This window comes from Schistocerca gregaria, chromosome 5, assembly GCF_023897955.1.
Source record: "Schistocerca gregaria isolate iqSchGreg1 chromosome 5, iqSchGreg1.2, whole genome shotgun sequence".
In the NCBI taxonomy this organism is placed as follows: Eukaryota; Metazoa; Arthropoda; class Insecta; order Orthoptera; family Acrididae; genus Schistocerca; species Schistocerca gregaria.
In genome coordinates this window covers 166,005,683-166,141,501 of record NC_064924.1, presented here as the reverse complement: position 1 = coordinate 166,141,501, position 135,819 = coordinate 166,005,683, and the positions used below count along the sequence as shown (strand labels likewise).

General features: G+C 42.9%; 1 protein-coding gene across 1 annotated transcript; it reads right to left on the bottom strand.

Moving 5' to 3' along the window:
- Positions 1–16,771: 16,771 nt before the first annotated feature.
- On the bottom strand, positions 16,772–77,683 carry LOC126273117 (probable cytochrome P450 6a13). Its single transcript, XM_049976569.1, has 8 exons — positions 77,620–77,683; positions 68,632–68,895; positions 55,001–55,239; positions 53,051–53,313; positions 50,897–51,090; positions 41,313–41,534; positions 30,475–30,726; positions 16,772–17,089 (listed from the first exon to the last, which is right to left on the bottom strand). The coding sequence occupies exons 2-8, from the start codon at positions 68,849–68,851 to the stop codon at positions 16,923–16,925; spliced, it is 1,557 nt and encodes a 518-aa protein (XP_049832526.1). The 5' UTR covers positions 68,852–68,895; positions 77,620–77,683; the 3' UTR covers positions 16,772–16,922.
- Between the last annotated feature and the right edge of the window lie 58,136 nt (positions 77,684–135,819).

Sequence of the window (135,819 nt, the reverse complement as noted above, 5' to 3'; positions counted from 1 at the left end):
CTAGAAGGCCCTACGATAAGGGACGGTCTGGACACCCACGCCGCCAATCTACCTGTACGACTACCACCCGCACGTTTTAGCGTGAGTCTTTCTCGTGTCTCAGGTATGTCAGGGACCACCCCCAGCCCATGTTAAAAGCTGGAGCCCTCCAGAAAAACAGTATAGATCTTACGATAACACAAAAAGGGCCACTACCACCTGCAAGTTTTTGCGTGAGACTTTTTCGCGTCTCAGGTACGTCAAGGATCACCCCCCAGCCCATGTTAAAAGATAGAGCCCTCCAGAAGAACATTATAGATCTTACGATAACGCTAAAAGGACCACACTAGCTGCAGGTTTTAGCGTGAGACATTTTAGCGTCTGTTACGTTGCAAACTTTAAAAACATTGCCCCACCACGAAAAGTATAAAGTTTCTCATTGGATAGACAGAATTTTTGTAGGCGGAGCTTAAGGTTAACATTGAGACTCTGATTGGTCAGATAAAAACACAGCCAGATAGTTTTTTTAAACCAACTTCGGTAAATTGTAGTAAGGAGAAGTTAGGAGAGAGTTAGTTCCGAGACGGCGAGCTGGATGGCTGGTGCGCCGCCGCTGTCGCCCTGACGCTGCTTAAACACCGACAAGGTAATGAACGCACGCGATGCCGCATTTTTGAGCGCATAAGGCTTCACTCAGAACTGCAGAAGTCTCATCTGTTACACCCCCTTTTTGCGTAATACTAGTGTAGATTGTTAATTAAAACTCATGCTGTTCACATTTGCCACTTGAAGTAAAAATCTGAAACGCGATAATGTTTCTGTTATATAGTTATTGAGAAGCCACATCAGCCACTGTAATTTACGACAAGTTAGATAAGTAATTAAAGATAATTGAGGGTCACTGTAGACCATTTTGATAGTTTTCTCTTTTGTGAAACTTAAATTTAACCTAGATTATAGATGTGATATGGCATAGGTCATCCTTCGATCGATTGTAGAACTTGGAAACCCATTCAGGGAATATTCGTTCACATTTTTGTTGAACGCAGTTGGTTTTTACCATCCTATATTAAAACATTTCCTTTTATCAATAGTGCAATTTATAAACGATGTTTTGTGAGTAGAATAAAATTTCCAATGGTAAACTTAACTGCTTTTTCGACGTTATTTTACCAGCTAACTAAAAATAGGAAAGCCTTGAACCCTTTCCACTAAATTTAGTTAGTATTAAGATTCTTTTACAGGGAGTGCAGTGGAACTGACTCTGAGATCATTAAGTATTTGGTTATATCATCGATAGTCTCACTGAACTCTTCTGAATTCTACATGTCATGTGTGGTCTGGCGTCTCCTTACCAGCAACAGGTCCCAGGTTCAAACTAGTTAATTCCCTAAAAAACACACTCAGAGCGTCGTTGCGCGAGTATGGTAGGGAAACACGATATAGAACAAACAGACACCACCATGAATGTTTAGACAATCCAAAAATGGAGATGACAACACAAACTAAACACCTTTCTGTTACCAGAACCTCTGTAAACCACATGAATGAAAAAATGAGTCTTCGATAACACAAGAAAACAAAACTTCGGCTACACGCCATTGGAAGCATGTAATGTCACTTGATGAGGTTAAGTTTACATATTCGCAGCCGGCACTGTTGATATGTGGAAAATACCATGGGGAGCGTACCATGGAGACTATCTTCTCGTAACTGTGAAGCATAATCGAGGTCCTTTTCTTATTTACCGTTTACTATCTTATGACGGTTTCCGTGTGTCCTATGGACATAGGTTATGAAACATTAGCTCTTTGAACTATTTCGTAATTAACCGCGTCCATTCTCTGTAATACCAATTGTTGTACCTTACGACATGAATATGCTCAGTCACACACAATACTAAATGACATAAACTTGTGTGCTCAGTGTGAAAACAATGTGAATTTTCTACCTCCACATTATCTATGTTTCATTATCATCGATCCATTGCAGTTTGTAGAAAAAAAACGGTTAAAAGGAATTTAATAGTTTCTCGTCCCATTCTTTAGGACGTATTTGCATAGACTTGCGGAGGGATTCAGTATGTTTTGGATGCAAATGGTTGTTGTTGTTGTTGTGGTTTTCAGTCCTGAGACTGGTTTGATGCAGCTCTCCATGCTACTCTATCCTGTGCAAGCTTCTTCATCTCCCAGTACCTACTGCAACCTACGTCCTTCTGAATCTGCTTACTGTATTCATCTCTTGGTTTCCCTCTGCGATTTTTACCCTCCACGGTGCCCTCCAATACTAAATTGGTGATTCCTTGATGCCTCAGAACATGTCCTACCAACCGATCCCTTCTTCTGGTCAAGTTGTGCCACAAACTTCTCTTCTCCCCAATCCTATTCAATACTTCCTCATTAGTTATGTGACCTACCCATTTAATCTTCAGCATTCTTCTGTAGCACCACATTTCGAAAGCTTCTATTCTCTTCTTATCCAAACTATTTATCGTCCATGTTTCACTTCCATACATGGCTACACTCCATACAAATACTTTCAGAAATGACTTCCTGACACTTAAATCTATACTCGATGTTAACAAATTTCTCTTCTTCAGAAACGCTTTCCTTGCCATTGCCAGTATACATTTTATATCCTCTCTACTTCGACCATCATCAGTTATTTTGCTCCCCAAATAACAAAACTCCTTTACTACTTTAAGTGTCTCATTTCCTAATCTAATTCCCTCAGCATCACCCGACTTAATTCGACTACATTCCATTATCCTCGTTTTGCTTTTGTTGATGTTCATTTTATATCCTCCTTTCAAGACATTGTCCATTCCGTTCAATTGCTCTTCTAAGTCCTTTGCCGTCTCTGACAGAATTACAATGTCATCGGCGAACCTCAAAGTTTTTACTTCTTCTACATGAATTTTAATACCTACTCCAAATTTTTCTTTTGTTTCCTTTACTGCTTGCTCAATATACAGATTGAGTAACATCGGGGAGAGACTACAACCCTGTCTCACTCCCTTCCCAACCACTGCTTCCCTTTCATACCCCTCGACTCTTATAACTGCCATCTGGTTTCTGTACAAATTGTAAATAGCCTTTCGCTCCCCTGCCACCTTTAGAATTTGAAAGAGAGTATTCCAGTCAACATTTTCAAAAGCTTTCTCTAAGTCTACAAATGCTAGAAACGTAGGTTTGCCTTTCCTTAATCTTTCTTCTAAGATAAGTCGTAGGCTCAGTCTTGCCTCACATGTTGCAAATGGTGAGTACATAAATTGTTTTGTCCCTATCATATAGGTTTCTCGTGCTTCAGAGACAGTGTACTGCAAATGACGGCTAATACCCTATGGTTTCATTTCAGCTTATTATTACTATTATTATATTACCAATATTATTATTATTACAATAATAAGTCTATGGCTCTACCTAATACAGAGTTGCTAATGGACGAAGTGCATGTGGGGTGGTGTAGACATTGATCTAATAGCCAGCTGAGGATAGAGTACATGGGGCACAGTACTTCAGAGTCGTATTTTTAGGAAAGAAACGTTAGACACTTCAGCTGCAAGTTAATTACAAATCTCTAACTGGTTTCCTCTCTCTTAGTCCTACGGTTGAATACAGCTACAGCAGACATAATGTGGAGGTGAAAGTCTTCGATATGTGAACACGCTACGGTCGCAGGTTCGAAACCTGCTTCGGGCATGGATGTGTGTGATGTCCTTAGGTTAGTTAGGTTTAATTAGTTCTAAGTTCTAGGCGACTAATGACCTCAGAAGTTAAGTCGCATACTGCTCAGAGCCATTTGAACCACTTGACCGTCTCAACTACACTGCTGCTAGCGATGTCTAGGGGAGAATCTGGCCGTCAAGTGAAGTGCGGGTGAGTCTAAAATCGTCTGTGGCGAATGGCATTTGAGTTGGCTGCCCACGTAAAAGTTACAGAGCCTCTTATAGGTTCATTTTCGATTTACAGCATGTTGGGTTAACAACAGGACAGTAACTTCGGTTAGACAGTTTGATGTAGAAAATAACGAAAGTTGCCAAAGTCACTTCTATTTATTTAATTGACGATCGATTTTGGGTATCTGAACCCATTCTCAAATCACCTAAACAGAAAAAATGGTGTATTCCGTGATGAAACGCAAACCATGTTAATATTGTACATCTTGTGTGTAAGTATGTTTGTCCTACCAATGGTCACTGAAAAACTTGAGACATAGACACAAGTGTGTTTGCGTGCATCACGAAATGCACCATTTTTTCTGTTTGGGTGATGTGGGAATGGGTTCTTCTACTCGAAACCAGTGATCAGTTAAATAAAAACAACTGAATTTCGCAGCTTTGACTGTTCTCGACATCAAACTGTATCAATGTATCCCCCCCCACTCCCTGGTTAGGGAATACCCCCGCAATTTTGATATTGTTAATCATTAGTATTCATGCCATAGAGTTAACCTGGCGTATCCATTCTTCTTAAATCATACTGTTGCATCCTTGAGTCCCCGGTTCTCGATGTACGCCAGGCTTGCATCATCACGGCTCAAGTGGAAGTTGCATCCTTGAGTCCCTGGTTCGTGATGCGCGCGAATTGGACTCGGCTGACGCTAGCGATGCTGTTATTACTAGTACAATCACCAATGAATTTGAGTTTCACAGAAGTACCCCTACCATGTATAAATATTGAGACAGAATCATCTTTAGACGATTTACATATACGTCTAGTACGAACACACATAAGTTTATCAATAAAGAAATTAGTAGATTGATCAGCCCTCGAGGCAGCCAAAGATTGATTTGTCATAAATGTTGCGATAAGTGATTACATATCGAGGTGGAAAATTCTCCAGACTGGTTGCAAGTGATCGTAAAGCTGAATCAATGCGAACAATGGCGACGGTTAGCCATGCTTGGCCGACTTCGACAGCGACGTCAATAATTGCGAAATCTGCACATCCCCCACAGAAGACTGTTGATCCTTGTAGATATCGATTGCCTTGGCTGGATCAACATTCATGCTATAATCAAGGTCTAGAGAAGGTTTGTAGAGCCGGCAGGAGTGGCCGAGCTGTTCTAGGTGCTTCATTATGAAATCGAGCGACCGCTACGGTCACAGGTTCAAATGGTTCAAATGGCTCTGAGCACTATGGGACTTAATATCTGAGGTCATCAGTCCCTTAGAACTTAGAACTACTTAAACCTATCTAACCTAAGGACATCACACACGTCCATGCCCGAGGCAGGATTCGAACCCGCGACCGCAGCGATCGCGCTGTTCCAGACTGAAGCGCCTAGAACCGCTCGGCCACACCGGCCGGCTTCACAGGTTCGAATCCTGCCTCGAGCATGGATGTGTGTGATGTCCTTAGGTAAGTTCTAGGGGACTGATGACCTCAGATGTTAAGTCCCATAGTGCTCAGAGCCATTTAAACCATTTGAAGGTTTGTATATCGTAGGACGCCATCGATAAACACGATGTGTGCGACGCGGCATCTTGCCGACCAACTGAGGTCGTACCGGAATCATCATTTATATAGCAGTACGCAAACAGGATGATATCACAGCATGATAATGGACTTAGAGAATTCCTGTGGCAGCCTTGAGACCTTATCCCGTATGCTTAATTCATGCACAACCGGTACGCACGCACTGCTAAAACGCCTAGTGTTCGAACGGGATAAGCAGCTTTCGATGAAAATGAGAGTCATCAAAACGAAAAACTGAGACCGGCATGTCCCCATGGAATCACACGAATAACACATATATACGAAATATGGACACTATATGATCAACCATGTGGTCAATAATAGCACTGAGGTACATTCACTTGAGGCGTCATGATGTACACCTGGCTTACATCTAGAACTGGGGACTCAAGGATCAACCGCAAGAGTAAGCAAGAAAGAACACACCTGGTCAACATTATGTCATGGCTACTAAGAAAATAAAATTCAGGAGATGGGGTCCCCCAACCAGGAAACTTTACGCTAGAAAAATTCCTTCTCCTATAGAAATTTCAATGACGGTATAAGGAGATATATCTGTACCCAGTAGTACTTCAAATGCTGAAAGGCAGAGAGTAACGTCGATGGCACTCTACGAATTAACAGTACTGGAATATCCTAAATAGCACTTCACAAGCATGAAGCCATGTTCTATACTGAGGACTTTCTGCTTGTGATTCATTTGTCATTTATCACATCATTGCCACAGAAATCAAAAATGATTTTTAAAATCTGTCATCACCGTCCTACTTGCGATGCTCTGGTAGAATTAAAGTAGGAAGTAATTATGGACGTAAGGTAATTCGACTTTAAGGATCTGTTTCAAGATCTATTTTTTTAAGTGACTTTGTGAGCGAGGTGGAGCAGCGTTTAGTATACTGGACTCTCGTGCGGGAGGATGAGAGTTCAAACCCGTGTCCGACCAGCATTATTTAGGTTTTCCGTGATTTCCCTAAATCGCTCCAGGCAGATGGAAGAACGGTTCCTTTGAAGGGATACGGCCGATTTCCCTTCATGTCCTTGAAGAAATCATAGCTCGTGCTCCATCTATAATGACCCTAACGTCTAAGGGACGATACACAATAATCTTCCTTTACATGAACGCGTGGTGTCTGCTCTTTTGGACATATCCGAAAGAGCAAACACCGCGCATTAATACAACCGGTTCTCCTCGATGGGCAATGAATCCACCACCTTCAGTGTGGATGCACAGTTACGTCAGATCTCCTCAAAGTAGCGAGAATGGAGGACATGGGCGGGGACTGCGAATGGGTGGCGCTAGGTGGGAATGACGTGCCGAGATAGTCGGTGAAACACTGTGTCCGAGTGGTGCAGTGGTAAATGCAATAGCTTAGAAAGCAGGGGATTGTGGTTTCGAATCCCTCTCTGTAACAAATATTCACTCGACGCCGCTGATTTCGCATTATGTCTCGATACAGCTGACATCAATAGTTCCTTTCGATTCCTTTCCATTCTCCCCCCCCCCCCCCCACACCAAGCCCACATTCACCTTCAATTTACATAACATAACCTTCCTTCCTGCTACCCCGTCCGGGGTGGCCGAGATGTTCTAGGCGCTACAGTCTGGAACCGCGCGACCGCTACGGTTGCAGGTGCGAATCCTGCCTCGGGCATAGGTATGTGTGATGTCCTTAGGTTAGTTAGCTTTAAGTAGTTCTAAGTTCTAGGGACTGATGACCTCAGAAGTTAAGTCCCATAGTGCTCAGAGCCATTTGAACCTAGTTCTTAAGAACCAATATATTTCAGTCACGAAGATTTGACAATTAATAATTATATTAGGGTTGCTTCCTTGGGTGCTAAATGTGGATGAAACTGAAAGAAGTGGAACATTGAGGGTGGAGTATTATTAGAGAGAATTAGTGTAGTTCAGTACCATGCAACAACTGGTTAACCAACCAACATTAAATCAATAACTGTGTGCATTTGATTTCTTTGTTATTGTAATTATGAAAAATTTTTCAAATCTGTATTGGCCACTGCCCAAAACAATTTGGAAAATTTTTTGTGGGGAGCATGGGGGCTATGTAAGTAGGCTGCGTAGCGTTACGCAGTTGGAGGAGAGCCGCCAGCAGTGGTGGATGTGGGGAGAGAAATGGCGGAGTTTTGAAATTTGTAAGTCTGGATGTCATGAACTGCTATATATATATTGACTATTAAGGTAAATACATTGTTTGTTCTCTACTAAAATCTTTCATTTGCTAACTATGCCTATCAGTAGTTAGTGCCTTCCGTAGTTTGAATCTCTTATTTAGCTGGCAGTAGTGGCGCTAGCTGTATTGCAGTAGTTCGAGTAACGAAGATTTTTGTGAGGTAAGTGATTTGTGAAATGTATAGGTTAATTTAGTCAGGGCCATTCTCTTGTAGGGATTACTGAAAGTCAGATTGCGTTGCGCTAAAAAAATATTGAGTGTCAGTTTAAGCACAGTCATGTATAATTTTTCTAAGGGGACGCTTCACAGGGAACCTCCACCGTGCTGCACTCGCTGGTTAGTGTGTCTAAGGCGTTCAGCCTGACTGGGTTGCCGCCAAACACGTCACCGACGATTATCGGATTGAAGGCATATGCGACACTCATCGGTGAAGAGAACATGATGCCAATCCTGAGGGGTCCATTCGGGAAATTGTGTGGCCCATATGTACCGCGCTGGATCGTGTCGTTATTTCAAAGATGGACCCCGCCATGGGGATGAAGTTTCGCATCACGCTGCCTATTGCGCACAGTTTTAGTCGTAACACGACGTCCTGTGGCTGCACGAAAAGCACTAATCGACATGGTGGCGTTGCTGTCAGATTTCCTCCGATCCATAATCCGTAGGTAGCGGTCATCCACTTCAGTAGTAGCCCTTGGACGTCCTGAGCAAGGCATGCCATCGACATTTCCTGTCTCTCGTTATCTCCTCCATGTCGGGATAACATCGCTTTGTTTCCCTCGTAGTTCCTGGACACTTCCCTTGTTGAGAGCCCTTCCTGGCGCAAAGTAACAATGTGGACGCGATCGAACGGCGATATTGACCGTCTAGGAGTGGTCGAACTACAGACAATACGAGCCGTGTACCTCTTTCCTGATTGACTGACTGGAAATGATAGGCTGTCGGACCCCCTCCGCCTAATAGGCCCTGCTCATGCATGGTTGTTTACATCTTTGGGAGTGTTTAGTGACATCTCTGAAGAGTCAAAAGGACTGTGTCTGTGATACAATATCCACAGTGAATGTCTATCTTCAGAAGTTCTGGCAGAGGGGTGTTGCAAAACTTTTTTTATGTATCTAATTTAAACGTGTATTAGCAACAATCTCCAATTACTGAAACAACGTCACAATTACATATTATACCATCATAGTATGTGCTCTGCGTTATCGGTATTTCTCCTAGAGCCATGATTGTGAACACAGGTTCGCAGTCTGTGACTTTGACAACTTGTAAATACTGGTAAGAGAGTGGGCGGGAGTTGGGCGAGAAGAATACTGTTTCCTTCGATTGTTTCGGCGTACTTCCGGAAAAGATCAGTGGAGGGTTTTTTTCCAGTTTTGTCGCGCCTCTCTCATCTTCCTGTGTTTTACCGGTTCTGCCAATAGGCTCACGAATCTTGTCGCAGCAGGTACACTCAGCCTCTGACCGAGTAACTTCACATAGTTGGTCAGGCCCCCAGCCCATCCACGCGGGCTAGCTCTAAGGCAAACTTTTCAAATCGATCCTTTTTTTTAAGCTAGCTTGTAACTTTCTTTCCTGACAATTAAGAGACCTTAGCTTTGATACTCTGTCGTTTCTGAGAGCTAGATACAAAATTTGGGAATTTGAGACATCCATATAAGGCTAGTAGGCAATTCCTACTAAACCCAAGGCCAGTCATCCATGAATCATTTCCTTTATTGTCTCTTGTCACTTCCCCAATCAAACATGGTGCTTGTGATTCAGTTTCCCTTTTTTTTTTTTTTTTACATTCTCCACTACAGTTTTAGGAGCAGACAATACAACTCAGTCCTTCAGAGCACCACATGATGGAGTCTAGGTAGATAGCGCTATATTGTACCGTTTTGTCACTAACGTCCAGCAATTAAGAATCCTTCCTACTATTAACTTCAAACTATGTCAATACGCGTATTTGCATACTGCTGCTGACAGTGTTCGCCTCTTCACTGTACGTTTTATGTTGCGATAACGATTCTGTCCCTGTGTACAAAGCATCAAAAAAATGTACCCTGTGTTAATAAATGAGAAAAAATAAATATAGCTCATATGGCTTATGCTAAATGTTTTGCCACAATAGATTTCTTTTCCAACTAAACGAATCCGTACACACCTGGGCCACAGTATCAACCCAACTTTCCGTTTCATTGTTCTCGATAGACAATACCCAACCTGTTGGCACAGTAATAAGACACCAAACTCACCCTGGGGAAACCCCGGCACTGTGATCTATCTTTCTCGTAATTTTCCAGATAACGAAAGATAAACAGTGGGATTCTTCCCACGAAAGCGTATAGCCAGTTTCCTTCCCCCATCGCCCTGTCTTCTGTCTGCAATCACATCATGGCGTCCTCCGCAAAGTAGCATCACCTTTATACTTTACACATATGTTACATGTGATGTCCTCACATACTTTCTTGAAATCCTCCAGAGCACATCTTCGATGGATATCTCATTACCAACAACGATTCTCCGATCTACTGCATCTTGCATAGCGAACTGATTAGTTTTGCTGTTACATCGGCCAATATGGCCTACATTCAATGCAGTTTAAAGACTTATCTTTCTTCATTACTTCGCCATTTGAAACATGTTTTTATCCTTACAAACGCTGACGCTGCCAGCAGTCTCAATCCAGAAACATCTGATGACTTTCTGGAATTGTAGAATGAACTTCTCGCTCTCCATTCCCTGTAGTTCTACATGTCGTATAACAAAATCAAAATCTCTCTATTATTTGGTGGCATCACTGAAGACGAAGGCGATTTCGACCAAAGTGTTTTGAGTTCGGTTACTGAGCAGGAAACATAGCTGTCCAATTATCTTCAAGGTAAGTTTAATGTTGGGCTACAATCAAACTCTACACAAGTAATTTACAAGGCTGAACTCAGATAGTCACTAGGTGAAGAACAGACAGTCTAGTCACTTGAAAACCGGTTTATATCCAAGAGTCCTCAAGAGCACAATCACCAGACAGAGACTAAGAGTGCAGTCCGAGAAGCTTGTTTGCGTCCATCATCGTAACCGGAGCTCGCCACATGTCGTAGATAGGGAGCTTGAAGGCGTAGTACTACAGGACTGGTAATACCGTGGTGTCCTCTTTTATACGTGGTGCGAGGCAACTGATCGCATCCATGTGAAGGGTCGTATACAGTGAAATCTTCATCTTGTTCCCCTGCTCCAGCATTTTGCCTCTTGTTTAGCGACAGCCTCCAACCGTGGTACAGGATCGATGAACAAAGGAAATTTTTCGAAATGAGACACGTGATCACCAGAATGGAAATCCATGGTTTCAACCGCGTTATTTGCAATAACACGTAGTATCATGTAGCCAAAGCAATGTGTGAGTGTAAATAGTGTCATTAGATATGCAAACGCAACCATATAGAACTCTGTACCAATAAGTGGCTACGCAAACCACAATACGTAAAATTTCTAATTTCGTATATTATTATGATTGTACTTTGAACTTGTGTGGCTATTTGACTGCAATAAAATTATTATTAAAACTCAAAACACCACTCCGGGGGTGACACTTCCAACCATTCAGAAAGCTTCTGATGCAGTGACCCGAGTAGTCAGACGGATAGACAAAACTGGCGGCCCAAAGAGAATATAAGACTTGCCGAAACACTTGGCTGTTGTTGCTGAGAAGAGTGGACATTACGCTGAAGGCCTGTAAAGTCATCTTGTGAAATAAATAAAAAATAATCGTAATTTTGCTGTGAGCAGAATTTTTTGAATGACCCTCCCAGTGCTCGATGGACTAAATAAAACTGTCCTAGAAAATATTTACAATAACACTGACGCGGTGTTGCCCCTTGTCAATGAACATTACGGGAGACGCTGGAAATTGTCACCGTTGACGTTGATCAAGCATTGTGCACTGTTTATCAAACTGTGAAACACACTTAATAGCTCTGTATAAGTGATAAGAGCAATAATGTTTCCGATGTTCTGCTGTAGCTCTTTCAGTGCGCTAGGGTTATTGGAGCACAACACACCCCTCAATGTTTCTCATTAGTATAAACCAGAGAGAGAGTGATCAGTGTGTCATGTTGATCATCCGATTGCCATGGTCGGTTTATGGACAAAGCGATACAAATCACTACTGTGTCGTCCTAACAAGACACAGCCAGGGCAAAAGCACCACAGCGCAAAGATGGGCCGCCCTGTGTGACCGAGCGTTTCTAGGCGCTTCAGTCCGGAACCGCGCTGCTGCTACGGTCGCAGGTTCGAATCCTGCCCCGGGCGTGGATGTGTGTGAAGTCCTTACGTTAGTTAGGTTTGAGTAGTTCTAAGTCTATGGGATTGATGACCTCAGATGTTAAGTGCCATAGCCGGTCGTGGTGGCCGAGTGTTTCTAGGCGCTTCAGTCTTGAACCGCGCGACCGCTACGGTCGCAGGTTCGAATCCTGCTTTGGGCAAGGATGTGTGTGATGTCCTTAGATTAGGTAGGTTTAAGTAGTTCTGAATTCCAGGAGACTGATGACCTCAGCTGTTAAGTCCCATAGTGCTCAGAGCCATTTCAACCATTTTTGTTAAGTCCCATAGTGCTTAGAGCTATTTTAACCATTTGAATCGCAAAGGTGCTAGCTGGTACGACTTATAGTGAACTCTTACAAGTGAACACACAGTTGTAAATTTGATTTGCTATGTACTGTGAATTTCACCTACGATTATTTGCACTTAGCCATTGAGAGCCTTTTTGGGTGTTCTATTACAACCAATGTTGCAGACTTCATTATTCGACAAGTCACAAAGATAAGTAAACCTGTTTAACCCAAATGTGTGACTTTGTTCCCAATTTGTTGGAGTGTTGTGGAGCCTTCGTTTTCCTATTCTGTTACCTGATCCTGGGGCACAGTTGTGTAAAAGTGGCAGAGAGAAATTGTCTTAGCTGTGTCCTGCACCCGAAGTTTTTTTGCGAACTCATACACTCGGCCTACCGTAACAGCAGTAGCAACTCAGCAGTAGCGACGAGGCCTTTACAAAACAGATGCCAAGAGTTTACAAAAGTCATCGCTTTGGGCTCCAAGCTGAGAGACGCGCCCAAATGCAAGATTTGTATACACTGTAAATCACAATTAATAGCAAACCTGACACGGGTGAAATGAAAGTGTAAGAGGGAAAAGGGGGAGAGGGGATGACAAGTCGCTTATGAAGAGAAATGTTCTTGAACCGGCACTGGCAATTACAATGCCTCTTCATCATTTCCGCATCTCATCGAACACGTCATGCACTCATAACACGGTTATCAAGCGTGCTGTATACTGTTACTCCGTCTTGCTGAAAATAGCAACATAGTCTTCACCTTCGTGAGTTGATCCACGTATGGATTAAATAGTTTGTGGACATATAGGATAGCTTTAGTAGTTTGGCGAAGGAATCGGGATATGATGCAGACACCAGACGTTACGCACCGAACACCAATCTCTAGATTATTCAAGGGCTCTTCAAAGTTCTGATGGAGATATTCTGATGCATAATTTCCCATGTTCTGAGCTCAAACACATTGACAGGCTGAACCAAGCCTTCTTCGAAGAAATGAAAAAGCGAGGATCGGAAAGACCTGATACCACTTCTCTCGAAAACCACTGGTAGAACTCAACATGCGAAAGATCGTCTGGACACTGTAACTCATGTGCGACAGTAAATTTGTAAAGACACAGGTGCCGGTCCTTTCGTAATAATACAGAGTAATACTTCAGTCAGAGCATGCAGTAGACGTGAACTATAATATTTCTGGTTTTGCAGTCACTAAATTCAGCTACAAGAAGGTTTTCTTAGAGCAGTTGAGAAGGCAGCTGTGCGAAGATGACGTAATGTGTTTTGAGCTACAGATAACAGAAGGCAAACCTACGCTTCTAGCATTTGTAGACTTAGAGAAAGCTTTTGACAATGTTGACAGGAATACTCTCTTTCAAATTCTAAAGGTGGCAGGGATAAAATACAGGGAGCCAAAGGTTATTTACAATTTGCACAGAAACCAGATGGCACTTATAAGAATCGAGGGGCATGAAAGGGAAGCAGCGGTTGGAAAGGGAGTGAGAGAGGGTTGTAGCCTCTCCCCGATGTTATTCAATCTGTATATTGAACAAGCAGTGAAGGAAACAAAAGAAAAATTCGGAGTAGGTATTAAAATCCATGGAGAAGAAATAAAAACTTTGAGGTTCGTTGATGACATTGTAACTCTGTCAGAGACGGCAAAGGACTTGGAAGAGCAGTTGAACGGATTGGAGAGTGTTTTGAAAGGAGGACATAAGTTGAACATCAACAAAAGCAAAACGAGGATAATGGAATGTAGTCAAATTAAGTCTAGTGATGCTGAGGGAATTAGATTAGGAAATGAGACGCTTAAAGCAGTAAAGGAGTTTTGCTATTTGGGGAGCAAAATAACTGATGATGGTCGAAGTAGAGAGGATATAAAATGTAGACTGGCAATGGCAAGGAATGCGTTTCAGAAGAAGAGAAATTAGTTAACATCGAGTATAGATTTAAGTGTCAGGAAGACGTTTCTAAAAGTATTTGTATGGAGTGTAGCCATGTATGGAAGTGAAACATGGACGATAAATAGTTTGGACAAGAAGAGAATAGAAGCTTTCGAAATGTTGTGCTACAGAAGAATGCTGAAGATTAGATGCGTGGATCACATAACTAATGAGGAGGTATTGAATAGAATTGGGGAGGAGTTTGTGGCACAAGTTGACAAGAAGAAGGGACCGATTGGTAGGACATGTTCTGAGGCATCAGGGAATCACAAATTTAGCATTGGAGGGCAGTTGGGAGGGTAAAAATCGTAGAGGAAGACTAAGAGATGAATACACTAAGCAGATTCAGAAGGCTGTACGTTGCTGGGAGATGAAGAAGCTTGCATAGGATAGAGTAGCATGGAGAGCTGCATCAACTCAGTCTCAGGACTGAAGACCACAACAACAACAACAACAACAACCACATGTCAGTCGGAACAAGTACGTCATGATTTAATTTTGTAGTTACATAAAACGACTTTGTAACGTCCCTACGTAATGAAATATGATTGTAATATCCGGCTGCGAGTGCCAGCGATGATGCGCTACGGTAATTTGAGACGACATCGCTCTTTGCTGTGACGACAAAGCTCTTTGCTGTGAAACAAAAGAGGATAATCTATGCTTTTTGTAACTGTTGGAAATAAGTAATGTCGATTGGACATTGTGTCGTGTTTTTTTTATGTCAGATAAGTTTTCATATAGAAATAATTTGAAGTGCAGAAGTCAACTTGTAATCGCTGATATCAAGTATAAAAAAATTTAATTTGTGTAAAAGAAGGTAAATATCATTTACGAACTTTTATTCGATGTTGGATCCCCGGACCTTCATAAATCTATTAGTGTGTTTAGCAATACAGTGCATAGTGATTTCTTCGCGAATTTAGAATACTGGGCGAATCTGCTAGTATCATGGTCCAACGACGCGCAATATTTCGCCGTCAGTTTGTATGCTCAAGACGTTCCCTAAGCGACCAGTTTGTTAGTCAGAAGGTATAATACCGCCACCGCCACTGTTGTTCAACACTCTCATTCTGAAAGTGTTTTCCAGAAAATCTTACGGCGACTGTGAGTATTTGTGTGGCCAAGAGAGAAGGAGTCTTCTTCACGAGTTACAGCAGTTTTCTCCGACTTTGCCTGGTGTTCTTTGTGAACCGGAGAAGTGGAAACCTCCGAACGCCAACTAGTCCTGTACCTAACCCGTTCTCTCCTTACAGCAGCCACAAAGAAAACATATTCATCTATAGTCAAATTTTCACAGACTTTCATCCTAGACAGGTAAAATTTTTTAGAATGTATGCATCTAGGAAAAAGAATCAAAAGAGAGTTTAAATCCAGTACCTGCCTTACCTGTGTCAAAGTCAAAGGTCAAAGTTAGCTAATTAATTAATGTTTCTTTATGAGTAGCAGTTCATTTTACACTATTGCTACAAATGCGATAGTAATCTCATCGGTCATTTGCGTGGCAACGCTCTAGATATTAGAGCGAACAATCCTGTTTAATTTCCTCCTGTTTCCATTAATAAAATTCAATAACTTCGTGATCAGCCCTGGAAACCCAGCACTACTTGCCGTGTTATCCACTGACTGTGGCGCCATTGGATGCGGTATGTTGGGGTACTTACATGATCAGCTCACCGCTCCCCCAGCTGATGCTAGCTTTCCAATCTCGGTGCCAGTAGCCTCTCAAATGGCTTCATGAGCCTACGTGCACCCTATTCCAGTCAACCCTTCCAAAGAAACATCTCTCCACTATCGGAAATCGAACCGAGGTTGTCCAGAAGGTTGAACACTCGGCTACTGAGACGTACGTCCATACCAATACGTTTGCCCTTGATTCTACTATTGTCTTCAGCGGAATTTTTTTTTTCCTGTGGTTTGCGTCTGCTGTCATGAAACTACATCCATTTGCTACAAATACCCCCAAGAAAGCATGCGACTGTTTGCAAGGATTCACGAAACAAACAGGCTCCGATGTATTGGCTCAGTTTGGAGATCTATAAGGCCTGACGCACGGAGTACAACGTCGTAACGATCACGTATCTGATTGTGGTACGAGGGGAAACATAAGAAAATGCCAGTGAAGTGCCCAATCCTTACATCTAGCAGCAAAATGATTTCGGTTTCGCTATTTATCGCTTCACCTGTTCATTTGAACACCTAAGAGTGGACATTAATTTCATGAGTCACTCCCACTATGTGAGCCGTGACGTTGTCAGGTAGCGTTGTACTCTGTAAATCTTATTGTCTCTCGTCCATGTCGTAACTGCCCGCCAACCATTCACATCTTCCAAGCATATCAATGGTCACAAACAACTAGATACAACAATTGAAATCAGCGCGCAGTGGCCGCGTGGTTTTTAGGTGTCATGTCAAGGATTGCGCGGCCCCTCCCGCCGGAGGTTCGAGTCCTCTCTCGGGCAAGGGTGTGTGTGTTGTTCTTAGCATAAGTTAGTTTAAGAAGTGTGTAAGTCTAGGGACCGATGACATCAGCAGTTTAGTCCGTTAAGAATTCACACACTTTTGAAAATTTTTGAACAATTGAAAGATGAAGTATAAGTATTTAAAAATAATTTATTTAGATGTTTTAAATATAAACAATCATTATGACATAAATATGTGCAGTCTTAAGTTCTAAGATCAATGATATGTAGTAATTACAATGCAAATAATACTGCAGCTGTAGTAGGGTCAGGTCCATAAGTAGTTACGTCCTTTTGGCTAGCCGTAGCTGAATACCAGTGGTGGGCATCGGAATGAAGGAGACTGCATTAAACTCGATCGGCACCTTCGTCTGCTCACAGCGATGAACTGCGAACTTGGACATGAGGTACGCCAGCCCGATCTTGGTCTGCAGGAGACCTAGCCGCGTACCTGAAAAATAAATGTTTGTTCAGTTGCACCGGTGTCGTATCGACGCCACGGCTTGGTGTGACTAGCTGCCAGCAGCATTGGTAAAAATGTTGTGATCTAATTGGTAACACAGAGGTGAAAATCTGTTAAGGTCACAACAGGCATGAGAATTTGAAGGAAAAAATGCTTCTGTGTTACTGTGCGGTGTTGTGATATTACCGGTTACACTAGACACTGTGAGCAATCAGACATCAAGTACTATATGCATTTCCATCTTGACTCGACGAGCGACAAACTCCCATATTCGATAAGTATTTCGATGTCTCGCACACTGGACTCGCATTCGGGAGGACGACAGTTCAATCCCGTCTCCGGCCATCCTGATTTAGGTTTTCCGTGATTTCCCTAAATCGCTTCAAGCAAATACCGGGATGGTTCCTTTGAAAGGGCACGGCCGATTTCCTTCCCAATCCTTCCCTAACCCGAGCTTGAACTCCGTCTCTAATGACCTCGTTGTCGACGGGACGTTAAACACTAACCAGATGTCTCGCATTCTGGTAAACTGCCTTCGTTCTATAAGGATGTTGGACAAATATTAGTCTCCTACAGAAGACGTTACGCCAATACCGTGTAACACCACGTCTTGTCTTGATGACGGCTTTAATTGGACGACGAAGGGAGTTCATCAGTTTCGTCATGTTTGGACGTATCCCTTTGAAGTCGACTGTTGACATCTTTGAAGATGTTTGTGTCCACAGTATTACTCGTCAAAAAGATGTAGAAGAGACCGAAAATGTTGAAATCAACATCACGGTCCTTGTTCGCGACAAAAATGGTTCAAATGGCTCTGAGCACTATGGGACTTAACATCTGAGGTCATCAGCCCCCTACTTAAACCTAACTAACCCAAGGACATCACACTCATCCATGCCCGAGGCAGGATTCTAACCTGCGACCGTAGCGGTCGCGCGGTTCCAGACTGTAACGCCTAGAACCGCTCGTCCACAGCGGCCGGCTTGTTCACGACAACCTTGAAAGGTTTTTACAGTATGTGAAGCGACAGTTTTGAATGTGGTACTGCCCACAGATAACAATTTTCCTGATTGCGTGAATAAAGGGCCTTCTGGATGCCGAAGTTTATGCTGTTGTCAAGTCGTCAGTGCACGTAAGAGTGCATAGAGACGCGGCATTTCGACGATGTCCGTAAGAGTTCGAGTGTGCTCTCCAACCACACTAAGGTTATCAATTGGTCGTCTTCACCTTAATTGCAGATGTTGAGTCTGTTCTTTCGAACATGTCTGAAAGAACAACACGATTTCCATAGTCCGTGCAGTTGCGAAGACCGCTGTGTCCGGATGGCGCAATGGTCAGCGCATCTAGATACCTACTACAATACAGACACCACATATACACTCCTGGAAATGGAAAAAAGAACACATTGACACCGGTGTGTCAGACCCACCATACTTACTCCGGACACTGCGAGAGGGCTGCACAAGCAATGATAACACGCACGGCACAGCGGACACACCAGGAACCGCGGTGTTGGCCGTAGAATGGCGCTAGATGCGCAGCATTTGTGCACCGCCGCCGTCAGTGTCAGCCAGTTTGCCGTGGCATACGGAGCTCCATCGCAGTCTTTAACACTGGTAGCATGCCGCGACAGCGTGGACGTGAACCGTATGTGGAGTTGACGGACTTTGAGCGAGGGCGTATAGTGGGCATGCGGGAGGCCGGGTGGACGTACCGCCGAATTGCTCAACACGTGGGGCGTGAGGTCTCCACAGTACATCGATGTTGTCGCCAGTGGTCGGCGGAAGGTGCGCGTGCCCGTCGACCTGGGACCGGACCGCAGCGACGCACGGATGCACGCCAAGACCGTAGGATCCTACGTAGTAGGGACAATGAATTCACGGTGTTCTTATTTCAATTTCCAGGAGTGTATAATCTTTAAATAATCCACGGCGTCTGTAGGCATACAACCCATTGACACACCTCCAACTGCAGATGACTGTCTGCAGACATTCAAGACTACTTCGCACGCTGTCTCTGGAATCAATTTTTAAAATAATCATTAATATGGGCGGGTGCCGCGGAGGGTCTTGCCGAGCTAGTGGGCCTTACAGGGACCTATTGTCGTTTTATTCACGCATGTGCCCGCATCTCGTGGTCGTGCGGTCGCGTTCTCGCTTCCCACGCCCGAGTTCCCGGGTTCGATTCCCGGCGGGGTCAGGGATTTTCTCTGCCTCGTGATGGCTGGGTGTTGTGTGCTGTCCTTAGGTTAGTTAGGTTTAAGTAGTTCTAAGTTCTAGGGGACTGATGACCATAGATGTTAAGTCCCATAGTGCTCAGAGCCTCGAGCCATTCACGCATGTGTCAACGTTGCAACACCCTATTATCACGCCATACGAGGGGGCGAAAGGGGAGGGATGAAAATGCCCATGCTACTTTGCGGGTTCGGATCGCGTTCAGATACCGTCGAATGGCTTTCAACGCTACAGTGGTTACAATCAGTGAACGAAAGCATTTATTGCTGTTGCGCTGCTCTCCAAAGGGGTGCGATCTCGTCACTGTGGATGCTTCGCCACACTGTCCTTGGAGAAGAACAGAAACGTCTGGTGGTGTCATCCTGTTGCACTCGAAAGTGTCGCTTTCAACTGAGAAATGTGTGGGAGTCAACGCCCCAAGGAAAGGGGTGGTAAGGAAAATTGATCATTTTATATCATATAATTTGCTGTTGAATGTACAGCTCGCATTTAGAAGTCGTTTAACAACTGAAAATGCTATAATCTCTTTACTCTATGATGTACTGGATGCGTTAGAGAAAAGGTTTCGTCGCTAGGCATATTTTTCGATTTAACCAAGGCGTTTGATTGTGTTGATCACAAAATGTTGTTCCAGAAGTTGGACCATTACGGAATACGGGGAGTAGCTCACAATTGGTTCACCTTTTACTTTAGCAACAGACAGCAAAAGGTCATTACTCAGAATGTTGATAATGGCTGTGACGTGGGGTCTGAGTGGGGTAGTGTCAAGTGCGGGGTGTCCCAGGGATCAGTATTGGAGCCACTCATGTTCCTTGTTTATATAAATGATATGCCCTCTAGTATTAGGGGTAACTCTAAAATATTTCTGTTTGTTGATGACACTAGCTTGGTAGTAAGGGATGTTGTGTGTAACACTGCTCGATTTCAAACAGTGCAGTCCATGGTTTGTAGAAAGTAAACTAACACTAAATCACAGTAAGACTCAGTTTCTAACACACAATTCAACAAAACCTGACATTTTAATTCGACAGAATGGACATATGATTAGTGAAACTTAACAGTTCAGATTCCTAGGTGTTCAGATGGATAGTAAACTGTCGTGGAAAGCCCACGTTTAGGATCTTGTTCAGTCTTAATGCTGCCATCTTTACTATTCGAACGGTATCTGAAGTAAGTGATCGTTCGACACGAAAATTAGTCTACTTTGCTTATTTTAATTCGCTTATGTCGTATCGGATTATATTTTGAGGCAATTCCTTCCATTCTAAAAGGATACTTTGGCTCAGAAACGGACGTTTCGAGCAAAAATTGGTGTCAGCTTATTCTCAAGAATAAGCAGCTTTCACTCAGTTAATACTCGGCAGAAATCCAAACTGGATTTGGGTCAGCCTTCCTTAACTCCTGTGTAGAGAGGTGTGCAGTATACTGATGTATCCATTTTCCATAAGCTACCACAAGAATTTAAAAATCTTAGCGATAATCCACGCGCTTTCAAATCTAAACTGAAGTGTTTCTTCATGGGTCACATCTTCTAAATGTTGACGAGTTCCTTGAAAAATTAAGCCGATTCTTACGTTATATTGTTGACTGCGGTTACTGAAACTTATAGAATGACTTTTTTGAGTTCATAAATATTTTATTTTTCCTGTTATTAGTTTTTTGTTGTAATTTCATGTACTGACACGTTCCATGAGCTTGGGGATTTGCTCTTCAATTTGGTCCAACAGAATTTGACGTGTAAATAAATAAATAATTGACGCCCTTCATACCACCCGTCGAGACCTTTTGAGCGGCGGTGTGTCTGAATTGTTTCCCTCGGCCAGCCATAAGAAAGCCGCGAGATTTCAAAGATGAGAGACGCCGTTCTATCCTCCATCAAAGTGGTGTCAAACGAAGCGTTGAAATGCGGGTAGAAGGTGTAACGACCTTCCTAACGTGTGACAGGTCGACGGTATCGCTGGTCTGAACGGTGGTGAAATTTGGTGCCAATGTGACACCTCATATGAACTTCCGAGCTGTTACCTTTTTTTCCAAGTTGTTTTTCCTTGTTGTTTTTAACTCGCCGAGTTGGAGGGTGACGTCGCAGGGCATCACGCCTTTGCACCATTACAGAGGAAGGCAGTACGCACGAGCTGAGTTTCAAACCTCTGCATCGCAATGGGAGCCTGTTACGGGGTTTCGAAAGTGTGTTTCTTTAATTCTGTTGCGCAGAATACTTCTTAATTCAGAACCAAAAATATTTTGTTCTTCTTGGTTACTCAGCAATGTTCAGAGCTTGTAAAACAAAGTTTAGTGTCAGTTCCAGTGAAACTTATTCCTAATCGGGGCATCGAACACCAACACTACTCAAAAATTCACAGAAGTACAGCTGCCAGCCGAAAGCTAGGGTTGGAGTAGAAACTTTAAGCCACTGTCGTTGCTATTTTTGTTGTTGTTGATTTCAGTCCGACCACGCCACTCCATCCCGCGCAAGCTCCTTCATCTCCGAATAGCTACTGCAACCACTTCCGTCCAGTACTCAACTTGTGATCCCTTGATGTCTCAGAATGGATCTTATCACCCGAACCCTTCTTTTAGTCAAGTTCTGCTACAAATTTATTTTCTCTCCAGTTCTGTTTCGTACCTCCACATTGGCTACATGATCAACCCAGCTAATCTTCAGCATTCTTCTGCAGCACCACATTTCAATATTTGTATTCTCGTCTCGTCTAAACTGTTTTTCGTCCACGTTTCACTTTAATACAAGGCTACACTCCAGAAAAGATTTCCTGACACTTAAATATATATTCGATGTTAACAACTTCCTTTTCGTGATGAGTGGTTTAATTGTCATTGCTATTCTACGTTTTATATCCTCCCTACTTCGGCCATCATCATCAGTTATTTTGCTGCACAAATAGCAAAATTCATTTACTACTTTTAATGTCCCGTTTCCTAATATAATTCCATCAGCATGACCTGATTTAATCCTACTACTTTCCATTACCCTTGTTTTCTTTTATCGGTGTCCGTCTTACACCCTCCTCTTAAGACATTCGTCTTCTGTCTTCTTTTCAAGACACTGTCCATTCCGCTCAGCTGCTCTTCCAAGTCCTTTGCTGTCTCTGACATAACTACAATGTCATCGGCAAACTTCAAAAGTTTTAATTCTCCTTCGTGGATTTTAATTCCTACTCCTAATTTTGCTTCAGTTTTCTTTACTGTTTGCTCAATGTACAGACAGAATAACATCAGCGACAGCCTACAACCCAGTCTCACTCCTTTCCCAACCACAGCTTCCCTTGCATGTCCCTCTACTGTTAAAACTACCGTCTGGTTTCTGCACAAATTGTAAAAAAAAAAAAAAAAAAAAAAAACGTTTCGTTCCCTATATTTTATCCCTGGCACCTTCAAAGAGTTTATTCCAGTTAACATTGTCAAAAGATTTCTGTAAGAAGGAAGCGGTCCAGTCTGATACATCGAAACCTATCCTGAAATTTTTTATACAAGAAGAATGCACCGAAAACAACATAACATTAAAACTTTGGCTGTTAAGATACGCTGCAAGAATTCCTTAAAAAAATGTTGAGAATTGCCAAATTCGAAGCTCTCCAGACGGCTGGAGGAATGTACATCCTTACCACAATTGTTGCAGTCAGGACATGCGCAACACTGCTGACACCTAGCTTTTGTTGAAGGCGTTTTGGTAAACAGGTGACATGGCACAACGCGATCGTAATTTCTAAAGCGAATTTTAGTTTCCGTTGATAGTTTCTCTTGTACAATTGTTCAAAGTTGCTATGCGCTGTAATTTGCAACTCATTTAATGTACACAATACTTTGCAGCTGCTTTTATCGAAATCGTTAAGCGTTAACAATGGTGATACAATTTAAGTTTGTGTGTGTTTCCTCCGTAAAGGTTCGTTAATATCGTCTGTCTTTGTGCAGGTTCCAGAGTTTCGCAGTAATGTGGAAGCCAATTAATGTTTTCAACATCGCAAACATGAAATATGAAAAATGTGGCATGCAATCTAAATCACCTACGTCTCCTGAAGATCTACATATGGGTTACTTATTAGTTAATCTCTTTGACATTCATTCGAAAGATGTCGAGATTTCGTTAGAAATTGTGGGATAAGAATTAGACGAAACAGGAAATAGCTGACGATTCTGAGAATTGTGGTTCGAAGCATGATTTCTGAGCTAATTAAAGTCCAGAAAGAAAATACAGTACCTTTTCAGCCAAAAGAAAACATGCGCAATATCAGCTTTCATCGACAAAGAGAAGGCTGTAAATTTTTGGGTTAAACGAAATAGGCAGGAAATGCTTGAAGTTAAGCGGCATTTGTAAAATATAAACGTGAACTGTATGACAGGAAGGAAGATATACATGAAGTACCGAAATACGCGCAGAAGTCAATCTGCCAAAAATGTGAAAGAAAAACGGTTCTAAAGATTTAGAACTGCTCGTGAGAGCCACTGCACCGTTACTGATGGAGATCTAGGAGACTGGGCCCTCTGAATTGTAAGTCAGAAGAATATTGCTGTTTTCCATGCTTATTGAGCCTGGTTAAACGGTTTCAGAAGATTGTATGGAAAAGTAAGTAGGAAAATTACGAAGTTTACTTGAATCGTACGTGTACAGGACATGTCATTAATAGGTAATACTACACAGAAATCTGTAGCTGACATAAACATGAAGGTTCTTGTTACCCCTTAAAATGCTATATATAAAAGCAAACAGTCAAGTTTCCTACAGGAACTGCGTGGAAGCCGCTCTTTATCATTTCGAGTAAAGTTTGTAGCGAGCTTTATATCTATCTTCAGGAATCTCAAGCCAAATTAGGATCAAAAATTTAAAAAGAATTATTTAGCACAATCTGGAAAAATGAGAGTGAATATTTTCAATACAACAGCCGAAACATCGTCTTACCAGTTGCAGAAAATAATTCATTGATTTTGTTGGACTCATGGTCTGGACATAACGTTATCTCTGCCTTTACGAGAACGACGAAATTTGGATACCATCTGGAACTACTAGTGTGATTCAGTCTTTCGATAACGAAATATTTCGAGAGTGTAAAGGATTTTTCAGAAAATTGTTCGACAATATAATTTCTTATAGTTCTTTATCATTTCAGGTTTATAAGCGGAACAATATTGTTAAACTTCAGTCATTTTTGCTTTGTCCGTTTGCTTTACCACGTTTCACGAATTTGATCAAGCATGCCTGGTATGCAGAAAAATGGCAATGAGCATTTCTTACCCCTTTCCAATTCTAGCTAAATAAAACTAGTATTTACAATTAAGCGCCTGAATGCATTAATTTTTCTTTCAATAGGTTTGCCTGGTGTAATGAAAACATTAGTTTCCATCATCCAATTATACACTTCATATTTTTGTGACGGTTAAGGAATAAAGAAGTTAGTAATTTATAAATTATTCGAAAATTGTCTTAAGCACCGTACCACAGGAATTGTTATAAAATATCTCATGTCAAAAAACTGAAGTCCCGACTGATGGAAGTCGTCTGTGTTGTGGTATATTGCATTGCCCTGATTTTCTTTCCTCTGCTAGCCCCTGAAATTGAGATATTCATACCTCATAAATTGGTAAGAGATGGAACGGATCCCCCGTGGTACACCAAAAAGGTCCGAACGCTGTTGCAGAGGCAACGGAAAAAGCATGCGAAGTTCAGAAGAACGCGAAATCCCGAAGATGGGCTAAAATTTACAGACGCGAGATGCGAGATGCCTTTAATAGGTTCCACAACGAAACATTGTCTCGAAATTTGGTAGAAAATCCGAAGAAATTCTGGTCTTATGTAAAGTACACAAGCGGCAAGACGCAGTCAATACCTTCGCTGCGCAGTGCCGATGGTACTGTTATCGATGACTGTGCCGCTAAAGCGGAGTTATTGAACGCAGTTTTCCGAAATTCCTTCACCAGGGAAGACGAATGGAATATTCCAGAATTTGAAACACGAACATCTGCTAGCATGAGTTTCTTAGAAGTAGATACCTTAGGGGTATCGCTTGACACGGGCAAGTCTTCAGGTTCAGATTGTATACCGATTAGGTTCCTTTCAGATTACGCTGATATTATAGCTACCTACTTAGCACTCATATACAACCGCTCGTTCACCGATAGATCTGTACCTACAGATTGGAAAATTGCGCAGGTCGCACCAGTGTTCAAGAAGGGTAGTAGGAGCAATCCATTTAACTACAGACCTATATCATTGACGTCGGTTTGCAGTAGGGTTTTGGAGCATATTGTATTCAAACATTATGAATCACCTCGAAGGGAACGAACGATCTATTGATACGTAATCAGCATGGCTTCAGAAAACATCGCTCTTGTGCAACGCAGCTAGCTCTTTATTCGCACGAAGTAATGGCCGCTATCGACAAGGGATCTCAAGTTGATTCCGTATTTCTAGATTTCCGGAAAGCTTTTGACACCGTTCCTCACAAGCGACTTCTAATCAAGCTGTGGAGCTATGGGGTATCGTCTCAGTTGTGCGACTGGATTCGTGATTTCCTGTCAGGAAGGTCGCAGTTCGTAGTAATAGACGGCAAATCATCGAGTAAAACTGAAGTGATATCAGGTGTTCCCCAGGGAAGCGTCATGGGACCTCTGCTGTTCCTGATCTATATAAATGAGCTGGGCGACAATCTGAGCAGTTCTCTTAGATTGTTCGCAGATGTTGCTGTAATTTACCGTCTAGTAAGGTCATCCGAAGACCAGTATCAGTTGCAAAGCGATTTAGAAAAGATTGCTGTATGGTGTGTCAGGTGGCAGTTGACGCTAAATAGCGAAAAGTGTGAGATGATCCACATGAGTTCCAAAAGAAATCCGTTGGAATTCGATTACTCGATAAATAGTACAATTCTCAAGGCTGTCAATTCAACTAAGTACCTGGGTGTTAAAATTACGAACAACTTCAGTTGGAAGGATCACATAGATAATATTGTCGGGAAGGCGAGCCAAAGGTTGCGTTTCATTGGCAGGACACTTAGAAGATGCAACAAGTCCACTAAAGAGACAGCTTACACTACACTCGTTCATCCTCTGTTAGAATATTGCTGCGCGGTGTGGGATCCTTACCAGGTGGGATTGACGGCGGACATCGAAAGGGTGCAAAAAAGGGCAGCTCGTTTTGTATTATCACGTAATAGGGGAGAGAGTGTAGCAGATATGTTACGCGAGTTGGGATGGAAGTCATTACAGCAAAGACGTTTTTCGCCGCGGCGAGATCTTTTTACGAAATTTCAATCACCAACTTTCTCTTCCGAATGCGAAAATATTTTGTTGAACCCAACCTACATAGGTAGGAACGGTCATCAAAATAAAATACGAGAAATCAGAGCTCGAACAGAAAGGTTTAGGTGTTCGTTTTTCCCGCTCGCTGTTCGGGAGTGGAATAGTAGAGAGATAGTATGATTGTGGTTCGATGAACCCTCTGCCAAGCACTTAAATGTGAATTGCAGAGTAGTCATGTAGATGTAGATGTATAACAATTACGTCTGCAACAGTTTAGCTGTCGATATGAACTGCAAGTTATTCAACATATTAATGGTTTGATACACTCTTGGTGTGTTTTACGTGCTTAAGATTGGCGTGTGTGTGCTTTGGACTTCACTTTATGCGGCACTACGTTGTCTTCTCTTATGCGCCGGTCCCGCGCTAGACGGGAAGGGCTGTAAAAACCATTGTCATAATAGGGTTTTCGTGGAGCAAAAGTTGGTAACTTAATAAAAAAAAAGTTGTAGTCCGCGATAGCAGCTAAAATTTTGACAGTGCATTTCTTTTGATGTATTGTTCCCGTGCGAAAACTTTCGCGGTGGGTTTCGACATATTGGACTGGACCATTCCCTTATAAGTCTACAAATGCTAGAAACGTAGGTTTGCCGTTCCTTCACCTATCTTTTAAGAGAATCCGTAGTGTCAGTATTGCTTGATATGTTCCCACTTCTCTCCTGAATCTGATCTTCCCCGAGGTCGGCTTCTGCGGGTTTTTCAATTCTTCTGTAAATAATTAGTTGCTGTTGTTGTTCTTGCATATCTAAAGCGCTCAACATCACGGTTGTCGGCGCCCGTACACTGACTGTATGAGACTAATGGGGATAGATTCGTCTCACTATTTTGCAACCATGGCTTATTGAACTTGTACTTCTGTAATATTGACACTTGTCAGTGCCTTCTATCTTTGGAGTCGGCGTTATCACATTCTTCTTGAAGTCTGAGAGTAGTTCGCCTGTCTCATACTTATAACCAGTCTGAAAAATCACGAATATTCTAAGTTATTGCACCTGAAATGCTAATTTCATGATTGTGAAATTTTTCCCGTTTAAATCAATAGTTTTATGCTTGTAAAATTGTACCAGTTTACATTTCAGCTGGGATGGTAGTTTTATGATTGTGAATTACAAATTCCCATACAAGATCTATTACTTTATATGTATACGACCAAAAATGAAGGTAACGTATCCCCTTACAGAGCCACGTCTGGGCCGTATTTCTCTAAACTTTTCAGCCAAGTTTGCTGTTGATATCCCACTTAACAATAGGTTTTCCTAAACTGATACTGGAACTTAGTTTTACAAGCTCTATGTTCCGCTGAGGAATTTCTTTGACGCTTTGATCTCCCCTTTGTCGCATGGCAATGTATAATTAATGCCTCTAATTTTATGCTCATTTAATTTAGATTACACAAATGACGATGTCAGTCGCCGAAATGCTACACACTATCTGATCAAAAGCCTCAGTAGCTTCTGGTCTTGCAGTTAGCATTACTGACTCTCGATTACAACGTCGTGAGTTCTATTCCAGATCAGCATAAGAATTTTCTCCGATCGAGACTGGATATGTGTGTTATCATTTCATCATCATCGACGTGGCAGTCGCCCAAGTGGCCTCAGGCGGTTGAAGTCCCAGGTAGGGGACTCCTGGCGAAAAATGCCATACGCACATTTCATTTTTTAATGTAAAGTATCCGGACGCCTTTTATTGAGCACCAATACGAGGTTTGACCGCCATTCCGCTTTATTACAGCTTGAACTCTGGTGGGAGACATTTTCAATAAGATGTCTGAATATCTCTCCAGGATACCAGGCTACTCTTTCTCAAGAGCCGGGAACAGAGTAGATGGTGATGTAGGGGTCAGAAGCGAAGTCGGAAGTTTTAACTCATCCTAAATGTCTTCATTTTGTTCAGGCCCGTACTCCGGGCAGGGCAGGCCAGTCCATTTCAGGGACTTTATTGTCCATAAACCATTGCTTCCCAGATTCTGCTGTATGACATGGTGTATTGTCTAGCTGGTGTAGATAATCAAAGTCTCTGAACTCTTCGTCTACCGTACGCAGAACGCAGTGCTGTAACATGCGTTCATATCCTTCCTCATTTAGCCTTTTCTTCAGCGCCATAACGGGACCACAGCCGAATCACCAAAAACTCCGCATGACCATAACACCACCTCCTCCGTTCTTTACTGAAGCTTCTAGGGGTGATAGAAGAGATATAGAAGATCCAACGGAGAGCAGCGCGCTTCGTTACAGGATCATTTAGTAATCACGAAAGGTTCAGTCTGGAACCGCACGACTGCTACAGTCGCAGGTTCGAATCCTCCCTCGTGCATGGATGTGTGTGATGTCCTTAGGTTAGTTAGGTCTAAGTAGTTCTAAGTTCTAGGGGACTGATGACCTCAGATGTTAATTCCTATAGTGCTCAGAGCCATTTGAACCATTTTTTTAAATTTTCGAGAACATACCTTCACGGAGGCGTCAAGCAGTATATTGCTCCCTCCTACATACATTTCGCGAAGAGACTATGAGGATAAAATCAGAGATATTAGAGCCCACACAGAGGCATACCGACAATTCTTCTTTCCACAAACAATACGAGACTGGAATAGAAGGGAGAACTGATAAGGGTACTCAAGATACCCTCCGCAACACGCCATCAGGTGGCTTGCGGAGTATGGATGTAGATGTAGATATAGATACACGTGATGGCAGGTAAAGTTCTCAAAGCATTCGTCAAACTCACAGCCTGTACATCGGATTACCACAGTATATAGCATCATTCATCACAACAAAGCACTCGTTCCCAGTTATTCACTAGCCAGTGGGTGGCGTCCTTTACAGCAGTCCTAGCGTCTCTTAGCATTTACTATAGAAAAATGGTTCAAATGACTCTGAGCACTACGGGACTTAACATCTGAGGTCATCAGTCCCCAGAACTTAGAACTACTTAAACCTAACTAATCTAAGGACATCACACACATCCATGCCCGAGGCAGGATTCTAACCTGCGACCGTAGGGGTCGCGCGGATCCGGACTGAGCGCCTAGAACCGCTCGGTCACAGTGGCCGGCATTCACCACAGAAATGTGTGGCTTATGAAGAACAGTTGGACCATTGCATACCATTCTTTCTGACTCCGTACAGCAATTGTGTTCCCTGGACTCCTGATACCACTTTGGAACTCAAGGCTGGTTTTTTTCCATTGATTTCGTGCGATTTTATACACCTACCCTCCGTAATTCTCGACATTTTCTGTTCGTCAGTACAAGTGGTCTCGTGGTTTAGGGTTTAGCAGTGGCTGCTTCTTCGCGTTTCCGTTAATCACATCTCTAACAGCCGACTAGGGCAGCTTTAGAAGGATTCAAATGTCCCTGATTAATTTTTTACTCCCGTGATATCCAAAGTAGTCTCTCCTGACTGACCCATTCTCCTGTTACAGCTTCTCTAGTGACATCACAATACTTCCCCCTGCGTTTACAGTGGAGATTCAACCTCTCGTGACAGGTACTAGTCAATTTCGCATTACGTAGGGGTTTCCGAATACTTTTGATCAGGTAGTGTGCATAAATAATTGTATTGCGTTATCTACACAGCTTCATTCGCAAAAAATCCACAATTATTGCAGACTCAATTAGGAAATTATTTCCTTTACTTATAAACGGAGGAGCTAATCTGCAGGCCTCAAAATGGATCCAAGGGAAAAACTGGCATAAGTGTTTCTGATTAATGTGAATGATTCTATAAAGAACATTGGCCTGCAGAGACCAAAATTTAATTTCTTAAAAAGCTAAAAATCACATCTAGCTAGAACAACTGAACGGCTAGAAAAAGAATGGACAAGGAAGTGACTTACCTATGCAGTTGCGCGGTCCTTCGCCGAAAGGCAGATACACATATGGGTTTCTCCCTGCTTTGTTTTGCTCCGAGAACCTTTCGGGGTCGAAGCGTTCAGGCTGTGGGAAGTACTCAGCGTCGTGATGCAGGGCATAGACTGGGACGAAGATTGGCGTCCCTTCTTCCACGGTGACTCCATTGTTAGGGAACTGGTAGCGGCTTGTGCAGTTGCGACCAAGGAGTGCGCCTGGTGGATACATCCTTAGCGTTTCTGCAATGAAAAAACATGTTTTCCAGGTGCTTACTCTAGACGGGTTGTAGTGTAAAAACAGCAGTCATACTTTCTTGCATCAGATGTTCTTCACATTTTTCATCCTATCACATTTAGTGACTTATCTATGGCTGATATTGTGAGCAGTAGGTCATTTAACACACTCATATATGGTCTCAATACTGATATCCATTACAACTTAACTGATATAAAGGTTCCATGTTCTATAACAACATTTGTGTTGCAGTATTACATCAGTGTATTATGTCAGATCTAGATACCACATAGATGAGATGAGAGATGGGACACTGCGAGGAGAATCTGACAGAACACTGAAAAAAGTACATCTAAACAAAGCACCTGGTGTTGTAACCGCGACTGGAATGGTCACGGGGTGGCCGAGAATGAAGCGTGGTGAGAGCAAACGAAGAGCGTCCCGCGAACAAACAGATGAACGGAAAGGACGGCCACGAAACAACGACGGACGGTCGAGCGAGACCTTACGATGACAACAAGCAAGAAGCAACGGGGTGGCAGAGACAACCAAACGAATCCAAGACGTTCACTAGTAAAGAAAAGAAAGAACGGTAAACACGCTGTCTCTTGTCGAGGCGAGATGTCAAGAGATGCACAAAAAGATTAGACTGACTGGCTGAGCTTTTTTTTCCTTTATTGAATTTCGATTCCCCTCGAAGAGGGCGGGCTTACAGCAGATTAGTACGCCGCTCTTCAGCCTACATAATTTGTTTAAAAAATGCAATTAATAAATAATAAAAGCAGGCGATAAAATCGGTGACTTATATGGTAAAATGGTGAAAAATTGGACCTTAAAACATAAAACAAAGGGTTGGTGATGCTAATAAAATACACAGAAAGCAGACAGGTAAAATAATAGACAGACAATTAAAAAACACGGCGACAGCCTGGTTTCTGTTCGCAAGAGATATAAAAACCACACACTTGTGAAAGATGCACAACACTCAACACTCACTTGAACATTGCATTAAAAAGTTGGCACAAATATGACACACCGCAGCCGAGGCCAGACGGGGGGGACCTGTACAGATGCCTGGAAAGAAATGGGGGGAAGGAGAGGAAAACAAAGTGGGGGGAGGGGGAAGGAGCAGATGGAGGACGAGGACTCATAAGAGAGGGAGGCTGGGCACACACGAGAGGGAGTGGGAAAAGGCAGAGGAGGGGAATTCGAAAGACTCGGTGGTGTGGGGGCTGGAAGGGATGCACAGAGAGGGTGGGCAGGGAAAAAAAAAAACAGGATGGAAGTGGGGGAAGAGGGAGCCCGAGGAAAGGACAGAGGAAAGGAGGGGGAGATGAGGATCAGAGTTTATAGGAGGGATAAATGGAGAGAGAGAGAGGGCATCATCCAGGAGGGGGAGTTGATGGAAGCCACCTCGGGAAAGGAGATGAAAGGAGTAAAGATGGGGGGTAAGGGGGACACAACAGTGAAGGCGCAGCAGAGGGCCGAGTTTGGAGAGGACTGGCTGAGCGAGAGGCAGGTGCTTAAATACATGATCGGGGGCTCGCCGCTATTGGCCAATGGGACCACGTGCTCCACTGTGGCGCACTCACATTAAACGTGGGCCAGGAGGCGCGCGCCGCCACGGCTTACGGCGCTATGGTGCAGAGACCTCTAGGGGTCTTCGACGTCCATGCCGCCTGGCGCGGTACCACTCGAGTCCTCCCTGGGCATGGGTGTGTGTGTTGTTCTCAGCGTGAGTTAGTATAAGTTTGATTAAGTAGTGTGTAAGCCTAGGGACCGGTGACCTCAGCAGTTTGGTCCCATAGGAACGTATCACAAATTTCCAAATTACCCTTAGGAGGGACACCCTGTACATACAGTGTGTAATGGCTATAAATGCAGATACTTTTGTGTGTGTTTACTTAAGTACCCTCAACCATTTTGCGTCCATGCGTCCACACTCGACCCTCCGCCCAGGGGAAAATAATCATCTTACCACATGTGTTTGGAGATACTACACAATGTAAAACTATAAGACTCATAATAGCCATAATTAGTAGCCTCCAAATGACGTAAACACTGATGTAAGGCCATTCAATAGACCGTTCTTAATCAGCAATAGAAATATCTGCGCTTATACCCTTTCACTGCATGTATGAGACAGGCAAAATACACTCGGACTTCAAGAATAGTTTAATAATGCCAGTTCCAAAAAAAAGCTGGTGCTCACACGTGTGAGTGCTGCAGAACTATCAGTTTACTAAGTCATTGTTGCAAAATACTAACACTAAATGCTTACAGAAAAATGTAAAGAGTATCAAAGCCAATCTCAGATAATATCAGTCTGGATTCTGGAGAAATCTAGGAATGCAAGGGGCAATACTGACCCACTGATTTATCTTAGAAGGCAGACTGAAGAAAAATAAACTTACATTCACGGTATATCGCTTGTAAAATCAGAGAAAGCTTTTTAAAATGTTAGCAGGAACACAAACTTTAAATTCTTAAGACAGCAGGGGTACAGAGAGCGAGGGATTATCTTCAACTTGTACAGAAACCAGATCGCAGTAATAAAAACGAAGAACATAAAAGACAGGCAGTAATTGATCACGACGTGAGGCAAAGCTCTAAACTGTTCCTCATGTTATACATCCTGTTCACTGAACAAGCAATAAATGTAAACAAAGATAAATTTGGAAATAAAATTAAAGTTAGCGGCCAAAAATTAAAACTACAAGATTAATTGTAATTTTGGCAGAGACGGCAAAGGACTTTACGATCAGTTGAACACAATGGATAGTGTGATGAAATGAGGACACAAGATGAATATTAACAAAAGTAAAAGAAAGGGTAACTGAGTGTGGTAAATTTAGGGGAGATAATGTCGAGGGAGCTAGGAAATCAGACATTAAAAGTAATAGACTAGTTTTGCTATTTGGGCAGCAAGATAACTGATGACTGTAGAAGTAAAGAACAATGGAAAACGTAGACTGGCAATAGCTAGAAAAGCGTTTCTGAGAAAGAGAAATATTTTAATAGATAGTTTAAATTTAAGTGTTAATCTCTATATGAAGACAATAGAAGCTTTAGTAACGTGATACTACGGATGAAGGCAGAGGATTGTGGGTATATCTAATAATTAATGAAGAGCGAACCAGGGAGAAAAGGGCATTGCGGCACAACTTGAGTAAAAGAAGGAACCGTATGATGGGACACATCCCGAGACATTAAGCAACTGTTATTTGCGCTATTCTAGTAAAAACTGGAGAGGGAGAGGAATTTACTATATAAAATGAGCTTCAAGTGGATACGAGTTGCAGGGGTTGTGCAGACTTGAAGATATTTCTACAGGATAGACTAGCATGGAGAGCATATTCAGACGTGTCTTTGTAATGAAGATAAGAACAACTATTATTCTATACTGCACTTTATTACACCAAAGGTAGGTTCAAATGGTTCAAATGGCTCTGAGCACTATGGCACTTAACATCTATGGTCATCAGTCCCCTAGAACTTAGAACTACTCAAACCTAACTAACTTAAGTACATCACACACATCCATGCCCGAGATAGGATTCGAACCTGCGACCGTAGCGGTCGTGCGGTTCCAGACTATAGCACCTAGAACCGCTCGGCCACCCCGGCCGGCTGCACTATGGGGATTTGTAGTGATAACCGAGTATTACTTTCAACAGGACTTCAAGTCCGAAAAAATAATGTTTCGTGACAGTGGAGTAGATAAGTAACGCATTGCTTAAAAACTGCGACGAAACAGAGACATTGCTGGACAGAAATAATCACAGCCAATGACGAACTACATTAAACACAGAAAATACGTAATAGAGGTGGGGTGGTATGTTTATAACGAAAAGTGGTAGAGTTTTCACCACATGGGAAAGCAGCATAACAGGCATAAAGAACGTTCATGTCTGATACAGGCCAGGTTCCGAAGATAAATGTCGACATTGGACTCCGAATAAGGAATAATCGCTCCTCTGGCACTAATTCACATTTTGCACACGTTATTCAAGCTGGCTAGTACACTTTTGAGAGTTTTTGGGGAATATTATGCTATTCCTCTATCAAGGTGGTTTTCAATCCTTGCATGGTTCGGGGAGGGGGTGTTCGTTGAGAAATGTCTCTGCCGAGAGCATCCCAGTCGTGCTCTAAATGTCCGGTGAATACACAGGCCATTCCAAATGTTCAGTGTCTTCGCTTTCCAGTGACTCCAACACCTTGTCTGTCTTCTGTGGCCGGGCAGCGTCGTGCATGTACACGAATCCGGGACCTACCCTACCCCTAAACTGACGGACATGATCCAGAATAATCTCCATGCAATACCACTGTGCTCAAACAGTACCTCGCACAAAGATATGCAGTGGTGTTCAGCCATTGTGCATAATACCTGTCCACACAACAACGCCTAGGCCGTACCATAACGTTCATGAACATTCTGTGGTGTGTAACGTGTTCCCTCTCTCTCCACACTAACTGGTGGCTATAATCATTTGCCACAGTGAAGCGGGATCCGTCGGAGAACATCACTCTGGACCACTGCTGTTGACCCCAATCAACATGCTACCTGCACCAACACACTTTTTGTCGACGTTGAAGTTGAATGCATGTAACATGCTTCCGAGGATAAAGACCAGTCGCGAACGGTGCTGACAGAGACACGTATATCGGTAGCAGTTGCGAGGTTTGCAGCGATCTGCCTAGGATTAGGATGTACATGCCTTTTCGTCACTAGGGCTATGTATCGTTCCTCTTGTGGTGCAGTAGTCTTTCTATGGCGACCGTCATGCTTTAGCATAACATTTCCAACTTCAGCGACCATTATTAATCGCGAAATGACATTTTGGGGACACACCCATTACTGTTGCAACAGCAGTGACACTCTGACCTGTTTCGCGCAGTCCAGAACCGTGGGACTGCTACGGTCGCAGGTTCGAATCCTGCCTCTGGCATGATTGTGTGTGATGTCCTTAGGTTAGTTAGGTTTAAGTAGTTCTAAGTTCTAGGGGACTAATGATCACAGCAGTCGAGTCCCATAGTGCTCAGAGCCATTTGAACCATTTGACCTGTTTCGAGCCGTCCAAGTGCTCATCCACGATCGTAAGCACTCAAATGATGTCTTGGAGACATGTTGCCGTACCTCAGGGGAATGTTGCACTTATCGATCCCACAACAACCTTTGTCATCCACCGTACTGCATGAAATGTTGAACGCATACAGAGAATTCGTGTACAGATTTTGCTGCATTTAACGCGTCCCGCCCTCTACATTTCCTTTTATTGTCATTGGTCGAGTGTTCCGTAGTAATTATCGGTTGTTCCTCAGTAGTACGCAGTTGTTCGTTAGCAATTGTCAAGCAGTATAGCAAAGTAACGTAATGCACATTTCTACGTCCATTGAGTGGAAAGGTGAAAATGATTTACAGAGACGTTAATAATAATTGTAATTTAGTAATATCGTGTAGATTACACAAAACTCTGAACCAGGCTTGAAATATTCTTGCGCAGTAACGGAAATATCCGTGAGAAACAAAGTGTATTTCCTTAGTGTGTTCCTGCTACGGTCGCAGGTTCGAATCCTGCCTCGGGCATGGATGTGTGTGATGTCCTTAGGTTAGTTATGTTTAAGTCTATGGGACCTCGGATGTTAAGTCTCATAGTGCTTAGAGCCATTTGCACCATTTGAACCTTAGTATGTTCTTGAAGAATACCTCACATACAAAATGAACTTAGCAAAGGCCGAATTTAACTAATGGAATTGACTGTATTGTGTCAAATATGTAACTTACCGTACATGATGTTTCTGTCACGAACATGCTCATGACTTCTAGAGGCGTGAGGCACTAAAGATACAAAGTGACCTTAACTAAACTTTCCGTCGGTATTTGACAGAACGTAACAACAATATTAAATAGAAAGCTCTTTCCTTGATGTGTTCCAAAATATGCAATAATGTAATATACAGACTTACAGATAACTATACCTATTAAGGACTCATTTCCGATTACATACACAGCAGTACTAAGTATAAAAATGCTAAAATCATAAAAGGACAATTTTAAGTCAGTCAATAACCTCCCATTAAATATGAGAAATGCCAATGCAGTTTACTTTCTCAGGGAAACGGTTAGAAGAACTGCTTTACGAGCAGTCCCAAAAAAAATCCAGCCATCTGCGGCACCTACTACCAACAGTAGGAAAATAATCCCATTCAGCTCTCACAGTTGCTGGATTATAGCCCTCAGCCACAAACTACACACACACTCGTCAACAGAGTATAACAGTTACCACCAGGAATCATTTGAACGTGAGAAACACATCTTGCTGTGACCCCCAGAAGCTACGGGACACAGCGGACATTAAAGAGCACTGAGGTGTCTAAAACTCAAGCGCACCGTAATGAGGACTCCCACGTCACGAACTGTCTTATTCCATCACCTTGTGTGTTACAAATAGTTCTCAAGTGAACCTTCATTCGCCAAACGCGAATACAAGCTAATACAGTGTTCCACTCAGTACGGCATCGAGTACAGTATCAGCAGTACCTCAATACGGCAACAGAATCTTGTATAGAGTCACAGTCAAGGGGAGCCCAACTGGACACTCTAGTCATAGTTCAGGAATAGCCAAGAGTTAACGACATGTCAGTGGAAATGAACATTGAACTATTGTCATGCAACAACTTCATACTACAGTAAAGTATTTATAAGGTTTCTATAAATACATAAATTATCGAAAACTGCTACTAACCTACGATTCCATCTTTTCGCCATATATGTTGCCTACGCTGTTTGGCCCTGTGATCCTGCGATGAAGTTGGATGAGGTTGTATAATGGCCGCGTGCCAGCGAACTACCGTGACCACTTTCGTTGGTGGTGGTGATGGTTGAGGGAGGGGGGCTGGTGGGGGATGCCTCTCTTCCTGCCAAATTTATATGTCGGACGCAATTAACACTAATAAAACCTTGATACAGCTCGTCCTTACTTTTTGACAAACTCACTACATCGCCAAAATTCTGTTTCGTTCTGCAGAGCCACGAAAACTGCTACTAACCTACGATGCCATCTTTTCGCCATATATGTTGCCTACGCTATTTGGCCCTGTGATCCTGCGATGAAGTTGGATGAGGTTGTATAATGGCCGCGTGCCAGCGAACTACCGCGACCACTTTCGTTGGTGGTGGTGATGGTTGAGGGAGGGGGGCTGGTGGGGGGTGCCTCTCTTCCTGCCAAATTTATATGTCGGACGCAATTAACACTAATAAAACCTTGATACAGCTCGTCCTTACTTTTTGACAAACTCACTACATCGCCAAAATTCTGTTTCGTTCTGCAGAACCACGACTAGCGTTATGTGGTGCACGATGGACTGCTTGTCAAGTATAAATTTATATGATCTAGATTCGCAGCTTTTCTTAATACATAACAATGGTTCGGCACCAAAGATGATAGGTGAGTTCTTTTTAGGGTGATACAGATGTTATTGCAAAAGATGTGCGATACGCAAGGTCTCACAGAAATATACCAACATAATTGGAGGGGTGGTGGACTGGGAGGGGGGAGTTGTAGAGGGGGTTGGGTTGTTTTGGGGAACGAGACCAGACAGCGAGGCCATCGGTCTCATCGGATTAGGGAAGGACGGGGAAGGAAGTCGGCCGTGCCCTTTGAAAGGAACCATCCCGGCATTTGCCTGGAGCGATTTATGGAAATCACGGAAAACCTAAATCAGGATGGCCGGACGGAGGATTGAACCGTCGTCCTCCCGAATGCGAGTCCAGTGTTTAACCACTGCGCCACCTCGCTCGGTTGTAGAGGACGTCATGAGAAACAAACTGAAGGTAGCAATCCATGGCTGGCAACGACATCCAACGACGCTGCAGCGTTTCTAATTTACAGGATGAAACCCCTATGCTCAGTAGGTAACAGGAGTAGTGTCGAAGTCTCTGCAGTCACTGCACATAGGGGCACCTATAGCACGGCTGTGGTACGCATGAACTCATTAGACGCCACCTAACGTTCTGAACGATGTCAGTCAATTGCTAGTTCAGTCTGTATTCCGCCAGCGTTATAAGTCACGTTTGCTGCAGAAGAAGTGGTCTGTTGACAAGTATTTTCCTGAGTTCTTTGAAGTTTGTCGGTGTGCTTCTGTTGAACATCAAAAAATAATTCACGCTGTAGGATCGAAAAGACATACAATGGTTTGACGTCGCACAGACTTCAATATGGAGGACATAGAAATAGGCATTCCTGCACTTGAGAAGCACCTGATATAGTGCAAAAAATATAAAAAAATATAAAAACAAGAAAAAATCACCAGATTGATGGAATTCCAGTTCGGTTTTACAGAGCGTGGTCTCCGACATTGGTCCCTTATTTAACCTGCATTTCTCGTTAATCCCTTTCCCAATGCGAAGTACCAAACAACTTTAAAAAAGCTCAGTTGACTCCCGTATAAAAGGATACCAGAACGGAGAGTCAAAAACACAGACCAATATCCGTAACATAAGTTTGCTGCAGAATTCTTGAGAATGTCCTGAATTCGGATATAATAAATTTCCTTGAGACAGAAAGGCTTCTGTCCTCAAATCAGTACGAATTTAGAAAGTATAGCTCGTGCGAAATTCACCTTGCACTTTTCTTACACTATTTCAAGCGAACCATTGATGGACGACAACAGGCAGCTTTCATATCCCGGAAAGCGTTTGACACGATGTCCCACTTCAGACTGTTCACAAATTTGCGAGTGTATATGAATGACTAGAAGACTTTTTAAGAAACAGAACTCAGGAAGTTGTCCCTCAAGACGGGTGTTCCTCAGACACAATGGCATCTTCAGGAGTGCCCCATGGAAGTGTCTTACGGCCACTCTTCTCCTGTATATACGTAAAACTATCTGACGGATGGGGTAAGCAGTAGTCTACAACCGTCTGGAAGCGCGCGACCGCTACGGTCGCAGGTTCGAATCCTGTCTCGGGCATGGATGTGTGTGCTGTCCTTATTGGGGCGCAGACTCCGGAGCAGATTTCCGCCTCTCTCGCCACTGCAAAAGCTAGAAGAGGCTCTGATCGAAGAGTGGCGTAACATTCCACTGGAGACTACACAGACATTATATTTGAGTATTCCAAGAAGAATCTCAGCTTTATTACATGCAAATGGGGGTAGAACCCCTTGTTAATAAATCATTTCGAAGTAAGTACAGGTGTTCACATTATTTTGCCTATCCCCTGTACCTCTTCATGGGATTTGTGACTAATAGTGTTGTGTCGTTCAAGAGAAACTATAGCACTTACTGAGCCAACGTTCGACAGAAAACTTCGTGGATAATACTTGTTTAAAGATTGCTCATTTCTAAACAAATGTGTTTTGCAATGCTGCCTTGCGTGACATTTTATTCTGCAGTACTTTAGAGACTCTCGCTGAAACTGAGTCTTTTAGGTGGGTATAGTGTTGCAAATCTTATTTTTATGTTTTTAGGGTTCCGTATCTCAGTCGGTAAAAAATCAATCCACTCATGTCACATATCTGATACTTGCTAACTCACTCATCAAAACCCAGGGTACTTCCAGTTGACGTAGAACCGTAAAATTTGCCAAGAAGCAAGGTTTCACAGTAGGTACAAGTGAAGGAAAAAAATCCGAAAATTGTTAATTTGTAATTACATCTCACAAAAAATATTTTTTTGCCGTTTGTTGTTCGTCTGTCTGTCTCTCAGTCTGTTAAACCCCTGTTTCTCTGGAACGGATAGAGGTATCCAGTGGAAATTTGTGTCTAATATTAAGGTCTACGGTCCCCTCACAGAGTAAAAATTTTAAGCTTCTAAGTAAATGCAGTCAAAAGATAGTGCCATGTATGTCCCATACTATGATACTCGTACACTCTGTCGTCAAGAGATGTACTTCGACTATGTATATACATGTTGGGCGGCGTGATGGTGTAGCGGTAAATCGCCTGGAAATGGAGACGTCATGAGAGTCTTGGTCGGACCACGGATTTTTTTCAGTCTTCGTTTTGACCTAGCCACCACCACTCAACGATGTGAGAGATCGCCAACAACAGCACGTGGTTCAGATTCCATGTTAAACTGTAGGTCGTCTTTTTCTAATTGGATAATTGCGTACTGAGCCACAAGATATTATTATTGCCTGTATGCATAATTAAGCTTGTACGGAAACCACAGACTGTGAGATCTAGTGGCGCTTTTTCGGATTTTTTTAAATATTTTATCAGCTATTTGTGCTTAATCTGGAGCCTCGATTCATATATCATTAGGCTATCCTTGTGAAATCAGATGAATCGTTCGGAAAAAGACTATTTTATAGAAAATTGGAAACTGAACTCGGTAGGCATGTCGTAACTTTAAATATGTGGAAAACATATTAGGTAGTCGCATAACGGGCGCAACAAAAATTAATAACTGCTGATGAATGAGGAAAGTCACTGTCTTTCTCGAGCAGAAGTTACGGATTAATACCCGCACTGATCTTTTCCTACATCTTCTTCATTATCAATTACTTCCGAGCACGAAAATAACGGCTAATAGTAAACAGTTACCAAACTCCTTGCGTGGTTGAGTGAACCTAGGTTGCGAATCTAACCTGAAACTACTTTGTCGAGGTACGGCATGTCCGAGATGGCCTCGTAAGTCAGCTGTCCATCGTTCTTCTTCATCGTGGCGTCCACCTCCTCTTGTAGATGTTTCTGCACATCTGGGTTGAGGGCCAGCTCGTACAGCGCGAAGCTCATCGTGGTCGACGATGTCTCGAAGCCTGCCAGGAAGAACACGAACGCTTGGGCTGCCACGTCATCCATCGACAACTCTGCGGGGAAAGAACAGAAAATGGTTCGTCAGTCAGAACACAACAGTTGTTCAGCGGCGCGAGGACAGCTGAAGGGGGTGAACCGCATTTCCACCGATAAAATATATGAGGTTGTCCAGGTATATATTTTTAAGTGTTTTGGTGTCCGTGTTGTTTCGTTTAACCATTACGCCCTCCCCTCAATCCATTTATTTTTTATTTCATCTAATAGGTACCTGGAAAGTAACAAGTTATTATATAATGGCTGTAGAAGTTTTCAAATCGATGGAATCGTAATGGAAATAGCGTGTACATATCGGTCTGGATTTCTGCATTCACGGCACGGGTACGCGCCAGCTGGCACCAAGGTCAAATTGCCATACTTGCAAAAATACAGCTGCAAACAACTGGCTGTCATGCCTGACTTGCGCCCCATGCTTGGCATTTGTTCCATTTCACTCGCTCCCTTGTGTTCAACTTCTTCCCTTCGGCGTACGCTCGTTTCTTACATTTGGTGTGCGTACAGTAAGACCTTCAGTACACACACCATCAGATTATTTGACTTGTCACTCTAACGAAGTAGACGAGTGTCAGCAATATTTCTCGTGGTCTTATCGTGGCATGTTTATCTTCTGCCATTAGGTCAGACGATAGAAATGCCACTTGCACGCTTAGAGTAGCAGATTGACGGTAACCAACTGTAAACAGAACTTGATTAATTCTCACGCACATTTATTAAAATAATAACAAGCATAAAAATTACTTAACTTGGTTCTGGATGCTATTTACAATTGACATTCTGAAGTTCCTTTGGTATTGGTACGTTAATCTTATTTTCACTTATATCTCTGATACTTGACAAAAGTGTTTATACATTTATCTTCATGGATATGTACTGGAATATGGTAATCTTATTAGGTGCAGACTGAACCTTGACTATAGACTGGTACAGACAAAGATAGAACTCGTACAGACTGGTACAGACTAATGCAGACTGGTACAGACTGGTGTAGACAAATGCAGACTTTCTAATCGGAGGTCTGTACACTCGTTATAATACCTTGTGCGTTCATGTATCACTGCGCGAGTGTGATCCGCGAGGTGAAAAGGTTCTACGTTAGGAGCAATCTCATTGGCTGCATTACATATTAATACGCAGATCGGCAGAAGCAGAATTTGGTCCGTCTCTATGGCAGCGCCATCTCGTAATGCGGAGGCGGACGAACGTTGCGCCTGTGCTGTTGTGCTTAGCGGGGAGCGCTCTAGTGGGAAAGTTGTGTACATGCTGACTACGCGGAACTATGTACACAACCATTTTCTGCAGTACAAATGATTGCCGCAGGAGGAGCTACGGACAGCAACTGAAAAGATTGATAGCCTGGCTGTTCAACAGCGAGCAAGGATCTGCACGCTATGAAGTGTAGAATACTATCGTCCTGGTGCAGAGATGGTGACGTACTGTGAGCGAAGAGTGATTGCCACAGTTCGTTCACAGACAATAAAGAATTGCCGCTTTAATAGACAATGAATAATTGTCACAGAATGCAAATGACCACTGGCTCGATGAAACTGGTCGTCCATCCATGTCTCGACCTGATGATAAAGTGGCGTCTGTGCAGGAAATGTTTGTTTGCAGCCCTTAGAAATCAACAGATCTGGCAGCACGTGAAAGTGGACTCACAAGGCACGTGGTATGTGAGTTTATTGAATGCGGAAACCTTATAACACTCTGCAGCTAACACTAGATGAATGATCGCAGAAGGGACTATGGCGAGTGAATGATGGGTTCTGTGATTAGGCCGTATTTATACTGGAGATTTTCTCAATCGACACAAATACCTTTACTGGGCGTCTTGTGTTACTACAGTGGAGAAGGTGCAGTCTACCCAAAAGTGTCCGAGTGGTGTGGAATGAACGCCACAAATCTTATTGGGTCATTTATCCTGTGCGGTACAGTTATCACAGAACGCCACCTGAAGATAATTGTAAATTATGTTTGGCCCATAATAGCTGCGTGGGATAACATCGAAGACATATACAATAAGACGCACTACCTCACTTAGTAAATTTAGTGTGTGCGTGGTTGGAAGAAAAGTTTCCATGACGTTGGCTGGGAAGGAGTGGACCTCATGAGTGAGCTGCACAAGTCCATACTTGACACCATGTGACTTCTTTTTATGGGGCTGTGCAAAATGTGAGGTGTATCGGACGAACTTCGCACACTGCAAGAACTGAAACCATCGATTCTGGATGCCTTCGGAAACACCCCAAGCGACATCCACAAGAAGAATGTGGATCCCATGTGCAGGCGCTTAAGATGAGCGGTCTACGTCACAGTCGCCTACATTGAATTATAAGTGTGAGTCTACATTGTATAAATGTCGGCATGATATTAATTTCAATAAATTAGCTACTTAGTTACATGTACCATAGAGATCACTTGAACGCTTCTGTTGTCGGAGTGACGTGGAACAAGTCAGTTTACAGGATGTGTGTACATGATTGGTCTTAAAACTGATAAATACATTATTATATTTTAGTCCTACTTATGCAATTACACTTCATTTTTTTTTTACTGTTTAACAGTTTTAAGTAGAAATTCATCAATGGAATAGAGGGAATTGTCCAGGAGAAATGATTTTAAATTACGCTGGAAACTTTATTCGCTACCTGTCTGACATTTTTCAAATTGTGATCGATTATTTATGACGAATTTCATTTATGAATATATGTACTATGATGAAGTAGTTAAAATGCCCAGCACTTTGAAGAGATAATTGCATGACGTACGTGGGTGAATAACACACATTGTTCTTACTGCTCGTTTTTGTGTTATCAAACTTTCTTTCTAAGTGATGAGAAATCCCAGAAGATGATTACGTTCGATGTTACTGAGTAGAAATATGCAAAATATCTCAGGAGGTTGATATGTTTGTTTGCAAGATTAGCAGTCCTAGGAAGAGTAAAAGTAGCAGAACTTAATTGTACCAATTACGCTTGTTGAATGTTAAGTGGAAGATCATTCACATATATGAGGAATATTGAATCCTGTGAGACTCCCTTTGCCTTTTTTTTTCTACAGTCGCTACAGTTTCCTACCTTTCCGACATTGTCTGAATTATTCGGCGCAGCCTTATGCATTCTGTTAAGCATAATTCGAACCATCTACGTGGAATTTATACACCTTTTTTCGATATCTAATTACTTTCAGACACACCGTATATTGCACCGAGGAAATACGGTGCAAATTTCGACGCTCTTGTCTGTAAACAAACTTGTTCCATTCACCCACAGTACTACGCCATTTGCTGTTAAAACATCATTGCTCAAAAAAATGTTCAAATGTGTGTGAAATCTTATGGGACTTAACTGCTAATATCATCAGTACCTAAGCTTACACACTACGTAACCTAAATTATCCTAAGGACAAACACAGACAACCATGCCCGAGGGAGGACTCGAACCTCCGTCGGGACCAGCCGCACAGTCCATGACACATCAATGCTCATTTTTATCTTCACCACGAAACTTGCATACTTTACTGTTCGGTTCTGTCTCAAATTTGTTTTTTCATTATCGTTATTTATTAGAGATGATACACAGCAGCAGGGATAGGTCTGCTGACAAAGAATTGGACAATATGAACTTCTCGCATGGATCCCCTGAATGCAATGTAAGAGCAGCCTGACCGCGCTATGCTGAGCTATTCCCGCAGCGACATAGTGATGATGATGAAGATGATGATGATGATGATGATGGTGATGATTTTGGTTTGTGTGGCGCTCAACTACGCGGTTATCAGCGCCTGTACAATTTCCCAACCTTTGCTCAGTCCAATTTCGCCACTTTCATGAATGATGATGAAATGATGAGGACAACACGAACACCCAGTCATCTCGAGGTTGGTTAAAATCCCTGACCCCGCCGGGAATCGAACCCGAGCTCCCTGCAGCGACAGCAACCACATCACTGAGTCTGCAAGACAATCTATGGAGCGTCGCAGTACACTTCTCCGCGATCAAAGTGGTCTGTAAGGAGCTGAGCAGGAACCGAATGTAAACCACTCTCCAGCTACAACAATAAGAGAAATTCTCAGTCTTGCACTACCGGTTTCGGAAGATTGCCTTCCAGACTCAAATAACAAGCAACTCTGACAATAATGGTGCGACTGTATTATAAAAAAATCGTACAAAGACTGACAGCTTCCGAAACTGAAAGAGGACATAATCAAATATATACGTAGTTTAATATTATTCTGAAGTAGCTTTTCCGTTGTATTTTGTTTAAGAACAAATGCTGGTGCGGCAGCATTTGTTCAGCTCGGTACTTCCACGATCTGATGTGACAGTTGGACAGAAAGTGGCGTGATATCTCTCAGGAGGACATCCTACAACTCTATCAATCAACACCTGGGGCCAGATATGGAGCAACACTTATTGAATTGCTCAGCTCGTGAAGGTCTCGAATAAATCAAGGTCTTGAATAAGTCACCAATTTTTCTGAAATGGTTACTATTAGTTAGATGTGTACAGACAATCAATTCGTCCAATACGGGTTATTCCTTTGCGGTGCGAAATTTTCCTCCCGTCACAGTGTATTACAAAAAGTTCATGTAAGAATGTGTTCCAAAATCCTTCGTTAGGGAAGTATGAAAATATTTGTTATTCATGAAATAAAAATCATAAATTAAACAAGCACATTTACGTCTACAAACATTGCTCGAGGTGACCTCCTCCTGCTTCCATACATCCCATGAGCCTGCGTTTCATACTTTGCAGTATGTCGTGGGAAACTCCTGCTGTTTTCCTTATTTGGTCAAATCCATTTCCAATACTCTCCCTCAGAATATTGACACTGGGTGCGGGAATTGAATGCAGCAAGGATTTTACGAGGGTCACTCCAAAAAAAATGCACACTATTTTTTTTTAATCCATCTTTAATTTTACATGATTGAAAGTCTTACAGTGTGTGACTACATCATTTAGGAACAATATTTTCATTTCTCCACATAATTTCCATACCTCTCAACTGCCTCACGCAATCTTGGAACCAGCGCCTGTATACCCGCACGGTAAAATTCTGGATCCACCTGTTGGAGCCACTGTTTGGCAGCGTGAACAAGGGAGTCATCATTTTCAAACCTTGTTCCACGAAGAGAGTCTTTCAGTTTCCCAAAGAGATGATAGTCACATGGAGCCACGTCAGGACTGTAAGTCGGGTGTTTAAGTGTTGTCCATCCGAGTTTTGTGATCGCTTCCACGGTTTTTTGACTGACATATGGCCGTGCATTGTCGTGCAGCAGCAAAACATCCTGCTTTTGTAGATGTGGCCAAACACGACACAGTCGAGCTTGAAGTTTCTTCAGTGTCATCACATATGTATTATAATTTATGGCGGTTCCGCTTGGCATGATGTCCACAAGCAAGAGTCCTTCAGAATCGAAAAAGACCGTAGCCATAACTTATCCAGCAGTAGCTGTGGTTCTGATATTTTTCTTGGGTGAATTTGCACGATGCCACTCCATTGATTGCCTCTTCGTCTCTGATGAAAAATGATGGAGCCATGTTTCATCACCTGTCACAATTCTTCCAAGAAATTCATCCCCACCATTCTCGTACTGTTCCAAAAGTTCGCTGCATACGGTTTTTCTTGTTTCTTTGTGAGCCACTGTCCACATCCTGGGAACCCACCTGGCACAAACCTTTTCTAACGCCAACACTTTTAGTATTCTGCAAACACTTCCTTCCCCTGTCCCAACGTAGCGTGACGATTCCTTCACTGTGATGCGTCTGTCAGCAGTCACCAATTCGTTAACTCTGTGCACATTGTCTGGAGTATGTGCAGTACGAGGCCTGCCGCTGCGAGGACAATCCTCAATATTGTCGTGCCTGCTTTCATCATGTAACCTGCTTGCCCACAGACTAACTGTACTGCGATCGACAGCAGCACCTCCATACACCTTTTTCAAACTTTTGTGGATGTTTCCCACTGCCTCGTTTTCACAGCACAGGAATTCTATGACAGCACGTTGCTTTTGACGAACGTCAAATGTAGCAACCATCTTGAAGACATGCTGTGACGGCGCCACTCACGGGAACAGGTTGAACTAAGCTCGAAAACAAGCGAGATGGATGTATCTACACACTGAAAAACTTTTACACATGCAGAATTAAAACTGTATTTTTACAAAAATAGTGTGCAATTCTTTTGGAGTGACCCTCGTATATGTCCCAAGAGGGGAAAAAATGTCCACTGGATTCAAGTCTAGCGGTCGGGCAGGCCATGCTACGAATTCACTGCGACCAATCCTGTCATTTGGAAACTGCTGATCGTGATGATAGCGAAATATCAGTGTAAAGTAGAGGAAGCATCATTGTGCATAAACCATATTCGCTAGATGATCTCTCAAGTTACATCATGTAAATGGAGCAACTCGTGCCTATCGTTGTGATGTGTTGTGCGGTTCTAGGCGCTTCAGTCTGGAACCACGTGACCACTACGGTCGCAGCTTCGAATCCTGCCTCGGGCATGGATGTGTGTGATGTCCTTAGGTTAGTTAGGTTTAAGTAGTTCTAAGTTCTAGGGTACTGATGACCACAGATGTTAAGTCCCATAGTGCTCAGAGGCATTTGAACCATTTTTTGTTGTGATGGAGATTACTCTATACACAGAAAAACAGCAATCAGTCGAAACAAAAAGGTTTACCACCTGTAAACAAGAAAGCAAGTAAAAAAGCACATCTGAGGTAAATTACACAACCTCGAGACAAAAAGGTTTACCAACTGTAAACAAGAAAGCAAGTAAAAAATCACATCTGAGGTAAATTATACAACCAGGAGTCGCTACAGGGGATTCCTTTCAGATCTCCCTTAATGAAGGATTCTCGGATCCATGTTCATATGAACGTTTCATAATCTTTTGATGTCAAGAATAAATCCATAAAGTTTCTGACATTTTTTATACATTCTATACATAGGATAGGACATAATCAAGGAAGAAACACACATAAGAAAAAGCAAATAACCTCCAAAACAAAACATTTTCACCCTTAATTCGAAATCAGAATATGAAGCAACAGTGAAGCGGGTAAAACAAATGAAAACTCTACGTCTGGAGGGCATACTAGCTAAACTATAAAAAATTATGTAGAACAAATTACAAGAAATATTTTCAAAATTGGGATATTTCTTAAGCGGATCATATAATAACCCAGCTGAAAAACGCCCGCCTTCATCATGAAACATTCTGACATGCGAACATGTTCGCACTCTTAACACAGAACATTCTAAATCGTCTTGCACATTCTTTCTTAGTAGTCAAGCTTTCGTACTCAGCATCTGCCTGTCACAGTCCCTGACTGTCTCTTTCTCTCCCACTGAAACTATTTCCTATCGGTTTCTCCGACTGACCCTGTCTTCATATCTCTCTCTCTCTCTCTCTCTCTCTCTCTCTCTCTCTCTCTCTAGCTCTTCCTCATCACTTCTGTCCCACGGCCTTTCTTTGTTCAATTCTTTTTCGCTCCCACTATCATTGTCTCTTTCTTTCTCTCTTAGTCAGCCACCCTTCCCTTCAACCATCATTGTCTCCTCTCCCAGCATGTCCTTGGGGATGGTTTGCTCGGTGTTTTGACCTCGTAAACCGGAACACTTTAACACGTGGGTACAGGATATGGGGGGAACTGGGCAACTTTTTTTCGTGTTATATTTCCCTGGTCTGGAGGTAGGTGTCAAGTCCCCCCATGGCTGTGCATGGTCTCCACTCATATTTCCTTTTCATTTTCGCTGTCTCCTCTCTCTTTTGATCCCACTGCTACTATTTTCATCCATCTCTGTTTCTCATTTACTGCCTATCTGTCTCACACAATTACTGTCACCGCTCTCTTTTTCTCCCATTGGCACACTGTCTTTCTGCTATTCTCTTTCAGCACAAAAAACTGCAAATACGTTCACATCCCAAAATTTTTGTTGAGGAAGGTGGAATGAGGATTGAGGTAGTTGGTTCCCCATTTTTCTGTTCCAGTCTTTTAATGAGTAATATGCTGGCCCTTTTGTGCTCCAACACGTTCATTTTCCAGCTGGTTCCCTGCTTTTCCCTGATAAATAAAGGTGGGCTGCCTATATGAAACGATTTCTGGAGATCAATAAAGTTTTGACATTTTATTTATATGGTCCAATATAAATATATACGTTGATACTCAGTGCACATAAATAATATTAACACAAAATCGCCTCCCATCCAACGCAAGCTCACATTACACTACTTTATTAAAAATGCACAACGTTATTAGGCTACACCTGCAGTGTACCAAAAAAATGCGGTGTTTTATTTTCAACAACAGGGAATTTCGTGTAACAAAACCATTTTTTTAAATTAAAAATACAATAATTTCTAGATCAATACAGCCTTCCACATATTTTATGTGCAGAAGTACGGTAACTTTGAACGTCTCGACCCTGGTAAAGGATAATGACACTGAAAAAAAATCCAACGTCTCCGAGAACACCACCTAAGGAACGTAGGGAAAAAATTTCGACGATTTGCTGTAAATATAAATTACAGAAGTGGACATACCCGACAACTGGTAACTTCACTATCAAAAATCACGGTTTTTCAGATGTATCTAGACAAAGGTTAAAACATTTCGAAAACGATAAAATGACATTTCTAGATAAAAGTCTAAACCATCTACTATTAAAATTTGAACTATTTTCTATTGTTAGTCATTTACGTAATTGGAGCTCACAGTGAAAAACGTCTAAAACCAAATTTCGCTGTTTTCTGCGTAGGTATGGTAACTTTAAACTACTGTCTCGGTAACGGGTAATGATATCGAAACAAATTTCGATGTTCCCCGACAACGTTATCTTAGGATCGTATAGCAAAAATTTCGACGATCTGCCAAAGACAGAAATTATAAAACTGACCATCTCCACAACTGATGCTTTTGGTACCCAATGAATCATGATTTTTCGGGGTTTTCTCAGGAAATACCCATAAACAAATATTGATTTTCTAAGCCGTCTAAGGCCCACCATAGACCACCCACAATCTATAAGAACCAACTGTTTTGCTCAACTTGACTGGTCTGGAAGAAATGTGTAACGTTTAAAAATTTTGATCCTTAACTGTATGATAGCTACAGTATGTCCGACAGGCATGCAAATGTGCGTAGGCCAAGGGCTATCCAAAACACTTAACCCTCTATCATCAATAGAACCTGAAACATTCCCCTCCTGAAAAATCATATTGCTGCGTGCGCCTTTTTCGAACATATTGGTACCGACGGACCGATAAATCATAGCAAACGTTTCTTACTTTACGTGTTAAGTAGGATCGATCACGGCTACGTCAGCGACTGTAGGTATCGAGTTTTCTGAACTTACTCCAGTTGTCCACATCCTTGGAGCTATCCGTGAGGCCGTTGAGCTTATCGTCATCGACGAAGCCCTTGTTCTTGAGCTGTATCAGCAGGTGCATGAAGTCGTTGCGTGTCACGCTGTTCTTCTCCCGGTACTCCACGGTCTCTCTCACCATGTTCCGGAAGAACTGCGACACTTCTTCCGTTCCACCAGCAACCCTGTGGCCAAGAACGATTTCAATGTGTACTTAAAAATTGCCTACATATTAACAGCCTTCTCTTAGATAAATATAATCTGCGACCAATATGTAGACGACTTTCATACAAATATAGCTCGCGCCTTTCTTCTTCTCACTAAGAGATCTGCAGATAAGAACTAGAGCACAGGTAAAATTACGTAAGTAACTATGGCGCTACTTCTAAACTTAGCTTTTGTTTTATCTTTCATCCTATGTAATCCTTGTATGGGAACTGCAATACGACATTACTACGTACGTCTCCAGAGATTTTTATACCACTGTAAGGAATTGTGGTGTGTCAAATATACTACCTTATGTGATAAGAACTACCCGGACACCCCGAAAAACATACGTTTTTCATATAAGGTGCATTGTGCTGCCACCTGCTGCCAGGTACTGCATATCAGCGACCTCAGTAGTAATTAGACATCGTGAGAGAGCAGAATGGGGCGCTCTGAGGAACTCACGGACTTCAAACATAGTCATGTGATTGGGTGTTGGTTGTGTCATATGTCTGTACGCGAGATTTCCGCACTCCTAAACATTCCTATCTCCACTGTTCCCGAAGTGATAGGGAAGTGGAAACGTGAAGGGACACGTACAGCGCAAAAGCGTACAGTCCGACCTCGTCTGTCGACTGGCAGAGACCGCCGTCAGTTGAAGAGGGTTGTAATGTGTAATAGGCAAACATCTATCTAGACCATCACACAGGAAGTCCAAACTGCATCAGGATTCACTGCAAGTACTCTGACAGTTAAGCGGGAGGTGAGAAAAGTTGGATTTCTTGGTCCAGCGGCTGCTCATAAGCCACACATCATGCTGGTAAATGCCCAACGACAACTCGCTTGGTGTAAGGAGCGTAAACATTGGACGACTGAACAGTGGAAAAACGTTGTGTGGAGTGACGAATCACGCTACACAATGTGGCGATCCGATGGCAGGGCGTGGATATGGCGAATTCCCGTTGAGCGTCATCTGCCAGCGTGTATAGTGCCAACAGTAAAATTCGGAGGTGGTGGTGTTATGGTGTGGTCGTGATTTTCATGGAGGGAGTTTCAAATGGTTCAAATGGCGCTGAACTCTTAACTTCCTCGGCCATCAGTCCCCTAGAACTTAGAACTACTGAAACCTAACTAACCTAAGGACATCACACACATCGATGCCCAAGGCAGGATTCGAACCTGCGTCCATAGCGGTCGCGCGGTTCCAGACTGTAGCGCTTAGTAGTGATCGGCCATCCCGGCAAGCGGAGGGAGTTTGTACCCCTTGTTGTTTTGCAAGGCACTGTCACAGCACAGGCCTACATTGATGTTTTAAGCACCTTCTTGCTTCCCACTGTTGAATAGTAATTCGGAGATGGCGATTGCATCATTCAACACGATAGCGCACCTGTTCATAACCCACGACCTGTGGCGGAATCGTTAGGCGACAATCACATCTCTTAAATGTAGACTTTCACGGACGGAAATATCATGTCCATTATAATTATCCGGGCTGTTATGCCGTGGTCGGTTGATGAATTCTGTGTCAATTCTCAACAATTCTCTACTGACTGAGTAGCGAGCCAGTGGGTGTGTTGTACCTTCCATCGAGCTACGGACCCCCTTGAAGATGTCTCCCGCAGTCGGAGACGAAACGTTGAGATTTGACACAGAATTCATCAACCAACCACGGCATAACAGCCCGGCTAATTATAATGGACATAATAACATCTCTGTAATGGACTGGCCTACACAGAGTCCTGACCTGAATCCTATAGAACACCTTTGGAATGTTTTGACGGCCGTTGTGGCCGAGCGTTTCTTAGCGCTTCAGTCTGGAGTGTTTCTTGGCAACTATTCTCTTGCGGACTTGTCTGTAGTAATGTAATTCGCGCTCTTCACAGAACACAAACAGAATAATGACACTGCCGCGACAGCGCCATTGGTGAACATGCTTACCCGAGTGCCTTGGCTAACAGGGGGACGAAATCGTACATGATCTGAGCGATCTTGGACTTGAGCGAGGGCTCAAACACCTTGCGCCCCCACTGCCGGAACTCGGCCTCTGGGTTCCTCTGGCAGTTGCACTCCACGCCGAAGGCTACAGACGCGATGACGTCCGTGGCGTACCTGGCGGACACCTCCCGCATCTCAACCACCTCTCCACGCCTCGCTGAATCTCCCAACACCTCCACCATCTCGCGGCCGCAGTCCTGCATCGTCTGCGAATGGAATACACCAGTTTGTAAATAGCGTTCAGGGGATGTCGGCTCAATCTATACACACTGTAAATTAAAGTGTCCCGCTGCGCTTTTCTTTTTGTGTGGTATGGCTAACCTTACAAGGAACCCCTTGAACACGAGGTCACAGTAGGTCAATGATGTTTACGGCTTTCGACGCCCCACATATTGTCTATGTAAATAGCGTTCAGGGAATGTCGGCTCAAACTATACACATTGTAAATTAAAGTGTGTCGCTGCGTTTTTCTGTTTGTGTGCTATGGCTAATCTTACAAGGAACCCATTGAATGCGAGGTCACAATAGGTCAATGATGTTTACGGCTTTCGACACCCCACATATTGTCTATGTAAATAGCGTTCAGGGAATGTCGGCTCAAACTATACACATTGTAAATTAAAGTGTGTCGCTGCGTTTTTCTGTTCGTGTGGTATGGCTAATCTTACAAGGAACCCATTGAACGCGAGGTCACAATAGGCCAATGACGTTTACGGCTTTTCGACCACGTACCCACAACATTGGCTGCTAATGGAGGCAGGGGGCGGGACTGGAGGTATCTCGTGGTGAGCGTAGCACAGCGCGTAGTTGAATTGCTAAGACGACGAGTAACTCAGAACCAATGATAAACATAGCAAACATTGCGTAATATCTACAGTGCCGAAGTTGACATTTCGCCAGTAAGGAACCCAAGGAATTTTGCAGAGTGAGAGAGAATTTTGCTATAAATTTAAGTGATGCATTGTAGGTAAATAAATGTGCACCTAGACGAACAGAAGCAGAGCCTAATTTTATTAACAACATTTGATATAATGTAGGTTTGGATGTTTGTACCATGATGCCTGAACGCTGATAATGAGTATACCCAGAAGTTGATAAATAAAACATTTATGCATCTATATAGCGTTCGTGAACATTATATCACAATATTACGTTCAGTCTGAGTGTAAGAACTGTATCAGACTAAGTAAGACAGTTTAGTTTAATGTGATTTTCTTCATAACTGGTACTTGAGTAACGTGCCTGCAACACATATTACTGGGGTTTCATTTAGAACCACCAGTCACTTCTAGTATTTAGGTTTTTTAATTTTAAACAATATGTTCTTCCACTAGTGCTATATGTGTACTTTATATTGGTGAATAAGTATCCAACGTCGTATTCCCATTTAAAAATTGTTAAGAAGTCATCGACATATAATTTTTATACCCGTAAGTACATACAGAAATATTTTAGGTGCTTTACTCACTGTTTATGCCTGTTTCTTTTCTTAACAAACAAATTAAGACGTTAAAATCATATGGCATTGCAGGTCTTTATGAAATTTGTCTGTGTGTGTGTGTGTGTGTGTGTGTGTGTCTGTGTGTGTGTGTGTGTGTGTGTGTGTGTGTGTGTGAGTGAGTGCGTGCGTGTGTGTGTGCGCGCGCGCGTGAGTGCGTAAGGGTGAGTGTGTAAGGGTGTGTGTGTTATGCAGTTACCGAAAAACGTCGTGAAGAGATTTGAAACTAGTTAAGTAAAACAGAATAAACTTGAAATTATAAATAGCGACTAGATTTCATAACTTCATTAATACACCTGAGATTTTTCCGAAATGGAAGCACAGCATCCATACATCACGATAGCTTATGGTCTTAGAAATGCAAATTTCACATTCACTGCTCAGAGGGTACTCACCTGGCACATCATCTTGAGCTTTCCTGACGTAAAGGTCGGGGTCAACTTGGTTCGCAACCGTTTCCATTTGTTGCCTCCAATGAAGAATAGGTTGTGGTTCAACGGTTCCCGCTCGTTGAAAGGGACTCCTCTGTTCCGGAACGAGTCAAAATCTTTGACCAGTACCATGCGTATGAGGTCAGGGTCAACCAGGACGAGCATTGGTTTGGTGAATCCGTAAATTCCCACATACCTCTCACCTGCAGAAGGAAACCACAAACTCAAAATGTGGGTTACAACGCCAAAAATACCTGGTGTTTGTATTTTAATTCATATTCTAGCTAACATCTTAACTTTATAATTATGAGAGTAAATGTTTAGATAACAGTAAAATTCATGTTGTTGTTGTTGTCTTCAGTCCTCAGACTGGTTTGATGCAGCTCTCCATGCTACTCTATACTGTGCAAGATTCTTCATCTCCCAGTACCTACTGCAACCTACATCCTTCTGAATCTGCTTAGTATATTCATCTCTTGGTCTCCCTCTACGATTTTTACCCTCCACGGTGCCCTCCAATACTAAATTGGTGATCCCTTGATGCCTCAGAACATGTCCTACCAACCGATCCTTTCTTCTAGTCAAGTTGTGCCACAAACTTCTCTTCTCCCCAATCCTATTCAATACCTCCTCATTAGTTACGTGATCTATCCACCTTATCGTCAGCATTCTTCTGTAGCACCACATTTCGAAAGCTTCTATTCTCTTCTTGTCCAAACTAGTTATCGTCCATGTTTCACTTCCATACATGGCTAAACTCAAAACAAATACTTTCAGAAACGACTTCCTGATACATATATCTATATTCGATGTTAACAAATTTCTCTTCTTCAGAAACGTTTTCCTTGCCATTCCCAGTCTACATTTTATATCCTCTCTACTTCGACCATCATCAGTTATTTTACTTCCTAAATAGCAAAACTCTTTTACTACTTTAAGTGTCTCATTTCCTAATCTAATTCCCTCAGCAACACCCGATTTAATTTCACTACATTCCATTATCCTCGTTTTGCTTTTGTTGATGTTCATCTTATATCCTCCTTTCAAGACACTGTTCATTCCGTTCAACTGCTCTTCCAAGTCCTTTGCCGTCTCTGACAGAATCACAATGTCATCGGCGAACCTCAAAGTTTTTACTTCTTCACCATGAATTTTAATACCTACTCCAAATTTTTCTTTTGTTTCCTTTACTGCTTGCTCAATATACAGATTGAATAACATCGGGGAGAGGCTACAACCCTGTCTCACTCCTTTCCCAACCACTGCTTCCCTTTCATGCGTCTCGACTCTTATGACTGCCATCTGGTTTCTGTACAAATTGTAAATAGCCTTTCGCTCCCTGTATTTTACCCCTGCCACCTTTAGAATTTGAAAGAGAGTATTCCAATCAACATTGTCAAAAGCTTTCTCTAAGTCTAAAAATGCTAGAAACGTATGTTTGCCTTTTCTTAATCTTTCTTCTAAGATAAGTCGTAAGGTCAGTAATGCCTCACGTGTTCCAACATTTCGACGGAATCCAAACTGATCCTCCCCGAGGTCCGCATCTACCAGTTTTTCCATTCGTCTGTAAAGAATTCGCGTTAGTATTTTGCAGCTGTGACTTATTAAACTGATAGTTTGGTAATTTTCACATCTGTCAGCACCTGCTTTCTTTGGGATTGGAATTATTATATTCTTCTTGAAGTCTGAGGGTATTTCGCCTGTCTCACACATCTTGCTCGCCAGGTGGTAGAGTTTTGTCATGACTCGCTCTCCCAAGGCCGTCAGTAGTTCTAATGGAATGTTGTCTACTCCGGGGGCCTTGTTTCGACTCAGGTAAAATTCATATGAAGCCAGAATTCTAAAGTATGTCCAAAGACGTAACTCCGAATGCACCACTTGATGACACATTACCCAGTTGTACCATAAAAGCTTAAATCACCGATGAGAGGCAGTATGACGTCAGTAGGTATTTCTCGAGGCACCCAACTACATGAGACATCAGCAGTCAGGGACTGAGAGATAATCTTATACAATTTTTACGACGCCACATTTAGTTTTCATTCTTACTTAGTACTGCTCCTGAGAACTTAAGACGTTCCAGTCAGGTACTGATTACAGTACATGCAACAGCAATACCGGTGACCTCTGAACACTTATTTGTGCGTATGCTTGACACTTATTATTTGAATTTACAATAACTGCTCTTGAAATCTGAGAGTATCTCTCATCGTAATTGCTTACCTAATAATAAAACCAGTAGTTTCCCAGAGTGCTTGACAGCTAATCACTGGATAAATATAACACGAAAGGAAAAAGTACAGTGACTCACAAAATAAAACTTCGTCTATACACTTATAAATAAAGTAAACTTGAAAGGTGGTTGTTAGCCTCATTTCATTGATTCCATAAAATTGTTCTGTGTTCTGTTCTACAATATTTACTACTTTCTTTTACATATCGGATTTCGGCTGTTACGTATTCATCAGGTACAAAGATAAATGTGTGTGTGTGTGTGTGTGGCTGTGAAACTTTTATAGTCTCAAATATTTTAAACTAACGCACCTACAGGGTATCTCAGTTAGTTTCCATAGTTGACAATTTTGTGTGTTTGATTTAGGACTAAGACGAGAGGAAGTATTGCAATGAACACGGAGTGAAAAACTACTGAACGTAGACAACATATGTGACACATTAAGTAACGTGCTATATAACAAATTACAACAATTGTTCTGAGAAGAAAATAAATTAAACAATAAACTCTGGTGACATGATCCAAGTGAGTGTCTAAACAAAATGATCTTGTCTTTAATCGTTCCAATATTACGAACGAGTAAGATGTAGGTCTACAAGTGAGATTAATCAGATAAGTGGTGCAGCTGTGGTTATACAATGTAATAATTTTTAACATGGCAAGTCAAACTATAGTAGCTGAAATATAGGAGACATTTGGCATTTGAGTAGGACGATTTATTTACAACATAGTCTGGCTGGGATTATGAGTCGCATCTGCAGTTAGAAGTGGCGATTAGGGAACTGTGTCTAATCATTCCATACTTGGGCAAATGGACACATTTCCATTTTTTCAAGATAGTTCAGTTTCCTCCCTTTATCGATGTGGCGGGCCGCGGTGGTCTCGCGGTTCTAGGCGCGCAGTCCGGAACCGTGCGACTGCTACGGTCGCAAGTTCGAATCCTGCCTCGGGCATGGATGTGTGTGATGTCCTTAGGTTGGTTAGGTTTAAGTAGTTCTAGGTTCTAGGGGACTAATGACCACAGCAGTTGAGTCCCATAGTGCTCAGAGCCATTTGAACCATTTTTATCGATGTGCCACATATTTTATCTAAGTTCAGTAACTTTTCATCACATTTTCGCTGTCGTAATTCCTCTTGTCTTACTGTTAGTCCTAAATTAAACATTATCAATCGTCATCTTTGGGAACGGATGATATACCGTGTAGAGGCACTAATTTAAAATCTTTGATCGTATAAGTGCAGTCAATGGGAAGCGAGACAGAAGGAAAAAAAAGTAACCTGTTTGTTATTTCAACAGTAATCCCCATAACTATTGACATATTTATTCTACTGTGAGACAAGGCGGTCTGTGCCTTCATGGAAAAATGTTCGCGGTTGTCTCCGGAACCATAATTGCAACCTAGTGTACATCTCTTCATCTGAAGTAAAAATATGGACATCACACGAAGAGAGATTGTGACTGTATGGAGGATATGTAAGTGCTCCTAAGAGAAACTTCTGCAGCATAGTCCAAGCAACCTTGGCAAAACTTGGGAGGCAACTGGTCAGCAACAGAATGAAGCCGTTTCGACTACGCTCCAGAAGTTTCGCTGGGAAGAACTTACACATCCTCCATACAGTCCTGATCTCTCCCCATAAGATTTCCATATTTTTTGACCCCTGTAGAAAGACATTAGCGTTCGTCGATTTGTTTCGGGCGACGATGTGCACACCGGGGAACAATCATGATTCCATAGGCAACCGTACACATTTTTCCATGAAGGCATTGGTCGTCTTGTCTCTCAGTGGGATTAAATTTTTAACATTTGAGGCCATCACTTTTGAAACAATTAATAGTTTTTTTCATTTCACTGCTCCTTACACAAAAGTTTCACAGGCACACATTTTTTATCTTTGCACCTGATGATGGCGTAACAGCTGAAAACATATTTGTAAAATAATAAATATTATAGAAAATTACACAAGTGTTCTGCTTGTTTTTATTCAATATATATACCGGGTGATCAAAAAGTCAGTATAAATTTGAAAACTTAATAAACCACGGAATAATGTAGACAAAAATTGACACACATGCTTGGAATGGCATGGGGTTTTATTAGAACAAAAAAAAGTTCACAAAATGTCCGACAGATGGCGCTGGACAGCAAAACGTCAGTGACTGCGGATGACAACCGTGTATGAAAGGAGCTTTAATGAGAGAGAGAATCAGATGCGCCAGCAGTAGCAGCATGTTGACGTTACCTGAAAAGGCGCTTTTAGTGAAGCTGTATTATCAGAATGGGGAATGTGCTAGTTCAGCGTTACGATCTTATCGCCATAGGAAGGGGATTCGAACGGGTAAAGGTCCGTTGACAAATGCAGCTGTGGCGGGAATGATTTCGAAGTTCGAAGCCACGGGTTGTTTAGACGATAGATCCCGTAGTGGCCGACCGAGCACAAGACGTAATGCTGCTGAGACAGTTCAGGAAGAAATGGAGACTGTAGCGGGTTCGTCTATGCGCGGGGAAGTCAGCGCTCGTGCAGTCGCACGTCGCACCGGCATTCCATACACTACTGTTTGGTTGGCACTTAGGCGTGCCCTCCGATGCTATCCGTACAAAATCCATCGGCATCATGAACTGTTACCTGGCGATTTAGTGAAGTGGAGGGCATTTGCGGTGTGGGCGTTTCAAAAGTTGGCGGAAGATGACGATTGGTTGAGTAACATGTTGTGGACCGACGAAGCTCATTTCACGCTCCGAGGGTCTGTCAACGCCCACAACTGCAGAATTTGGGCTACCGAAAATCCTAGAACTGTCGTGGAAACTCCATTGCACGACGAGAAAGTCACGGTATAGGTTGGATTTACCACATCTACTGTTATCTGGCCTATTTTCTTCGAGTAAATGTGTGATTCTGGTTTTGTAACTGCTACCGTGACGGGTGAGAGGTACGCCGATACTTTACAGAATCGCATCATTCCCAGCCTGGCTCATAAACACCAGCTGGAACGTACGATGTTTGTGCAGGATGCCGCTCCACCCCATATTGCGCGTCGTTTGGTGATGATCTTGTGCTCAGCCGCCACTTTCGTCATGCTTGGCCTCCCAGGTCCCCAGACCTCAGTCCGTGCCATTATTGGCATTGGGGTTTCCTGAAGTCGCAAGTGTATCGTGATCGACCGACATCTCTAGGGATGCTGAAAGACAACATCCGACGCCAATGCCTCACCATAACACCGAACATGCTTTACAGTGCTGTTCGCAACATTATTCCTCGACTACAGCTATTGTTGAGGAATGATGGTGTACATGTTGACCATTTCCTGTAAAAAACATCATCTTTGCTTTGTCTTACTTTGTTATGCTAATTATTGCTATTCTGATCAGGTGAAGCGCCATCTGTCGGACATTTTTGAACTTTTGTATTTTTTTGGTTGTAATGAAACCCCATGTCATTACAAGCATGTGTGTCAATTTGTACCTCTCTATCTTCATTATTCCGTGATTTATTCAGTTTTCAAATTTATACTGACTTTTTGATCATCCGGTACATATGGAGACAGCAACTGTTCCAATTAGTCTGACAATATTCCATTGATTGATTGTTCCGTCTGGTCTTGGTAGAATATTTTATACGTTACACATACTCAAATAAAAATTTCAACACCAAAAAATAATGAATGTAATCAAATGTCGGGAATGCGTTTGTCCAGAGAAGACATTTAAGTGATTAACGTTGCAAACACCACGTGTTACCGTAAGTGCCAGATAAGCTACTGGAAATATGAAATGCTGGTATATTAATAACCGATATAACCGCCAGAACATTGAATTCAATCATGCAAACGTACATGCATACTAGGGTTGCACGGGTACCTGACGTCAATTTGTGGGATGGAGTTCCATGCCTGTTGCATTTGTTCAGTCAATACAGGAAAGGTTAATGCCGGTTGCGGGTGACGCTGAAGCTATAGCTATCCTCTGATGATGTCTCGTATGTGCTGAATTGGAGACAGATCTGGTAATTGAGCAGGCCAAGGCAACATGTCGACATTCTGTAGAGCATGCTGGGTTACAACAGCAGTTTGTGGGGGAGCGTTGTCCTGTTGCAAAATACCTTCTCGAATGCTGTTCATGAATGGCAGCACAACAGGTCGAATGACCAAATCGACGTTCAGATTTAGAGGCAGGGTGCGTGCGATAACCAGGAGAGTGCTCCTGCTGTCGTACGAAATCGCATCCTAGACCATAACCCCAGGTGGACCTATAGTTCCAGTGTGTATAGCACGGAGCCAGGATACAGCGCGTCTAGCTCGAAGTTGACACTGAAGTAACCGACTAGTAATAGTATGTATCTATGTATGTATTGAACTCGGGACCTAGAAACGACGGAGAGGCTTCATCCCCACCGTAGCCCTCAGTGGTTCACAGCCCCACAACAGGCTACAGCAGTCCACCCACCCCACCGCCGCCTCACACCGAACCCAGGGTTATAGTGCGGTTCGGCCCCCAACGGACCCCCCGGGAACGTCTCTTTCCAGACGAGTGTAAACCCAATGTTTGCGTGGTAGAGTAATTACGGTGTACGCGTACGTTGTTTGCGCAGCAATCGCCGACATAAGTGTAACTGAGGCGAACTAAGGGAGGCATTCGCCGAGGCAGATGGAAAACCACCTTAAAATCCATCCACAGGCTGGTCAGCACACCGGACCTCGACACTAATCCGCCGGACGGATTTATGCCGGCTGCATGGCTAGACGGGCGGGTTTTTGTAATAGTTCTTTGTGTCACTGTGATGTCAACTACTGCTCAAATGCGGTACGATGCGCCAGAGCCATACGTCGAACACGCTGGTCTTCCCTCTCGGTTGTGCCACATGGCCGCCCGGAACCCGGTCTTCTTTCGACCGTAAATTCCCGTGACCATCACTGCCAGCAATCATGTACAGTGGCCACATTCCTGTCAAGACTTTCTGCAGTACCGCTGAAGGAACATTCATCTTCTCGTAGCCCTATTACGCAACCTCTTTCAAAGTTAGTTAGGTGTCTTTGTCGCCTTAAATGCAGCCTACATTAACATCAACTCACCACATGCAAACCAAAAAGGTAACTAACGCTCACGACCGTTACAGCTTGTACTGAAACAAAATCTGATTTGCATCCTCATGTCAGCGTCACTAGTGCCACTCCTATACAACTGCAGAGAAACTGGAATAGACATCATCTTTCAGTTGTAGAAACATGCTTACCAACTTTCGTTTATGTCACACAACTCTTTCTTGGCACTGCAATTTTTTCCCGTTATTGTATACATCGAAATGATTGTATGGCCTTATAGGCCGGGAGACGCCGCCTGGGGCTGTTGAGCAGCCCCGTGGCACTCTTTCTCGTTGACAACACTTGGGTAAATTGTGCGGCTCTGCAATGAAGGTGAGATGAAATGACAAGGACAACATAAACTGCCAGGGAATCGAAACTATCGGTCCCGTGATAAGGGACACGACATTCCTAACGGGCTTCTTTATTCCTGTTGCTTCGAGCGAGTTCTGTTTATGAATCAATTTTCGTAACTATTGCAGTTCTATATGAAACAGGAACTGTAGATTCTATGAATGGTTTTGAAAAAGGTAGCAACAAGGGGGAGTACACTCGTTCGATATCTGCCCATTCCCACCTTTGTAAACTCTCACCTTTCAACGGAAACGACAGTAAGCTCTCGTTCGGAGAGGATATTTTGTGAGGACAATTTGCAAATTTTATTCCAGAATGCTTCGTGCGACTCTTTTGTTTGAAGTGGTAGGAGACAGCATGAATCACTTTAGTGTACCACCTCACATACGTGCTTGGAGGTGTTAACAGAAACTTATTGCTGATGTAATTTTCGTAATGCTTTTCCTTGCTCTTTCTCTGCGAGAGACTGAATTTTTACAGTGTGAAGTTTGGTCCATGTTTAGTTCATGTTATTTCCATTGCTGGTTGCTAAGAGCATCATCAGTGCCCACTGAGGCACTTCTTGTTTAAGTAAGACAAATCTGCAAAATATTTTCAAGCTTATTAATGACTTGCCCCAGAACTGTAGTAACATCTTGGCGCTATTTATTTCCAGAGACCATCTTATGCCTATACCTTTACCTGTATATTGTAGGAATAATTATAGTGCAATCACACTGCGCTACAACCTTCCGCAGTAGCAAAGCGATGTTGACATTTTTGTAATTTTCATCTGCGTTCAGCGAGCTGTGACCACATGCCTTTGTGACTGCCAAGAGCGGAAATGAGGGGTGTGGAAACAGCAAAAAATTTATTAATGCTTCAAGTTTTCTTTGGCTTCCCTATGGAGCGATCATAAAGTTCTCACCGGCCGCTGTGCCTGAGTGGTTCTAGGTGCTTCAGTCCGGAACCGTGCTGTTGCTACGGTCGCATGTTCGAATCCTGCCTCGGGCATGGTTGTGTGTGATGTCCTTAGGTTAGCTAGGTTTAAGTAGTTCTACGCCTAAGGGACTGATGGCCTCAGATGTTAAGTCCCGTAGTGCTTAGAGCTGTTTGAACCAAAACGTATCCGCTTCTGGGGACGCTGTTGTAGCGTACATGCAACGTAACGCGACTTCGGTTACCACTTTGAGGGGCAGGTAAACACCACTAAAATTTACCCTAGTGGGGCAAGAAAAAATATTTGCAAATTTCAAATTTCTTTTACTTGTAACACATTTGTTTTATTGTCTTGACATGTTTTATGCATTGAGTTTGTAAAAATTCACTTAAACAACAACAAAATATTAACATTAAATGTGGTCACTACAGGTAACCACCAGTCCATTACAGTATACAAATTCGATATTTGGTGGTTGAACTTTGAAATAACTAGTTTTTAATTTTCTTTGTATCTCTTGAAACAGTTCTTGCCTGCTCTCAGACACAAAGGTACTTTGTACATTGAGCACATCCACACTGTTCGCCCTGAACTTTTCTTTGAACTGCAAACTGCTCATCTTTTAGATGATGAGTGAATTTGTTGTTGTTTACTGCTTTCGTGGCGAATACTTTCGTCTACGTGTGGTTTGTGTGATTTGATCTGGGTTGCTATAGTACTTCTACATCTACATCTACATTTATACTCCGCAAGCCACCCAACGGTGTGTGGCAGAGGACACTTTACGTGCCATTGTCATTACCTCTCTTTTCTGTTCCAGTCGCGTATGGTTCGCGGAAAGAACGACTGTCGGAAAGCCTCCGTGAGCGCTCGAATCTCGATAATTTTACAATCGTGATCTCCTCGGGAGGTATAAGTAGGGGGAGGCAACATATTCGATACCTCATCCAGAAACGCACCCTCTCGAAACCTGGCGAGCAAGCTACACCGCAACGCAGAGCGCTTCTCTTGCAGAGTCTGCCACTTGAGTTTGCTAAACATCTCCGTAATGCTATCACGCTAACCAAATAACCCTGTGACGAAACGCGCCGCTCTTCTTTGGATCTTCTCTATCTCCTCCGTCAACCCGATCTGGTAGGGATCACACACTGATGAGCAATACTCAAGTATAGGTCGAACGAGTGTTTTGTAAGCCACCTCCTTTGTTGATGGGCTACATTTTCGAAGGACCCTCACAATTATCACAACCTGGTACCCGCCTTACCAACAATTAATTTTATATGATCATTCCACTTCAAATCGTTCCGCACGCATACTACCAGATATTTTACAGAAGTAACTGCTACCAGTGTTTGTTCCGCTATCATATAATCATACAATAAACGATCCTTCTTTCTATGTATTCGCAATACATTACATTTGTGTATGTTAAGGGTCAGTTTCCACTCCCTGCACCAAGTGCCTATCCGCTGCAGATCTTCCTGCATTTCGCTGCAATTTTCTAATGCTGTAGCTTCTCTGTATACTACAGCATCATCCGCGAAAAGCCGCATGGAACTTCCGACACTATCTACTTTGGGTTACAGAAGCAAAATTAGCTGCCACTGAAACTATTTTTGGAGCCAACAACATTTTGTACACCTCTCGACGGAAGTCTTTATTGGATAACTGCTCCATTTCGATTTCTTTGTGCATATTGAACGCGTTTGTCGCACTGCAGTCTAAAAAGTGAAGAAACAATCTTATCCACAATTTCTTACTTTTTCTGTCAATAGCATAGACTGAGTTTAGTCGATCAAAATTATCCACATAGTCCATACTGGAATTGTAGTCTTTCAATACAATTGGACAAGTGATATTGGATATTGTTCCATCTGTCATTTTTCGAGTTGCTGGTGATACATCTGATGGTGAATGACATGTTGAAATCAGGTTGACTGCCCTGTTATCTTTCCATCTATAGATTCTATGCCATCATTGCCTATTTCGTAATCGAACTCCCCTCTTTCCAGTTCCTTTTCTTCCTTGGGTTTTGGTATGTTTTTCCTTCTGGGATTTATTGTTCCACAAGCGTACACACCATTGGATTTTAGGTCCTTAAACAAATCATATGATGTAAAATAATTGTCCATGAAAATAATATGATTCTTTCCATGAAGACAACTGCTTCAATTTAGTACGACACGACTGCACACAAGACTAGTACCTGCACAGCTTGTCGTGAATGTGGGGTCATTTCCATCACTGTCAACACTGCTGTCACTAGAAGATATTTCTTCAAATAAAATTCTGTAACATTCGTCCTCAGTTATCCTTACCGGCTAGACATATTCGATGGAGACGAAGAAAATATACTAGGTGGAGCAGAAGGGCGGTGATTAGTAGCACTAACCACATAGAAATTTGTCTGTAAAACATGGAAAATTCTATTTCAATTTAGAAGTTACATTACACATCGACTTATCTGTGTTCAACACATAACTATAAGCAATTACTTATGAAAAATAGTCGTATAAAGAAGAGCTACAGAGAATACTGCACGCCGCTTCCAAGAACAGTTCTATCAATGAAGAAGTATCAACTATTGTTCTGAATACGAGGCAAAAATTCGCGCAGTAGACCTGCACTGCCCTCTAGCGGCATTTTAGGCAACAATTTTGTGGTTGGCAGAGAGACTACTGGCCCCTGAGCGATAAATGGAGAAAATATTATGTGGTTAGCCACAGTGACCACCGCCGATTGAAACCGTCTACGTATGTGGTTAGTTACGGTTTTGCCTGCCCTTCAAAGAGTTAGGGAATATAAGCACCGACATGCAAGCAAGGGAAAAGTGTGACATTCGTGTCTTTTCGATGTGCGTGCAGTAATTGCGGAAACGTGAACTACGGCGACGTTATTACCAAATACGTCCAACAACACTAAGTGCTGGTATCCTCTTCTTGGCTGCCGAAGGGCAAGCGCCAGTAGACATTCATTGGATAGCAAAGAATGTGTATGGGACAGCATGTCTGTCGAAAACCACCGTTGTGGAATGGTGCGCCAAGCTCCGCGATCGTCGCTGTTCGACATAAGACGACGGTCGAACTGGAGGACGAGCCACATCCATTAGAAACAAGTGGAAAACAGTCGAGCACGCACACTATCGTACTGATCTCACCCCATGTGATTGTCACGCCTCCGGCTCCTTAAAAAAGGCCTTGAAGTGACGACGATTCCTGTCGAACGAGGATGTTCAGCAGGCGGTTACAGACTTCTTCACACAGCAAGACACGCTATTGTAACAACCGTTTTTATCTTCAACCTGCTACACCGGTGGGATGATTGTCTCGGTGCTCATGGTGAGTTTGTCACATCGGCATGGAGACTGGACAGTACGGCCTTCGAAAGGAAATTTTTCTACCGCCCCTTATATATAAAACAGTGGCGGAATTACTACGTCAGATACGTGTATAGTTTTGCAGTTACTCGTTTTGATGAGGCAAATAGAAAATAACGAGATAACTGCCACCGAAGTGAAACACAAGAAATACGAGGGTTGGAATGTAAATAGTGGCAAATTTTTATTCACAACCGATACAAAAGAGTTACATGTTTGCACCTGTTCTGTAGAACCCGTTGCCAGCGATGTGGAAGGCGTACTATACCATTAGCAGGCTCTGTTCTGTTGACAGTATCGAATGGAGCGGTCTACTGCCCGTCGAATGTCTGGAACAGTTCTGAAGCGAATGCCACGAAGTGGTTCCTTAATCTTCGAAGGACTTACAGTCCAGTACAGTGGGCTACATGCAGCCCACTGTACTGGACTGTAAGTCCTTCGAAGATTAAGGAACCACTTCGTGGCATTCGCTTCAGAACTGTTCCAGACATTCGACGGGCAGTAGACCGCTCCATTCGATACTGTCAACAGAACAGAGCCTGCTAATGGTATAGTACGCCTTCCACATCGCTGGCAACGGGTTCTCCTAGTCCCATCGACCAAACAGAGCGGGCACAGCTTGCGCTGTATGCGCCCGAGCATTGTCGTGAAAAATAATGGGAAGGGTTGCTCAGAAAGTGTCGCCGTGTCTTTCGCAAAGCTGGTCGCAGGTGGTGCTCCAAAAACGAACAGCAATACTGTGCACGGATGGTCTGCCGTGGAGGAACGTAATGCGTTAGGATAAAACCATCACAGTAGTACACGAGAATCGCCATAACTTTCACCATACTGGGGCTCTAACGTACTTACGACTTTCGCGGCGACCCATAATGAGGCCATTCGTTGGATTGGCGTTTCAGCTTTTGCTCGTATGATGTAGCCCATGTCTCATCCAGTGTTACGATACGGCCTAAGAAAGCCTCTCCTCCGCCCTCATAGCGCGTCTGAGTGCGTCTGAGCAGCGTCGTAACGCATCCATTTCTGCATTTCCATCAAATCAGGCGGAACTCGTCGTGATGCAATTTTTCGCATTCTGAGGCATTCCTTCAGGATTCGAAGCACAGTCGTATGCGCTAATCCGGTTTCGTGGGCGAGCTCACGAATCGTATGGCTTTCGATCACTGTGCACTAACGCGGCAACAGCAAGCACGTCTTCTGCAGAGACGCTTGGACTACCTGCCCGATGCGTGTCTGCCACAGTTTGCCGACCTTCCTTGAAAGCTTTTACACAACGTGCCACTGTTCTGTACGGCCGATTCCCCGCACGCCTCTTGAAGATCTTGATGACACTGTCGTGCTGTACGACCTCTGGCACATTCAATCTTGATCCAACTTCTTTGTTCCTGTTTCGAAAACATAGTGACACCGTTCCGTTAGACCGATCGCTCCCAAGTGACTGTTTTTCCCTCGACTGTGCGCAAGCCGGTGACGTGGCAGTGGCGAGTCCATTTGCTCGGAGGTAAGATAGGTATTTCAACAATGAGTGCTATCTACGACAATAGTAAATTCCACTGCATAGTGTCTGCACACCAGTGTTGCCATTATTTAAGTTCCAACCTACATATTTTGTTAGAACAGAGTGCAAAGAGTCTTGTACCTCTGAATTGACGGTAGGCGTCTTGTAGAATAAACTCCAAACGTCTCTGCCCTAGAAAGCTTTTCCTGAGGTTCCCGAAGGGTATCTGTGGCGTCGCTTGCGGCACCCCACGCTTGATCCAGTAGGTGTATCGGTGTGTGAACCATGCGTAGAGCGCCGCCACTGCCACCAGGAGAACGGCGACAGCTTCGCTCAGCCACGACTCAAGGAACACGCCCATTCCGTCCACCACTGCACTGTTTACTCGGTCCCGAAAAGCTTCACCTGAAAAGTAAGGAAAAATTTATGTGTGAAACACGGAAACACGACACGATTACAGTAAAAAAAATAGCTCTGTAGTGCATTGGCAGTTGTATAATAAATTTGAACTACAAAGTCAATACAATTAAAAGATACGCCCATTTTTGTCACATGTTTTGATGAAACTTGCTCATCAAAACATACAAACGCCCATTTTTGTCACATATTTTGATGAAACTTGCTCATCAAAACATACAGAGTACTTTCCGTTGACCTAGAATCATGAAATTTGGCAAGAAGCAAAATCGCAGTACAATTAAAGGAAAAATACAAAAATTTTGAATTTTGAATTATATTGCAAGAAACAAAGATTTGTGTCATTTGTTTTCCGCCTGTCTGTCAGTCCGTCCGTTAACACGCTTTTCTCAGGAACAGGTTTAATTACCAAGTTGAAATGCACATCACATACTATGGTCTCTAGTCCGTCGGTGTTGTAATAAACGCAAACTTCTAAGTCAATACAATCAAAAGATACGGCCATAAATGTGACAGATTTTGATACTCGCAGACTCACTCATCAAAGAGTACAGGGTATTTCTCGTTGACCTAGAATCATCAAATCAATCATGAAATCTAGCAAGAAGCAAAGTTTTTACTATACAAGTAAAGTAAAAAATATATAAATGATGAATTTTTAATTATGTAACGAAACAAATTTTTTTGTCATTGTTATCCAACTGACTGTCCATCTGTCTGTTACGACTCCTCACGAAAGGGTAGACCTATCAAATAGAAATTTATGTCACCTATTAAGTAAGGTCTATGGTCCCTTGGTGGTATAAGAACAATAAGCTTCTAAGCCAATGCAGCCAAAAGAAAGGACCATTTATGTCACATATTTTGACACTCACAAACTCATTATTAAAATCTGTAGGGTGCTTCCTTTACACCAAGGATAATGAAATTTGGCAAGAAGCAAGGTTTCACGGTACGAGTAAAGGAAAAAATCCTAAAAGTGGTAATTTCTAACATCATAAGAAAAAAATTGTCATTTGTTATCCGACTTCATCTTAAAAGAAAACATTCTCGAAAGCCTAGTAATTCCCAGGACCGATATCTCGCCAATACCAGTTTCGATAACAGACAAAAGTCGTCGATAATCTTGGTTTCCGGGAAAAACGAACTGTCTGTATACGTAATAAGCTTGTACGGAACCCTCAGAGTGCGAGCCCCACACGCAACTGGCCAATTTTTTCTACAGGGAACGTCTGTCCGGATAAGCATTTATGTCAATTAAGCAATAAGCATTTACGCCATATAAGCAATTATGACAATTGATCATCCGACATAACTGCTGTCACGAAATTTCACCTGGAAATTAAGTTTATTTCTGACCATTATCTACGAAGCGTCAGAAAATGTCAGAACACACAACTGATTACTACGAAAATAACAAGGAAACAATGCAGTCAGTAAACAACTAGACAGCAACAGAATCGACGATTTTGCATGGAAGTCACGGCTAACAAAAAAGAAAAAAATACCCTTAGCCGCGTAACTGGTTATGCTAAATTTATTCTCAGGACTAGTTTCGATAAGTCTTTCTCAAGCGGTTCATATCATTTAACAATGCGATTTCCGTGACGTGATACTTCCAAACTTGCAGGAATGTACCTCTACAATGGTACTGTCGTCATATAAGTCGTATGCCATTGTTGAGTGTGGATACTGACAGGTAGGTTCAGTCTGAAGTCAGAATTCACACACATTTCAGGACTTCGGGATATAACCTAATGATGGCTGGAAAGCTCAAGAAGGGCCACAGTTAAAAAAAGCATAGTAGCGTAACTGGTTATACAAAATTTGTTACACCCTTTAAAGATATTTCTTACTATGAAGCCCCATAAAATAACAAATAATTCTGAGAAGATAACAAAAATAACACAGGGTTTTGGTCTTACAGCTGCCATTTATACCAATAACCGATGAAAAGAGCATATTTTAGAGTCTTGTTTATGCCAGTGAGTGTTTCATTGTGATTCACGAGGCAGCAGGGTGGCGGCAGTTTGAGAAATGATGACTACCCAACAGTAAGCATTTCGTATGTTTCAAGAAAACTGAACCTGGAATGAGATTTTCACTCTGCAGTGGAGTGTGCGCTGATATGATACTTCCTGGCAGATTAAAACTGTGTGCAAAGGTGCCGAGTTCGAGTCTCAGTCTGGCATACAGTTTTAATCTGCCAGGAAGTTTCAAAACTGAACCTGTTATTACCGTGCACTGAGCGTTCCGCAGCGTACAGCCACCAACCCACCAAAGCATTCTGCGGTGGTTCAAAAATGGTTCCAATGACTCTGAGCACTATGGGACTTAACACCTGAGGTCATCAGTCCCCTATAACTTAGAACTACGTAAACCTAACTAACTTAAGGACATCACACACATCCCTGCCCGAGGCAGGATTCGAAGATTCGAACCTGTGACCGTAGCAGTCGCGCGGTTCCGGACTGAAGCGCCTAGAACCGCTCGGCCACCGCGGCCGGCTCTGCTGTGATATTAGAAGTTCAACGATACAGACTACCCCTGTAAAGGGAAATGCTCCGGGCGATCAGATGTTCCAGTTGAGTGTCCGAGAGGCGTTTCTTCGCAGCCCAAGAAAGTCTACACGTCGTGCAAATCGCGAATTGGTCATTCCTCACTCAACGGTATGGAAGATTCTGAGCTAGCGATTACGTCAGAAACCAAATGGCATTCGGCTGCTGCAACGTTTATGGCCAACTGACGCATCAACAGACGTGAATTTTGTGATTTTTTCGAGGAAGCAACGGAATATGACGAATTACCTCCTGACCTGTGTTTACTCAAGAGGCGACGTTCCACGTAAATTGTCAGATGAATCACCACAACGCTCGCATATGAGGCACTGCAAATCCCAATGCTACAATTGAGATTTAGAGAGATTCTCCAAAGGTGAACGTCTTCTGCGCTGTTTCTAGCAGCAAAGCGTTCGATCCTTTTTGTCTGGGAAAACTGTGATGGGTACAACAAGTTAGATTAAGTAGTGCGTAAGCTTAGGGACCAACGACCACAGCAGTTTGGTCCCATAAGACCTTACCACAAATTTCCAAAATTTTTCTATTAATCAGGCTCTTGTTGTGCGTTTTTCCATAAAAACGGGGAATATGTTCTCATTTATTACAAAACATGTTCAAAACTAAATATCTGATGGTTCATACCCTCCGAAATACAGAGTGTACTTAAGTAAGTTCCTCGTTAGTTTCCTCTATGAATCTTTGTCTGCATTAGACCATCTGTTTTTCTTGAAATTTTTCTTGTAATGCCAGCCTGCACAGCTTACGGTTAATTGCTAAGGATTCACTGACTTATAAGCATTTTGGTCTAACCACTGTGAGGCAGTGCCTGAGCTCTTCTTTCATTTCTGGACATTTCTTATAATTCGTGTTTTTTGTTAAACTGTATGCTCCTTCCATGCTACTGATTCTTCTGTTTATAATTTTCAGAAGCCATTTTCTTGTATGATTACTGCAACATACTAAAACTCTCTCATTTACTTATGTTGACATGATTTTCGCTGAAAATGGGAGAATGCCTTCCAGATATGTGGAGGTGCCAGAAAAATGATTCTCGATGGGGAGCGATGAGGAAAACTGAACACTCTGGATGGGCCCCAACCAGCAGTTCTAGGCTAACAACCCGAGCCTACTTTGAAACATTTAACACAATCATTTCTGTGTCTCCAATGCACGACTTGGAAAGTACATACGCAAGTGAAGTATAGACGTAACTCGCATTGTAGCTGCAGCCGCCAAGAACATTGAACGACCTTGGCCCCGCTCTAGCGCTTGCAGCGAGTGGCCAATACACGGCCTTTTACATTCCACTTCACTGCAGCTTTCTAAACATTACACTAAATAACCATTGCTTAGCAGTTGTTAAGCACTTCCTTAAACTATGCACAGTACAGTGCATCAATTTTCGTCTTATGTGTCGCCTTACTCTACCACTCTCCTCCTGGTGTATCCGTAATCTTTGGCTGTGTCAAGTACACAAAAAAGAAATACACAAAATGCTCGATAGTGACGCTGACGCCTTTATTCACAATAGTTTTTATATCAGTACAGCAACCAAAAGGAAATGTACCCAGGAAGTCAACTCCGTTCAAAATTGCTTGAAAAGCTGCGCCTTGTAGACAATGGGGACTCAGAAATTTGTATTACGTAACTGGTGACACAGCAGTTGCCGACGTCTCTGCTAACAAAAGCTCCGCTTGTTCTGTCTTAACGGATTTAGCTTATACTGACGCAAAAAACTGCAAAACAAAGAAGGCGTTGTGTGACATAAACGAAAGTTGGTAGGTGTGTTCTTCATCTGAAATATGACGTCTATTAAAATTTTGGGCCAGTGACGTAAGAATTGCGGTATTAGCGCCACTATGAGGATGTAAATCAGGTTTGCTTTCAATACACGCTGTAATGGTCGTGAGTGTTAGTTACCCCTGAGATTGAGCGTAGTGAATTGATGTTAGTCAAGAATACCACACTGAGTTTGAACGAGATCGTGTAATAGGTTTACGAGATACTGGATGTTTCTTCTGAGATACTGCAGAAAGACTTGGTAGGAATGTAGTCATTGGACATGATTGCTGGCAGCGGTGGTCACGGGACTATACGAGTTCTGGATGGCAACGTGGCATTACCGAGAGATAAGACCGTCGTGCTCGGCGTATAGCTTTGGCTTATCGTACTGTATCTGCAACAGCAATTTGAGCAGCAGTTGACTCCACAGTGACAACGAACTGTTACAAATCGGTCACTTCAAGGATAACTCCGGGCCAGAAGCACTGAAGCGTGCGTCCCACTGATCCCAAACCACTGCCAGTTGCGACTTTAGTGGTGTCAAGCGAGAGTTCTTTGGAGGGCAGGGTGGAGGTCTGTTCAGTTTTCTGCTGAAAGTCGGTTCTGCCTCGGCGCCAGAGATGGCCGTGCGCTGGTTAGAAAGAGCTCAGTTGAGGACCTGCATCCAACCTGTCAGCGCGCTAGACACACTCGACCGACACATGGAGTTATGGTCTGGGGTTCGATTTCTTATGACAGCAGGCGCACTCTAGTAGTTATTCCATGCTTTCCATGCATTTGTATGTCAATCAGGTGATTCAACCTGATATGCTGCTATTCATGAACAGCATTCCTGGGTGTATTTCCAACAGGATAACGCTCACTCACATACTCCAGTTGTAACACAACGTGCCCTACAGGGTGTCTACACGGTGCCTCGGCCTGCTCGATCACCAAATCTGTCTCCAATCGAGCACATCTGGGACATCATCGGGCGAACACTTCACCGTCATCCACAACCAGCAATAACCATCCGTCGTTGACCGACCAAGTGCAATTGTATGCAACTCCACCCCACAAACTGACATCCTACAAATGTACCATACAAATCATCCACGTCTGCATGCCTGCATTCAACATTCTGGAGGTTACATCGGTCATTAATATACCAGTATTTCACATTTGCAGTCGCTTAGCTTGCACTTACATTAACCAGTGGTCTTGCAGTGTTAATTACTTACGTATGTTACCTAAAGAAATGCATTCCCGAAATTTCATTACTCTACATTAATTATTTTAGGTGTTGCGATTTTTTTTTCCGTCAGTGTGTCTGACGAACGCAGAGAAATGGCTTGGAACAGTTTACTGAACTAGATAAGCAGTTATTTGGGGGCAAGATGTCGCGTGTACTCTATCTCAAAACTCAGCCTATGTATGTGAACACAGAGTATGCAACGTAAGTTTTTTTTCAGAGTTCAGAAAACAGAACTGCACCGCAAAGCTTTTGACAAAAATGTTCAAATGTGTGTGAAATCTTATGGGACTTAACTGCTAAGGTCATCAGTCCCTAAGCTTACACAATACTTAACCTACATTATGCTAAGGACAAACATACACACCCATGCCCGAGGGAGGACTCGAACCTCCGCCGGGACCAGCCGCACAGTCCGTGACTGCAGCGCCTGAGACCGCTCGGCTAATCGCGCGCGGCTGCTTTTAACAAAGGATTGTATGTCAACTGTTAATTATTAAAATAAACATTATTGATTTACAGACAGCAGTGTCCAAAATGCCTTCTTAAACTGATGTCAGCATAGCTTTCCTCCCTCTTCAAATAAGCATTATCGCATTTTTCAAAATCGTATTAATCGTACAACACTTACTTTTATTCGAACCCTGTGTTAGAACCGTTTATTATGTTATTAGCTGGTTGACGAAGTGTAACGTGCGTGATTTCACAGTGAAGGTCCGGACCAGTTCGGAGGAACTGAAGTGTTATTGGAGAAAGTGACTAAAGATAACGAAAGAAGGAAGGAAGATCAGAGTTCAATGTCCCGTCGACGACGATGTTATTAGAGATGGAGCACAAGTGCAGAAACTGGGAAGGGGTGCAGCAGGACGTCGGCCGTGTCCTCCTCAAAGGAAGCGGTTTGGGGAGGCCACAGAAAATCTGAATCCAGATGGCCGGACAGGGACATGAACTGCCGCTCAGCAAGTATAACTGTCTTCTGCAATCTGCATCCACTCATCAATGTGTATTTTTCATCTTCGTCTATCGGTTCTCCTTGATAGTCTTTCTTTATATTTTACACAACAGCTAAGAAGTTCGTTGAACGATCAGTCATACATTCGTCGAGCTACATGTCCTGTTCACCTCCATTCCATTCTCCATTAGCTTGCTTTTCTGTCTCTCCTAGAAATTCCCATAAGCCGTCTCACTGAGAAATCCCCTGTTTTAATGGTGTTTGCACTGAAGGCCAATGTCTCACTGACGTAAGTCAAAACTGGTAATACAGACTCAATATAAACCTTCTTTTTCAGTCATAGAATAACGTTATGTTTGGAAATCGTATTTAGATTACCAAAAGCAATCCAAGCTATATTCCCTTCTGTTTATTTCTTTTACTGTCCAATGTAATGATAATTCTTTTACTGTCCAATGTAATGATAATTCTTTTACTGTCCACTGTAATGATAAAGTTGCCATCAAATAAACGAACTGATTGCACTGTTATAGCCGACCGGGGTGGTCGAGCGGTTCTAGGCGCTACAGTATGGAACGGCGCGACCGCTACGGTTACACGGGGCATCACAACAACGTTTCACCAGGCAACGCCGGTCAACTGCTGTTTCTGTATGAGAAATCGGTTGGAAACTTTCCTCATGTCAGCACGTTGTAGCTGTCGCCACCGGCGCCAACCTTGTGTGAATGCTCCGAAAATCAAATCATTTGCATATCACAGCATCTTCTTCCTGTCGGTTAAATTTCGCGTCTGTAGCACGTCATCTTCGTGGTGTAGCAATTGTAATGGCCGGTAGTGTAGTTCGACAGATTCTTGAATAGTGATCATCAGTCTGGTACCGTTACCAAGATGGATTGATAGAAGAGATAGAGAAGGTCCAATGAAGAGGAGCGTGTTTCGTTACGAGATCGTTTACTGGGCACTAGAGTTACAAAGATGCTCAACAAATTACAGTACTAGAGAGGCGTTGCACATCTTGGAAATGTATGTAGAAATCCGAGAGCATTCGTCCCAGGACGAGGTGGGAAACATATTTCTTCCTCCCACATTCGTCTCGCGAAATCAGCAGGACGGGAAAAATTAGATAAATAAGAGCTACTTCGGAGGTTTAACAACAGTCGTTCTCCCCACGTACCATTGATGAATGAGACAGGGAAGGGGTGATAAAGCAGTGGTACCAGAAAACCCTTCACCACCCACAGCATTATGGCCTGCGGAATATACAGGATGATTCCGTGATGATGTCAAAGCCTTCAGGGATGATGGATAGGCGTAAATGTATCAATCTGAGGTAAGGGACCCTGGTCGAAAGTTAGAAACGAAAGTCATTCTAATACCTGTGCTAGAACAATACATGTACCGATACTATTGTTGATTATAGAGTCGGCAGCTTACTAGCTAATAGTATGGACCAAAACAACAAAAAAGACTCTAAAATGCATACCTTAAGAACTAAGCTATTAACAGTTGTTTATCTTCGCTACTGTGAAACACATCTCTTCTACTGAACAAGTGCCCATTGCTCTTAAAGTATGCTTTTCTGAGCCCATATTTATTGGACCTTTCTTTTGTTTTGCTCCGTACTATCCCCCGAAAAATATGGAAACCAAAGAGCTTTCAGCAGGAGAGATGTGTTCGACAGTACTGAAGATGAACAAGTGCTCATACGGAAGCTCTGGAAGTTTGTAAGGTAGGAGGCGAGGTACTGGCGGAATTAAAGCTGTGAGGACGGGGCGTGAGTCGTGCTTGGGTAGCTCAGTTGGTAGAGCACTTGCCCGCGAAAGGCAAAGGTCCCGAGTTCGAGTCTCGATCCGGCACACAGTTTTAATCTGCCAGGAAGTTTCATATCAGCGCACACTCCGCTGTAGAGTGAAAATTTCACTATAGTAAAGAGGTAGATTGCCCCCAGAATTTAATGCCTGGCTATGAACAGACATTGACTTTGAACTTCACAAGCACAGTGGCGACCGCTCACAAATAAACAAGTACAGCTGTGTCTTTCACTTCTTACGCAATGCATTACTGCTTCAAAGGTGAATTTGCTTAAATGATCACTGATGTGACTGAGGGCTGGCGATACGCTGCTACAGCCATTAACCGTACAACTAACTTGCAAACAAATGTGAACTTGACCGCAAGCAGTGACTCACGTGAAGGCAGGCAGCCCGTTTCACAGAGCCTCCCGAGTTGTTTCGAAGGCGGCCGACGCTGTAACTGCTAGCGGAGAAGCTTGCTGCGGCTATATAGCGGGACGTGGCCGTGTGACAGCGGCCAACGCTACGCCATCTCTTACCGGGATTTCTCGCTACCGTCACAGAGTCAGTTCGCACCGCCCCCGTACTCTTTGCGTTGTGAATCATGGGCAAAAGTTCATTTTTTCACCGAGTAAACTTAGCACTGCGCAAACCAAGAGACGCATCTTTACAGCGCTCCATCTTATCAGTACCAACCACCGTGAGAGCAGCGCTTACCAGAGATGTGACGTAAACCGTTACAAATAAAATCATGGAGACAACAAGCTAACATTACGAACGGCAGCCGCTGTTAAAGTGGTGTGATGGTTTCGGCGCTCGCTATGCGCGCTATTTAACGTGCAAACATCAAGCGTGTTGCATTCCTGGATGTTGCGGGTGTTGTACCGATAACGCAGCTCCATCCGGCGTTACAACTAAGATCATGTGAAGCCAAAACAACTCACATACACACTCCCTGGTCATACCAGACTCGAGAGTCCATTACCGCAGCAACGTATTTTCGCCATCTGTCCCTGTCTTGGGCTATTTCCTTCCATTCACCTTCAATACCTAGGCTCCTCAAATCAGCCTTCACATTGTCCTCTCATCTCCCCACAGTACCTTTTCCCTTTAAGTGTCCTACCAGTACTCTGCGCGCTGCCCTGCCCTCGCCCATTTGAGCTACGTGACCCGCTCATCGCAGCCTAAGTGATTTAATAATACTGATTATGTCAGGGCTTGAATAGAGTTCGTGAACCTCTTCGTTATGCAGTTTTCGCCACTCTCCGCTAATGTCATCCCTTTTTGCTCAGAAACTTTTCCTCAAAATTTTGTTTTCAAATACTCGAAACCGCTTTTCATTTTGCATTGTGAGAGACCAAAGTCTCACACCCACACAGCATAACTGGTAGAATAATAGTTTTGTATATTCTAATCTTCACATCCCTAGACAATATCCGTGATGAAAGTAATCTGTTCAGTGAGAAGTAGCACGCATTTCCCGCCCGTAATCTCTTCTTCAGTTCGGATTCAATCTCATTTCTCGAAGTGATGTCCACGCCTAGATACTTAAATGTGTTCACTTTTTCAAACTGCATATCTCCAACTCTTTACATTTCCTGATCTACTGCTGTTGGCATTCTAGTAGTAACCAGGTATTTAGTTTTGTCATCACTTATCCTTAGACCTACATCTTCACTAGCCTTGATTAACGTATTCGCATTTGCTGTTACAGTTTCTTTCCTATTGCTAATGATGTTTAGATCATCTGCATACCCTAAAATCTTAATATTTCTATTTAACTCCACACCCTCTGAATTATCTGCTGCCATTCGTACAATACATTCTAGAACTAAGTTAAAAAGTAGCGGAGACAGGACATCTCCCTGCTTAAGTCCGTTCTTTATTAAAAATTCTTCGGACTCCAATTTCCCCACGCGTACTCTACCTTTTGTGTTTTTCAAACTCGCTTCTATAATGTGAATCTTCAAGTTTTCGCGGCGCAAAGACTGCTCCATTCCCGAAACTTAATGGAGCTCGCTTCTATAAGTCTAACATACTTCTTTGGTGTTCCAAGTTCCAAAAAAATTCTGTACAGTTTTTATTGCAGTACTGAAGCATATGCTTTTGTAACATCTATGAAAAGATTATAAACTAGTTTATTGTATTCCCAATTCTTTTCCAAAATTTGACGCATCGTGAATATTTGGTCTATAGTTGATCTGTTCCTCCGAAAGCCAGCTTGGTAATCCCCCAAAGTAACATCTGCATATGGTGTAAGCCTGCTTAGAGGAATATTCGAGAAAGTTTTGAAACATACTGGTAATAGCGATATCCCTCTATAATACAATCCATTTTGCCGCCCTTCTTAAAAACTGGGATCAGAATCGACTCCTGCTACTCATCAGGTATCATCTCTGAGTTCCATACTTTGTGAACTACTTCCACCAATTTCTCTCCCCCATTTTTAACTAATTCTGCAGTTATGCAATCTGATCCTGGCGCTTTACGGTTTTTTAATTTGTTGATTGCATCCTTTGCTTCCTTTAACTTTGGCTCAGGTATCTAGGGTTCTGCAACAACAACAAAAATTCTCCCTTCGTTCTTCGAGACAGACAAGTAAAGAAATTTAGCTTCCAGCATCGCATCGACGACGATGTCGTAAGACACCGGACATAAGCAAGCATAGGAAAAGCACTGGCATAGGGAACTGGACATGTCCTCTTTCAAAGGAACCATCCCTGCATTTGTGTAAAGTGATCTATGGAAACCAAGGACAGTCTCATCTGGATGGTTAATGGGAATCTGAACTTTGGTCCTCCCAAATGGACTCACATTTCGTGCCTATTATTTTCTGCTTTTTGATTTTGGCTCTAAAAGGCGTTGTATGAGCACATTGCCATTATACCGATACCAATGTAGATATAGTGCGAAAAACATATCTTTCAGTAAATAGCATTTTATATCGATGGCTTTCGAAATGCTTAAGTGCCAATCCAGTCGTCATTGTCCATACGGACGTTGAGTTTAGTACTGAATGCAAAAAATTCCAGGTAATACTAATATTCATGAAAACCTTTTTAGATTGAGTTTCCGCGGGCGGTTACCGCCAGTCATTCTTGACATCAGACTTTTACTATACAGCGTGTCCCAGGAGGAACGGTAAATATTCGTGGATATGACTGGAATGAACATTCGAAATAAAAAGTCTAGTGAAGCTGGGCTACAAAAAGCGTATCCTAAGAGCTGTGAACATTTGTTCTTCGCTATTGTCAAACAAATTTCTGCTACTGAAGAAGTGATCACAGTTCTTAAGGTATGCATTTTAGAGCTCAAGTTAAATTGACAATTTTTTATTGTTTTTATCCATATTATCTCATTTTAAAATATGGAAAGCAAGGAGCTTGCAGTAGAAGAGATTTGTTTCACAGTGTCGAAGACGTAGAATGGCGCATAGCTCTTAAGATATGTATTTCAGAGACAATGTTTATTAGAGTTTTTGCTTCGAATGTTCATCCCTGTCACATTTCTGAATAGTGATCATTTCACCTAGGACACCCGGTATTTAGTCTAAGAGAAAAAAAATACAAACATCATCGAACGGTGTTGACATAAGATGCAAAAGAGATTGAGATCGTTCTCGAATTCCTTACAAAATTGTTTATGTCTGTGGAATCGTGTTGCACGACGCATTTTTAAATTAATTATTTTATTCTCGTAAGAAATCTGCTTTACCTTTCTTGATAAACTGAGATGTCTCCATTCTGGTCTATTTATATAGTAGTAAACACAGAATAAGTCGCGAAGTAAGCAAAATAGATCTGCAAAGCTACAACTCCTAACTCATGGGGTAACTCAACAGCAGAATAAAATATTGACAGCTGCCTTTAGCAGACAGTGTTCTAGCAATAAAGCTTACTCATTGTATTCACTGGATGAAATGAAACTTAAGCATCTTTTACTGCTAATAGGAAAGGCTGAGGAATTAGTCTTGCTTAAGCGGCAGTGTATTACCTTTTTTTTGTCATCACTCTACTGACTGGTTTGATACGGCCCGCCACGAATTCCTTTCCTGTGCTAACCTCTTCATCTCAGAGTAGCACTTGCAACATACGTCCTCAATTATTTGCTTGACGTATTCCAATCTCTGTTTTCCTCTACAGTTTTTGCCCTCTACAGTTCCCTCTAGTACCATGGAAGTCATTCCCTCATGTCTTAGCAGATGTCCTATCATCCTGTCCCTTCTCCTTATCAGTGTTTTCTACATATTCCTATCCTCTCCGATTATGCGTAGAAAGAATGAGATTTTCACTCTGCAGCGGAGTGTGCGCTGATATGAAACTTCCTGGCAGATTAAAACTGTGTGCCCGACCGAGACTCGAACTCGGGACCTTTGCCTTTCGCGGGCAAGTGCTCTACCATCTGAGCTACCGAAGCACGACTCACGCCCGGTACTCACAGCTTTACTTCTGCCAGTATCCGTCTCCTACCTTCCAAACTTTACAGAAGCTCTCCTGCGAAACTTGCAGAACTAGCACTCCTGAAAGAAAGGATATTGCGGAGACATGGCTTAGCCACAGCCTGGGGGATGTTTCCAGAATGAGATTTTCACTCTGCAGCGGAGTGTGCGCTGATATGAAACTTCCTGGCAGATTAAAACTGTGTGCCCGACCGAGACTCGAACTCGGGACCTTTGCCTTTCGCGGGCAAGTGCTCTACCATCTGAGCTACCGAAGCACGACTCACGCCCGGTACTCACAGCTTTACTTCTGCCAGTATCCGTCTCCTACCTTCCAAACTTTACAGAAGCTCTCCTGCGAAACTTGCAGAACTAGCACTCCTGAAAGAAAGGATATTGCGGAGACATGGCTTAGCCACAGCCTGGGGGATGTTTCCAGAATGAGATTTTCACTCTGCAGCGGAGTGTGCGCTGATATGAAACTTCCTGGCAGATTAAAACTGTGTGCCCGACCGAGACTCGAACTCGGGACCTTTGCCTTTCGCGGGCAAGTGCTCTACCATCTGAGCTACCGAAGCACGACTCACGCCCGGTACTCACAGCTTTACTTCTGCCAGTATCCGTCTCCTACCTTCCAAACTTTACAGAAGCTCTCCTGCGAAACTTGCAGAACTAGCACTCCTGAAAGAAAGGATATTGCGGAGACATGGCTTAGCCACAACCTGGGGGATGTTTCCAGAATGAGATTTTCACTCTGCAGCGGAGTGTGCGCTGATATGAAACTTCCTGGCAGATTAAAACTGTGTGCCCGACCGAGACTCGAACTCGGGACCTTTGCCTTTCGCGGGCAAGTGCTCTACCATCTGAGCTACCGAAGCACGACTCACGCCCGGTACTCACAGCTTTACTTCTGCCAGTATCCGTCTCCTACCTTCCAAACTTTACAGAAGCTCTCCTGCGAAACTTGCAGAACTAGCACTCCTGAAAGAAAGGATATTGCGGAGACATGGCTTAGCCACAGCCTGGGGGATGTTTCCAGAATGAGATTTTCACTCTGCAGCGGAGTGTGCGCTGATATGAAACTTCCTGGCAGATTAAAACTGTGTGCCCGACCGAGACTCGAACTTGGGACCTTTGCCTTTCGCGGGCAAGTGCTCTACCATCTGAGCTACCGAAGCACGACTCACGCCCGGTACTCACAGCTTTACTTCTGCCAGTATCCGTCTCCTACCTTCCAAACTTTACAGAAGCTCTCCTGCGAAACTTGCAGAACTAGCACTCCTGAAAGAAAGGATATTGCGGAGACATGGCTTAGCCACAGCCTGGGGGATGTTTCCAGAATGAGATTTTCACTCTGCAGCGGAGTGTGCGCTGATATGAAACTTCCTGGCAGATTAAAACTGTGTGCCCGACCGAGACTCGAACTCGGGACCTTTGCCTTTCGCGGGCAAGTGCTCTACCATCTGAGCTACCGAAGCACGACTCACGCCCGGTACTCACAGCTTTACTTCTGCCAGTATCCGTCTCCTACCTTCCAAACTTTACAGAAGCTCTCCTGCGAAACTTGCAGAACTAGCACTCCTGAAAGAAAGGATATTGCGGAGACATGGCTTAGCCACAACCTGGGTGATGTTTCCAGAATGAGATTTTCACTCTGCAGCGGAGTGTGCGCTGATATGAAACTTCCTGGCAGATTAAAACTGTGTGCCCGACCGAGACTCGAACTCGGGACCTTTGCCTTTCGCGGGCAAGTGCTCTACCATCTGAGCTACCGAAGCACGACTCACGCCCGGTACTCACAGCTTTACTTCTGCCAGTATCCGTCTCCTACCTTCCAAACTTTACAGAAGCTCTCCTGCGAAACTTGCAGAACTAGCACTCCTGAAAGAAAGGATATTGCGGAGACATGGCTTAGCCACAACCTGGGGGATGTTTCCAGAATGAGATTTTCACTCTGCAGCGGAGTGTGCGCTGATATGAAACTTCCTGGCAGATTAAAACTGTGTGCCCGACCGAGACTCGAACTCGGGACCTTTGCCTTTCGCGGGCAAGTGCTCTACCATCTGAGCTACCGAAGCACGACTCACGCCCGGTACTCACAGCTTTACTTCTGCCAGTATCCGTCTCCTACCTTCCAAACTTTACAGAAGCTCTCCTGCGAAACTTGCAGAACTAGCACTCCTGAAAGAAAGGATATTGCGGAGACATGGCTTAGCCACAGCCTGGGGGATGTTTCCAGAATGAGATTTTCACTCTGCAGCGGAGTGTGCGCTGATATGAAACTTCCTGGCAGATTGAAACTGTGTGCCCGACCGAGACTCGAACTCGGGACCTTTGCCTTTCGCGGGCAAGTGCTCTACCATCTGAGCTACCGAAGCACGACTCACGCCCGGTACTCACAGCTTTACTTCTGCCAGTATCCGTCTCCTACTTTCCAAACTTTACAGAAGCTCTCCTGCGAAACTTGCAGAACTAGCACTCCTGAAAGAAAGGATATTGCGGAGACATGGCTTAGCCACAGCCTGGGGGATGTTTCCAGAATGAGATTTTCACTCTGCAGCGGAGTGTGCGCTGATATGAAACTTCCTGGCAGATTAAAACTGTGTGCCCGACCGAGACTCGAACTCGGGACCTTTGCCTTTCGCGGGCAAGTGCTCTACCATCTGAGCTACCGAAGCACGACTCACGCCCGGTACTCACAGCTTTACTTCTGCCAGTATCCGTCTCCTACCTTCCAAACTTTACAGAAGCTCTCCTGCGAAACTTGCAGAACTAGCACTCCTGAAAGAAAGGATATTGCGGAGACATGGCTTAGCCACAGCCTGGGGGATGTTTCCAGAATGAGATTTTCACTCTGCAGCGGAGTGTGCGCTGATATGAAACTTCCTGGCAGATTAAAACTGTGTGCCCGACCGAGACTCGAACTCGGGACCTTTGCCTTTCGCGGGCAAGTGCTCTACCATCTGAGCTACCGAAGCACGACTCACGCCCGGTACTCACAGCTTTACTTCTGCCAGTATCCGTCTCCTACCTTCCAAACTTTACAGAAGCTCTCCTGCGAAACTTGCAGAACTAGCACTCCTGAAAGAAATGATATTGCGGAGACATGGCTTAGCCACAGTCTGGGCGATGTTTCCAGAATGAGATTTTCACTCTGCAGCGGAGTGTGCGCTGATATGAACCTTCCTGGCAGATTAAAACTGTGTGCCCGACCGAGTCTCGAACTCGGGACCTTTGCCTTTCGCGGGCAAGTGCTCTACCATCTGAGCTACCGAAGCACGACTCACGCCCGGTACTCACAGCTTTACTTCTGCCAGTATCCGTCTCCTACCTTCCAAACTTTACAGAAGCTCTCCTGCGAAACTTGCAGAAATAGCTCTCCTGAAAGAAAGGATATTGCGGAGACATGGCTTAGCCACAGCCTGGGGGATGTTTCCAGAATGAGATTTTCATTCTGCAGCGGAGTGTGCGCTGATATGAAACTTCCTGGCAGATTAAAACTGTGTGCCCGACCGAGACTCGAACTCGGGACCTTTGCCTTTCGCGGGCAAGTGCTCTACCATCTGAGCTACCGAAGCACGACTCACGCCCGGTACTCACAGCTTTACTTCTGCCAGTATCCGTCTCCTACCTTCCAAACTTTACAGAAGCTCTCCTGCGAAACTTGCAGAACTAGCACTCCTGAAAGAAAGGATATTGCGGAGACATGGCTTAGCCACAGCCTGGGGGATGTTTCCAGAATGAGATTTTCACTCTGCAGCGGAGTGTGCGCTGATATGAAACTTCCTGGCAGATTAAAACTGTGTGCCCGACCGAGACTCGAACTCGGGACCTTTGCCTTTCGCGGGCAAGTGCTCTACCATCTGAGCTACCGAAGCACGACTCACGCCCGGTACTCACAGCTTTACTTCTGCCAGTATCCGTCTCCTACCTTCCAAACTTTACAGAAGCTCTCCTGCGAAACTTGCAGAACTAGCACTCCTGAAAGAAAGGATATTGCGGAGACATGGCTTAGCCACAGCCTGGGGGATGTTTCCAGAATGAGATTTTCACTCTGCAGCGGAGTGTGCGCTGATATGAAACTTCCTGGCAGATTAAAACTGTGTGCCCGACCGAGACTCGAACTCGGGACCTTTGCCTTTCGCGGGCAAGTGCTCTACCATCTGAGCTACCGAAGCACGACTCACGCCCGGTACTCACAGCTTTACTTCTGCCAGTATCCGTCTCCTGCCTTCCAAACTTTACAGAAGCTCTCCTGCGAAACTTGCAGAACTAGCACTCCTGAAAGAAAGGATATTGCGGAGACATGGCTTAGCCACAGCCTGGGGGATGTTTCCAGAATGAGATTTTCACTCTGCAGCGGAGTGTGCGCTGATATGAAACTTCCTGGCAGATTAAAACTGTGTGCCCGACCGAGACTCGAACTCGGGACCTTTGCCTTTCGCGGGCAAGTGCTCTACCATCTGAGCTACCGAAGCACGACTCACGCCCGGTACTCACAGCTTTACTTCTGCCAGTATCCGTCTCCTACCTTCCAAACTTTACAGAAGCTCTCCTGCGAAACTTGCAGAACTAGCACTCCTGAAAGAAAGGATATTGCGGAGACATGGCTTAGCCACAGCCTGGGGGATGTTTCCAGAATGAGATTTTCACTCTGCAGCGGAGTGTGCGCTGATATGAAACTTCCTGGCAGATTAAAACTGTGTGCCCGACCGAGACTCGAACTCGGGACCTTTGCCTTTCGCGGGCAAGTGCTCTACCATCTGAGCTACCGAAGCACGACTCACGCCCGGTACTCACAGCTTTACTTCTGCCAGTATCCGTCTCCTACCTTCCAAACTTTACAGAAGCTCTCCTGCGAAACTTGCAGAACTAGCACTCCTGAAAGAAAGGATATTGCGGAGACATGGCTTAGCCACAGCCTGGGGGATGTTTCCAGAATGAGATTTTCACTCTGCAGCGGAGTGTGCGCTGATATGAAACTTCCTGGCAGATTAAAACTGTGTGCCCGACCGAGACTCGAACTCGGGACCTTTGCCTTTCGCGGGCAAGTGCTCTACCATCTGAGCTACCGAAGCACGACTCACGCCCGGTACTCACAGCTTTACTTCTGCCAGTATCCGTCTCCTACCTTCCAAACTTTACAGAAGCTCTCCTGCGAAACTTGCAGAACTAGCACTCCTGAAAGAAAGGATATTGCGGAGACATGGCTTAGCCACAGCCTGGGGGATGTTTCCAGAATGAGATTTTCACTCTGCAGCGGAGTGTGCGCTGATATGAAACTTCCTGGCAGATTAAAACTGTGTGCCCGACCGAGACTCGAACTCGGGACCTTTGCCTTTCGCGGGCAAGTGCTCTACCATCTGAGCTACCGAAGCACGACTCACGCCCGGTACTCACAGCTTTACTTCTGCCAGTATCCGTCTCCTACCTTCCAAACTTTACAGAAGCTCTCCTGCGAAACTTGCAGAACTAGCACTCCTGAAAGAAAGGATATTGCGGAGACATGGCTTAGCCACAGCCTGGGGGATGTTTCCAGAATGAGATTTTCACTCTGCAGCGGAGTGTGCGCTGATATGAAACTTCCTGGCAGATTAAAACTGTGTGCCCGACCGAGACTCGAACTCGGGACCTTTGCCTTTCGCGGGCAAGTGCTCTACCATCTGAGCTACCGAAGCACGACTCACGCCCGGTACTCACAGCTTTACTTCTGCCAGTATCCGTCTCCTGCCTTCCAAACTTTACAGAAGCTCTCCTGCGAAACTTGCAGAACTAGCACTCCTGAAAGAAAGGATATTGCGGAGACATGGCTTAGCCACAGCCTGGGGGATGTTTCCAGAATGAGATTTTCACTCTGCAGCGGAGTGTGCGCTGATATGAAACTTCCTGGCAGATTAAAACTGTGTGCCCGACCGAGACTCGAACTCGGGACCTTTGCCTTTCGCGGGCAAGTGCTCTACCATCTGAGCTACCGAAGCACGACTCACGCCCGGTACTCACAGCTTTACTTCTGCCAGTATCCGTCTCCTACCTTCCAAACTTTACAGAAGCTCTCCTGCGAAACTTGCAGAACTAGCACTCCTGAAAGAAAGGATATTGCGGAGACATGGCTTAGCCACAGCCTGGGGGATGTTTCCAGAATGAGATTTTCACTCTGCAGCGGAGTGTGCGCTGATATGAAACTTCCTGGCAGATTAAAACTGTGTGCCCGACCGAGACTCGAACTCGGGACCTTTGCCTTTCGCTGGCAAGTGCTCTACCATCTGAGCTACCGAAGCACGACTCACGCCCGGTACTCACAGCTTTACTTCTGCCAGTATCCGTCTCCTACCTTCCAAACTTTACAGAAGCTCTCCTGCGAAACTTGCAGAACTAGCACTCCTGAAAGAAAGGATATTGCGGAGACATGGCTTAGCCACAGCCTGGGGGATGTTTCCAGAATGAGATTTTCACTCTGCAGCGGAGTGTGCGCTGATATGAAACTTCCTGGCAGATTAAAACTGTGTGCCCGACCGAGACTCGAACTCGGGACCTTTGCCTTTCGCGGGCAAGTGCTCTACCATCTGAGCTACCGAAGCACGACTCACGCCCGGTACTCACAGCTTTACTTCTGCCAGTATCCGTCTCCTACCTTCCAAACTTTACAGAAGCTCTCCTGCGAAACTTGCAGAACTAGCACTCCTGAAAGAAAGGATATTGCGGAGACATGGCTTAGCCACAGCCTGGGGGATGTTTCCAGAATGAGATTTTCACTCTGCAGCGGAGTGTGCGCTGATATGAAACTTCCTGGCAGATTAAAACTGTGTGCCCGACCGAGACTCGAACTCGGGACCTTTGCCTTTCGCGGGCAAGTGCTCTATCATCTGAGCTTCTGTAAAGTTTGGAAGGTAGGAGACGGATACTGGCAGAAGTAAAGCTGTGAGTACCGGGCGTGAGTCGTGCTTCGGTAGCTCAGATGGTAGAGCACTTGCCCGCGAAAGGCAAAGGTCCCGAGTTCGAGTCTCGGTCGGGCACACAGTTTTAATCTGCCAGGAAGTTTCATATCAGCGCACACTCCGCTGCAGAGTGAAAATCTCATTCTGGAAACATCCCCCAGGCTGTGGCTAAGCCATGTCTCCGCAATATCCTTTCTTTCAGGAGTGCTAGTTCTGCAAGTTTCGCAGGAGAGCTTCTGTAAAGTTTGGAAGGCAGGAGACGGATACTGGCAGAAGTAAAGCTGTGAGTACCGGGCGTGAGTCGTGCTTCGGTAGCTCAGATGGTAGAGCACTTGCCCGCGAAAGGCAAAGGTCCCGAGTTCGAGTCTCGGTCGGGCACACAGTTTTAATCTGCCAGGAAGTTTCATATCAGCGCACACTCCGCTGCAGAGTGAAAATCTCATTCTGGAAACATCCCCCAGGCTGTGGCTAAGCCATGTCTCCGCAATATCCTTTCTTTCAGGAGTGCTAGTTCTGCAAGTTTCGCAGGAGAGCTTCTGTAAAGTTTGGAAGGTAGGAGACGGATACTGGCAGAAGTAAAGCTGTGAGTACCGGGCGTGAGTCGTGCTTCGGTAGCTCAGATGGTAGAGCACTTGCCCGCGAAAGGCAAAGGTCCCGAGTTCGAGTCTCGGTCGGGCACACAGTTTTAATCTGCCAGGAAGTTTCATATCAGCGCACACTCCGCTGCAGAGTGAAAATCTCATTCTGGAAACATCCCCCAGGCTGTGGCTAAGCCATGTCTCCGCAATATCCTTTCTTTCAGGAGTGCTAGTTCTGCAAGTTTCGCAGGAGAGCTTCTGTAAAGTTTGGAAGGTAGGAGACGGATACTGGCAGAAGTAAAGCTGTGAGTACCGGGCGTGAGTCGTGCTTCGGTAGCTCAGATGGTAGAGCACTTGCCCGCGAAAGGCAAAGGTCCCGAGTTCGAGTCTCGGTCGGGCACACAGTTTTAATCTGCCAGGAAGTTTCATATCAGCGCACACTCCGCTGCAGAGTGAAAATCTCATTCTGGAAACATCCCCCAGGCTGTGGCTAAGCCATGTCTCCGCAATATCCTTTCTTTCAGGAGTGCTAGTTCTGCAAGTTTCGCAGGAGAGCTTCTGTAAAGTTTGGAAGGTAGGAGACGGATACTGGCAGAAGTAAAGCTGTGAGTACCGGGCGTGAGTCGTGCTTCGGTAGCTCAGATGGTAGAGCACTTGCCCGCGAAAGGCAAAGGTCCCGAGTTCGAGTCTCGGTCGGGCACACAGTTTTAATCTGCCAGGAAGTTTCATATCAGCGCACACTCCGCTGCAGAGTGAAAATCTCATTCTGGAAACATCCCCCAGGCTGTGGCTAAGCCATGTCTCCGCAATATCCTTTCTTTCAGGAGTGCTAGTTCTGCAAGTTTCGCAGGAGAGCTTCTGTAAAGTTTGGAAGGTAGGAGACGGATACTGGCAGAAGTAAAGCTGTGAGTACCGGGCGTGAGTCGTGCTTCGGTAGCTCAGATGGTAGAGCACTTGCCCGCGAAAGGCAAAGGTCCCGAGTTCGAGTCTCGGTCGGGCACACAGTTTTAATCTGCCAGGAAGTTTCATATCAGCGCACACTCCGCTGCAGAGTGAAAATCTCATTCTGGAAACATCCCCCAGGTTGTGGCTAAGCCATGTCTCCGCAATATCCTTTCTTTCAGGAGTGCTAGTTCTGCAAGTTTCGCAGGAGAGCTTCTGTAAAGTTTGGAAGGTAGGAGACGGATACTGGCAGAAGTAAAGCTGTGAGTACCGGGCGTGAGTCGTGCTTCGGTAGCTCAGATGGTAGAGCACTTGCCCGCGAGAGGCAAAGGTCCCGAGTTCGAGTCTCGGTCGGGCACACAGTTTTAATCTGCCAGGAAGTTTCATATCAGCGCACACTCCGCTGCAGAGTGAAAATCTCATTCTGGAAACATCCCCCAGGCTGTGGCTAAGCCATGTCTCCGCAATATCCTTTCTTTCAGGAGCGCTAGTTCTGCAAGTTTCGCAGGAGAGCTTCTGTAAAGTTTGGAAGGCAGGAGACGGATACTGGCAGAAGTAAAGCTGTGAGTACCGGGCCTGAGTCGTGCTTCGGTAGCTCAGATCGTAGAGCACTTGCCCGCGAAAGGCAAAGGTCCCGAGTTCGAGTCTCGGTCGGGCACACAGTTTTAATCTGCCAGGAAGTTTCATATCAGCGCACACTCCGCTGCAGAGTGAAAATCTCATTCTGGAAACATCCCCCAGGCTGTGGCTAAGCCATGTCTCCGCAATATCCTTTCTTTCAGGAGTGCTAGTTCTGCAAGTTTCGCAGGAGAGCTTCTGTAAAGTTTGGAAGGTAGGAGACGGATACTGGCAGAAGTAAAGCTGTGAGTACCGGGCGTGAGTCGTGCTTCAGTAGCTCAGATGGTAGAGCACTTGCCCGCGAAAGGCAAAGGTCCCGAGTTCGAGTCTCGGTCGGGCACACAGTTTTAATCTGCCAGGAAGTTTCATATCAGCGCACACTCCGCTGCAGAGTGAAAATCTCATTCTGGAAACATCCCCCAGGCTGTGGCTAAGCCATGTCTCCGCAATATCCTTTCTTTCAGGAGTGCTAGTTCTGCAAGTTTCGCAGGAGAGCTTCTGTAAAGTTTGGAAGGTAGGAGAGGGATACTGGCAGAAGTAAAGCTGTGAGTACCGGGCGTGAGTCGTGCTTCGGCAGCTCAGATCGTAGAGCACTTGCCCGCGAAAGGCAAAGGTCCCGAGTTCGAGTCTCGGTCGGGCACACAGTTTTAATCTGCCAGGAAGTTTCATATCAGCGCACACTCCGCTGCAGAGTGAAAATCTCATTCTGGAAACATCCCCCAGGCTGTGGCTAAGCCATGTCTCCGCAATATCCTTCCTTTCAGGAGTGCTAGTTCTGCAAGTTTCGCAGGAGAGCTTCTGTAAAGTTTGGAAGGTAGGAGACGGATACTGGCAGAAGTAAAGCTGTGAGTACCGGGTGTGAGTCGTGCTTCGGTAGCTCAGATGGTAGAGCACTTGCCCGCGAAAGGCAAAGGTCCCGAGTTCGAGTCTCGGTCGGGCACACAGTTTTAATCTGCCAGGAAGTTTCATATCAGCGCACACTCCGCTGCAGAGTGAAAATCTCATTCTGGAAACATCCCCCAGGCTGTGGCTAAGCCATGTCTCCGCAATATCCTTTCTTTCAGGAGTGCTAGTTCTGCAAGTTTCGCAGGAGAGCTTCTGTAAAGTTTGGAAGGCAGGAGACGGATACTGGCAGAAGTAAAGCTGTGAGTACCGGGCGTGAGTCGTGCTTCGGTAGCTCAGATGGTAGAGCACTTGCCCGCGAAAGGCAAAGGTCCCGAGTTCGAGTCTCGGTCGGGCACACAGTTTTAATCTGCCAGGAAGTTTCATATCAGCGCACACTCCGCTGCAGAGTGAAAATCTCATTCTGGAAACATCCCCCAGGCTGTGGCTAAGCCATGTCTCCGCAATATCCTTTCTTTCAGGAGTGCTAGTTCTGCAAGTTTCGCAGGAGAGCTTCTGTAAAGTTTGGAAGGTAGGAGACGGATACTGGCAGAAGTAAAGCTGTGAGTACCGGGCGTGAGTCGTGCTTCGGTAGCTCAGATGGTAGAGCACTTGCCCGCGAAAGGCAAAGGTCCCGAGTTCGAGTCTCGGTCGGGCACACAGTTTTAATCTGCCAGGAAGTTTCATATCAGCGCACACTCCGCTGCAGAGTGAAAATCTCATTCTGGAAACATCCCCCAGGCTGTGGCTAAGCCATGTCTCCGCAATATCCTTTCTTTCAGGAGTGCTAGTTCTGCAAGTTTCGCAGGAGAGCTTCTGTAAAGTTTGGAAGGTAGGAGACGGATACTGGCAGAAGTAAAGCTGTGAGTACCGGGCGTGAGTCGTGCTTCGGTAGCTCAGATGGTAGAGCACTTGCCCGCGAAAGGCAAAGGTCCCGAGTTCGAGTCTCGGTCGGGCACACAGTTTTAATCTGCCAGGAAGTTTCATATCAGCGCACACTCCGCTGCAGAGTGAAAATCTCATTCTGGAAACATCCCCCAGGCTGTGGCTAAGCCATGTCTCCGCAATATCCTTTCTTTCAGGAGTGCTAGTTCTGCAAGTTTCGCAGGAGAGCTTCTGTAAAGTTTGGAAGGTAGGAGACGGATACTGGCAGAAGTAAAGCTGTGAGTACCGGGCGTGAGTCGTGCTTCGGTAGCTCAGATGGTAGAGCACTTGCCCGCGAAAGGCAAAGGTCCCGAGTTCGAGTCTCGGTCGGGCACACAGTTTTAATCTGCCAGGAAGTTTCATATCAGCGCACACTCCGCTGCAGAGTGAAAATCTCATTCTGGAAACATCCCCCAGGCTGTGGCTAAGCCATGTCTCCGCAATATCCTTTCTTTCAGGAGTGCTAGTTCTGCAAGTTTCGCAGGAGAGCTTCTGTAAAGTTTGGAAGGCAGGAGACGGATACTGGCAGAAGTAAAGCTGTGAGTACCGGGCGTGAGTCGTGCTTCGGTAGCTCAGATGGTAGAGCACTTGCCCGCGAAAGGCAAAGGTCCCGAGTTCGAGTCTCGGTCGGGCACACAGTTTTAATCTGCCAGGAAGTTTCATATCAGCGCACACTCCGCTGCAGAGTGAAAATCTCATTCTGGAAACATCCCCCAGGCTGTGGCTAAGCCATGTCTCCGCAATATCCTTTCTTTCAGGAGTGCTAGTTCTGCAAGTTTCGCAGGAGAGCTTCTGTAAAGTTTGGAAGGTAGGAGACGGATACTGGCAGAAGTAAAGCTGTGAGTACCGGCCGTGAGTCGTGCTTCGGTAGCTCAGATGGTAGAGCACTTGCCCGCGAAAGGCAAAGGTCCCGAGTTCGAGTCTCGGTCGGGCACACAGTTTTAATCTGCCAGGAAGTTTCATATCAGCGCACACTCCGCTGCAGAGTGAAAATCTCATTCTGGAAACATCCCCCAGGCTGTGGCTAAGCCATGTCTCCGCAATATCCTTTCTTTCAGGAGTGCTAGTTCTGCAAGTTTCGCAGGAGAGCTTCTGTAAAGTTTGGAAGGCAGGAGACGGATACTGGCAGAAGTAAAGCTGTGAGTACCGGGCGTGAGTCGTGCTTCGGTAGCTCAGATGGTAGAGCACTTGCCCGCGAAAGGCAAAGGTCCCGAGTTCGAGTCTCGGTCGGGCACACAGTTTTAATCTGCCAGGAAGTTTCATATCAGCGCACACTCCGCTGCAGAGTGAAAATCTCATTCTGGAAACATCCCCCAGGCTGTGGCTAAGCCATGTCTCCGCAATATCCTTTCTTTCAGGAGTGCTAGTTCTGCAAGTTTCGCAGGAGAGCTTCTGTAAAGTTTGGAAGGTAGGAGACGGATACTGGCAGAAGTAAAGCTGTGAGTACCGGGCGTGAGTCGTGCTTCGGTAGCTCAGATGGTAGAGCACTTGCCCGCGAAAGGCAAAGGTCCCGAGTTCGAGTCTCGGTCGGGCACACAGTTTTAATCTGCCAGGAAGTTTCTGCGTAGAAACTCCTCATTCCTTACCTTATCAGTCCACCTAATTTTCAACATTCGTCTATAGCACCACATCTCAAATGCTTCGATTCTATTCTGTTCCGGGGTATTACATAACCAAAGGTATTTTGCTTTAAATTTGCATTGACATTTAGTTGGTAGCATCTCACTTAGACAGGAATTGACATCACTTAGTTTGAGTAATATGGACGCAGAGGAATTATGAGCAAAGTTTAAACAGATTTTAAATTGTAGGCAGTCTGGTGTGGCAGTTGAAGACAGCAAAGCGAAAGCTGAAGCTTTAAATTTGGCGTTTAAGAAATCGTTCATGCAGGAGAATCGTTGTTTGACCATAGAACAGACTCCTATGTGGATGACACAGTATTAAGCTTTCCTAGCATAAATAAACAACTGGAAGAGTTGACAACAAATATTCACCAGATTTGGATAGAATTTCAATTCTGTTTTATAAAGAATACTCTATGGTATTGGCATTGCATTTATCACAAATCTCTCGCCCAGCGCAAAGTCCCAAAGTGACCGGAAAAATACATGGGTGATTCATGTATATAAGAAAGGTAAAAGAACGGACCCGCACAATTATAGACGAATAGTACAAGGGGCAAAGAGAGAATCAGGACAATTTGGTAATGCAGGTTGCCCACTTCAGTGGCAAGTACACATTCAGAGGCAAACCTGTTGGCTTTTGATTGACAGGTCCTTAGCATATTGTTTTGCTAAGTGGATTATGACCCCTGGGGATAATCCCTCATTTTGATTGACAGATCCTTAAACTATTGTTCGGTTAACTGATTTTTCATGTCACCCATACCGTTCCCCCCTCCTCCCTTCTCCCTCTCCTCTTCCACCTCCCCAACCTTCTTGGAACTCCCCTCACTGATACAAGGGCACTATTGATACCAATTTCATTGATTAATTAATTAAATCGATTAATTACTGAATACCTTCCACTCTGGGAAACCCCCCACTCATCTCCCTCCCCTCTCCCACCTGGAAATTGGCGGGAAAAAGACTCAGTTGATTGACCATTGGCTGGTAAATCGATTGCATTGTATGGAATATAGTTTAAACAGTTTCTGGTAGACAATAGAATGTGTGAAATATTGTTTATTTAAACTATTTATACGATACAAGGTGGTATTTGGAATACAGTTTATTTATTTGGTTAAAGAATATTTCAGGAAATTGACTGCTGTGTATGGAATACTGTTTATTTAAACAATTTGTGAGTGACAAGGCACTTTGAAATATTTAAAACATGACGGCACTTTTTTCTTCTGATCACGCTTGGAAACGCTGAGTGGGCTTAGTTTATATTTGCTGCTGGAGTCAGGGACGTTAAGGCCCTTATTTTTTTTTATTTTCCTCACTTTTCGAAGAACACTGGTGTCTAAGCATAGACTGGAAAATCAGAAGAATTTCATATCTAAAAGCTCATGACATATTTCGAAACCCACCGCCACTTTCGGCAGACAGACGAATTACTAGAATCTCAGCGGCAAATTATTTTTTACAAATCGAGAAACATACAGCAGTCACATTCCGCTGGCACTTAAATCCTGGAAAAGGGGTCAGCAGACGATGAATGAAACGAAGTGCAGTATAGCAGCCACTGTTTGGGGTCTCCCACAGGTGTGTCTACACCAGGGCGCCACCAAGAAGTTCACAGCCGTCCAATGTCCTAATTACAGACCACGTCACTAAGTACCACTGACCAAGGAGGGCATATTGGCCTCCTTTGAGCTCGCGGTCCCCAGACAAAGCGGCATTTTGTTGATCAGGAAATTCCAGACTCACTTCCTGTTTCTGTCTTTCTCAACAGGCCACTCCCAGTTTGTCTGTGTGAACCACAGCTCGAGACATGCAGACACAGTTTCCCATCTCCCCTCAGAATACAGTGTTCCTATTATATAATGCTGGGGACAAAGAGAGAGTTGAAGCAATTTCGATATCGAAAATAAAGTGAAATAATCCATTTGCGCTACCATATCAAATTAATTTCTCAAAGATTTACAGGTGTCAAATAGCTTAAAACACTCAATCCAACTTACGATGATCCATCATATTTTCAACGTTTGAGTATCACACGCAGACATTATGCAAATCAAGTAATGAAATTGCGACCACAAATAGATCGTAGTGCTAAATATATCCGAGGTCTTGTAGGCACCGACGTTTGAGAGCACACACACCTCCTCCACCACAACGTTTCCACTAAATATAACTGGTGAAAAAAATTCCCACTAATCACACAAACTAGTGATCGCAGTGTAGACCCATCCGCACCTGCCCAGACCATTCCTGCCCGTACTGAATGCATGTGTGCTCACAATACAACTTACGGAAACAATAAATTGATCAATTGGTGATTTGACGTTGCGATTGGGTTTTTAAAGCACTGTAGAATATCCTGAATTGGTTCTCATTCGGAAGGAGGAGGAAAGGTCTACCACTTGATGGGATAGTAACAATAACAAATACCTCTGCAAGACTGAGTCCACTCTGATGTATTGAGAACTACTAAACATGGCACACTTAATATGTGAGTCAATTCGTAGTAATAAGTTATCATGGCTTGTTGTCACAGATCGCTATCAATTGGGAATTTAACGTTGCGACTGTGTTTCTAAACCACTACAGAATTCCTAAATTGATTCTGTCTGCGCATTCGGAAGCATGAAGGGTCTACTTCGTGATAGGATATAGACAACACCAAATACCACTGCAACACAGAGTCCACTGCAGTGTATTGACAGGCACTAAACACGGCACACTGAAACTGCGATCCAGTCTGTAGAAGTAGCTGCCATGGCTAGATGCCGGAGATCGTTGTAACACACGCACATCCCGAGCACTCCTGTCCCGATGTCCTCCCGAAGCGCGCCGCCGGCGCCATCGCTGAGGTTGGTGAAAACTACCACTGCAGCGGCAGCCGCAGCCGTGGAGACACGTGTATGCCAGAGTGCACCACTCTCAACCATGGAGGGCACCCAGGGAAGACTAGAGTGGTAGGAATTCGGATGTTATCGATATGTCCGGCACAAACACCCACTATTTTGAATCTTCCTTCACGCAACACACACGTCCGATTCTATCCCTGCTGACCCCTCACACTGGTCACTCCGCAAGCCCTCACTGTCTTGGATTAGCTCAGACAGACTGGCGCATTTTACTACCCAACCGCTCATCACAGGCCGAGCTAATCCGCAACTTCTGGTCGTCGAAGCCTACTGACCACTTCCAGCAACAGCTGCAGAGCACAGCGAAACAAACGCCGCCAGCCGCCGTGCGCTGCAAAACATACAGTAGCGACTCAGATGTATACACTAGTTCTGTCTCGTTCCACCTCGACTTAGAGCCACCAGTTTACAAAATCCACTTTACCCAATCCGAGACAGCAACTTTGTTGGCCATACACCCCGAATTTATCACACAAAATGTAGATTTCTCCATTTTATATATGTTATTTTCGAAGACAGAAGAAATCAGAGCGTACAGTTTTTTCACATCGCTAAAGTATCGTTGCTTGTTGTAAAAATCCTATAACAGTATGCCATAGTGTACATTTCCTCTAAGTATTCTCACATCAGATAGAAAACATCTGTTCTAATCAGCTTAATATCTATTACGTCCTGTATCACAGGAGTAGATTATTAAACTCATTTCTGGGCTCATAACGGACTACTAAGATCTACCTCTGTCACAAGATGCCTTCTCACTTTGGAACTACCTTAAAGTACCCAAATGCTTCACACAACGCGAAGTCTCTCCAGTTAACAGCACAGAGAAGAAGTAAATATCAGGTTCCTACTACGTTGTTGTTGTTGATGTATTCAGTCCTGAGACTGGTTTAGTGGAGCTCTCCATGCAACTCTATCCTGTGCGAGCTTCTTCATCTCCCAGTACCTTCTGCAACCTACATCCTTCTGAATCTGCTTACTGTATTCATCTCTTGGTCTCCCTCTACGATTTTACCCTCCACGCTGCCCTCCAGTGCTAAATTGGTGATCCCTCGATGTCTCAGAACATGTCCAACCGATCCCTTCTTCTAGTCAAGTTGTGCCACAAACTCTTCCCCAATCCTATTCTATACCTCCTCATTAGTTACGTGATCTACCCATCTAATCTTCAGTATTCTTCTGTAGCACCACATTTCGAAAGCTTCTACTCTCTTCTTGTCTAAACTATTTATCGTCCATGTTTCACTTCCATACATGGTTACACTCCATACAAATACTTTCAGAAACGACTTCCTGTCACTTAAATCTATACTCGATGTTAACAAATTTCTCTTCTTCAGAAACGCTTTCCTTCCCATTGCCAGTCTACATTTTATATCCTCTCTACTTCGACCATCATCAGTTATTTTGCTCCCCAAATAGTAAAACTCCTTTACTACTTTAAGAGTCTCTTTTCCTAATCTCATTCCCTCAGCATTACCTGACTTAATTCGACTACATTCCATTATCCTCGTTTTGCTTTTGTTGATGTTCATCTTATATCCTCCTTTCAAGACACTATCCATTCCACTCAACTGTTCTTCCAAGTCCTTTGCTGTCTCTGACAGAATTACAATGTCATCGGCGAACCTCAAAGTTTTTATTTTTTCTCCATGGATTTTAATACCTGCTCCGAATTTTTCTTTTGTTTCCTTCACTGCTTCCTCAATGTACAGATTGAATAACATCAGGGAGAGGCTACAACCCTGTCTCACTCTCTTCCCAACCACTGCTTCCCTTTCATGTCCATCAACTCTTATAACTGCCATTTGTTTTCTGTACAAATTGTAAATAGCCCTTCGCTCTCTGTATTTTACCCCTGCCATCTTCAGAGTATGAAAGAGAGTGTTCCAGTCACCATTGTCAAAAGCTTTCCCTAAGTCTACAAATGCTAGAAACGTAGCTTTGCCTTTCCTTAATCTAGCATCTAAGATAAGTCGTAGGGTCAGTCTTCTTGAAGTCTGAGGGTATTTCGCCTGTCTCATACACCTTGCTCGCCAGACGGTAGAGTTTTGTCAGGACTGGCTCTCCCAAGGCCGTCAGTAGTTCCAATGGAATGTTGTCTACTCCGGGGGCCTTGTTTCGTCTCAGGTCTTTCAGTGCTCTGTCAAACTATGAACACAGTATTGTATCTCCCATTTCATCTTCATCTACATCCTCTTCCATTTCCATAATATTGTCCTCAAGTACATCGCCCTTGGATAGTCCCTCTAAATATTCCTTCCACCTTTCTGCTTTCCCTTCTTTGCTTAGAACTGGGTTTCCATCTGAGCTCTTGATAATCATGCAAGTGGTTCTCTTTTCTCCAAAGGTCTCTTTAATTTTCCTGTAGGCAGTATCTATCATCTCCCTAGTGATAATCACCTCTACATCCTTACATTTATTCTCTAGCCAACCCTGCTTAGCCATTTTGCACTTCCTGTCTATCTCATTTCTGAGACGTTTGTATTCCTTTTTGCCCCTGTATAGACCCTCTATATAGTCCTTCCACCTTCCTCCTTTCCCTTCTCTGTCAAACTCTTCACGCAGTATCATATCTCCCATTTCATCTTCATCTACCTCCTCTTCTATTTCCATAATATTGTCCTCAAGATCATCGCCCCTGTATAGACCCTCTATATAGTCCTTCCACCTTCCTCCTTTCCCTTCTTTGCTTAGAACTGGGTTTCCATCTGAGCTCTTGATATTCATACAAGTGGTTCTCTTTTCTCCAAAGGTCTCTTTAATTTTCCTGTAGGCAGTATCTATCTTACCCCTAGTGAGATAAGCCTCTACATCCTTGCATTTGTCCTCTAGCCATCCCTGCTTAGCCATTTTGCACTTCCTGTCGATCTCATGTTTGAGACGTTTGTATTCCGTTTTTCCTGCTTTACTCACTGCCTTTTTGTATTTTCTCCTTTCATCAACTAAATTCAGTATCTCTTCTGTCACCCAAGGATTTCTACTAGCCCTCGTCTTTTTACCTACTCGATCCTCTGCTGCCTTCACTACTTCATCCCTCAAAGCTACCCATTCTTCTTCTACTGTATTTCTTTCCCCCATTCCTGTCAATGCTCTCCCTGAAACTCTGTACAAAATCTGGTTTAGTCAGTTTATCCAGCTCCCATCTCCATAAATTCCCACCTTTTTGCAGTTTCTACAGTTCATAACCAATAGATTGTGGTCAGAGTCCACATCTGCCCCTGGAAATGTCTTACAATTTAAAACCTGGTTCCTAAATCTCTGTCTTACCATTACATAATCTGTCTGAAACCTGTCTGTATATCCAAGCTTCTTCCATGTATACAACCTTCTTTTATGTTTCTTGAACCAAGTGTTAGCTATGATTAAGTTGTGCTCTGTGCAAAATTCTACCAGGCGGCTTCCTCTTTCATTTCGTACCCCCAATCCATATTCACCTACTACGTTTCCTTCTCTCCCTTTTCCTACTACCGAATTCCAGTTACCCGTGACTATTAAATTTTCGTCTCCCTTCACTACGTATCACTTTATAAATTCGGTAATACATCTGATTTTATTACGAAGGGCGTCTCTCACTGTTTAGATGGAAGACAGAAATTTCGTTAAAAGATATCACCGCAACGAAAACTTGCTTGATTACTGCTCCCGCTCCCGAATCATATCCGCAGTCACTAGCCATTGCTTCCATCCGCCAAGTGACATGTCATTGATATAAAATTGATAGCCTAATTAATTAAAACGATCATGAGAGCCACTTTGCATGGCGAGTAGTTTTTTTTTCCAGCAGTGGGAGTACACTCGCAAGAAATGGGAATCCATGGAGGGAAGACGATATTCTTTTCGGGGACCACTATTGAGTACCAACAATTTAAGGTGACCACGGAAGGTTCCTACCGCCATCGACATACATTCCGCCCAAGGACCGCGTTATTGAAAACACGAACACAACTATGTTACTGTCACCCTTCATAAAAGCGGTCTTGGTTCTATAGGCATACACAAGAGTCCCTAATAATGTACCCTTTCTGGTGGAAATGCTGTCTGCTATTTGGAATCAAGTCTATCCATTCAACCACATACTTACGTTAGGTCCTACAGAGATGTCTTTTAATGATTACATGAATCATATTCATGTCGCCCTCATATCTCGAAACGAGTCACCTTTTTATTCGAACCTGTATGCTAAGGATCCCACACAGCAAAACTCCAGTGCGGTTTTTTTAGACAGTCCCTCTGCATCTTGTAACTGTTCCTCAGTCTCTGTCCCACCCTCCCTGCAGCTTTGTCCATGTGATCATTCCAATTTAAGTCGGAACTGAACAGAAGTCTCGGGGAGCGCTATATCTAAGACTTTCCGTATTCCGGGGTGAAAAAGGATGAGCTGGGTTAACGCGACAGGGCCGTGTTTTGATCACACGTTGCCGTAGCTGTGCCAGCCCTGTACGATGTCTAAGGCCAGCGCCAAACGAAGGTTTCTACTGCTACACGAGGTAGTAGAAAGACTGTACGCGCTTTTATGGAGTGTTTCTTATTGGGAAAATGAGGAAGACTCCACATCATACGGGAATTTGAAGGAGGACGGGTATTTTGTTACTGCATTGTAGTGCGGTTCCAAACCACGCACAGGTACGGCAGTCCGAAGGAGATCAGCATCCCTCAGGGTTCATTTATGTCTGTCACCCAAACATTTTCTCTGTCCTTGTTAGTGTGTACCATCCAATAGAGAAAAACTACGAACTATAGAAAACTCCGCTAATGTTACCCAGTAGAGAACTCAATAAGGTTTTACCACATCTCTTTCGTCCAATATACAGAAATCAAGCACCGTCTGCATGCTGACATTGACCATATGTGATAATCCCATTAAATACACCGGTACACATTTTGGTCCACTGGAACAGGCGACCAGTGATCCATGTCGCTTCCACAGACCTGTACAAAGTTTTTTCGCCCGTGCTGTAGGAGGACCATATACCACAGACTATCAATCGCGAGAGAGGGCCCCTGTATTGTTCCTTCATAAGCAATTTGATGCACTGTTTTTTTGCTGTAACACATCAATGCAGTGTATGACTGCAGCTGTGTACACAGTCATATATTTTGTTTTCTACCATGACTTCGAGGTCTGTGTCAGGTGCAAAATTGATATTAATATGTTTCAAGCCATTGACTCTCGCAGAAAATTAGGCGTTGCATGGTGTAAATTATGCTGCTGCTGCTCTCACAACACACTGGATGATTGAAATAAAAGACAGAGGCTGTGTTTCTTACTGAGAAAACCGTAGAAGACATCATAACATGTGGTAACTGGAAGAGTTTGTTACATTACGAAACGGTTACGAACAGCTGCCTGAAGGTGAATGATGACCTCTACATTTAATCTCATATTTCACAGTGACGGGGTTGCAGATGTCTCAGGATTCCATTTCAATTGATTCCTCATATTGCAGTCACGTACGTGATCACTGTTTCGGTGCTAGACATCCCCAGGAAGATGTTGCTCCCACCAAGACTCTCGTTCCATCTCAAACAAGTGATGTCAGTCAGTCATTATGTGGTAATCGACAGCATATCAGTGAATGGATGGGATGAAAAAGACGCCGTCCATATGAAGTGATGTACTGTAAAAAGCACCACAGTTGATAAAATGATAAATTTTTGTAATTTTACCAGTTTTTCCCTAATTGCAAAGCCGACCAATCGTGCCATAACAATTGCTAATCATTTGAGAGATACAGAGATGGGCGAGTGAATCGGGACTTACCCCCCTTCACTACCACTAGCGCAACGTCATCATAACGCACTTGAAGTATTGCGCCACAACCTAAGAATTAAATCAAAAATTAAAGTAGCTTTTCCAGACTTTGTCAACATAAGCTTCAGTACATTGATGTAAAAGTTGTTAAATCTCAGAGTAATCAAATGAATATGTTTCCTTAAATACATTGTTTTAAGATAAATAACAAGTGGCGATGTATAATAGAGCTAGAAAGCCAAAAATTGTTCAGTATATTCAAATGTAGGTCAAAAACAAATTTTACACGTGTCAACGTGATAGGAGCAATATTTCGGTTAAAAGTGGCGTTTTTACAAAACACTGAAGGCGATAAATATTAAATTTAGAAATAGGAAAATGGTTAGTTGGTTGATTTGGGGGAGGAGACCAAACAGTGATGTCATCGGTCCAATCGGATTAGGGAAGGATGGGGAAAGAAGTCGGCCATGCCCTTTGAAAGGAACCATCCCGGCATTTGCCTGAAGCTATTTAGGGAAATCACGGAAAACCTGAATCAGGATGGCCAGACGCAGGTTTGAACCGTCGTCCTCCCGAATACGAGTCCAGTATGCTAACCACTGCGCCACCTTATTCGGTGAAAACTGGTATGAAGCTTTAGTTTGATATAAAAACATTAAATATGTGACCCCATTCAGTTACCTGTAATATGTTTTAAGTAAATTACTAAAAACTAAATCTGGAACAAAAACATACTTATTTGTAATAGATTGAGTACCATTTATACTAATGATAGAAAGCTCTGATTGCAGCAGTTGATTACATCCATTAAATAATAATAAAGCTATAACAAGTTTCAACAATCTGATGTAAATACCAATCAATACAAGGTCTCTTAAATTTCTATTTCAGAGGTCACGTTCTACTGTCTGTCCCGTTCTAAAAGTTCTAGCCTGTGAAGTTTAAATGCAGTCGAACTAAAACTCTTTCTGTAATTAAAGCCAACTTAATTCATATAAAAATTACCAACATTGTAAACTGATACACAACAGAGTTATTAAATAATATGTGCACGGCTTCCCCCGTTGGAGGTTCGGGTCCTCCCTCGGACAAGGGTGTGTGTCCTGTCCTTAGCGCAAGTTAGTTTAAGTAGTGTGTATCCTGGGGACCGAAGACCTCAGCAGTTTGATCCCATAGGAACATACCACCAGAAATAATATGTGTCCGAGAAAGCAGCCACTTGGATGCTGCTACCTGGGCATACAACACATTGCGGCACACGTTCCCTTCGGCCGTCCGCTGCGTATCTACTCGTGGTCCATTGATCGTGACCGGGCCAAATAACTCATGAAATAAGCGTCCAACGAAAAAAACTACAAAGAACGAAGCTTGTCTAGCTTGAAGGGTCAAACCAGATGGTCCTATGGTTGGCCCGCTAGATGGCGCTGCCATAGGGCAGACGAATGTCAACTGCGTGTTTTTGAAATAGGAACCCCCATTTTTATTACATATTCGTGTACTACGTAAAGAAATATGAATGTTTTAGCTAGACCACTCCTTTCGCTTTGTGATAGATGGCGCTGTAATAGCCACAAACATATGGCTCACAATTTTAGACGAACAGTTGGTAACAGGTAGGTTTTTTAAATTAGAATACACAACGTAGGTACGTTAGAACATTTTATTTCTACATCTACATCTACATGATTACTCTGCAATTCACATTTAAGTGCTTGGCAGAGGGTTCATTGAAATACAATCATACTATCTCTCTACCATTCCACTCCCCAACAGCGCGCAGGAAAAACGAACACCTAAACCTTTTGTTCGAGCTCTGATTTCTCTTATTTTATTATGATGATCATATCTACCTATGTAGGCTGGGCTCAACAAAATATTTTCGCATTCGGAAGAGAAAGTTGGTGACTGAAATTTCGTAAATAGATCTCACCGCGACGAAAAACGTCTTTGCTTTACTGACTTCCATCCCAACTCGCGTATCATATCTGCCATACTCTGTCCCCTATTACGCGATAATACAAAACGAGCTGCCCTTTTTTCCACCCTTTCTATGTCCTCCGTCAATCCCACCTGGTAAGGATCCCACACCGCGCAGCAATATTCTAACAGAGAACGAACGAGTGTAGTGTAAGCTGTCTCTTTAGTGGACTTGTTGCATCTTCTAAGCGTCCTAATGAAACGCAACCTTTGGCTCGCCTTCCCCACAATATTATCTAAGTGGTCTTTCCAGCTGAAGTTGTTCGTCATTTAGGTACTTAGTTGAATTGACAGCTTTGAGAATTGTACTATTTATAGAGTAATCGAATTCGAAGGGATTTCTTTTGGAACTCATGTGGATCACCTCACACTTTTCGCTATTTAGCGTCAACTGCCACTTGCCACACCATACAGCAATCTTTTCTAAATCGCTTTGCAACTGATACTGGGTCTTCGGTTGACCTTACTAGACGGTAAATTACAGCACCATCTGCGAACAACCTAAGAGAACTGCTCAGATTGTCACCCAGGTCATTTATATAGATCAGGAACAGCAGAGGTCCCAGGACGCTTCCCTGGGGAACACCTCATATCACTTCAGTTTTACTCGATGATTTGCCGTCTATTACTACTAACTGCGACCTTACTGACAGGAAATCAAGAAATACAGTCGCGCAACTGAGACGATACCCTGTAGGCCCGCAGCTTGATCGGAAGTCGCTTGTGAGGAACAGTGTCAAAAGCTTTCCGGAAATCTACAAATACGGAATCAACTTGAGATCCCCTGTCGATAGCGGCCATTATTTCGTGCGAACAAATAGCTAGCTGCGTTGCACGAGAACGATGTTTTCTGAAACCATGCTGATTACGTATCAATAGTTAGTTCCCTTCGAGGTGATTCATAATGTTTGAATGCAGTATATGCTCCAAAACCCTACTGCAAACCGACGTCAATGATATAGGTCTGTAGTTCGATTGATTACTCCTACTACCGTTCTTAAACACTGGTGCGACCTGCGCAATTTTCTAATTTGTAGGTACATATCTATCGGTGAGCGACCGGTTGTATATGACTGCTAAGTAGGGAGCTATTGTATCAGGGTAATCTGGAAGGAACCTAATCGGTATACAAATTGGACCTGAAGACTTGCCCTTATCAAGCGATTTGAGTTGCTTCGCAACCCCTAAGGTATCTACTTCTAAGAAACTCATGCTAGCAGCTGTTCGTGTTTCAAATTCTGGAATATTCTATTCATCTTCCCTGGTGAAGGAATTTCGGAAAGCTGCGTTCAATAACTCCGCTTTAGCGGCACAGTCGTCGGTAACATTACCATTGGCACTGCGCAGTGAAGGTATTGACTGCGTCTTGCCGCTTGTGTACTTTACGTACGACCAGAATTTCTTCGGATTTTCTACCAAATTTCGAGACAATGTTTCGTTGTGGAACCTATTAAAGGCATCTCGCATTGAAGTCCGTGCCAAATTTCGCGCGTCCCTAAATTTTAGCCAATCTTCGGGATTCCGCGTTCTTCTGGACTTTGCATCCTTTTTCCGTTGCCTGTGCAACAGCGTTCGGACCTGTTTTGTGTACCATGGGGGATCAGTTCCATCTCTTACCAGTTTATGAGGTATAAATCTCTCAATTGCTGTTGCTACTATATCTTTGAATTTGAGCCACATCTCGTCTACATTTGCATAGTCAGTTCTGAAGGATTGGAGATTGTCTTTTACGAAGGCTTCTAGTGACACTTTATCCGCTTTTTTAAATAAAATTATTTTGCGTTTGTTTCTGATGGATTTGAAAGAAACGGTATTGAACCTAGCTACAACGACCTTGTGATCACTAATCCCTGTATCAGTCATGATGCTCTCTATTAGTTCTGGATTGTTTGTGGCTAAGAAGTCAAGTGTGTTTTCGCAACCATTTACAATTCGCGTGGGTTCGTGGATTAACTGCTCGAAATAATTTTCGGAGAATGCATTTAGGACAATCTCGGAAGACGTTTTCTGCCTACCACCGGTTTTGAACAAGTATGTTTGCCACCAATCGAGGGAAGGTTGAAGTCCCCACGAACTATAACCGTATGAGTAGGGTATTTGTTTGTTACGAGACTCAGATTTTCTCTGAACTGCTCAGCAATTATATCATCGGAGTCTGGGGGTCGGTAGAAGGAAGCAATTAGCAACTTAGTTCGGCTGTTAAGTATAACCCCCACTCATACCAATTCGTACGGAGTGTCTACTTCGACTTCACTACAAGATAAACCACTACTGACAGACACAAACACTCCACCACCAATTCTGCCTAATCTATCTTTCCTGAACACCGTCTGAGACTTCGTAAAAATTTCTGCAGAACTTATTTCAGGCTTTAGCCAGCTTTCTGTACCTATAACGATTTCAGCTTCTGTGCTTTCTATTAGCGCTTGAAGCTCAGGGACTTTCCCAGCACAACTACAACAATTTACAACTACAATTCCGACTGTTCCTTGATCCAAGCACGTCCTGTATTTTCCATGCACCCCATCAGATTCCAGTCCACCCCGTACTTTACTGAGGCCTTCTAACCTAAAAAACTGCCCAGTGCACGCCACACAGCCTTCGCTACTCGTGTAGCCGCCACCTGAGTGTAGTGAACTCCTGACCTATTCAGCGGAACCCGAAACCCCACCACCCTATGGTGCAAGTCAAGGAATCTGCAACCAACACAGTCGCAAAACCGTCTGAGCCTCTGATTCAGACCCTCGACCCGGCTCTGCACCAAAGGTCCGCAGTCGGTTCTGTCAACAACGGTGCAGATGGTGAGCTCTGCCTTCATCTCGTAAGCAAGACCAGCAGCCTTCACCAAATCAGATAGCCGCTGGAATCCAGAGAGAATTTCCTCAGATCCAAAACGACACACGTCATTAGTGCCTACATGTGCCACCACCTGCAGCTGGCTGCACCCTGTGCTCTTCATGGCATCCGGAAGGGCCCTTCCACATCAGGAATGACTCCACACGGAATGCGCACGGAATGCACACTGGATTTCTTCCCCTCCTTAGCCGCCATATCCCTAAGGGGCCCATTACGCACCTAACATTGGAGCTCCCAACTACCAATAAGCCCACCCTCTCCGATTGACCGGACCTTGAAGGCTGAGAATGATCCTCTGAAACAGGGCATGCAGCTGCATCTGGCTCAGCCACAGTACCTGAAACCTGTTTGTCAGACGCACCGGGGAGGCTTTCTGGTCGGCCTCTGGGGATGTCTTTCGCTGCCTGCCACGCCTTGGAACGACCTCCCAATCAACCACAGGCGAGGGCTCAGCCCCACTGCGGGCAGCAACCGGGGCAACCACAGCGGCAGACCGATCTGGGGACAGACGGGACGAGGTTGACATCCCCGTGATACCCAAGTCCGGCTCCCCACAGTGGTGCCCCACAGGGATGCCAACTCAGCCCTCATCCGAACACAGCAATCACAGTCCATGTCTATTCTAATCGATGTTGAACAACAGTTATTGAAACACAAGTGCCTAGATAAAGCAAGGCAAACACGCAAAGAATGTATGAACTAACCTGTACAAATGCCTAACGACTGCGCTACAATGTGTTCCAATGTGATACCCGTACCTTTGTGAACTTATTTCTGAGAACGCATGCTGTTACAGCGTGATTAGCTGTAAACACCACATTAATGCAATAAATACTAAAAATGGTGTCCGTTAACCTCAATGCATTTGGCAATACGTGTAACGACATTCCTCTCAACAGCGAATAGTTCGCCTTCCGTAATGTTCGCACATGCATTGACAACGCGCTCACGCATGTTGTCAGGCGTTGTCGGGGAATCACGATAGCAAATATCCTTCAATTTTCCCCACAGAAAGAAATTCGAGGACGTTAGATCCGATGAACGCGCGGGCCATGGTATGGTGCTTCGACAACCAATCCACATGTCATGAAATATGCTATTCAGTACCGTTTCAACAGCACGCGACCTATGTGTCGGACATGCATCATGTTAAAAGTACATCACCATTCTGTCATGCAGTGAAACATCTTGTAGTAACATCAGTAGAACATTACGTACGAAATCAGCATACATTGCACCATTTAGATTCCCATCGATAAAATGGGGGCCAATTATCCTTCCTCCCATAATGCCACACCAGACATTAATCGGCCAAGGTCGCTGATGTTCCACTTGTCGCAACCATCGTGGATTTTCCGTTACCCAATAGTGCATATTATGCCGATTTACGTTACCGCTGTTGGTGAATGACGCTTCGTCGCTAAATAGAACGCCTGCAAAACATCTGTCATCGTCCCGTAATTTCTCTTGTGCCCAATGGCAGAACTGTACACCACGTTCAAAGTCGTCGCCATGCAATTTCTGGTGCATAGAAATACGTTACGGGTGCAATCGATGTTGATGTAGCATTCTCAACCCCGACGTTTTTGAGATTCCCGATTTTCGCGCAATTTGTCTGCTACTGATGTGCATCATCATTTGTTGCAGGTCGTGGTTGACGTTTCACATGTGGCTGAACACTTCCTGTTTCCTTAAATAACGTAACTATCCGGCGAACGGTTCGGATACTTGGATGATGTCGACCAGAATACCGAGCAGCATACATAGCACATGCCCGTTGGGCATTTTGATCACAACAGCCATACATCAACACGATATCGACCTTTTCCGCAATTGTTAAACGGTCCATTTTAACACGGGTAATGTCCTTAGGTTAGTTAGGTTTAAGTAGTTCTAAGTTTTAGGGGACTGATGACCATAGATGTTAAGTCCCATAGTGCTCAGAGCCATTTGAACCATGTTTTTAACACGGGTAATGTATCACGAAGCAAATGCCGTCCGCACTGGCGGAATGTTACGTGATACCACGTACTTATACGTTTGTGACCATTACATCGCCATGTATCAGAAAGCGAAAAAAGTGGTCCAACTAAAACATTCATATTTCTTTACGTACTACACCAATATGTAATAAAAAATGGGGGTTCCTATTTTAAAAAAAACGCTATGACCTATGGCAGCGCCATCCAGCGGGCCAACCATAGCGCCATCTGGTTTCCCCCTCCAAGCTAGACGAGTTTCGTTCTTGGTAGTTTTTTCGTTTGTTGCTTACTTCGTGAGATATTTCTTATACAAGAAACCTGCAGAAATATCACCTTTTCCTGTTACAAGTTCTATGCAGACAATTGTGAACACATCTGAAACATAAAATAGCGAACAAATTAATTTTTTTTTCGATGAACTATACCAATGGCTTTCCCTTGCCATCTCTGTGTTACAAAGAATGACTCACCTACGAGTCTACAACTACATCTACTTCATACTCCGCAAGCCACCTCATGGTGTGTGGCGGAGGGTTCTTTCGGTACCACTATCTGATCGCTCCAACCCCGTTCCAGTCGCGAATGGTGCGTGAAGCATGATTGTCGGTAAGCCTCTGTATTGGCTCTAATTTCTCGAATTTTCTCCTCGTGTTCAATATGCGAGATGTAACGCTCCCTCGCCAGCTCATCGTTGGATCTTCTCTATCTCATCTATCAGTTCTACCTGATAGGGATCCCAGATAGATGAACAACATTCAAGAATCAGGCGAACAAGCGCTTTATAAGCCAGTTCTTTCGTGGATGAGTTACATTTCCTTAATATTCTTCCGATGAATCTGAGTCTTGTGCCTGCTTTTCCCGCTGTGTCTTATATGGTCATTCCACTTAAGGTCGCTCTGGATAGTTACACCTAGATATTTTACCGCAGACGCTGTCTCCAGCTGTTTGTCATCAATAGTGAAGCTGTACAGTAGTGGATTTCTTTTCCTATGTATATGTAATATGTTACATTTATTTACGTTCAGGGTCAACTGCCAAAGTCTGCACCATTCATCAATTCTCTGCAGGCCGTTCTGCAAATTCATACAATCTTCTGGCGTTGCTACTTTGGTATAAACAACTGCATCATCTGCGAATAGCCTTAAAGAGCATCTGACGCTTTTTACCAGATCATTTATATGTACTGTGAACAGCAACGGTCCTGTCACACTTCCCTGTGGTACTCCGGGTATTATATTTACATCTGTCGACGGAAGAAAGTCTTGAATCCAATCGCAGGTCTGCACTGGTACTCCGTAAGCTCGTATTTTTTCATTAAACGGCAATGCGGGTCGGTGTCAAATGCCTTACTGAAATCAAGGAACACGGCGTCACCCTGAGCGTCGTTGTCCACTGCGCTGTGGATGTCATGGAGGAACAGAACGAGCTGAGTTTCGCAGGATCTCAGTTTTGCGGAATCCATGTTTTTATAGAGGAGATGTTCACTTTCCAAGAACGTCATAATTATTTAGCATAAAACATGTTCCATAATTTTACAGCAGACTGACGTCAACGATACAGGTCTATAATTGTGTGGATCTGTCTTACAGCCTTCCTTAAAAACGGGAATGACATGCGCTTTTTTCCGGTCGTTAGGTGCCTTTCGTTGCTCAAGCGATCTACGATAAATCAATGCTAGAAGGGGAGCAAGTTCTTTCGCATAATCTTTATAGAATCTTATAGGTATCTCGTCTGGTCCTGAAACCTTTCCACTACTAAGCGATTGTAGCTGCTTTTCAATTCCGCGATCGGTTATCTCAGTATCTGCTATTTCCACGTTCGCACGACAATTCAAAGGAGGGTCACTGTTACGATCTTCCGCCGTGAAACAAATTCGGAAGACCGAATTCAGTATTTCGTCTTTCTCTCTGTTATCTTCCGTTTCGGTGCCGGTGTGGTCACTGAGAGAATTAATAGATTATTTTAACCCACTTACTGATTTTACATTTGACCAAAATCTCTTAGTGTTTTTACTCAGGTCGGTTGACAAAGTCTTACTTTCGAAATAATTGAACGCTTCTCTCATTGCTCTACTTACGCTCTTTCTCGCTTCGTTCAGCTTATGTTTGTCAGCTAGATTTTTACTTCTCTTGAATCTGAGATGATGTGCTCTTTGTTTACGTAGCGCTTTTCTAACAGGCTATTAAACCATGGTGGATCTTTCTCATCCCTTAAAACCTTACTCGGAACATACCTGTCTAGGGCATATTGAACGACACCTTTCAATTTTTTCCATTTGTTCTCCACATCTTCGTCATCACCGAATATTTGATGCTGACTGCTGAGATATTCTGAAATTTGTATCCTATCACCCTTGCCGATCAAATATATCTTCCAACCTTTCTTAACATTCCTTGTAGGACCTGTTTTCATGGATGATGTCACAGCTTTCCTCTACGTTAACTGATTCGATAAGTTCAGGTCTGTTTGTTGCCAGGAGGTCTAAGAGGTTACCCTCACGAGTTGGTTCTCTATCTGCTCAAGGTAATTTTCGTACAAGACATCCAGAACAATGCCATACGATTCCCTATCTCTGGCACCAGGTTTGATAGCATAACACTCCCAATCCATAACTGGCAAGTTGAAGTCACCCCCTATTACAACGGCATGATCAGGAATAATACTAATGCTATTCTGTAAGCTCTGTCTGAAGCACTCTACAACTATACATTATAACGATATGTTTACGTAATGTGTATACATAAACATACAGTTATAAATGTCCCCGTTCGAGTCGCTAATTATAACAATATGTTTACTTTTGTGCTGTAATATATAGCTATAATCACCGGTGGAAATATATTTGCGAACGCCGACCGTGTGCGGCTGTTTCTTGTTGGATCGTCTGATCAGTCGAAAGTTGCATTGGAGAGGAGAGTAAATGCCTATTCAAAATATAATTACTTTTGGATACCTCAACATGAATTTCCTAAGGGACCGTAGTTTAATATGCATTTACCAGTAGACTATGGCGCGGAGAAAATATTTCGCCGCATGCAACTTCCGTCCGATTTCGACGAAAGAATTCGTCACTGTGAACTCTCTATTTGGCACAAACATAAAGAAAATTAAATAACTCCATGAAGGAGTGAGACATAGATTCTATACTAAATAAATAGTCTATACACCAGTTCCATTTAACTCTGAATTTATGGCAATTAATAGATGAACTTACAGTGCAATGAAGGATTTAACATGGATGCCGTTTTGACTGGCACCTCCCTTCTCGTAATCAAAATAATTCCTTTGACGTTTTCACATAGACATCGCGCAATAAACCTACTGCTATGCAGTATTGCACTTTTGCTTGACACTAAAATAATATCATTTTTAACGATAATAATACGGCGGCAAGACAAGCGCGTCCGACACAAGTTACAAGAGACAAGAGAAAAATTAGTAGCTGAGTAACTGGTCATCGAGAATATCTCGTACATCAAAAGAATGTGTAAAAGTGTTCTCCTTCTGTCCATTTTTCGCGCCGCGGTTCTCAAAGTCAGTAACTCAGTGCACCTCTGATGCCGCTTCGACAATAAACACGTTACATCACAGGTCGTTCACCTTTTACATTCTCACAACATTATTTGCTAACTGTAGCTGTTGCCGAGCGACTGCTCGATTAGTGAATGATTTAAAATGATAAGGCAATCACATAATCTTACATTGCCATCCATGGGACTCTTGGAAATCAAGGAGATTACCAAGATTTACATGTCGCCGTTAACATTATGGGATTGATTTCTTTACAGATTTACATTGATCAAACACAGTATTCCTGTTATTTGATTATTAGGATTACACAAATATGGTGATGTCTCATTCACAGACTAAGACAATTCTTAAGGTACACAAAAAAATTTAAAAACTAAGACAGTAAATTTACAAAGTTTACAATGGAGATTATACATTATGCTCATTACAGTCTTTTTTTTTTTTTTTTTTTTTTTTTTTTTTTTTTTTTTTTTTCAGAGTTCATAACGACCATCTTTGTGCCCCCAAGTTATTGTCTAGAGTTCATAGGCTCTTTGCTCCTGAAAGAAAACACATAGGATTCATCTTTTTATACACACATAATTCTCACACATGGAATTTTGCACACGTGTCCATTTTTATACACACGTAATCCTCACACATGGAATTTCTCACACGTGTCCATTTTCCGTTGCTCACTAGTTGTCATGGTTTTTACGCTTTCATTGTTTGTGTATGTGACAGGTAAGTTAAAATTTGATTTTTTCTCCAGGTGAAGCTTATCCCTTGAGAAGTTGAATCGCTATTTTCCGTTCTCCGAGTAGTGAACTTTTCATCAGCTCTGGTCGGCGAGTCTCGCTCGCACGTTAGGTACACACGTTACATGTAACAAAAAATATAAATACCCATTAGTCTAAGAACTAAGCTTAAATCTAATTTTAGGACTTGGGATTCACAGGAATTTGACTTTGACACTATTCGCGTGTGGTTTGGCTGTTTGTATTTCATTCTCGGGATATAACATTATGAACTCATATAAGAGTCTTTTATTTTGGGAGAGGCTTTCATGGAAAGACCGTTTCGTCGAACTGCAGCGGGATTGCTGTGCTAGTACATCACTTATAAATTTAACGCGTTTGTTGCGTCGATGGACGTTGATACAGGCTGATTGTTAGAGCTGAATCGCAACTCGAGGCGCTCACTAGCCTCCACGCGGTATTTCCGCTTTTCCGCGCGCGGTTCGGTGAACACGATGCGTCGATGGTGTTGTGGTATTTTGTGGTTTGCTGAGCTGGTGCGGAGGGACGAGGATTAGGGAGAGAGACCCCACCGAAACCATCCCTGCCTCCACATTTTCCAGCCGAATTTGAAGATTTTAAGGTAGGCTAGCGCTCGCAATTTGCAAAGCAGCTAACACACTTGGTTTCCGATGCACTGCACGTAATCACATCACCGCCTTCGGTTACACAATCGGATTATCACTGTCCGTCGGCGTATCTGCACGTTTAACACTTTTTATCTCCATCGTGAATGAAATTATCACTTACTTATAACAACGAAGCATTGCTTCGTGTCTGTGGCAGACTTCCACAGCATTTTAAGCCTTCACTTATACGTTACTATGTACACATTTTTTTACAGTTTATACTCAAATAGTTTGTCTCACTTTGTAGCTTGCTAATTGAGAGCTTCGATTATCATGTCCATTTCAATTTCTGTTGGTTTGTTGGTAACTACCTTAACATTTCGCTTTAAATTGTTCATTATCTTTCTCTAAGACTAATTATGCTTTTAGTCACAGTCACAATACATTAGTTTCTCCGATCTGTTAGCAATTATTATTATTATTATTTTAATTCATTTGAATCGTCCTTTCTATTCATTAGACTCGTTAAAGTTATCACTGTCATTTCAACAAAAATTTCCTTGTTACTAGATGTGAGGAGCAGTCAGTCACACTTGATCGCCCTCTCGCATGAGAACAGAACACCATTCAAGAAAGTATTCAAATTCCTTATCGCGATCTCGGTTTGCGTCTCGGATTGACTTTAAAAGTAAAAATGAAGACATTTCAAAACTAGCTTTTCCCGATTTCGTTCACGCGTTTCCTTTTGAAAATCGTATGCCAAACCAGCCTTTCACGTCAACCACATTTCTCAACCTGTGACGTCAAGTCTACGGGACGGGTTTAGGCGGGTTAGGATATTTACACAAATTCAGAAGAAAGACATAGATATAATAGTACATAGAAGAAGAAATCTAGCAAACAACTCCTTGTTTCTTATGACTTAGAAATTAATTTTCCTTTTCGCCGTACGTCTGTGTACGCGCTGCAATTAAGAACTAGCTGCTTTGTTTTGCCGGCGGTTTCATTGTCATTTTATTCACGCTTTGACGCCTGCTTGCGCTACACTGTATTGACCTCTATATATGACCTTAAGTCGTCATTGCTTTGTCCTTGCCACTTACGCTCTTATACTTGGTATTTATTTCACTTATGGCATTGAATGTATCTGACCTGCGTATTGCAATTACAATTAATGCTACTTTGTTTATCTAGCTGAGGGATAGCACTTTCGTGGTCATGTTGGTACTTAAAGTAACTCACATGCTTCGTAAACATTACGTTACTTTAATGTAGAGATGAACCTGTTCCAGATTTCTATGTACATTAGAACATAATCTAGACATAGCTGACTTAGAAACTAGTTACTTGTTTTCCTTTTTAGTGGGATCAGGAACCAATAATTGTCAAGCGACCCTTGCCCTTGACGAAAATAAATTTCGTTTCTCGATCATTGCTCCTTCAACTTAAAAAAAATTTCTTACATTCTAAGTTTTATTTTCACTTCTGCATCATTTCATATCGCAGAAGCCGGCTTGTTAGGGACATCCTTCGCTTTATATTTCATTTTTCTCTCTTAAATATTATCTCTTTAAAACTAAATCTTAAAACTAGAGTTCTTGGAGTTGATCACTTTCTTTGTTAAACAAGAATTCTTTTTTCATTTATCAGCTTGCCTGTACTTTAATTATGGCTAAAGGTAACATATTTTAAATTCTCTGCTGTATAGCAAGATAGACTCACTGTCGTGTAATTTGTTCTAAGCATTTTTTTTTTTATGAAGTCAGATCAGTTGTCACTTAGTCACTAGCGGCTAATCTTCTCTTGTCATTACAAAGCTTTCCTTTCAACTTATTCTGTAGCATTATACTTTTTAGGATCAGAGTGATGGTATAAACCTTTTATTTTACCATTTGCAGGATCAGAAATTGAATAACAACCTGTGTGCGGTATACGAAGGATCTCGTAAGGTCCCTCAAAAAGACTTTACCATTTTCGATTTAATGCGTAAGAGCAACGATGGTTTAAAGTGTGTTTTAGCAACTAACAGTGTGCAAATGCCTGTATAAAAATCTATTCGGGTTCTATATCGTCGTAGAAAATCCATTCCCCAGAGACTTGGCACTGCCAAATTCTTGACAACGAGGAAAATAAATTTGATGGGTATTGATTGAATCTCCAGTGGTACCCAAGCTTGCATACTGACCTTTTGTGTCTGGGAGCCGATGGCTTCTGTTATTGAACATCCTTGGACGGGTAATGTTGGAATTTTAATTAATGTACTAATTTGCTTATGGAAACATAAGGGCATATCATTAATATTTGCACCTGTATCTAGGATTACAGTGGTCAAAATTCCGGCTATAGGAAGTTTTGTCATAGCTTGCACTTGGTCATCTATCGCTTCATCACCGTCAGTCGTCTCTTTGTCTTGTAATAATTATTGTCTCATGTCCAATCCCGTCATTGTATCTCAGTACAAGTGTGTCATGGTTAGTCTCTCCGTCGAAGTAGTCGCTCCCATTCTGTCTCACAGCATCACTTAGGGAGCTTTCAGATGCTGAAGTTAGTTTTCTTGTTTGTGTGGTTTTGATTCGGCTTCATCATTAGAACGTTCGACCAATCTGACATTATGAGAACACTGAGGAACAAAATTACTATTTTTTTTATTACTTTGAGCTTTTCCTCATTACAAAGGTTTATCTCCAACATAATAATTTACTTGGAAATTACAATACAAACAATAACCGTTCTTAAACTATATTCTCAAAATATTTCTCCAGGTGTTTCGATCTTGTGTGTCTTCTTCCTCTGCTCCCATTCTCCTCATTGTGTGCTGTACATTTTGAATCCAGGTGATCATAGGGCGTCCTCTTCTTCTTCTCCCCTGAGGTTCCCACTCAACTATCAATTTTGGTATTCTGGTTTTCTCCATTCGTCGTACATTCCCGTCCCACTGTAATTTCTTCCTATCCATTACATAATATATTCTTTCTTTTATTTCCATTCTCGTTATTACTTCGGTGTTCCTTATCTTTTCTATCCTGGAGATTCTTGCCGATCTTCTCCAAAAGTCCATCTCTAGAGCTTGTAATTTTTTATTGTGCTTCATGTTAATTGTCCAGGTCTGCGTTCCATACAGAACCACACTCTCTAATATGGATTTGTATAGTAATTTTTTAGTTTTGCTCATTACATTCCTGCTCCATAAGACTGAGTTAAGCATCCCAATGACCCTCCGTCCGCTACTAATTCTTTTATTGATTTCTGATTCTGATTTTCCCTCGATTTCTAAAATGGATCCCAAATAACAGAAAGTGTTTATCTTTTGGATTTTCTTTCCTTCAATGTATAGCTCATCTGAATCATTAGTCAAGTATTCTGTTTTTGGTAATTAATCTTCAAACCCCAAGTTTTGTATGCTACTGCTAGTTGATTGCACATATAGTTAGCATCCTCCCCATCTTGTGCTACGACTACTTGATCATCAGCAAATAATAAATGATGTAGGTAAACTCCGTCTCTTATTTCTAATCCCATACTATTATATTTACGAGACCATGTTCTAAGGCTAATATCTATATAAATTTTAAATAATGATGGTGACATGGGAGAGCCCTGTAAAAGGACTTTGCTTGTTCTAAATTTCTGTGAAAGTTTATAACCAACTTTCACTTGGCAAATGTTATCTTTATACATCTGTTGTATTATTTTAATCAAGGAGGGGTTTATGTTTGCCATATGTAGTGCTCTCCAAAGTAATTTTCTTGGAACAGTATCATACGCTTTTTCTAGGTCTATGAAAATTAATCCTATATTTTTTTATTTTTCCCTATGTTTCTCCAAAATCTGTCGTAATGTGAAAATATGGTCTACACATGATCTCCCAGTCGGGAATCCACATTGTTCTTCTTGAGTTCTAAAATTTTTTTCCAGTTTGTTTTTAATTACTTTCGCAAAAATTCTCATTAATGTGTTTGTAACACAAATTCCTCGATAGTTTGAACAAATTTTGCGATCCCCTTTCTTAAATATTGTATTAATGTAACCTAGCTTCATCTCGTTGGGTATTGACTCTCCATGTATCATTTTGTTGAAGAGCTGCGTTATCAGTTTCACAATTTTGTCACCACCGTATTTCAGACACTCCAGATTGATATTGCCTGGTCCTGGTGATTTACCATTCTTTCCTGTTCTCAACGCCTGAAGTACTTCACTTTCTAAAATCTGGATCTCATCATATTCATGTCCTTTATCTTTCCCTGTTCCTTTTTCTAGATATTCTTCTCTGTCGTCATTTAATAATTTTCGGAAATACTCTTCCCATTCCTTTTGTGTTATCAGTTGGAGATTAGTTTTGCTTTTTGTATCCTGTCGAAGCCCTTTCAATACTGACCATGCTTCTTTTGCTCTCCCAAATCCTGATTTGCTATTCACCTTGGCACATGTTCTTTCCCATGCTTCATTTTTTGTCATCCTTATTTTTTTCATCACTTCATTCTTCTTTTCCTTGTATATTGATCTTGTTGCTTCTGATTTATCATTCAACCACTGAAGGAACGCATTTGGTTTTTCTCTAACGAGGACCTCTAGTTCCTCTGACCACCACTCTGCTGCACGGTCGTGGTTGCTACCTTTTTTACCCAACACCTCTGTTGCTATGCTTTTCACATTTGCTTTTATATAGTTATATATTTCCTCTGTACTTCCTTCAAATGATTCAACCAGTTTCCTTTCCATCCTTGCGGCAAAGAGTGTTCTGATACTTTCGTCTTGTAGGCTGTCAATATTAAAAGGCAAATTTTCATCTTTCTCAGTCTGGTTCGTTTTATTTATGTTACTTGTACCACTCCTTGCATTCTTCCATGGCCAGAAAGACTTCATTTTAACTATATAGTGGTCTGATCCATACTGGGCTCCACTATAAGATCTGACGTCTACTGCTTTGAAACTACTTGTTTGCTTAATGATAATATAATCTATTATAGAACGAAGTTCTTTGGTTTTCTTTTGCCAAGTATATTTATTAATGTCCTTATGTTTGAAAAATGTGTTGGTAATTTTTAGATCAAATTGTTCCCAAATTGCAATCAATCGTTCCCCATTGTCATTATATTCGTCCTCTCCATGTTTTCCTACTATTCTACAAGATTCTCTAATTCCTACCCTTCCATTCAGATCTCCCATGATAATCAGTTCCTTTCTTCATGGGATTTTTTCAATAGTCTCCCTGAGGGTGTCCCAAAATGTATCCTTCTCCTTATCTGTTGTGTCGTTCGTGGGTGCGTATACGCCAATAATCCCAACTTCCCTAGCAAATAATGTCATTTCAAAAAAACAACAAAATTACTGTCATGCACAAACCTTGTGTCAAAATGTTGCTGCGTTTGTTATTGTGTTCAATACGCGTTACTGTCTTCCGCGTTTGCGAAAAATACAGGGGGATTGTACTGCCTTCGCGAGGTCTGATGATTTTTATTACTATTATGATTTCTGGAATTGTTACTGTGAAATCCACCTTCACACTGTGGTTTGCCGTTAAACTGTGTTTCTGTACATTCCTTACGCTTGATTTTTACTAGGCGCGGAGTTGTGTTGGTATGAGTGGGCGTTATCTGCTGTTTGTTGCTGCCCGTAATCTGAGTGTTGGGTGCGCAAGTACAGTACATTCAATTGCGATCCGTTCTGCTGTTGCCAACATTTTTGACTGAAACTATTTCCAAACTTCTACTTGTACGGTTGATTGCCGTACTAGTTACCAGTTGTGTTATACACGGGATTGAATCGGTTGTGTTGATTACGTCTATTCCTTTTGTGCGGATACCCATTGCCTTTATTTCCGTTTCGCCAGTCGTTACTATTTCTGTAACCGTTCCCTGGCTTTTCATAGCCGTTACTCTCTTAATGTTGTGGCCAAGAATTGTGAGGAGTATTCCGCGGTTTGTTAGCTCTCTTGTCCTCATAGATCAGGTCTAGGAGATCTAATATCGACAGAAGTGTATCTGGATCATCATCTGGTATGGCTATCAGCTTTTCACGAATCGATATGGGTAATTTAGACTTGAGAATCATAATTACATATTTACTATTAATAGGGTTATCCCAATACCTGATTTTGCCAAAATATTTTTCGAAGTACTTTCTCAGGCTACTATTCCTGGGGTCAAATTGTTCTGCATTATAGACTTCTTTACCAAGGCGCTTCTGAACACCTTCGCTCCAAAATTTGCTGAGGAAACAGTGCTAAAACTCCTCATACGTTCGACACTTATCAACCATTTCGGTTCCCCATATTTTCGATTCGCCACCTATATATCCGGTAACAAATTGGATACGCTGTCTATCAGTCCACGAATTTGGAAAAATGCCAGAGAATCCACGAAGAAAAACAATTGGGTGGATATTTCGTTTTTCCGGGTTAAAGGTTTGAAAAACTCGCTTCTTTATCATGCTTTCTTCCTCCATCATTTGTACTATTGAGGCAGATTCTTGGTTTCGATGACTAACTGGAATATGTGGTGGTCAAGTGTGTTCATTAGATACAACAGGTATTCGGAATTGCCGAAATAGTTCATCTTCTTCCTCTGAGGCTAAACAGTTAGGATAATTCGGTCTCTGAGTATTACTACAACTCACTTGTGCCTTCAGATTGTTTAGCTGTTCCGTTACCTCTTGCTTCCAGTTTGGTAATTCTTGCTGAAATGTATGCCTGATGCTACCGAGTTCCGACATTACGGTATCTCCGGAGCTTCCAGGAGCTGACAAGATACCAAGAGTGGTTGCTTTCACAGTCTCTACTAGGCCTTTGTTAATTTAATTTTCGACAAATTTGTCTTTTCCAGCAATCCAGTTCTCATACTTTTCTCTAAATTCTCTCTCATGATTATCTAGCCTCTCCTTTACTTTCATTTCAGTTTCCAGAGTCAAGTTTGACATTCCCTCCGTTAGTTTTTCTACCTGCGTAGTTATTGTCTAATCTGTGATTAACCGAGGTTACGGTGGAGTCAAGATTCTTGATTGCGTTTCGGATATCAGCTCGCTTTGCATGATAGCTAAAGTGTCATTCAGTTCGAAAATTATTACACTTCGCATTTGAGAAACAGCATCCTTAACTTGCATTGCTACTTCTTTGGCTACGTTTTCTCTAACAGTTTTTATTTCTTCGCTTACTGTAGAAAGTTTATCTCCAATTACTGTAGAAATTTTATCTTCAAGCGAGTCTAACGTTTGTCTATTTTCGTCTTTCATTTGGCAATTTCCGTCCTGCATCATTTGACTTATTTGACTCAGTAGCTGTTTGAATACATCGTCTGTCACTACCCCTGAATTGCTTTCACCTGCCTCCCTTGTAACCGGTACATGGCTACGAGTACTAGTGGCAGAAACTATGCTGGCATTGTCTAGTTCAGCACCGGTAACATTATGGTGTGAGGCATCAAAGTCCATAAGATTTCCCACTTCACTTTCTACAATTGTTTCCTGCGGGACCGTAAGGGGCGCGACACTTCTGTTCTTTTGAATCTAGTGATAACATTTTTTCGTCTGTCATAGCTCACTTATTTACAAACAGTAAGTCAATGAAGTTCGTTTGAGCTACGGCCCTCAGCTGTCGACAGAGAAGTAATTTATCGGTTGCGAGTCGGTTGTCACTGCTACGTCACATGATCGGAATGTTGGGAGTTGCACGTCACAAGAACAAGAGACAATTCTGTACTGTAAAGAAAGTATGGCTGCACACTGGTCAAAATAAATGAAAACTAAGGCTGGTCAGTTCCGTGAACAGGCAGCAGGCATTTATAAACAAGTGATATACAATACACAACAATGGAATTTAAACAATACTTAAAGAAATTACCAATCTAGCAAATGCAATCTACTGAATTCAAAGCAAATTTTTACTGCCACTACTAAAGATCGTCACAAATTACTTAATTTTCTCTGAATATCTCGTTTCTTTCGCTCAATGGAAATTTTATTGGATGGTGTTTGATGCCATGTAACAAATAAAAAGCACAAGACTAGCTACAATTCTTTATGAATATATCCACAATGCGTATCTTATATAAATTTTTATTCCTTTGAGTTCTTTTTTCCTTTTTTTTTTTTTTTAATTCGCGTCCCTGTTCGGGCGCCAATTATAACGATATGTTTACGTAATGTGTATACATAAACATACAGTTATAAATGTCCCCGTTCGAGTCGCTAATTGTAACAATATGTTTACTTTTGTGCTGTAACATATAGCTATAATCACCAGTGGAAATACATTTGCGAACGCTGACCGTGTGCGGCTGTTTCTTGTTGGATCGTCTGATCAGTCGAAAGTTGCATTGGAGAGGAGAGTAAATGCCTATTCAAAATATAATTATTTTTGGGTACCTCAACATGAATTTCCTAAGGGACCGTAGTTTATTATGCATTTACCAGTAGACTATGGCGCGGAGAAAATATTTCGCCGCATGCAACTTCCGTCCGATTTCGACGAAAGAATTCGTCACTGTGAACTCTCTATTTGGCACAAACATAAAGAAAATTAAATAACTCCATGAAGGAGTGAGACATAGATTCTATACTAAATAAATAGTCCAAACACCAGTTCCATTTAACTCTGAATTTATGGCAATTAATAGATGAACTTACAGTGCAATGAAGGATTTAACATGGATGCCGTTTTGACTGGCACCTCCCTTCTCGTAATCAAAATAATTCCTTTGACGTTTTCACATACACATCGCACAATAAACCTACTGCTATGCAGTATTGCACTTTTACTTGACACTAAAATAATATTATTTTTAACGATAATAGTACGGCGGCAAGACAAATGCGTCCGACACAAGCTACAAGAGACAAGAGAAAAATTTGTAACTGAGTAACTGGTCATCGAGAATATCTCGTACATCAAAAGAATGTGTAAAAGTGTTCTCCTTCTGTCCATTTTTCGCGCCGCGGTTCTCAAAGTCAGTAACTCAGTGCACCTCTGATGCCGCTTCGACAATAAACACGTTACATCACAGGTCGTTCACCTTTTACATTCTCACAACATTATTTGCTAATTGTAGCTGTTGCTCGATTAGTGAATGATTTAAAATGATAAGGCAATCACATAATGTTACAATCCTGACCAAGGTGATCTATATAAGCATCCGATTACCATTTTTGACCGTTCTTTGATACTCAATTTCACCCAGATTAATTCACATTCGGAATCCGTGATAACCTCGCTACATTTTATCGAATTTTGTATCCTTACGATAAACATTCCAGCCTGAACTCAGAATTTCGTTGTCATTGAGGTGTGGCTTCAACCAGCTTTCTGTTTCCAATACTATCTGTGCATTACAACCTTTAGTAAGGGTTACTAATGCTGGGACCTTTCCCTGGATGCTCCTACAGTTTACTAAAATCATATTAATATTTTCTACTCCTCATCTGCGGGACCAAGATTCTCTGAGGTTCCTGTGGCTGATATAACAGGCAAATGTGCACGCAACACGTACTCAGCTACCCTAGTAGCCGCTTCCTGCGTGTAGTGCACGCCTGACCTATTAAGGGGAACCTGCATCCGATAGCGGATGTCGAGAAATTCGCATCCTATACCGTCGCAGAGCCCTCTGAGCCCCTGGTTTAGACCTTCCCCTCTGCTCCAAACCAGAGGACAGAGATCAACCCTGGGTACGATGCTACAAATAGCTCAGCCTGCACCCCGCGTGCGTTGTTAGTTGCCTTCACCAAATCAGCCAGCCGCCGAAAGGAGCCGAGGATGGCCTCAGAACATGATTATTAAAAATCCTTATCAGCTCATTGAATCTGCATTGTCGTAGCTGTTCAACGCACTGAGCTGGTGGAGAATAAATTTACTTTTCGAGCGAATGAAAAAACTCTCATGTACTCAATGTGAGGGTAGGTTAGTACCCTAGTTTTCGATATTCTATGGTCAAAGTGGGCGCAACTTGGAGTGAGCAACATCTAGACTCAACATTTATTGCGCCTAATGCGCAATGGTACTTTACCATCTGGCATGTACAATGGCATTGTCTCCGTGCTGGATCTGAAACGCTAATTCCCTACTCAGGCCTTGACTGAAATCACTCAGTCGCAACTTTTCTGCGTTCCGTAGAACATTAATCTTTCCCTAGTCGAAATAATCGCCATAAACACTCGCTATGGGGTGGAACGATGTGCATAATTCTTTTTGTTAGCAATTTAAGGAGTATCTCATAGTATATCGTCTAGTCGTTATGGATCAAGCTCATGTAAGGTCCGTCAAATCCGGATGCCTTACAACATTCATGGATAAAATTAGTTTCTACAGGATAAGCATCATGACTTTGAACTACATGATATACAGGTTGTTACAAAAAGGTACGGCCAAACTTTGAGGAAACATTCCTCACACACAAACAAAGGAAATATATTATGTGGACATGTGTCCGGAAACACTTACTTTCCATGTTAAGCTCATTTTATTACTTCTCTTCAAATCACATTAATCATGGAATGGAAACACACAGCAACAGAACGTACCAGCGTGACTTCAAACACTTTGTTTCAGGAAATGTTCAAAATGTCCTCCGTTAGCGAGGCTACATGCATCCACCCTCCTTCGCATGGAATCCCTGATGCGCTGATGCAGCCCTGGAGAATGGCTTATTGTATCACAGCCGTCCACAATACGAGCACGAAGAGTCTCTACATTTGGTACAAGGGGTTGCGTAGACAAAAGCTTTCAAATGCCCCCATAAATGAAAGTCAAGAGGGTTGAGGTCAGGAGAGCGTGGAGGCTATCGAATTGGTCCGACTCTACCAATCCATCGGTCACCGAATCTGTTGTTGAGAAGCGTACGAACACTTCGACTGAAATGTGCAGGAGCTCCATCGTGCATGAACCACATGTTGTGTAGCCGGCCGCGGTGGTCTAGTGGTTCAGGCGCTCAGTCCGGAACCGCGCGACTGCTACGGTCGCAGGTTCGAATCCTGCCTCGGGCATGGATGTGTGTGATGTCCTTAGGTTAGTTAGGTTTAATTAGTTCTAAGTTCTAGGGGACTGATGACCACAGTCCCATAGTGCTCAGAGCCATTTGAACCACATGTTGTGTCGTACTTGTAAAGGCACATGTTCTAGCAGCACAGGTAGAGTATCCCGTATGAAATCACGATAACGTGCTCCATTGAGCGTAGGTGGAAGAATATGGGGCCCAATCAAGACATCACCAACAATGCCTGCCCAAACGTTCACAGAAAGTATGTGTTGACGACGTGATAGCACAATTGCGTGCGGATTCTCGTCAGCCCACACATGTTGATTGTGAAAATTCACAGTTTGATCACGTCGGAATGAAGTCTCATCCGTAAAGAGAACATTTGCACTGAAATGAGGATTGACACATTGTTGGAGGAACCATTCGCAGAAGTGTACCCTTGGAGGCCAATCAGCTGCTGATAGTGCCTGCACACGCTGTACATGGTACGGAAACAACTGGTTCTCCCGTAGCACTCTCCATACAGTGACGTGGTCAACGTTACCTTGTGCACCAGCAACTTCTCTGACGCTGACATTAGGGTTATCGTCAGCTGCACGAAGAATTGCCTCGTCCATTGCAGGTGTCCTCGTCGTTCTACGTCTTCCCCAGTCGCGAGTCATAGGCTGGAATGTTCCGTGCTCCCGATCAATTGCTTCGAACGTCTTCCTGTCGGGACACCTTCGTTCTGGAAATCTGTCTCGATACAAACGTACCGCACCACGGCTATTGCCTCGTGCTAATCCATACATCAAATGGGCATCTGCCAACCCCGGATTTGTAAACATTGCACTGACTGCAAAACCAAGTTCGTGATGAACACTAACCTGTTGATGTTACGTAATGATGTGCTTGAGCAATGAGTCGCATGTCAACACAAGCACCGAAGTCAACACTACCTTGCTACAATAGGGCCAACTGGTGGTGAATCGAGGAAGTACAGTACATACTGACGAAACTAAAATGAGCTGCCGGCCGGGATGGCCGAGCGGTCCTAGGCGCTAGAGTCTGGAACCACGCGACCGTTAAGGTGGCAGGTTCCAATCCTGCCTCGGGCATGGATGTGTGTGATGTCCTTAGGTTAGTTAGGTTTAAGTAGTTCTAAGTTCTATGGGACTATGACCTTAGAAGTTAAGTCCCATAGTACTCAGAGCCATTTGAACCAAAATGAGCTCTAACATGGAAATTAAACGTTTCCGGACACATGTCCACATAACATCTATTCTTTATTTGTGTGTGAGGAATGTTTCCTGAAAGTTTGGCCGTACCTTTTTGTAACACCCTGTATATTTCTTGTGAACTAGGACTTACCAACGAGACTGATGCATATTTGCTCATTAATATGCTTTGCCATGTGCTGAAAGGTAATTTATCAGCTCTCAAACGATTTTCAGTCCAAAAGATATCAGATACGTTTTCTCACTTCGGCAAAGAGTTTGTTACCTAATATGTGACCATCTGAAATAGAAAAGATATAGAAATTCATTTCTTTTAGGATTAGCTTCATAGAGAGGTAGTACTGCTCAGCGTTTTGTAACAAAGTACGGCATACCTTACAGAGTGATTGGTAGAAATGTTTAATTTCCAAAATATCGTTCTAGACCACTAAAGAACATTTACCTGTATTAGCCATCATCACACCAGGAGAAAAACGTCTATTACATTTCGCTAATCTCCTGATGCCCGTTTCGTCGGCACCTGAAAATTAAATAATTGATGAATTAGTATCTACAAATAAAGCACAGTGGCTGGCTGCAGTCAATTATCTGATAGAAAATGGCACTCCCTTGTTAATGTCGCGTTTCTCCCAATTTTTCCTGATTTCAGTCAACTAGAGGGCACTCTAAAGGCCTTAACTGACATCTTTACCAACAAATCTGCAGAAATATCATATTTTCATCTTACAAATACTACGCAGACACTTTTCCACAGATCTGAAATGTAAGAAAGTGAACGAATTAATTTCTGGTCAATGAACTATACCCATGGCTTCTCCTTGTTATCTCAGTGTCACAAACTATAACGTACTTACGAGCCCGGTTTATTTGCACACTTGCTTCAGTAGTGCAGCATGGTACGAAATATCTTGTAGAGCTTTATCTGATTTTTTGATCGGTTATTCACACTTATCAATTTATTTTCCAATTCTACCAACTCCTTCCGTTTATTTCGCCCTCCAGTAACACATTCATGAATATTATCAGTTTTTACAATATGAGCGTCAGGACTTATAACTATATAATAGTTATTTCTTGTGAATTATTACTTACCTACGAGTCTCCTACATTGTCGAGCACTAATATGCTTTGCCATGTTCTGAACACTATTTCATCAGCTCTACATCTATTTTTTGTTGAAAAGATAGCAGAAAAGTTATCAAACATCGGCAAAGAGCTCTTGCTAAGATATGACTATCTGAAACATAAAAGATTAAAAAAATTCATTTTTTTTAGGATGAACTTCATACAGAGGTAGAAATGCACAGCGTTTTGCAACAAAGTACGCCATACATCCAGAGTGACTGGTTGCCATGTTTAATTTCCTAAACAGCGCTCTAGAACCATTTAAGGACATGTAAATGCATTATCCATCACCAGACCAGGAGAAAAACATGTCTTGCATTTCGCTCATCTCATGGTGCCAGTTTCGCCGGCACCTGAAAATTAAATAAATGATCAGTTATTACCTACAGGTTAAGCATTTAGGCTTGTTTCAGTCAGCTATCTGATGGAAAACGAGATTCACTTCGTTAAAGTCGCGTTTCTCATACTTTTCACGATTGCAGTCAGCTACGGGGCCATAACACGTCGTATTTGACATCTTAACCAACAAATTTGCAGGAATATCCAATTTCCCTGTTGCAAACACTATGCAGACACTTTTGCACAGTTCTGTAACATACTTCTGGTCGATGAACTATACCAAGGTCCTCTCCTTGATATCTTAGAGCATGACTTACCTACGGTTCCGTTATAGTTACACATATGCCTCGATAGCGCTCCATGGATCGAAGTATCTTGACGAGCATTAGTTGACTTTTTTAACCCCTTATTAACACGTTTTAATTTATTATCTCCACCTTAAATATATAATCCAAACATTTTGTCACTCCTGGAACACAATCATAGACAGAGAGAGTTTTTACAGAATGAGTGCCACGACAATCAACTACATGGTAGTTATTTCTTGTGAACTGGGACTTAAATATGAAACTCCAACATATTCGTTCATTGATATGCTTTCCCATGTACTGAGGGTATTTTATCAGTTCTCAACCGATTTTCAGTCAAAAAGACAGCACAAAAGTTTTGTTACTTCTGAAAAAGGCTTGTTGCTTGGTATGTGACCATCTGAAATACAAAAGAGGAATAACTTGCGTTTTTTAGGATGAGGAAAACAGTGAGGCACTACTGAACAACATTTTATAACAAAGTACGGCATACCTTCCAAACTGATTGGTTTCCATGCTTAATTTTTTAAAAAAAGCTTCCAAGAACCACTTACGAACATTTAGCTATATTATCCATCATCACACCAGCAGGAAAGTGTGTTTTAGAATCCGCCAATGATTTGATGCCCTTTTCGACCGGACCTGAAAATTAAATAATTGTTCAACTAGTATTTACAGGTTGAGGGCAGCGGCTGCTTTCAGTCAATGATCTGATAGAAAATGGGACTCCCTTGGTTAATGTCGCGTTTCTCCCATTTTTGCACGATTTCAGTCAGCTAGAGGACACTATACAGGCCCAAACTGATATCTTTACCAATAAATCTTCAGTAATATCAAATCTTCATGTTGCAAATACTTTGCAGACACTTGTGCACAATTCTGAAACATAAGAAAGTCATCAAATTAACTACTGGTCGATGGACTATTCCCGCAGCTTGTCTTGTTATCTCAATGTCACCACATATACCGTACCTACGAGTCCAGATTATTTTCACATTTTCCTCGATAGTGCAACATGGTACGAAGTATCTTGAACATCTTTAGATGACTTTTTGACGGCATATTAACAAGTTTCTGCCTATTATCTCATCGCTCCATCTCCAACCCGTTCATGTGTCTCCTCTGGAATACAGTAATGGATAAGGACATTTTGTCACCACGAGTGTTATGAGTTTGAACTACATGACAGTTATTTCTGCTCCACTAGGACTTACCTCTGAAACTCATTTACACTGAGGCATTGAAACTCTTTGTTAAGTGCTGAATCGTATTTTATCAGCAATAACCAATTTTTAGCCAGAAACTTAGCACACATGTTTTCTCACTTCGGCAAACAGCCTATTGTGTGATATGTGACCATCTGAAATACAAAAGACGAATAAATTGCTTTTTTTAGGATGAGCAAAAGAGTGAGACACTACTGAACAACGTTTTATAACAAAGAACGGCAAACCTTCCAAACTGTTTGGTTTCCATGTTTAATTTTAAAAGCAACGTTCAAGAACCACTTAAGAACTTTTAGCTGTATTATCCATTATCACACCAGGAGAAAAGTGTGTATTGCAATCCGCTAATTTTCTGATGCCCTTTTCCACCGCAACTGAAAATTAAATAATTATTCAATTAGTATCTACAGGTTTAGGGCAGCGGCTGCGTTCAGTCACTTATTTGATAGATATTGAGACTCCCTCGGTTCATGTCGCTTTTCTCCCATTTTTGAACGATTTCAGTCAGCTAGAGGACACTTAACAGGCCCAACCCGTTCATGTGTCTATCCTGGAATACAGTGATGGATAAGGACAATTTGCAGCACGAGTGTTACGAGTTTCAACTACATGACAGTTATTTCTGCTCCACTAGGACTTACCTCTGAAACTCATTTACTTTCAGGCATTGATACTCTTTGTTAAGTGCTGAATTGTATTTTATAAGCTCCAAATCGGTTTTCAGCCAGAAACTCAAAACAAATGTTTTCTCACTTCGGCAAAGAGTCTGTTGTGAGATATGTGACCATCTGAAATACAAAAGATGAATAAATTGCTTTTTTTAGGATGAGCAAAATTGTGAAGCGCTACTGCACAACGTTTTAAAACAAAGTACGGCATACCTTCCGAACTGATTGGTTCCCATGTCTTTAAAAATAGCATTGTAGAACCACTTAAGAACATTTAGCTGTGTTACCTATCATCAGACGAGGAGAAAAGTGTGTATTGCAATCCGCTAATCTTCTGCTGCCCTTTTCGGCCGCACCTGAAAAGTAAATAATTACTCAATTAGTATCTAGAGGTTGAGCGCAGCGGCTGCTTTCAGTCACTTATCTGATAGAAAGTCAGACTCCCTTGGCTCATGTCGGGTTTCTCCCATTTTTGCACGATTTCAGTCAGCTAGAGGACACAATACAGGCCCAAACTGATATTTTTACCAATAAATCTTCAGTAATCTCAAATCTTCGTGTTGCAAATACCTCGCAGACACTTTTGAACGAGTCTGAAACATAAGAATGTCATAATTAACTACTGGTCGAATGATTATTCCAGTAGCTTCTCTTGATATCTCAATGTTACCACATATACTTTACTTACGAGTCCAGATTATTTACACATTTTCGTCGATAGAGCAGTATGATGCGAAGTATGTTGAAGATCTTTAGGTGACTTTTTGACCACATATTAACTAGTTTCTGCGTATTATCTCATCGGTCCATCTCCAACCCTTTCATGTGTCTCTCCTGGAATACAGTCATGGATAAGGACATTTTGTCACCACGAGTGTCATGAGATTGAACTACATGACACTTATTTCTTCTCCACTAGGACTCTGAAACTCATTTACTTTCAATCATTGATACTCTTTGGTAAGTGATGAATCGTATTTTATCAGCTCCAAACCGATTTTCGGCCAGAAACGTAGCACACATGTTTTCTCTCTTCGGCAAACAGCCTGTTGTGTGATATGTGACCATCTGAAATACAAAAGATGACTAAATTCCTTTTTTTCAGGATGAGCAAAATAGTGAGACACTACTGAACAACGTTTTATAACAAAGTACGGCATACCTTCCGATTTCATTGGTTTTCATGTTTTAAAAAATAGTGTTGTAGAACCACTTAAGAACATTTAGCTGTGTTATCTATCATAAGACCAGGAGAAAAGTGTGTATTGCAATCCGCTAATCTTCTGATGGCCTTTTCGGCCGCACCTGAAAATTAAATAATTGTTCAATTAGTATCTACAGGTTGAGGGCAGCGGCTGCTTTCAGTCAATGATCTGATAGAAAATGGGACTCCCTTGGTTAATGTCGCGTTTCTCCCATTTTTGCACGGTTTCAGTCAGCTAGAGGACACAATACAGGCCCAAACTGATATCTTTACCAATAAATCTTCAGTAATATCAAATCTTCGTGTTGCAAATACCTCGCAGACACTTTTGAACGATTCTCAAACATAAGAAAGTCATCAAATTAACTACTGGTCGAATGACTATTCCAGTAGCTTGTCTTGATATCTCAATGTTACCACATATACTTTACCTACGAGTCCAGATTATTTACACATTTTCGTCGATAGAGCAGTATGATACGAAGTATCTTGAAGATCTTTAGATGACTTTTTGACCACATATTCCCTAGTTTCTGGGTATTATCTCATCGGTCCATCTCCAACCCTTTCATGTGTCTCTTCTGGAATACAGTCATGGATAAGGACATTTTGTCACCACGAGTGTCATGAGATTGAACTACATGACACTTATTTCTTCTCCACTAGGACTCTGAAACTCATTTACTTTCAATCATTGATACTCTTTGGTAAGTGATGAATCGTATTTTATCAGCTCCAAACCGATTTTCGGCCAGAAACGTAGCACACATGTTTTCTCTCTTCGGCAAACAGCCTGTTGTGTGATATGTGACCATCTGAAATACAAAACATGAATAAATTGCCTTTTTTTGGATGAGCTAAATAGTGAGACACTACTGATCAACGTTATATAACAAAGTACGGCATACCTTCCGAACTGATTGTTTTCCATATTTAATTTTAAAACAAGCTTCCAAGAACCACTTAAGAACTTTTAGCTGTGTTATCTATCACCTAACCAGGAGAAAAGTATGTATTGCAATCCGCTAATCTTCTGTTGCCCTTTTAGGCCGAACCTGAAAATTAAATAATTGTTCAATTAGTATCTAGATGTTGAGCGCAGCGGCTGCTTTCAGTCACTTATCTGATAGAAAATCAGACTCCCTTGGCTCATGTCGGGTTTCTCCCATTTTTGCACAATTTCAGTCAGCTAGAGGACACAATACAGGCCCAAACTGATATTTTTACCAATAAATCTTCAGTAATATCAAATCTTCGTGTTGCAAATACCTCGCAGACACTTTTGAACGATTCTGAAACATAAGAATGTCATAATTAACTACTGGTCGAATGATTATTCCAGTAGCTTCTCTTGATATCTCAATGTTACCACATATACTTTACCTACGAGTCCAGTATATTTACACATTTTCGTCGATAGAGCAGTATGATGCGAAGTATGTTGAAGATCTTTAGGTGAATTTTTGACCACATATTAACTATTTTCTGCGTATTATCTCATCGGTCCATCTCCAAACCTTTCATGTGTCTCTTCTGGAATACAGTCCTGGGTAAGGACATTTTGTCACCACGAGTGTCATGAGATTGAACTACATGACAGTTATTTCTTGTCCACTAGGACTTACCTCTGAAACTCATTTACTTTCAGGCATTGATACTCTTTGTTAAGTGGTGAATCGTATTTTATCAGCTCCAAACCGATTTTCAGCCAGAAACTTAGCACACATGTTTTCTCACTTCGGCAAACAGCCTGTTGTGTGATATGTGACCATCTGAAATACAAAAGATGAATAAATTGCCTTTTTTGGATGAGCAAAATAGTGAGACACTACTGATCAACGTTTTATAACAAAGTACGGCATACCTTCCGAACTGATTGTTTTCCATATTTAATTTTAAAACAGGCGTCCAAGAATCACTTAAGAACATTTAGCTGTGTTACCTATCATCAAACCAGGAGAAAAGTATGTATTGCAATCCGCTAATCTTCTGATGCCCTTTTCGGCCGCACCTGAAAATTAAATAATTGTTCAATTAGTATCTAGAGGTTGAGCGCAGCGGCTGCTTTCAGTCACTTATCTGATAGAAAATCAGACTCCCTTGGCTCATGTCGGGTTTCTCCCATTTTTGCACGATTTCAGTCAGCTAGAGGACACAATACAGGCCCAAACTGATATCTTTACGACTATATCTTCAGTAATATCAAATCTTCGTGTTGCAAATACCTTGCAGACACTTGTGAACAACTCTGAAACATAAGGAAGTCATCATATTAACTACCGGTCGAATGACTATTCCAGTAGCTTGTCTTGATATCTCAATGTTACCACATATACTTTACCTACGAGTCCAGATTATTTACACATTTTCGTCGATAGAGCAGTATGATACGAAGTATCTTGAAGATCTTTAGATGACTTTTTGACCACATATTCCCTAGTTTCTGGGTATTATCTCATCGGTCCATCTCCAACCCTTTCATGTGTCTCTTCTGGAATACAGTCATGGATAAGGACATTTTGTCACCACGAGTGTCATGAGATTGAACTACATGACACTTATTTCTTCTCCACTAGGACTCTGAAACTCATTTACTTTCAATCATTGATACTCTTTGGTAAGTGATGAATCGTATTTTATCAGCTCCAAACCGATTTTCGGCCAGAAACGTAGCACACATGTTTTCTCTCTTCGGCAAACAGCCTGTTGTGTGATATGTGACCATCTGAAATACAAAACATGAATAAATTGCCTTTTTTTGGATGAGCTAAATAGTGAGACACTACTGATCAACGTTATATAACAAAGTACGGCATACCTTCCGAACTGATTGTTTTCCATATTTAATTTTAAAACAAGCTTCCAAGAACCACTTAAGAACTTTTAGCTGTGTTATCTATCACCTAACCAGGAGAAAAGTATGTATTGCAATCCGCTAATCTTCTGTTGCCCTTTTAGGCCGCACCTGAAAATTAAATAATTGTTCAATTAGTATCTAGATGTTGAGCGCAGCGGCTGCTTTCAGTCACTTATCTGATAGAAAATCAGACTCCCTTGGCTCATGTCGGGTTTCTCCCATTTTTGCACAATTTCAGTCAGCTAGAGGACACAATACAGGCCCAAACTGATATTTTTACCAATAAATCTTCAGTAATATCAAATCTTCGTGTTGCAAATACCTCGCAGACACTTTTGAACGATTCTGAAACATAAGAATGTCATAATTAACTACTGGTCGAATGATTATTCCAGTAGCTTCTCTTGATATCTCAATGTTACCACATATACTTTACCTACGAGTCCAGTATATTTACACATTTTCGTCGATAGAGCAGTATGATGCGAAGTATGTTGAAGATCTTAAGGTGAATTTTTGACCACATATTAACTATTTTCTGCGTATTATCTCATCGGTCCATCTCCAAACCTTTCATGTGTCTCTTCTGGAATACAGTCATGGGTAAGGACATTTTGTCACCACGAGTGTCATGAGATTGAACTACATGACAGTTATTTCTTGTCCACTAGGACTTACCTCTGAAACTCTTTTACTTTCAGGCATTGATACTCTTTGTTAAGTGGTGAATCGTATTTTATCAGCTCCAAACCGATTTTCAGCCAGAAACTTAGCACACGTTTTCTCACTTCGGCAAACAGCCTGGTGTGTGATATGTGTGCATCTGAAATACAAAAGATGAATAAATTGCTTTTTTTAGGATGAGCAACCTAGTGAGACGCTATTGAACAACGTTTTATAACAAAGTACGGCATACCTTCCGAACTGATTGTTTTCCATATTTAATTTTAAAACAAGCGTCCAAGAATCACTTAAGAACATTTAGCTGTGTTATCTATCATCAAACCAGGAGAAAAGTATGTATTGCAATCCGCTAATCTTCTGATGCCCTTGTCGGCCACATCTGAAAATTAAATAATTGTTCAATTAGTATCTAGAGGTTGAGCGCAGCGGCTGCTTACAGTCAGCTATCTGATTGCAAATGGGACTCCCTTGGTTAATGTCGCGTTTCTCCCATTTTTGCACGATTTCAGTCAGCTAGAGGACACAATACAGGCCCAAACTGATATCTTTACGACTATATCTTCAGTAATATCAAATCTTCGTGTTGCAAATACCTTGCAGACACTTGTGAACAACTCTGAAACATAAGGAAGTCATCATATTAACTACCGGTCGAATGACTATTCCAGTAGCTTGTCTTGATATCTCAATGTTACCACATATACTTT

Coding starts and splice junctions, on each gene's coding strand:
- LOC126273117 (XM_049976569.1), bottom strand. CDS start 68,851: ATGGGCGTGTTCCTTGAGTCGTGGCTGAGCGAAGCTGTCGCCGTTCTC. Junction 51,091..53,050: donor CTGTTAGCCAAGGCACTCGG/GTAAGCATGTTC, acceptor TCTTGGCCACAG/GGTTGCTGGTGGAACGGAAG. Junction 30,727..41,312: donor CCTCGACAAAGTAGTTTCAG/GTTAGATTCGCA, acceptor TTTTCATTGCAG/AAACGCTAAGGATGTATCCA.